Raw genomic sequence first — 144179 nt, 5'->3', positions numbered from 1 at the left:
CCATTTCCAGTCCAATTACATAGTATCTACCCGCTTGGGGGCACCATAGCAGCTATAAAAGTTTGTATCGCTCGCGTGTACCCTCTTAAATATATGGAAAGGCTAGAAGGTCGCTCAGGTACTTAAATATTAAGTTTTAATTTTTTTAAATTCACAAACATCACTGTACACTGAATGAATCCACATTCAGTTCGATAATAATTTGTTTATTTATTTATTCTTTTTCGTTTAGTGATGTAATACTTGTTTTTGACATTAAAAATATTTAGAACTCTTTACTAAACTTTTATATAAAAATGGAGATAAAAAAAATAAGTTTTAATTGTTCTTAATATTTCATAAAACGTTTTAGTCTGGCGAAATAGAAAAGCTGAAGAAATAGTGGCACAAAAATGGGAAAATGAAAGAAGTAGGAAGGTGGAACAGATCGAAGATGAAGTGAGAACAAAATTTAAAAAATCTGCAGAATCATTAATTGAACGTCAATCTTTTGATTCTGATATACGTACTATTACTTGTCCAAAACAGCTATATGATATATTAGAAAGGAGCAACGATGCAGAAAATCTTCAGGTAAAATTTAAAAATAACGTATTTTCAAATATAAAAAATGTATTAGTGCACAATGTTTTCCTTTTTAGCAAAATTTATCCGCTTCCCAGAAGGAAGCTGTTTTAACTTATCAGAGTAACTTAACCTTGAAGAAACAACAAGAAATTGCCGCAGAGGTAAGTGTGTCCGTTTCAAAAATGAAATTGGCGAAAAGGGATGTAGTTGCGGTGTTGAAGTTACTCGTAATCGACGTTATTGGAGATTCGGATAGACCTTTTAGTTTCTTCATTTGGCGTCCTACAGAGGTACATATGCAGAGCCTAAAAGAGGGAAAATCGTTCACCATACAAAACGTATTGCCAAGGTAGATAAAAATTTTTAAACGAGTAAAAAAGATGAAGGGGCGGAATGTTATGTGAAACCCCGTAGATATAATTCAAATTATTTTTTAAGCATTAAACACCCTTTGTTTGCAGGCCCAACGGAGATTTAAATTCTACTATGAAAACTACGTTTCAACACGATACTGTCAGTAACAGCAAGCATGTTAAATATAAAAGACGTTTAGTGTCTCTCGAAGAACTAGTTAGATTGAAATCAACACCATATTTCAATGAATTTGATACAGTAGGAATTGTGGTTCAAACCAAAATTGAATCTCATAGGCAGGAAGTGTGGATAACGGACAACGCAAGAAGGTAAGAAAATTTCAATGGTTTTTTGCTTTCACTTTTTGTTATTCCTCGTTATCGACATCTTCAGTGGTGGCTTTGCGTGCACCGTTAGTCCTGTGAAGTGGGGTAGAGGGTACCTCGGGTACGTCCCATAAGTTTTCTTGGTATTGGTTGCTTCAACTAAAATGGTCTTATCGAAATTTCCAAAATACACAATGTGTAAATTTAGTTCGTAATTATTCAATATGTCTGGAGTTATTATAGTTAGAAAAGTTTTTGGGGCGTCATATAATATCCATAGTGATATATGACGTTTTAAAGATAATTTTGATTCTACAGGATGTTCTATACTAAAATGCCGACACAAACAAGTATGTATATTTTTAATGGAGTATGTACATCTATTTTTACATAATTGAAATTTGTGCAAAATTTCACTTACATTATGGATTTTATGCATATTGCTTCAGTAATTTTTTGAATATTTATTAATTTATGCAAAGTTTACAGTTTTTTAAACAGTACTATAAAAAGTATTGAATGAAGCTAATTTTTTTGAACTTCAAGAGTGTGCGTCTCGATTTTTTTTAATGGAACCGTTAATGGAACTTTATAGATGCGAAGTCCATCAAAATGTCTTACGATACATCATACTGTATGCACTCCTTTAGTTTTATTAAAAAATTAAAACTACTCAGCATTGGCAGTTCGCCAGTTGGCGCAAGGGACGACTGCTTCACTTAAAATTTCCGTTTGGCTGTACACTTTAAAATTATTTTTAATTTTATATAAATTTTATAATTCAGGTATAATTCTATATTGAAAATGTATTGTGTTTGTTTTATATACAGAAATAAATAGAATAGTTGCGGGAACATCAACCTCGTACCATACAACGTATAGTATAGTATAAGCAAGTGAAGCGGATTGAAATCAGTCTGTATTCCGCTTCTCTTTGTAGCGTTGTTTACGGTGGTTGTCATGGTAACGAGGTGGCCGACACGTGATTAAACTACGGCGTGGGGGAACGAGTGACGCGGAAATTGAAGCAGCGTTGTTATCGGCTTTAATCAGTTTATACAATACGTCACCCAGTGCATGATTACAATGGTTCTTTGTTAATATTTGTTTTATATCAATAATTGTAGAAATGTTTCCTATTTTCCTATATATGATTCAGTATGTATTTTATTGGAAATGCCATTTTTCAGATGGAAAATTAAGGACAAAAAGGATTTTTTAAATTGCGAAAGACCTGTGCCTTCTCTCGATCTGGAAAAAATCCTTCTCGCGAACGTCAGTTTTTCGGTAATAAGTTTCCAGATTCATTTAAAGCCATTTGACTGAAAATTTTCGCGCATTTTTTTTTTTTATATACTTCACCTATTCCCAATGTCGCAAGCCGTCACTGCTAGTCAATTCAAGCATACATTTTGATACAAAAAAAAAATTAACAGGAAAGATTCAGGTATTCTTAGCGATGCCTATAGTAGGTAAAAAAACAGGCTCATATTCATATTTGGCTTCTTCAAAAAGCCTTTGTACCAAATTTCATTGAAATGTCTTAATAAACGTCGAGTGATCCTAAAAAACGAAACATTTTTTTTAGTGCTGATAATTGTTTACGGAAATAAGATTGTGTTTTGTTTATTTTCACCCAAAGAAGCTACTCTTGAAATACATCACATTCTTTATTGGGTACTCTGTATGGCTATTCAAAAAATTCCAAAATTAATTACCTACTTTAAATAGGACCAATTAGTTGTTTTATAAAACTTCCAACGAGAAATATGTTCATATTTTTTTAGGTTACTTCACGTTTCAGTATATGAAGGCCCGGGCACCTGTTCGTTACTGGACAATTTGAAAAGAGGCCAACCTACAACAGTTTGTAATTTGGTCTATCGAGGCATAAAAAAAGATATCGTACAAGCCGTTGCTAATCACTTCACCGTATTTTCTTCTTACTCTCAGCATAGGCATTTACAAGAAGGGCTCGATACGTTAAAAAAGGAAATGGCGAAGGTAACCGACAGCTTTTTTGTGTTTGATGGCGTTCATTTGTATATATAATTAATTATTTTTAGGATGTGCAAAGTTTACTTGATGACTGTGATAACAAAATAGAAGTGTTTAGAATTATTACCGATATAAATAGTTTTTCTGGAAATTTTAATGTTACGGACGAAGATACGTTCACTGCCGGAACATCATTGTTTACATAACTTAGGATACTGGATATGTTTACTTACGAAAATGTAATTTATTTTTGATATTCTGTATTTGCAGTCTTGTTGATTTATTATAAAATAAGGAAATGTTTCACGTTATTTTTTATTTACCAACTGAAATTTTGTTTTTCGTAAAAAGACTAGAAGGTAGTCCTTTTTTAACCACTTGAATCCATTCTCGTTACCTAGGAAATCTACCTGCACATCTATTTTTCAATAATAGTTCCCTTTCGTCAACTACGAATTGGAATAATAAATAATAAAATTATAATTGTTCAAAATGGTTTGTGGTAGGTTGTTCTTTAGTTCGATTCAAAACCTCTTCCTTAATCACCACTATCCGTGGATGTGAACTTCCTACATCTGGTTCAAAGTTGCCTTTTTCTCTTAACCGACGATGGATTGACGAAAATGTTGGTCGGCAAGGACATTGGCAATTCGGAAAGCGTTCAGCTTCTCTAGCATTGCATCTTGCTTTGCCATAAATAAGATGCATGTCTGCATACTCTTCAAACGCAAATTGGTCCATTTGAACAACTTAGAAGCAAAATTTCGTCGAAAATAAAATAAATGTGAAACACTCGGTTAGATCCGATCATTTATTACGTGGCAGCTCTGTTCATTTGTTTCACTATTCCCCACAGCGTGACACAGCTGACATTGCATGGCTAGATTAGATGTGTGGAATAGAAAATTTATCACATAGTTGCGGATAAAGTCAATAATTTTTACCAACATTATGTGTAGGACATGCAGTTGGTAAACACTTATCGGAAGAGATAAACGTGTTTATTTTGTTTCAAATCATTTTTTGCGTTATTTTGAATAAAAATTACTTAAATATTAGTCTTTTGGTGTCACCGAGATAACATTATTTTCTACAAAAATTTCTACCACAATGTCCTCTATATGCCTCTCAAGTTTGTCAACACTTTTTTGAAACACCCTGTATATAAGAACAAATTACGTGAGCAAATTCGTATTAAAAATTTCATGCCATCTATTTTAGAACATTTTTTTCTATACAATTTGAGATTAGAGAGTAATCTCCTCAATGAATGATGTGACATTTTGATTTTATGGAATAAATGGATAAACAAGTATTTCTTTCGTGATAACTGTTGTCCGACTTAATAATGTTAGATTGTTAGCGGATAGTAATAATATAAAATATTTACAACTTACCTGATGTAACGTGTCCATTTTAAAAGTTAGTTTTGATAAACTAATATAGTTGGATCAGTGTGAAGAACTGAGCTGTTTAATCAAGTTCCAAATTTAAAGCTGGAATTCCAAGTTAAACGTTGGAATTTCGAGTTGAAAGTGGGAATCTGAGTTTTTTAAAATAATTATGGGTGTTATATTTTCCCTAACAGATAAAAAGTGGTACCTACTACCCTTCAACTTTTTACGGATTGATTGAAGTTGAAAATAACATCCAGGATAAAAGGATGTAGCTATCTGACAAGAGGATGTTACCAGTTGCACTTTTCAGATGCAATAGGAAACTTTATTTCTACTTATTTGAATAGAATGCTTTGTACCAATTACAGTAATATACGATTTAAAGGGCCTGTCTCTAATACTAAGAGATATACCATGCTATGAACATAATGTGTTAGACAAAGACCTGGTCGCTGAACAACTATTATCTCTCTAGCATATCGTATTCTTTTAAATCTACTTTACTGTTAGAGATGGTCCCAGCAAACTATACAGGGAACTGAAACTCCGGGAGTTTCATAACACCCTGTATATCACCCCAATTGGAAAAAGTGCTCCCTCCAAATAAGTAAAAGTACACTATATTTTTACTTATTTGGAGAGAACACTTCATTAAATTAAATAAGGCCTCTATTTTGTCTGAAGCCCTGGCAAAGATCAAACAAATGCTTTTACCCTTGGATATCAAATTTCAATTAGAGACAGCGTATAAAAGTTACAGAGGGTACGCTATTAAAAAAAAAAAACATCCAAAATAATAATAATAACTGCATTCGAGAATAATTTTTAAACTGAACTTTTTTTCACTTGATGTTTGCAAATTTTTCTATTATTTTTCAAATAATACACAATTCTAAACTAGGAAACGATATATCATCACTGATCTATAGGGAGACGTAAGCGCCATACACTCGATTTGAATAACTTTGCAGGAAAGTAACAAAGAAAGAATTGTTTATGATGGGAATTAAATATCTTTACGCAGATAACTATTAAACCATCTGGACTTCGTACACTAAAGATTTCATATGTCTCGACAGGTAGAAATTGCACGAATAGAGTTCTGGTGCGTGAGGACACCATAAAACAGGTCCAGTGTTCCACTCATCAGGAAATGTTTCGTTTAAAAAATTGCGTATTTTGTATTGGACGTTTGGTGGAGCCCTGTCATGCAAAAACCACATGTTGAATATTAAACAGTAGATTCTCCAAAGAACAGGTAAATTATTTTGTAAAAAATATAAATAAGTGTCTATAAATAAGTTAATCTCTTAGACCAGGGTCGATAATTTTTGAAACAAAAAAAAATTATAGTAGGATAGAACCCATTGGAAAAGAAAGAGAATATAACAGAAATGAAAGTAAAAATAATTTACGGGCGATCTGAGGTCGGGAAGGGGTAGGAGGTGAGTTTTTAAGGGTAAAAAACGGTTTCCCTTGATTTCCAGAAAAACTACAAGTCTTATGGAAAAAAGTTAAATGACAAAGTTGTAGGTAATAAAAAGATCTACAACTTTTGTATTTACACTTTTTTCACATAACCTCAAAATTTATGTGAAAAATTCAAATAACCAAGTTTTTGGTTTTTTATTTTTATCTTTTACAAAAAAATTTTTTTTTCACGAAATTTGGTGAAAACTTACCTATTTATGTCCCAAACACGCTGTAATTTTTTTGATTTGAAATATTTATTTTTTCACCTTATTTTTACTTAATATCGAAAAAGCACCCTAATTTTCAATCGAAAATTCTCACGTCAAAATATCTGCTTTTTTAAAAACGTCGGTGGGCTTTTTCTTCGTTGAAATCTCTACTTTCTGATGGTGTAAAAAAATATATACATTACTATGGTAAGTTTTCTCAGGAAATGCAAAGAAACGAACTAGAATCCGAAAATTTTTTTCTAATCATTATGTACAATTTTGAGCTATTTATTAAAATTTACACTTTAATTACTCGAAAAACGTAAGATTCCATGTTACATTGATAAACAAAAAAATTACAAGTCGAAATATACTATTATAATTAACAACCAAATAAGTTAATAAAGTTAATATTTAATAAGACATCTACAATATTTTGAGAAAGTTGTAGAATCTTCTTTCGTTTCTTTGCATTTCCTGAGAAAACTTACCATAGTAATGTATATTTTTTTTTACACCATCAGAAAGTAGAGATTTCAACGAAGAAAAAGCCCACCGACGTTTTTAAAAAAGCAGATATTTTGACGTGAGAATTTTCGATTGAAAATTAGGGTGCTTTTTCGATATTAAGTAAAAATAAGGTGAAAAAATAAATATTTCAAATCAAAAAAATTACAGCGTGTTTGGGACATAAATAGGTAAGTTTTCACCAAATTTCGTGAAAAAAAAATTTGTTTGTAAAAGATAAAAATAAAAAACCAAAAACTTGGTTATTTGAATTTTTCACATAAATTTTGAGGTTATGTGAAAAAAGTGTAAATACAAAAGTTGTAGATCTTTTTATTACCTACAACTTTGCCATTTAACTTTTTTCCATAAGACTTGTAGTTTTTCCAGAAATCAAGATAAACCGTTTTTTACCCTTAAAACTCACCCCCTTCCCCTTCCCGACCTCAGATCGCCCGTAAATTATTTTTCTTTTCATTTCTGTTATATTCTCTTCCTTTTCCAATGGGTTTCATCCCACTATGATTTTTTTTTCACTTTTTACCATTTTTGAAGGCTTAAGCACTGGTCTATCTGTGGTAGAACGAGAAGTCCAATTATGATAACATTAACAATCACTGCCTATGATTTAATTGATTTAATTGAAAATCTGTGACGGAAATTCATTCATCAGACCTTATAAAATTTTCAATCGACTATATGTGGCTATCAAGAAAGTTCCATCCATCTAAATGTTGCCTTATTGGTTACCGATACATATTTAGTGAAACTTTCATTCTCATTGCTTTGTTCTAATAATCGCTCATAAAATGTGTGTACACGATGAACATGATATGGATACAATTGAGGGTTTTCTAAACTTTATTGTGGAATGAACTACCCTTACGAGAAATTAATCTGGTGCTACTTGTTGGTTGATCTTCGAGAACGTTGAGAATTTATTCTTCAGTTTTTAATTTTATTTAATATAGAATGGTTTTCTATGGGTCAATACTTTTGACACTGGTTATCGGACCAAAAATACTTGAACCCATTACGATGATCCTGGTAATCCATGGCCTGCCGAGATTTTTTAAAATAATTTTGGAAAAATTCTTTAAGTATTATCTAATTAAAAATCTACATGGAATGCAGATAGAAGTTGGTCTTAGTCTATGCCAGCGGTATTTAAACTGTGTTTCGAGGAACCCTGAGGTTCCCCATAACCTCTCTGGGGGGTTCCGCGACTGTCAAAAATTCAAAATATTGAAATTAACAATAGTGATACTACATATACAACAAATATATTATATAATCAGTAAAAAATGTGTTGGAAAATTTAAAAAAAAATCGAAAAGTTGGCAGGGTTCCGCAAGTCGTAAAAGTTTGAAGGCCGCTGCTCTATGCTATTCTGCATGGAACAATGTTGAACCTTTCCTGATGGTAATATCGTATATGACGTTTTTAAAAACCACAAATTAATCCTTATTAAAAGATATGAGGAAAAACATTACATCTACAGTTTTAACAGAAAATGTTGAAGATATTCGATAAGGAATCGTGGGAAGTCCAAAGAAACCTGTTTTGCAGTCACAGGTACCGCAATAAATGAATATAGTTTGAACTATGTAAATTTTAATATGCATTAATTCTAAAAGAATTTTGTGGAAATTTTTTTGTCGCTTACGCGGGTTTTGGAGATCAGTGACGATATATATGTAGAAGTATACATAAAATCATACATGCAAATAAAAAATATATATATTTCAAAACATAAATATAATATACAAAAAACATAATGCTTTATAACTTAAATATTTTATGAAATAAATAAAATTTATTGGTTTTGGACAATTGATAACGCGTGATAAATTTGCTGCATTAAGCTTTATTTTTTAAGTCCATTAAGTAAATTTTCAGTATCAGGATTTTGATATTTTATTTAATACATCCCAATTTACATATGTATAACATTCATTAGTTAATGTATAATTAGTTTTTGATCATAACTCCTTATAAACCTTATATCAATTGGAATCGTTGTATTGTAAATACTGCTGGAAGCAATTAAATCATTAGCCACTTTAATTATAAAGTTATAAATATTTGAAAATAGTTGGGGAAACTATAATGTAATACTATTAACAGAATTTGATTTAAACCATTCGCGTACTCGGATCTTCTAGACAGGGCAATTTGTTTATCGTACCATCACCTTTACACAGCATTTAAAGCATATTTTTTATCATGACGGAATTTCAGATATTCCCAAAATATTTATTTGAATTCAGCCATTCAGAATTTAATACAAATGTAGACTATGATGACAAATATAAAGTTATATAATAAAAAAATTTAATATAAAGATAAACTTTCGTGTATGTAATAGTCAATTATGTAAATTGAAGCTTTACTATTTATATACAGGGTGATTCATTAACAGTGGGAAAATCGAAAGCTGAAGGTATCACACGTGAAATGGTGACCATTAACGCAAACATGCTTTATCTCAAAGTTGACAGTTTCGGAAATACAGGGTGTTGAAAGCTAAAATATGTAAGTTAGAAACTTGAAAATTTGTGAAACTATATTTTTTTAAGCAACGGATAAGATGTGTGTTATAATTTCAGCGTTGATAGAGGGTACCGTTTACGACCAATTTTACCGAAAAGTTAGTTAATAACTTTTAAAAGAGCAATAATTTTTCCATTAATTATGTATTCTTGTTTCATTTGGGTATCTCGATCTGTTTTCGAGTAAAATCGATTTAACGAATACTATGTTTTGATAATACGAAAAATTAAGTGAAACAAACCAAGTGTTTCTTCATGATATTACAACAATTAACAATAAAACAAATGAAATACGTAATAATGATTTAAAGTCATTGTTCGAAGAATCCACCTTGACACTGATACACTTTACACAACGTTTTCTGAGAGATCTTTGAGTTTAAAACGACATATTGGGATTACGTCTGACTTTGTTGGCAGTGGTTTGTATTCTTTGCCACAACTCTTCAAGCGAACCAATAGATTCTTTGTAAGCTATATCTTTCATTCGAGACCAAATAGAAAAATTAAGAGGATTGAAGTCCGGACTTCTGGGTGGCCAAGCAAACATTTTTCCACGTTCAATTCAGGGATTTGGAAAAATTGCATCTAAATATGCACGCACTGGCCGAGAAAAATGCGGTAGAGCTGCGTCGTGCATGAACTACACGTCTCTTCTTAAATAAAGTGGAACTTCTTAAAGTCGTGGAAGCTTTTTGCTTGGCCACCCAGAAGTCCGGACTTCAATCCTCTTGATTTTTTTATGTGGTCTCGAATGAGACTTCAAACTCGAAGGACTCTCAGAAAAAGTTGTGTAAAGTGTGTCAGTATCAACGATGGATTCTTCGAACAATTACTTTAAATCATTATTACGTATTTCATTCGTTTTATTGTGAATTGTTGTAATAACATGAAGAAACACTTGATTTGTTTCGCTTTTAATTTTTCGTATTATCAAAATATAGTGTTCGTTAAATCGATTTTCCTCGAAAACGGATCGAGATACCGAAACGAAACAAGAATACATAATTAATGGGAAAATGATTGCTCTTTCAGGTTTTAAATCAACTTTCATGTTAGACATACAGGGTAAAAAATTATTAACTAAATTTTCGGTAAAATTGGTCGTAAGTGACGCCCTCTATGAACAACGCTGAAATTGCAACACGCACCTTATTTGTTGCGTAAAAAAATATAGTTCCACAAATTTTCAAGTTCCTAACCCACATATTTTCAGAATAATCGCACAAAAAATGATTTAAAATTTTAACTTTCAACACCCTATATTTCCGAAACTATCAACTTTCAGATAAGGCATGTTTGCGCCAGTGGTCACAATTTCACGTGTAGTATCTTCAGCTTTCGATTTCCCCACTGTTAATGAATCACCCTGTATATGATGGTTTCCACATTCAATTAAAAAATTAATAGAATAAATAACTACATAAACTAACTGATTCTGCCTGAAAAATGACAAACTTAATGAATTTCCAGGAATATCATCGGGTTCCTTAAACATCATCGTGTAAAAACTTGGTTGCACAGCCCAATATTAATACAATATAACTCAAATTTATCATCAAAAAAATGGATTAATTCTGTCTTTTTTTTTCAGTAATTACTGAAACATGTTTACATTAAAATGTAACAATTAGTTTGATATTTGTGCAATAACTTTTTTGATGTCTAACAGACTAAGAATATTTTTTTTTACATTTATAAATACAAATTAGAACGTAAAATAATAATCACTATATTACTAAATACAATATTTACTTAATATTCAGAGTATTCGGTCTTAACCGGCGATGTCGATCACAGGATTATACATCACTGAGGAATCCCCCAATCATCTCAATGTGTGTTTCACCATACTATATATACAAATACAAACACACACTTTCGCACAGGCACACATACACACACGTACTCACGCACACATACATACACACATACGTATATATATGTATGTATATATGTATATATATTGTATGTATGTATGCAGGTATATACATAATTCCGGTAACTGGCAGTGATGTGGAAGAAGAGAGGTAGGCCGCCTACGCATGTCGCTTCATATGGAGGGCTAAATGATCCGACCTACTAAAACAACGATCACAATGGCGACACTTAAAGGGTTTTGCTCCTGTGTGTTTGCGATAGTGTCGTGTTAATTCATCTGAACGGGCAAACCGCCACTGGCAACCTTCCCAAGAGCACTTATAAGGTTTTTCTCCTGAAAATGAAAAAATATATTAATGATATTTCTAAAACGTACGCAATGGAAAAAGAATGGTAGTGGACATTTATTGTTCCAAAGTTACAGGAAACTTCGTATAGTGAATAAACATATCGACGCGTTACTACGAAAACATGCTATCTAACATTGTACTTGGAAAACATGCTATCTCGGTTTGACTTGAAATTTAAGTTGGCTGCATTGGCGTTGAAATGCACATTGAATGATTAAACACGTGCACTTATAATAAACATATATTTTTCAAAAAGTAAGGAATATTTATGTTCAGGTTCACTGTTTATTTAATTTTTTTCATTCAACATTTTTCAATTAATTTTGTTAACTTACTGTTATAAACGACAAAATTGTTAGTGCAGATTCTGAAAATAATTTTATATGCCTAATACGGACCCTAAGGAGACTGCAATAAAAATGATTATATAGTGGACCAGGCTAGGCCCCAAGCTCCGGGTCCGAATCATTCTTACTGCACCTCAATAAAAACAAATGGCTTCTTAAAGGTGCGGTAGCCGCGTGCTTGCATAGACTTTGGAAATGAAATGCAGGTATGCGACACTTTTATTACTGGTACTTTGTGATCTGCTGGATATCGATGCGACGGGCGCAGAGCATATGATATGCACGTGCACGTTTCCGCGGTTCCCTGTGCACACATGTTTATCGTACATATCATTCAACTTTACACATTATATTTATATTCTGGTTATTATGTTAGCTCTATTAATGAAATTTTATGAATAAATGATGCTTTCTACAAATTGTTGCATCTTGTTCAACGCCAATGCAGCCAACTTAAATTTCTAGTCAAACTTACTTCTGTGTGAGATAGCATGTTTTTACTTAAAGATCTGGGCTAGCATGTTTTTCAAGCTAAATTTGAGATAGCATGTTTTTGTAGTAATGCATCGATATCAAAATTTATAAAAGAAGTGAAAACGTCTTATATTTCTTATGGTACGTAAAAAATTTAGTGTAGGTATAAGTTTCAAAAAGAGCAATTAGAGCTCAGCAATTAAGAGGAAACAAGTGTGGAACAAGTGTCATCATTTCATCTATCGCCATATCAGCAAAAGGTTGTAGCAAGGAGGAGTGCATTTTGAGAATATCATTAATTAAATATTTGTGAAATAAGATAAGGCCTTTATTTGGTCGAATTTAACATTAGATGTTTAAACTCTATTTCATTTAAAAAAGTACCACAATATTCGTGTAGATGTCACTACAGTAAAAATAGCACTACTATTCTTTTTATGCATAATATTCGAAAATTTTTATAATCACAAGGAAAAACTTATTTTCCTAGGTAATTGTATAGAGAACATTAAAAATGTACTAAAACGAATGTAACTTTGCAAGAGGGCAAAAACGTGAGAAAAGAATACAGTTCAAATTGTAAATTTTATATATTTCGGATGTAGAATTAGGCCTACCCAATTCTAGTATCTAGTACTTACAGAATGTGTAGAAATTATTTCTTCTGAAGCTTCGACTTTTTCTCGACTGTTTCATTGTTTGTTCATATTTAAAATGTAAATTAATGGGTTGGGCAATAAGTAATATGTTTTTTCTTAAACTTAAAAATTCACATGAAAATTAAGCACATTGTAAAAATTACTACGCAGGCGTGTAGCTATGGGGAGGGAGGCAGGGGTGGTCGTGACTTCCCCTCTCCACCCCCCCTAGAGAGCCGTATAACAACCCCAGAAAAAAAAAAACAATCCAATATCATCTCTTTAGTCGGACTAGCTGGCTGACCAGCTGGTCCCTCAAGATCTCACCTCAAGCAGAAATCCTACCTACACCCATGGACATATGTCATTCGAAAGATAACTTATTGCTCTATCAGGCTGTGTTTTTGATTGCTCCGTTAGATATTATTTCTGTGAATTTTCATTCATTTGAAATGGAATGTCAATGTTGATAAAATTGATTATTTTGCTTCTTTTTGTTTTTAATCCAAACAGGGAAACTGCTAAAGCCGCTCAAGCAGCTCGGGAAATTTGTGCGGTATATGGTGACGATGCGATGAATGAACAAACGGCCTGATGGTTTTTGCTTTTTAAAGAACAAGAACAAGGCCTACCAATGGAGGCCACATCAGACCAACCACTCCTGGATCATGAACAATATCACTATAATGTTAAAGAAGTACTTTATCCAAATGTATAAAATTAGAGAGGATGTAATTGCTGTTGTAGCTCGTCTTGAGAAAAGTATTGTAGATATTAATACTGTGCTTTCACAAGAGGTGTCCTATTTTATCAGTACATCCTTGTATATATAGAAGTTATGTTGCTGTTAGGTATTCCTCTTCTTTATTCTTAGATATCCTACAGATGACTTGTTAAAAATTTATGTTGGTATGAAAAATATATCATCAACATAATAACATATCTGTTGGAAGGCAATAAATTGGGGTTTCTTGAAACACAAAATGAATGATTTTTATTTACAGCTATTTATAAGTATTATTTCAACTAAATGAAGGAAAGTTTAAAACAACTATCTGGACTATAAACAGACAATATGGTTAATTTTCATTGCTCCTTTTAACATTTATTCCTATGTTTTCAAATAATTTGTCAGTATTAAACTGCGAACACTTCGTTAACACATTACATATTAAAATATTCTTAATTGATGTTAAAACCGTTCCATGTTTATATATTTTTTTTCTATATCATTGCACCACGATATATAAATTTTTTTTAAATTGCAGTATTTAAGTTTCTAGTAAGAGAAAAAAGTGTCGGTATCCAAGCAAGGCTCCTAATTTTGATATCCATTTATCTCAACAAACTTAATCTCAGATCAGTTGCATCTTAATTGAATTGTTTGCATTCTACAAAATTTAATCGTTATCGTTACTTGTTATAAATATGACTCTCATTCATTAGAACAAAAAAAAAAGGATTGTGAAAGATGAAAATGGTGTCTTGATATCAAGGAAAGGTTTGAAAGAACCGATTAATGATTTTGTGAGAAAGAGTTAATTTTTTTCTCATTCCTTAAAAAATGAAGCCAATGAAATGATATGAATTTAAATTCATCTTATCAGGGATATTTTAATGAAATTCTTGGAGTAGGTTACATATTAGTTGCATCAAACATACCTAGACATCTTAACTCATTCGAAAAACAAAAGCAAAATTTCGTGGATAACGTTGATAATACTATTATAGTATTTTTTTTGAGGGATGTAAAATAATCTTACGATGTTCAGTTTTTAATTTAATAGCATTCTAGATGCACACCACAAATTCCATTTTGCACTTTTTAAAAGATTATCGCCTCGAAGAAAAATCACTACTTAATAAACCTTTCTAATTTGGTACAAAACTATTTTGGGGGCCATTTTACGGTGTAATTTTTTTTTGTAAAAAAAAGTTTTTCTGAAAATTAAACAATAATAATAATAATAATAATAATAATAATAATAATAATATCTCTACTCCTCATTCTAATTACGAGAATTAGCCCAGAAGTCGGAGACTTGTGCGGGAGAGGAGGCGGCATATTATTATTACGCAGGCCGCATTTGCGCCCAGGAACGACTTATGTTGGTAGGCCCTAACCACCATTCAGTGCAGGAATGAGGGAAACCTGGAAAACCTCATTAATTAGGGAGGTGGTCAAATGCCAACTGGTGTCAATCTCTCACATTGACCCAAGCCAACATTCTTCCACCCTACCATACCTGCACAGAGGGCGCCAATCCTCCGTACAAGTATAGAACAATAGTTGACAAATAATGATCTTTAGAGCCCTACCCATCAAAAAATTGTCCCACATGATTCCGTCACTCTACTTGTCTACATTTAAGGGGGGTGTTAACACGAAAAGCCAAACACACTGTATGTGAATGTGACAAAATGAAGACATATGTAAAATGTTCTGCCAGTTCAGAATATGCTGTCAGAAAAACAAATGAATTTCAATTTAAAAAGATAAAGCCTGAAAACTGATGTTTTAAGAAAAAGAATAACATTTTTTTGCACCTAGTGATATAGGTATTCGTTAGAATCATTTCGATAGGTACCTAGTTAATAATTTTAATTACGATTCAGGGTATCTCTAAAAGATCTTTACAAAATGTTACTATATGTTATTTGGGCCGAAATAAGTCGATTTAAATAAACTTACCTTAGTTTGGGCGCTAGATGGCCCTGAAGTGTCAATTTTTAAATTTTATGTTTTTTGTTACAATTTAAAATGACATAAGATTTTACAAAAAGGTACATTGACATGATGGTACAAAAAACCCATATCAAAAACTGTGATAACGATTAATCCATATGTGTAGAATGGCGATATTTTTGTTACTGAATTTTCCAAATTTCTACACCAATGAACGAAAAGTGTTGTACGTGTAAAATTTGTATTAGGTATCTCATTTACTGTAAAAAAATTTGTTATTTGTTATTTAATAATTGTGAGTATATTTTATGATAAGATGAAGTTATGAAAACATCATATCAAAACGTTCACGTATGACACCTGGAGCCAATACTGAGTGTTTATGGATATGTTGCTTTTGAGTGTGTGATTAATTGCAACATTATGTAACACCTGCTCTCCGTACTTATATCCCATACATGGGTGCAAAGTTTGTCCATCCATGTTGTTATGAAATACTTTGCTACTGTGTTACTTACATATGTTAATTTGGATTATGCTGTTCATAGCATTAACGATAGTACGTAAACAATGTACCACTTTTTATTGTAGAGTAGCTGATTTCATCCTTACCTACCCACACAACAGCTGAGCTGGTCGAGATCTTATTTTTGTTACTTGAAACTGCTCTATATTTAATAAATTAAGAATTTTGAGATTTGTCTTATGGCATTCTTTTATTCTGAAAGAATGAAATGTAAAAGTTAAGAGCAATAGAGAAACAACAAGTTTCAAAATCCTAAAATTTTAATTTTTCCAAGAACCAGAGCACAATTAAATCTCTTTTTACTCAAGATCTAGCAATTTTAAGGTAAATTGGTAATAAACAGGCAGTTTTTATAGAGATTTGAATGGGCATTTCATAAATTAAATAAATATTCTCAAAAAAATTCACGGATATAGAGAATATTTTCAAAAAGTGGCATATGACTTATTAGAGGACGTATTTTTCTGCACTTTATACCCTCCGTACCAAATTTAATTTAATATCATTTGTGCTTCCGAAATATTACTCAAAAACTATAAGGTGAATTGATAGGATCTTTTTTTAAACCAAATTTTCTACCACCTGTGAGTTGTGGAAAATTAGAAATGGGGCACCATGTATATGTTCTAGGACTGCGAATTAATTTTGAGGGATTTACAATAGATGGCGTTTATGCTATATCACATCAGACACTTCTGCAACTATATTCATGTCAAAGCCCTGTCTGTCAAGATGTCAAATTACGGTCCAACACAGGTGTTGCTGAAAGACGTCGAATGCTGTTGGAAATTTTCGACGTTTTAGAAGTGATGATTTCAATACAGTTGACAAATAATGCCCTGATCAACGAAAAAGTTCGAAGACAAGGAATTGAAAGCATTACTCGATCAAAATTCATGTCAAACGCAAGATGAACTTATTGAATCATAATGTTGATCGCACAATAGTATCCAAATGTTTAAATGCACTTGCTATGATTTAAAACCAAAGGAATTGGGTGCCATACGAATTGAAACCGATATGTTGAATGACGATTTTTCAAGTATTCAATTGTTTTTTTTGCATTGGATCATCACTGTCGATGAAAAATGTATATGCTATGACAATCTTGTATCTCTTATGCTTTACGAGATGCCACTGGCAGAAATTAATTTTTCTAACAATTTCTCTTGATCACTTTCATTACAAAAAATTTTCTTTCTATGCTCTGAGATAAACCGTTTTCCAGATTACCGATGCACATAAACACTTTAAACCTCCAGAATAAGATCTAAAAGTTTTATGTTGCAGTGCATATGGCATTTAATCTTTAGATCTAATCTGGACACTTAGTGTCTAGGCCTGTAGCCAGCCCTCGATATGGCTTCATCCATATAAAAATTCAAAACCGCACAAAATAAAAATTAATGTTACTAACCTGTATGTGTCCTCTGATGAGCTTTTAAATGGGAACTTTTAGTGTAAACTTTTTTACATCCAAGAAATTGGCACTTATGTATTCTTCTTTTAGAATCCGGCGAATGATCTAAGCGATTATGGTGTTTCGTAGGTGTAGAATTGGTTGATGAAGATGGAACGTGAGTTGGAGGTCTAGGAACTACGGATATGTACCTAGTTACGCCGGAGGCTCGCACTCTGACTATTGTATTTCTGTGTCCCTGTGTATTACTAATGCGAAGTCCACAGACGTCCAAATCACTAGCGGTGGAACTTCCATTACTATGTCCTAATTCCGATTCAGGACTAGAAGGAGGAGTCAGTGTTTCTGTATTTCTTGAAATTAACCGTAACTGTAAAGCATCTCTTACGTCAGAATGTACCCGATTTTCATAACTCTCGTTATCTTCATCGTCATCACTATCGTCTTCGTCATCGTTCTCTTCATCGTCATCCTCATCGTCTACAGGTTCCTGTTTTACTAAAACTGCACAAGACAATGCACCATCCCATGAACATGTTGAACTGGCCGAGCTTAATGCATCAAAGTGACTATCACTAAAGTCTTCTATACAATTTACCTTATACCAAATTCTACTTATATCGGAAGGGAGCGTTTTGTAGGTTTTCATTTTTGGTTCATCTTTCAAATACCATTCCATTTCATAACATGTCTGTAACAAATTATTCTGAATTAGTTGCATGTTAGATTGATAGACTAAGTGTAATAAGAGATTGGTTTTCCAAACAATGGCGTTGAAGTTTTTTTAAATATATTGATAAAGTGATGAACTGCCAGTAACTGCATTTTATTTGTATACAATTATGAAGCGTCGTCATTAAAAACTTCAGTTTTTTTTAAATACTTATGCCTACATGTGAATCTTAAATGTTAAATAACTTTAAAATTAATTGTTTTATGATAAAAGTCAATAGAAATTCTGTAAATTATGTTATACTGGCTGTGGCCACAAATATGTACATGACACAGAGTGCCCAGACATTTATGATCATTTAAAGTTTGGAGTCAGAAATTATATACAGGGCGTGATTGAAAAGTTATAAATAAAGACGAAGAACTTAACTTTTCTGTTGCCCTCACAGTTTTCTTAATAGAAATATTAAATAATAAGTTTTCTCGAATGTCCTTGAAAATTCTTATATTTATTTTATCCATCTAAAATGCCTGGAAAGTCACTTTATTTTATTCGTACACAAAATTTATTAGATAAATTAATATTAAGTAAATAACTACAGCTAAATTGATTTTTTTTCTAAAAAAAACAGGCACAATAATTGGACAATAATGTATTGACCCATTACTACAACTAAATTTCGATTTTGTTAGTTATTATTTGAACATCCTGTACAATTTTCTGAGATTTTCTGCTACAACTTGTTTATCTCTGACAACAACCCCTAATAAATTATTTTCAATCGGGGTATTACAAAATTGTAATTAATTTTTTTAGAGCATTGTTAATTGTATATTTGTCAAAACATATTAGCAACTTTAAATACTTTTTATTACAACATTCACTTCACTTTTCATAATATGCTGCCGTTTAAAAAAATTGGAACATTGGAGTACCCTGTATACGCCGCCATATTCAATTTCCTAAATCCCGAGAAAAGAGACGGAGACACAGTTGAAAAATTTTTTGTATCTTCTGACAAACTAGGTCTCTACACTAACACCTATTTCAATGAAATTTCGCTAAATATAAACTTTTTTGTTCATTTATGATTACTCTATCTTATGCTGAAGTAATGCCAGTCAAGCTTCTTACACCCTGTATATCAACACTTTCTAAGACGAATTGTTGTACGACCTCTCTTTATATCAACTTTTTTTATTAGAATGAAGTCTTCTAGTGACTGTAAATAAAGTTTGACCACAAAAAGTTAAGTCACTGATAAAAGGACATAAAACAAATAAACAAATCGTAAAGAATCACTTGCGACAATTTTTAATCAATTATTTTCCGTTTTGAAAACATAAGACAAGCTTCTGAAACGTTAATTGAAAAAAATCTCTCTAAATACAAAGATTTACAATTTTAAAATGGGCAAAAAAACTTTGTCCCTCGTTGTTTTTTTTTTGTAATTTTGTAATCACAATTACTGATATATTTTTCCTGTTTTTTCCTTTGTAATTGAAAAGTTATTTACTGTCCGACTTGATTTTCTATTTTTTTAAGTATAACTATAATTCTTTGGTGAGTCAAGGTTCTTGAAAAATTGGTAACCCTAAATTATAGAGACGATTTAAATTATAAACTGAAAAAAATCTTACAACAAATTCATTTTAAATGAAATGTATAAAATACTGTGAATGATAAATGTACGGGCATGTTTAGTTTTATACTTTTTGTGTTTTGTAGTTCTATACATAAGCCTTAATATCTTGTTGACATTGTGTCTCGTAATGGAATGCGATTAAGTTCCCCAGTAATGCCATAAAACCTATCTAAAAGAATGTTATCTAAATATTAAAAGTAAGATAAAAAATTATAAGAATTGCTGAAGGCTCATTGATGAGGATGAGTTACGTTTTAGATTCCAATTTCCAATGCAGTGTTAAAAAATCACGCAAATATATACATGCTACATTTATGTGTACGAGGGTCATCCAGAATTTAAAATTTCATTTGCTACCAGAACGGAACAGTGAAAGTTAATTACAATATATTGAAGTAGACACTTCAAAAAAACGGTATTTACATAATACGAACAGCTCCATAAAAACCCAGTCAATTGCGAAATGTGCGGTATTTTACCTTTTTTAAGACCTACTGACACTGTTTCGTGTAACAAAGTACTACAATATTGACAAGCTTTGAAAAAACGTTAGATATCTGATAAGGGTTAATCAAATTGAAATAATAATTTTCATATATCCGTAAATAAAAGTGTTTTTGGTAATAAGGCGCTTCAAGTTTTTCCCGACTTTTCAAATTGGTGTTGATTAATGAATAAAAATATAAATAAATGTTAAGTTATGTTAAGATAGAATAGATTCATCCAGGAAGTGACGAACCGTAACGCGCTAAATTAGAACAACTCGCTTTAAATTTTCGCATTGAAAAAATCACGGAAAACATGTAAACATCAGAAAATGTTTTGTCCAGCAAATTTATGCTGTTGCTGTTTTAATAATTTCCTAAAAGCAATCTGCGGGATGTGATTATGTTTATAATACTGTACGCGATTTTCTGTTGTGTTCAACAGGCGTGCAAAATTCAGGGAACCTACGAGGTAAAAATATGCTTCTTTTTCCTTATTTTGAATGTATTGTCAGTTGCGTTGAAGAAAACTTATATAACTAGTACAGTGAAGATATTGTTTCTAACTTGCTTAGATTTTTTAAAATGCTTGACAAAAAATTGCGCATATAAATATCCCCCTTAATAAACATAAATTTTCAAAATCATATTTCAAAAAACAATATTTATATGTGACAATTTTAAATATTTCGTTCTTTTTTCACAACACTGAAAATTTACAAAAAGAAATGGAAATGATCCCTAGACAACCTTTTGTAAACAAATACTTTAAAAAAAGCTACAACGGTTGCTATAATTTTAACAACTTACATGAAGAGAAAATTATACTAATATAATCACATTTTTAGGTTTTAATTTATTTTTAATTTTCGAATAAACCAGTAAAAAACATTTTTAATTTCATAAAATACCACTAATAAAAAAAATAATATAACGATAAATAAGTATTGTTTCAAACACATTTTGATTCGCGATAATTCTCTCGGGATCAATCAAACAAATTTGAGTTCATCAGATACACTTTCTTGCCAAGAGATTTGCTGTCGTTTTGATTTTTAGCTCCCAAGCCTGACCGAACCATTAAAAGGAAACACTTTGTACAGTGTGATTCACTATATTTTGACCCCCCATTAACTTTTTGATTTTAGAGTTATAAAAAAATGTGAAATACAAAAGTTGCACAATTTTTTATGAATATTTCGAAAATTGCCACGGATGATAACTTTATTAATTTAAATGGAACACCCTGTATATTATTAAATATTTGGATAGAACGTTCTCTGTCGAGCATAGTCTATGTCTATAGGGTTTGTTCGGTCCATCTCTAACAATAAGCGAGATACCATTAAAAAATGAATAAAAGGTTTTTTATTAAGAAAATAAGATATTTTGTAATTGTAAGACTTCTTTGAAACATTTCTATCTTTTTCCAATTACGTAAAGATTTACAGATTTAGTTGTAATATATTTTGACATATCGGACATTGGTATGGTCCAAAATGCATATAGGTATTTTAACTAAATCCACTAATTAACCGTGAGAGGCCTAATTACTCATGGACAATGTTATATGGGAGGCCGTGATAGTGACAGGTAATGTCATGACAACACTGTTATTGTTTGTATTATTATTTAATTAAAATAGGTTACACAGAAGTAGAAAATTGAAATATTATAGGAATTAAAATAGCATAGTAAAAATCTTCTCCGTACTCTACTTTAATTCCTAATATTTCAATTTTCTACTTCTGTGTAACCCATATTAATTAAACATTAATACAAACTGTCAGACAAAACAATGTTGTCATGACATTACCTGTCACTGTCACGACCTACCATGTAACATTGTCCAAGTGAGATTTAGTTAAAATACCTATAGGCATTTTGGACCATATCAATGTCCGATATGTCAAAATATATTACAACTAAATCTGTAAATCCTTACGTAATTTGAAAAAGGCAGAAGTGCCTGAAAGAGATCTGACAATTACAAGATGTATTATTTTCTTAATAAAAAACCTCCTTTTCTTTTTTTAATAGCATCTCGCTTATTGTTAGAGATGGGCCCAACAAGACAGAGAACTTTCTATCCAAATATGTAAAAATATTCAGGGGGTTCCATTTAAATTAACAAAGTTAACATCCGCGGCCATTTTGTTTGGACTTCATTTGTTTTTCAAATATCATTTTCGAAAAATTCATAAAAAATCGTGCAACTTTTGTATTTTACATTTTTTTTATAAATATAGTTAAAGGCGGGGGTCAAAATATAGTGAATCACCCTGTACAATGTATGGTTATGATTAAAAATGCATTTGGGTATATCGTACAAATGTTGGGTATTCATAGTCGTACATAGTTCATGTTCATACACATCTAAAATATGGACCCGTTTTTAAAACAAAATCTGCGGGCAAGCAAGAAATTTATGAACCGATACCATACTTGCTCAGGCACATGCTTAACTACATACAGAATGTTTATAAATACTGCCCTAAATAACCAAGTCTGTAAATTCCTCACAGTGGAGGATGTGCCATAATCGGCAGAGAATGGGTTTACTGAAATTCTAGTCTTACTTACCTTTTATGTACAGGGTTATCCGCATATGTAATATTGCCCCTTATTGCTGTTTTCTCATTTACAAAATAACTGTATGGGCGAGTGTATGGACCAAAGTTGTAGAAAATTTGTAGAGTTGAAAAGAAAATAATTCGATTTCGATAAATTTGCGTGCGGTATAAATCTAGACACTCGACTGGTTTAAATATACATTTATTAACCCTGTATTTTTTTAAACATAACACATATTGTTACATATTTGGATAGAGCGCCTTATCAAGATTAGAATTATACAAAGTTTGATAGATCTATCCAATAATATAGAAGATGCCCCACAATCAGTTTCGAATTTTTTGAAAATAAAAAATTTCCGAATATTACGAAATTCGGGCGTAAAAGCAGCAACTTAATAACCTTAAATTATAGCACTTAGTTATAGGTCGATAACCTTTCTGAGAAGATCAACATCTCAAGATGATCGTTTTTGGAGGAAGCGAAATTTCCAAAATCAACGCGAATACCATTACAGGAGACTTGCGGACCCAGCCTCGAGTGTGTTCGAACGTCATCTCGAGAACACTACTTCCCCTTCGAATGTTTAAATTTACAATACATAGAGTTATCACAATTACTCTTTATTGTTAATTATCGAGAAGTTGAATAAATCACAATCTTTGATAAAATTTAAAACTGTTAAAAATTTTCACAAAAAATTCCCGGCTTTCGGCCTAAGCCTTCGCTCTAATAGCCCATATCGTCCAGGAGCCTGCAACGAAGATCTCGTATAGCGTCCAAACCAGGTACTCTAGGGAGACTTCACAATACAAACTCTTAAAAAAAATCTAATCAGGTACTGTCAGGAGACCTGACAAACATTTAATGCTTGAACAAAATTGATAAAGGCAGTGATAATAGTCACCAGAACACATACTAGCAGTGCAGAAGAAGGTTCATCAGCCTGATATTAGAGATATGGAGTTGAAAGACTACCTTAATTTGCAACATGGCGCCCAACGTGGGGCCCTAATATTCGAAATGCCCGGGGATAATAATGATAATCCACTTCACCGTATTTGCCTTTGCAACGGTCTTGTTAACGGTCAGATTATCAAAAGAAAGTTAAATTTGATTTAACTAATTCCCTTAGCAGCTAATAAAATGTCTCATATATTAGCAAGTAAACTCGATTTAATTAAATCTTAGTCCAAACTTCCCATGCCGTAAATCGCCGGGTATGTGACTTAAAAAGCCAGTTTATCAAACGTAGCTTGACTGAGATTTAATTAATTTAATCGCCAGTGTGTTAGAAGTAGGATTAATACTTAGGTTTTTAATTACGTGTCATTAAGCGTAAATGTAAGAGAGAATAGAAAACCTAAAATAAGACATATACAGGGTGTCCCACTAAGTTCTGCGAGGTACGACATTAGAGAAAGTATAGGCTCTACAGCTTTGGAAAAAAAAATTGATTAATAAATCGACCAAGAGAAATCGCTGGAAACAGTTTTCAAGTTCGTAGCTCGGCCGCCAGGGGGCGCAATGTACATACCAAGGCAGAGTTGAGTTTTTCTCAGAAATATTTCCTATTCAGGTATATCAAATAGTACAAATATAGATAGCCGGATTCTTTGCGCATAACTTTTGTTATTGACATTTTGTTCTATCTCTCGACAGAAAGAGTGGGGGAAGACCCTAATGTCTGATAAGAAAACTGCATTTTTTTAAGGATTGGCTCATCAAAAGCCCATAGTGTTTTATCTCGTTGGAAAGGTCTTTTCATGGTTTATCTCCTGGTGAATGCGTAATGTCATTTACCTCAATATGGAAACCTATAGATGGCGTTATTTCAAAAGAATGCCGTTTTATGGATTTTTCTCAAAAATTTTAAATGTTTATATAGGTAGAACTTTTAGAAGTTTCAATATTAGATTAAAAGGACATTTAAATGATCTAAAACCGACTTCAACGGGTTTCTCACAATTTGCTAATCATTTACTACAATTTAACCATAATTTTTTCCCAAATGCGGGTTTCAAAATTCTACATATCACTGATAATAAAGGAAATTTATAACTTGGAGTTGTTTGAAATTCAAAAATCTATTAAAAATAATAATATTAGAACAATAAATACTGTAGTAGGTTTGGATTACTTACCAGTTTTTTCTGCTCTTTTCACTTGATAGTTTGTAATAGTTTGTTAATTTTTAACCTAAAAAAGTACAACTAAAAAACTGTGGCACTTATAATTTGGAAATTAAAAATATTACAGTGTTCATTGATATTTTAATTTACAGTTTTCTTCTTGAGCTTCTCATTGCTAGTTGGTTAGGTATAAGATAGATGGCGCTAGTTCTAAATTAAAAAAAAAACAAGGTAAAAAAATTAATAAAATAAAAACTTCACTCATTTGTCCTGAAATAGTTAGATTTAATAATACCTGTTTGTAACGTTGTTTTGTATTTGGTCTTTAAAATTTGTTTTTTTATAAAAAAGTGAAATTTATCTTGTTGACAAAATCCTAAAATGTTTTGGATAGTAATATGGTTGAATTTTCTTGTAATTGTGATATGTAAGTAATGTATATAAAAAATGTTTTAATTTGTAACTTATATGTATTATGTTTAAATTTAATAGTTTTTTAAGAAAGGTAAAACTTAAGAAATAATTTAAAAAAATCAGTCTATATTTGTAAAAATTAATAATCATTAAATAGGTTAATAAAATAAAACATAATTTGACTTCTATAAAAATTAAAATTAAACATAATCTGACATATTTTTAGAAAAAAAAGTTTAGGTTATTTCACGTTTTCTTAAAAAAGTGAAATAGCAGGGTTCGATATCTTTTTTTGTTATCAAATTATTCGCAAATTAGTAAGCAAAAAATAAATAATGATAATGAATTGAGGAACATGACGCTAACTAAAAGACATTTTATTACCAAAACAAAATGCGTTTATAAAAGAACTTCTACTGACTTTTCGATTATTTTCTAATAAACACTGTTAAAATTTGTTTCATTTAATTCGGTTTTTCTTGAAAATCATTGATTTTTTTAAAACAAAAGTAAAAAAAATTAAATTAAATTCCGCTGTGAATTAATATTAAGTAGGTAAGTACTACTTTTCAATCAGGTCAATGAAAAAAAAGTTCGGTACAATTTTAAGGGTGAGTCATCCCCAATGAACACCTAGTAGTGCTTCAATTAATTTTAAATCATAGTCAAAGAAGACCAGTAATAAACCTAAATCATGTACTAAATTTGGTTCTTCTCTATTCGTCACTTTTTTCTTTTAAAATTAGTAGACACTTCGAAAGAAACTTTTATTTAAACACGTTTCACTTAACTCCTTCCTTTTTCTTAATAGTTATTTTGACAGCCAAGCTCGTTGTTTTTGTTTTAAAGACATCCTTAGAGACCTCTTAGTTCAAGTATTAAGGGTAAATAAATAATACGAAAACCTTTAAGAAGTTTGGATTCCAAAGCTAAGGCTATTAGAAATTAAGGAAGAACATAATTCCATTCGGTACCATCCCAGAATATTTTTTGTTAGTACTTAGTTCGTCTAAAAGAAACTGGACAATTTAAAAAAGTCGACTAAACCGATGACACGTATCCATAAAAGTTGCAATATCTCGTAAACTGAGTCCCAATTCAAAATCTTATGAGTGAAAAAAAAAATGAATAAAGGAACGCTCTATTTAAAAAAATCATTCTGAAATCATAGGCGTGCTACAAAAAAATTGAGGGGGTGCATGGATACTACAACCCCCCTTTCTACCGTTCGCCCTTTGATATTTTAGACCAAAATTACACAGAAACATTTTTAAGGCGCTGTGTAGTTTGTTATTATTCTGGTATATTCAACTTATATAAACGAAGGTAATAGTGTTTGGAGAATCTTTATCCATACAGTAGCATATCTTTTAATTTTTTTCTTTGCTTTATTTTAATCACCTACCATCTTTACAAATCGCCAATTTATACTAAAACGGTGAAAGTTATGCAAAAAATATGAGATTATTTTCATCTAAAATAAAATCTGCATTTCAAAAATTACAAAATAATTTTTTTTCCACTGGCGTGCCATAATTCTTGGGAAAACTGTAACCAGCATACCTTATAGCTGCTTAATTTTTCAAGTTTAATGTTTTATTAAAAATTTGCGAGGACAAAATTTTGTTATAATATCTTTATTTAGATATAGAGATATAACATTTTTTTCCAACACCCTCTATTTTAAAAACGAAAGTTTCAAGGGCAAATGTTTATATAAGAAAATACTCTTGAATTCGGACGAGGTAAACACTTATACTTTACACAAATGAAAGTTTATTCTACGTTAAAATTTATTCCTTTAAGAAGTGTGTCATATTTATACAAAATATTCTTGCATTAAAATTTCTTAAAATAGTATTAAAGGGAGTAACAATTAGCTTCACTTAACTTTAAAACTACACAAGCAGGTATTTAAATAATCCAGGTTTATTTTTAAATTTCTTACCAACAATTAAGAACACGTTTCATGATTACATGTGTTACTCATGCAGTCAATTCCTTTAAATTTTGTTTACGTAGTAGCTTAACAATGTTGAATGAGTCATAAGAAGTTAATTCACTAACATCTGCGTTAATATTATTCATTAATAAGTTAATTAAAACACGAGTAGTCTCTTCTTTGCTAGGTGACAATCTAGTTACAAAAACGTATAAAAACTTTTTTAAATATCGGTGGTATATTTTGATCCGTTAGGAGGGACATATTTATGGTCCAGAGTGCTGAAATGTCGAATATATTTTATAATTTCAAACTTTATTACGGTTATAAATATTAATGGACTTTAGTAGTTTTATTTACCTACAACTCAAATTAAGAATTACTGAGATAAAATCAACTGAAATTCTACAAAGGGGCCAAGAGAATAACTAACGTTGATAACACAAATGCATCATAACGTTTTATATTTTTATAATAAGGAATTTAACAAGATACACATCCAAACAAATTAGAATATTAAATCAAGAAAGACAAAACATAGATTTAAATTTATAATAATAATCATGTCATAGATAAAACAGTTACTATTAATATGTAAAATAGACAAATTTACTTAATAACATCAATAGAAAAAACTGCATAAAAATTGCCATTAAATAGTTATTCTAAACAAAACGACATACGATATAAAAATATCTTATTTAATTAATGAAGGCAATTATACAGGATGTCTCACTAAGGTCAGGTCGGCGAGGTACGATATTAGAGAAAGTATAGGCCCTAGAGCTTCGGGAATAAAATTTTGATTAATAAATCGACCAAGAGAAATCGCTGGAAGTAGTTTTCAAGTACGTAACTCGGCCGCTAGGGGATGCAATCTACATACCAAAACAGAGTTGAATTTTTCTCAGAAATGTTTCCTATTCAGGTATATTAAATAGTACAAATATAGATAGTTGGATTCATTGCGCATAGCATTTGTTATTGACATTTTGTTCTACCTCTCGACAGAAAGGGTGGGGGAAGCCCCTAATGTCTGATCAGAAAAATGCATTTTTTTAAGGATTGTCTCATCAAAAGCCCATAGTGTTATATCTCGTTGCAAAGGTCTTTTCATGCTTTATCTCGTGGTGAATGCTTAATGTTATTTACCTCAATATGGAAACCTATAGATGACGTTATTTCAAAAGAATGCCGTTTTATTAATTTTTCTCAAAAATTTTAATGTTTATATAGGTAGAACTTTTAGAAGTTTCAATATTAGATTTTGATGAATAAGTTTGAAATTTCTAAAGAAAGTGTTGTTTATTTATTGGCGCTATTTATTAAAATTTAAGTTGTTTCATGTTTTCTTAAAAAGTGAAATAGCCTCGGAAATAGCAGGATAAAACTTTTTTAGGTTAGTTTGAAGAGCAACATTTTGACGTCAAGGGTTCAATATCTTTTTTTTGTTATCAAGTTATTCGCAAATTAGTGAGCATTTAATGATAATGAACTGAGGAACATGACACTAACGAAAAGTTAATATTTATAAAAGAACCTATCTAAGCACGCAGCGAAGGTTAAATTCCTGCATTGAAAATAATGGTATGCAATTCGAGCATTCATAAACATCTTTACTTTTGATAAAACTTAATAGTTCTTTCGTTACATAATATCAATATCTGTTTGTTATTGTTTTTGAAGATTGTTATTGACTCACTCATTTGCGTGGGTTTAGGTAGGTTCTTTTATAAACGCATTTTGTTTTGGTAATTAAATGTCTTTTCGTTAGCGTCGTGTTCCTCAATTCATTATCATTATTTATTTTTTGTTTGGGACACCCTGTACAAAACTAAAACACAACCAAATCAACAGAAATTAACATTTATAGGACATTATATAAATATAAAGAGATAGTGGGCGAAAAATTAACTTACATCATAGTAAACCATTACACTTTTATGGTTTACCAAAAATGCATCCCTAAATGTGATAATCCTTTACCGACAGTTAGTTGTATTCCTTGTAATAAATTGACAAAATATTTATTTATCCAATAAATATTTTGTCAATTATCAAGTCTATATTTGGTATAACACATTAATATTAAATCTTTAAATTAAGACAGATGTTTCATTAAGTCATTTGGCCACCATTAGATGCAATATTTAATAAAACATTTATGTTATCGAAATCAGAAAAATCTGTAGATGTCGAAAGGCCAATAATATATGTATGTATACCTAGTCCATTTTAAAAAATGCAACTTTGTTCTGCCTCACTATTTCTTACCACACTGTACTACAAATATTCGTACTAATTTAAACATTTTTTATAGCACCTTGTACAATTTTTGTGTAGTAGACATTTATTTGTGTTTAAATGTAATAAGATGTTAGCCAGTAATGACTCCTATCTAATGTATTAGAAGTAGTGATTGATTTAGAAAATGACTTATTTAAAAAATATATTACTTTAAAACTGTAATTTTAGGGATTTTGGGTTGGCAGTACCCAAAAGTGCAATGTTGGTTGCCTAAGCTTAAGCTCGACAGCCACCTGGCTTGTAAACATTCATGAATGTATTTTGTCCGTTACTACCATACCTAAAAATGTGTATTATATACGTTTTAGTAATTTTAGATATTCTTTAAGTTCAATAAGTTAAGTAAATTCATTGGATAAATAACAAACCATTTTCAAACATCTACCTACCTAATTTAAATTGATATATTTTAATAATGTACACGGTATCAATGAAAAGGTGCAATTGAAAAAGTTAATTATTTCGAATATTAGGGAAAGCTATTATCCGCTTGATTCCAATATTCGATTACAAGTCACGTAAGGGAACGAATGATTAAGTTTCGATAATTAGGGACTTCTAGAAAAGTGTATAGAGAAGCTATTAATAACTAATTAACGAATGTAGACGGAATAAATTTAAAATATTCACAGGAACTGAAAATAAATCTGTTTAAAACTATTCCAATTCTAGATCTAGATAGAGGAGAATTACTGATATTGAAGGAAGTTGTAAAGGTAAAATGGTTATATAATGTCCTGAACTGCAATTAGATATTGTACATAAAACTTACATTAACTAAGACGCCAGAAGAATGTATACAGTGTGAAAATCCTCATACATTAGATCTATCTCAGCCAACTTCAACCTGTCGAAGTCCTCAGTTCACAGAACTCCGAAGTCTCAAAAGTGTCATCCTTACACAGTTAACGTCTTACAAGAACTATGGTCAGATGACACAGACCGAAGATTACAATTGCGAGGAAATTAGAAATTAATTTGAAATACAACCCAACTTAAAAAATTACATAATTTTCACTAACGAATCAACTTTTTGCTTAAACGGAACCGTAAACAAGCAAAATACTAGGTTTTGGAGTCTAAAAAATCCGCATTGGATGCAAGAAAAACATACACGACGGACGAAAAAGGCGTTTGGGTTGGTATAGTAAGAAATCCCATACTGGGACCTTATTTTTTTGAGGGCAATTTGACAAGCCATATTTATTTGGATTTTTGCTTCTTGAGCTGATTCCAGCCCTGGAATTAATTATTCCTTACCCTAACGAGCACGATATGCCTGCTGGTGATGTCTGGTTCCAACAAGATGGAGCCCCTCCACCACATTTTCGCCTCGATGTAAGAAATTACCTTGATGAAATGTTTTCCCAAAACGATGGATAGGCAGAAGAGGGCCGCTTGAATGGCCACCACGCTCCCCTGACTTAACCCCACTAGATTTTTTTTGTGGGGTTATCTAAAAGCAAAGTGTATGTGAACAGACCAGACACTATGGAAGGATTAGAAACAACACCAAATGTTATTCAAAATGTAATTGATAACTTTGAACACCGAATTGTGCATAGTGTAATCTTTAATGGGGGCCACTTTGAACATTTACTGTAATAAAATAAATGTAGTACTAAATTATTGTTTTCATTTAATCCCTCTATGACAGACAAAAAAAGTAGGTATAACTTTATATCGCTGAAGTCTTTTGAATTAAAAAAAAAATATCGGTAATGTTATAGGTCTGTCAAACATGGCTCAAAAAATAGAAAATACTGCAGAAAAGTGACAATTTCTATTTGCTAATTGACCTGCTTCAGCGATTTTTAAAAATCTGAACTGGAAAAAAGATATGAATTTTGTTCCATAATTTTGGGATACATTGTATTTACAGTTTCATGCATAATTTGTATGTCGCTTAAGTACGGGATAATGTTTTCACTTTCAACTAAAATTACCTGCATTCTTACTAGGAATACCTATGTTGTATTATTCAATAATGGCTATAATAATAATATATAATAATGGTATTTTGATAATAATTACCAAAATACCTAGGATTTTCCTAAAATGACGCTAAACTAAAATAGGAGGCAGGAAATGTCTGTTTAAGCAAAGTGAATATGAAAAAATACAATAATAATAATACATCTAAATTTCAATTTTTCTCCAAGCATACTACTTTATTTTGCTATCCAAATACAATTCTCTTAAAATACTAATAATTTTTTAATACCTCATCAAAAAAGCAAAAAACATAATGGGGGTACGAGAGCTATTTGGTCCACTTATAAACCCGGTGTTGTCAATATTTCTATTCTATCATTTTGTTCCTGTGAGTAAAGTAAGGAGTATGCAAATAAGCACAGAAATTTATAAATATATTAAATTATGTCAAAGCTTTTCTATATAATTTTTTTTTCAAACTAGAATGGCACCATTTTTAAGTCACAAAACACCCATCATTTGCGTTTATAAACATGCAAGTATTTATGATTGTGCTGATTTATAAACTACCTATTTAAAATAATCATATTTACACAAATCCTATATTAGTTTTACCGGGTTCTAAAAACTACCAAAACAAACATCGCGGTATAAAAATATCACGTTCACATGCTTCTAATTTAAGAAAAAAATTACAATATTTTTTTTGTACTTTTATTGTTTATTTATGAAATTATATTTTACCAAAAAAGTGTATATATTTTTTTAATTTCTTCGTTTGTAATTAAGAATGGAATGGTATTTATGTTATAAAAAAGTAGTAGATTTCAGTGTTTATATGGATTCTAATGATTTCATTATACTAAAATTATAAATACGTAAATAAGTTGGGGCAGGTTAGGTTAGGATATATGTGCTATTTATAGAACGTGAGTAAATAAACAAAATAATTTGTCAACATTATGTAATTAATAGATATTCAAATATTTAAAGATAATTAATTACTTACAGATTGATAATAATCCCAGCTGTCGTCATAAGTACGGTTTTTATATGAACGGAATTAAAATATACAGTGTCCAGGTACTTGATACAAAAAAGTCGAGCACAAATAGATGAGGTCAAAATAATATCAGTACTTCATATAATTTTTTTTATACGGGCCTTCGTTAACAACTTACGGGCCCTCAAATGTGAAAATTAGAAAGTAATTTTTATTTACAGTCTCTAAACTGTTAACTTCAGCATGATGCAAAGGACCCCGCAATAATCTTATGGAAATTGGGTTTCTGTCAAATTGTCTGAATTTTTGATATGTTGTAGATTTTGTCATCCTGAACAAAAGTCTCCATGGGCACAAAGTGCCAAAATGAACAGAAAAGTAAATATTCTCTTTTCACATTGAGAGTTTGGGCTTTTGAGGGAGCTGAATTCAATTCTCATGCCAGATTGGCAAAATTGACAGCTGTCAACTGTTGTAAGATCTAATAAAAATTTGTAAGCTCTATAAAAATTACAAAGGTGTTTAATAATAATCATGATTAATATATGTTTCGTAAATATAACAGTTTCTTCATTTAATTCAGGACAGGATTATATCGGTATCGTCAGCTATATTAATAATAAACTTCTCTGTAGTGTTCGCAATACAAAAGTGAGTGTTATATTTCTAAATTGGTTCTCAGAAATAAATTATCTCAAGTACGGTCTCTACCTGAGCCGTAAACTCATTTGTGTAACCCCTTGACAATTGAATTTTATGGTATGAGCAGTAACTGAACTCAGGTCGATCATTCTCTTAAATATATGAATGTACTGACAATGCAGAGAACCCAGAGAATACCCGTAAAATACTGATAATTAATAGAGATTGAAAATATTTTTCAAATAAGACGATCAAAATAAAATTTGATGTATTTCACCGGTATTCTTTTGTTTCACAATTTATTGCAGTATAAAATAAATATCAAATTTAATTATACCGAGAACTACCTTGGATAATATTCTCAGCATATTCCCCAAAATTATTTCTTTTTTCATATAAATTTATAGCACAATTTATTCCTAGAAATATTTATTTTCGATTCAGTTGCAGTGAGTTGTCAAGTTAATAAACAAATATTATTTTGGAATCTCAACAAAACTAGTAAGCGACATTTTGGTAAACTGGAATATAATTCAAAATTAGTATTTTGTATATAAATATCGAAATACATAATTCAATAAAATTTTCTCTCTTAGGCCTGCTACTGATATGCGGTGCCGACACAACGACGGAATTGCGGTCTGTCAAGTGATTCTTACATCCGTTTGTTAAAGGCGGTTTTGCGACATCATTAATAAATATAATGTATATCTAACCTAATGTGAACCGATGGAAGAGAATATCAAATCTAATTTTTCATATAAATCACCTCAAAATAGTAAGTATAACATAAAATATGGAAAAACTCTGATGAACTAAGTTTTTTAGATACACTTATGGTTGCTGAAAGTATTGATGATTACACAGACCAACAAAATTTAATTTTTTTTTGGAAGCGAAACATATATTTCCGAAGAATTTCGGTGCGCTGAATCCGAATCTATCCTAACCTAAAAGTGCAAAAAACACTGTTTTTTGTCATATTTGAGGTTATGTAGTAATGCCATCTATTCTTTTTCAAAAAACTAATACATTGAATCTAAAAGTATAAGGCTCCCTCCCTCGAATGCCGTTGAGTTTGCTCAAATATCTTTTTTTTTTTCGTTGAGATATCACATGTTGAAATTTCTAAGTTTATCAGTTTCTTAATATGCGAAAATCTACTAAGGATCCCTTAATAGAGACATCAAGCAGTCGATTGCAATTCAGAAACTTCATACCCATACGGTTTGTGGGTTTGGAGTTGGTGGTCTTAGGGTTTGTAAGCTTGGAGTTTGTAGGATCGGGTTTTGTGGGACTGGGGTTTGTGAGTTTAGGGATTGTGGGTTTGAGGTTTGTGAGTTTGTGGGTTTGTGGACATAGATTTTCTAAAGAATCACTAATATAAATCATTAAAATTTTACTTATAAAAACTGACGCAGAAAGTCTTTTGTATGAATTGCCAAGGTATGTTATCGCATCCAATTTGAAATACCCTGTACAGTTCACTAAAAATAACCCTTCCGAAAAAAGAAAGCATAGTTATACCCAATTTTTATTACGTTCTTGTAACAACAAACAATGAAATGATGTTAAATTCCTACATCAAATTACATTTACTTCGTTTCGCTATTCATACTAACATAAATTCTATCCATTTTTTTAAAGGGATCAAGTCTGCTGACGTAGTTGAAAATGAAATTGTATTATCAAGAAGGCTGCATTCACATCGATTTTGTCAAGTAGTTCGTTAATGTTTTACTAGGAATATCTAAAAGTATTTTTTATCAAAATGAAGTTTACTGAAACAGAAATAATTGAAATTGTAATAATCATTGGTTGTGGAGACAAAACCAGGATTCAAAGAGGAGTTTGTTTGGAGGTAAGAAAACTACTTGGACAACGTTTCTACGTGAATAGGGTAAAGGGGATTTAATAAAAAATCCACTGTCAAATTTATTTTTTAAATTTGGCTTTTAAATGTAAACATTTATTAAATCTGATGGTAATCTAATTTGGATGAAATTTTAAAATTTATAAAATAGTTAATACTTTAAGTATGTACTTCGTTTATCTTTATTTTGGTTAATTTTTTATACGTTTTTTAAATCTAGATATCCAATAAGCCTAGGAATCTAATACTAATTTTATTAACAAGCAGTACCTTAGCGTTGGTAACTTGATTTGATACCCTACAAAATAATCTTCTGAGTATACCATATAAACCAAGTAACGTATTCAGAATTTTATGTTAAGGACAAACATACCATCGCTAATTACTGAATGCGACTAAAAATTAACAGTATCCAGCATTTAATCATCGCAGCATTGTTTGAAATGATATTAGCAATGCCTGTATAACTGTAATACGTTTAGAAAAGTGCATTTCTTCAGGAATAAATAAATGCTTAGAGAACTACTTCTATTCTAATTGTATTTCCTAATTCTAATAGAATAGTAGTTAGTACCAAAATTTTAAAAATAGATTTAACAATTTGGAAAAACCGAAAAATGTTCGTTTTTTCCAGAAGCACAAAATTGAAAAAAAAATAGAAAATATTAAGAAATTCTAAGAGAAAACACTTGAATTTTAAATCCATTTTTCTCTGTGATGCATTTTTCAGAGACAAGCAACAAGTACAACATTTTAAAAGAAAATAAAGTAGTGTAAAAATTTATCTGCGTTTTCCCGAAATTTCTACTAGCAAGAAAAATATGACAAAAAAACTGGTTCGGCTGTTCTTAGCGGCTTCTATGTTTTAGGTAAAAAATAAGTTCAAATATGAATATGTAGCCTAAATTTGATACAGGGAGATTTTCAGTAGCTAAATTCAGCCAACAAAAAAACCTCCCTATACAGCGTGGAACAGCCAAATAGAATAAATTGAGCATCTCAATTATTGTGCACATTTCATTGACTAGTTTTTGAACTATTTAAAAAAATTAAAACATTTTTTGATGTTTAACACCCGGTATCTTTTTAACGAAGCGTCCTAGATAAAAACTTTATAGGAAAGACTCCCCTTAAAACCCACCAAAGAATACAAGGTTTCATTTTTGGTCACCATTTGTGAATCACCCTGTATACACTATTTTATGCACACCCAACTTTTGAAATCAATTATTAGCAGATTAGTGACATAAACCATTAAACGCTTTCTATACAGTATATTATCTATTTGTAAGGGTTGTAATTTACACTTTATCAGCAGATAAGAATGTGCTTATTAAAAGTCTACAAGCATATCACTAAACGCATAGATGTATGATGGGTGAAACGTTATTTCAATTTTTAAAAATCTTTACTACTTCACAGATGAACAATTTTCTCTACAAATAAACAGAGAAACAAAAATTGATTAGGTATAATAATATAAGGAATAAATAGAATTTTATAGCACCTATTTTATATCAGCAAATTCAACTGATTTTGCCGCTATTGTTATTATTAATTAATAAAATTAATTTGTGGTTTGAAATAATAAAATAATTTAACATATCTGATGTTACAACTGTTCAAAATTTTGTCCACCGGCGTGTAAACACATTTGGGTCTCGGTTTCTACGAACTAGCACAAATGCTTCATTATAATACAAATGTTTTCTTGCTTCACCATAAATTAAAGCGATATCCATCAATTCCGAGTTGCTATATACGCAAGTCATTTTTGACACTAACTACTAAAAAACTATTGTAAACACTATGGCAAGACGACTGTAAAATCGGATTTCAGTATTCGGAGTCACTGAGGCCACGCGTATTACGAATGACGCTAGAGACTACAGTTGTCCAGCTATGTAATGGTTGAAAGTACTAAAATCTCAATAATTTTTTTCTCGGAAACTATAAGGATTTTACAAAAATTTTTTTACGAAATTGACTCCATTTCTCATGCCGCATCTATTCCCAAATTTTTTTGGATAAGTTGTGAATCAACCTGTATAACAGTTTAACATTTTATATATACTTAATTTAAAATACCTATTTGTTATAAACTGAATACGTTTGTAATAGTAACCACAGCTGAGGTTGAATTTAACATTTTGAAAATAGCATATTCTATGTCGGAAGGCAGAAAACCATTAAGATAAAATAAGTTCCTTACAGTTTAAAACTTTTAGTCCACGTAATAGTTATAATTGTGGAACAATTTATAAAATCAGCTACAGATGTTTTTAATTTACCTTTATTTCATTTGATAGTTCTATATACAATTGCCAAGATGCTTGTGTAAAAACTAAAACTGGTTAGGGTTTTTTTCTTAACTACAGCCCACTAATTAATAATGATTTCAATAATAATTAATCACATTTCACTGGACTATAACGGCTACTACTAAATACCTCAAACATATGTTAACTACATACTAATTTGATTTACATCCTAGACATCTGTATTTATATTCGTGACAGGAATTTTAAGTAACACTAGAACAAACAAATCCGTGAATTTCTGGATTATTACAAAAATTACGAAATTAATAGAACTCCTAAAGCTCAATACACATTGTTATGTACTCAACACGTCTCGAGCACGTAGAGTATCGCTTCCGGTAAGTTCATCAATTTATATTATATCAGGCACTGAATAGGTGCCCACAGGTGGAGCGGCCTTTTGTGCTATGTGGTATGCCACCGACTGCGTGTCATTTTGGCACGCGTATTAGTGGCGAACTACAGATAACGGTAGAGATAGTTGCTTAATTTTAATAGATTATAGCCGAGTATTCGATACCCTAGAGCTATGTCCTGTACAGATTTAGTTTCGAGCAACTCACTCGGTTTCGAAAATACAATACCTATGTACGTTTTCAGCCACGAAATTTGGATAATTCTAAATATTTCGAATTTTCACCCCCAAGAACGGCGGTGACAATATTTTTAAAATTATGGCGATGTTTCGCATGGTACTAGCTATGTCCTGTACAGATTTAGTTTCGCGCAACTCACTCGGTTTCAAAAATACAATACCTATGTACGTTTTCAGCCACGAAATTTGAATAATTCTAAATATTTCGAATTTTCACCCCCAAGAACAGCGGTGACAACATTTTTAAAATTATGGCGATGTTTCGCATGGTACTAGCTCAGGGGTCGGCAAACCGGGGCTAGCGAGGCGCATGCGGCTTTTTCAAGAGACAATTGCGGCTCTTCAAGTTCCTCTAAAAATTAAAAGTTAAAGCGGACAGACAAGCAGCACACGAGTACACATAAAGACGCGTATAAACTTCCGTACCCGATTTAAATTTGAAATAAAATGTAAAAGCAGAAATAAAATTCGTGGCTCTTTGAAATTCGTGAAATTGATATTTCTATTGCAGATGGCTCTTCCGGCTTAAAAGTTTGCCGACCCCTGCCCTAGACCATGCTACTCTTAGTACTAAACTTTAAAAAATTACTTTTGTGTTCGTAATTTGTCTTTAAAATTTTTCAAAAATTATTTAAGTAATAGACACCAAAGAGATCTTTTAAATAACACATTCTCAGAATACATTTGCTTAAGTAAAGGTGTACAAGGTAGTAATTTAGGTCCCTTGCTTTTTTCTATATATACTTCAGATTTGTCTAGTCACTTGGAATTTTGTCGATCACACCGGTAGGCTGATGACACTCAAATCTATTATTCTTTTGATTATCGTGACCTGGACAAGGCTGCTAAATATTAATTCAGGTCTTGCTGCTATCAGTAGATATTCTAAAGCTCATGGATTAATTATTAATGAAAGTAAGGCAAAAATATTAGTGTTTGGTAGTCACCGTAACCTTATTCTTTACAAGTCAATCTTTTAATGTTGTATTAAATAATAAAAATGTGTTTAATTTGGTAAAAAAGTCTTTTGGTAAATTAAAAGTTTTTTATATGTATAAGGATATTTTATCTACTGATGATAAGTTAAGTCAATAATTCTTTCTCGAGTAACATATTACGATATTGTGTACTGGCCTGCATTGTTAGAAAGAGATAAATATTCTTTACAAAATATCCAAAATGCTTGCCTTAGGTTTTGTTATAACATTAGAAAATATGAACATATATCTGCAGTTTCGTATGACTCTAAATGAATTCATCTAGCGTGTCACTGAATTTTAGCAAGTTATTTTAATTGTTTTGGAGTGTTTCTGGTCAAGGCCAATTTGACAACAGGTCTGATACGAGAAAATGTGTCAAAAAAATAGAAAATTGTAAATATCTGTAAAAGTAGTAACGGCAACCCTAACAATGGTAACGAAAAACTTTACTGTTTTCTCGTGGAAATGAACGGAAAAAAGTTATAAGCGAAAAACGTGAATTTACATAAAAATTATACAATTAACCACCCTGTAAACAATTTCTCCCCATTTTTATGACTGTGGCAACTAATATGTTATTGTATATAATTATATTTAGCATCTATAGTGATAACAACGCATTTATACCATTCATTGTGAAGGCAATATAAAACCAACCTCATCCCCTATTTTCGAGGAGGATGAATGCGGTTTGAGGTTGAATTTTAATCCTGGGCATTCCCCGCAATTGGCCAAAAACCACTCCATTTTATTATTTCGAGCCCCAGCGATGAATCTTGATCCCTTTCCCCTTTTTCGAGTGTGGTGATCGCGAATATGATGATCACGACTCTTCCCAACCCCCACAACCCCTTCGGAAGGCCCAAAACTACCTTTAACATACATTCTCGCCCAAAAACAACCTCTATGCTCCAATTTCAAGGATGCTGATCACGAATATGGTGCTTACGACCCTCTTCGACCTTCGGAACCCCTTCGAACGGGCCGAAACGCCGATCTGATTTTATGGAGGATTGGGGGTGTAGGCAATTTAATTTTCATAACTTTCTCCGTATTTTAACGAAAATAAAAGCTACATTTTTCTCGCCTCGTTTCTTATTGCGGAAAAAGGATCCACCTTAATTTTCAACAAGGAATCACCTTTTGTCACATTACTTTATTTACATCCTGTATATTAATAATTAGTAGACTAATAACAATATTATAATATTAAAAGTATTATAATGCTATTAGAATAAAAGATTATAGCATGCTGTTGATTAGATATACTTTATCTACGAGCGACTTAATAAAGAATCGTATAATTTTGGAAGGGGAAACCGCAAGAATAATTCTTTCAGTAATATTTCACTTAATTTATGTCATATGAACGATGCAAAACGCTGTTATTTTGAATGCCTACATTATTATACACAGTGATGATATTATTTTTTTGGTAAAGTTAAGGTAGAAGATATAATTTATTTCTTGGGTAGATATACCAGCTGCAAACTAAATTTCTTGCATTGCTTTCTACACAAACCGGATATGCGGATAACTGGTAAATAAACATTCCGCAAATGTATAAAATACATTGAAATTAGCAATTATTCATTCTCTTTGTAATAAGTAATAATAACGATAAGGATACAATGATATTAATAAAATACCCACATATTGTGTTGCCTTTATAGGGCCTACAAGTGCCATGACTATAGTTATTTCTACTTGGAGGTTATCGACCTCATAACTTAAGGTCCCACAGTTTAATTGATGGCGCCCAATGTAATGATATAAGAAATACAATACATCTAATCAAGTTGGTAAGATTTGCAGGTATAACTTTTTGTAATTGTATAAATAAAGAGTAAATATAAAACTGGCTACTTATACTTGAATTATATTGACATCTTTGAAATTAAATTACCGCTTAAACCAAGCCTCGACAATATATACATTCTTAACAACTCCAAACTTTCTTCTGCTCACGAATTACACAATGATTCATGGTAGTAATGTTAATATCGTTAATTATTCACGACATGGGTGTGAGCCATATGAAGCGAAATACTACTAATAGCTTGCTACCTTCTAGAAGAGTTTAATTCATAAATACATACATAATTTTTAGAAAATCCATTAATCCTGAGATGTGGCGAAAAATGATAAATTTTACAAAAGATAAACTATACTGAGAAAAACCCTCGATTTAACAAGTTGTTAAAAAAAAATGAATTACCGGAAATATTTCTTAAACTGTAGTAGGCTCGGTAGTAGGTCTCTTGAAAATTATAAATAAGTAAAATAAGATTTTGGATTACATCACTTGTGATTGGTAAAGGGGTCATTCCAAGTTAACTGTCACAACGCTCCCAGTCGCCCATCTCCAATCTTCATGAAATTTTGCACAGAAATAGCCCTTAGTCCTAAACTAAACTGGGTAAAATATTAGACTCTAATATGCTTTTCTTCACAAATTATAGGCTTTGGTCTAGAAGGACATCTTGCAATTATCACGCGCGTCTTCCAAAATCCCTCAATTTTGATTGCTTGTTTTTCCAGTTTGGATCAACGAAGAAGGATGAAATTTAGCTGACTTTTTGAGGCAAAACCAGTTGTGCAAATAAAAAAGCAATTGTAGTCAAACCTAAATTGCAAATTGGCGAGCAAAAAAAATCAGTTTCTGAAATAATGACCATACTTAGCAGAAATAACTTAAGATGCTGCAATTTAAATTAAAGTAAAATATTCATCTCGATTATTTGACACAAGTTAGGTAGGTATCACACTGATGCAGCAAACTTGCTTGTTCTCTGTTAATAAAATGAGCTTTTTATTTAGGTTATTGCTTGTGGACAATTCTAATTGGCAGTCAAGTTTCCGCCACGCGCCATAAGGTTCCTTCCAACCCCCCTCTTCATTGTTTTGAGGTGTAGGACGAAAGCGAGGGTGTGGGCATACAAGCATTACACACACACACACACACATACAGATGAGTGAGACACCTTATGAGAAATTATTATGTCATTAAATACCTAAGTGAAAAATCAATCAGTGCCCCGTAATCATCCTGTCTGCCAGGGCAGGCAAAAAGAGATAACATCAGAAGGTGCTTCGTGCACAATCAAGCAAACATCAAGTAGGAAAGGCATTAGTGACAAAAATGAGCATGTAGAAGAAGTAGGTAGCATAATGAGCGATTTTTGCCAGATTGGGCACTCAGGGAAGGCAGCGTCAAACTTCATCATCCCATTACAGACGAAAATATTCTCAAGCTAGTCACTGATTTAGCCTCAGATCAGCAGGCACTGTTAAGCAGGCGCACTGAGCTTTTATTTCATGAAAAGTCAGTGATCTGCTCTTACCATGAAGCTCTATTTCTAACGAAGTATATGAACTTCTTCAGAAGCAGTGTGCCAACCAAAAATAACAAAGACTCGAAACAATGTAGTATAAGTCTTTCCGATATCGATTGAAGAACCAAGAGGTTAACAAGTATGTACTAGGTTCGGTCGCTGACGCAGCAACTCGGCATTGAAATATTTAAAAAACTTGTTCCCATATTTATTTAGCCATACCCATACTTTTTATGCGAAATATATTTTTCGTATTGATTTGGCCTCCTGAACGCGAATCTGGGGTCAGAATTGGCCCATCACGGCACAATTTTTTCCTAACCTCAAAAAACTTGTGAAAAATAGTGAAAATTGATGAAAATTTACTATGAAAATTTGGAAAAAAATTTACTTCCACATCAAATAGTACATTTTTATGTAAAAGACTATGCTGAATTCAAATCCACTGTCAGCATTGAGCTAGAACGTGTGTTTTTTTTTAACCTCAAAAAACCGAGCAGGAATCGCTATTTTCAAATTCTGAGCGGATTTTGACCTGATTTTTTATAAAGGGGTTTTTTGGGTCGCTGATTACGAATATGAATTCACATTGTAAAAATTCAAGATGGCTGATCCAATATGGCGGGTGTACTTTTTTGAAATCCACCGATTTTAGTAAAATTTGGCATCACAAGGAATGCTGGTTGATCTCACCTTCATTAATCACACATCTGGAGCCAGATTTTCATAAATCAAGGTAAAAGATTCCATTCCGTCTAAAAATGTGCCTTCGCTTAAAAAAATGACTTAAGGACTTACACATGTAATGATGTGTAGTGTGATGTGCTTGTTTCCATGGGACAAGACAAAAAAGTTTCTACTTTATTCTTTCATTCATTTAGTCATGCATGGGCTTATGATTTTCCACTCAGATTTTTTTAACTACTATGCAGTTTTCCTATGGCATTTAGATGCTTTTATTTCTTAATAATTTTAAAGTTCAAGGAAAAGGACACATTACTGCCACACAGCACATCAGTGCATCTGCTTATGCCTTCAATCTAAAAATGTGACTTTGCCGAAAAAATGCCGCCTACTCGGCCTAAAATTATGACTCTGCCTACAAATTTTACCTTGATTTATGAAAATCTGGCTCCAGATGTGTGATTAATGAAGGTGAGATCAACCAGCAATCCTTATGATGCCAAATTTTACTGAAATCGGTGGATTTCAAAAAAGTACACCCGCCATATTGGATCAGCCATCTTGAATTTTTACAATGTGAATTCATATTCGTAATCAGCGACCCAAAAAACCCCTTTATAAAAAATCTGGTCAAAATCCGCTCAGAATTTGAAAATAGCGATTCCTGCTCGTTTTTTTTGAGGTTAGAAAAAAAACCACACGTTCTAGCTCAATGCTGACAGTGGATTTGAATTCAGCAGAGTCTTTTACATAAAAATGTACTATTTGATGTGGAAATAAATTTTTTTCCAAATTTTCCCAGTAAATTTTCATCAATTTTCACTATCTTTCACAAGTTTTTTGAGGTTAGGAAAAAATTGTGACGTGATGGGCCAATTCTGACCCCAGATCGTGTTCAGGAGGCCAAATTACTACGAAAAATATATGTCGCATAAAAAGTATACCCAACTCTTTTATTTGTGTGGCTGTGAATTAAAATATATTGTTGGTCAAATGAACATATAATAGAAATTTTCTATACATTATATACAAATTATTACAGTTTTTTACCTTTAGCAGAAAAAATTTTTAGGTACGCCTATGAAAGTCATTCAATTTTATTCTCGCAAAGAATTTCCATGTGCCTCTCTATTGTATACAACTTTTTGGTACAAGTGAATTTTCACCTAGCACTAGTGAATTTTTTTCACAGTGTAATGATTCAATAATGTAACGAAATCATGCAAATTAATATTAACCAGAAATCTAATGTAATTAATAAAGCAGGTAATGTTTAGTTACGTTTCATATTACTCATTATTTAATTGTTATCTGTATGGTATTGTTTGGGTCGACTGTGTCACAATTTTATTTCGATGTCAGCACAACATAATATTGTCATTAGTAAACTCTATTAAGCATATGAAGTCATAAAAATATTTATGTAAATCATTTGGACGTGAAACGTTCGAAATGTGCATTGTGTTAAACCAGGTAGGCGTGCGTAGATAATTTATAAAAAACTTTAGAGATGATCTTTCTTCAAATGCGAATCGATCGATTGGGGAATTCCGAGATATCATCGTATTTGTAGATTAATAATCATTGCATACGTTAAATAACGCTTGGGATCTCACAATAATAACAATTAATGCACAATAAACAACATTTAAATTTACGTGCTTTAGAAAAGGTAATATGACGACTAATTCGTAATAAGCTTATGAAGAAACAGTATGAATCATTTGCTTCACATTTTATGTTACTGGCACTAGTATTACCTGCTACCACCTAACTCGCACATTTAAGAAAATAGAAATAGGACACTCAAACTGTTTATACTTGGGTTTACACTTGTATGAAAATTTATAAATTTTTGAGTAATAATACTGACGCACCTGCCTAAGCTAAAACATAATCCTTGTATTTAAGTTTGTTTAGCATGATGTCATAAATTTCACTAAAGCAATATACCTACCTACTTATTATCAGTTTCAGATAAAAGGAAAAAACGATGAAAAAAAATGAAGATAGAGAGCAAGATAAGATAACCATTCCCAGTATTAAGGGAATTAATAATATTACTCCATTATATAGAACTTATGTTTCAAATATTAACAGGTTGTAGCGTCATCGGTTATTTATATAGATTAAATAAAACGAAAATAAACAAACATTGGTAACGTTAAATCCTCAGACAATCTTCTACTATTTACGTTTAATACTTTTTTATAAAATACATGCAGATTTGGAATAAGGTATCATCCGGTACCATCAGTTGGGGGGATGACAATATCGTTTTTGGTTTTTGTGGAAAAAGGCATCGATTATGATCGGCTGCGCCAGAGACTGCCAACTTCAATTCTTTAATATACAGGGTGTCCGGAAACAAACGAGCCATGCGTCAAGGGTCAAGGGACGGATGAAAATAAACATCAAGTTACATATTTTATTACAGTTTTGGTTATTTAAAAAGTTATTAGTTTTAAAAGTCATTAGTCTTAGTTATACGTGTATTTCATTTTTTTAACTGTCACATTTTTAATTGTTTCAATGAAATTTTGTATAGACAGTTTTTTTGGTGTATCACGATATTTATTTATTGATATATATCATGATATTTATAAAAATTTGATTAAGGTTTTCTACTGGTTTAAAGTTGCTAAAACTGTTAACAGATGGCAACAAAACCGTATGCTAATCGTTGATGAACGTGTTTATTTATGTGATTCACCGAATTTTTTAACAAAGTAAAATTGAATGAATATTTTTATTTCATTATTTCTCCAGGTGTTAGTCAATTCGAGCAGGTACTGTGTGTTTGTATTTGTTTTAATATTTATGAAATTTATTTTGACTTGTGTAAATTGGTTAGTTTTCGCAGTACTGAATATTCACGCAAATATTTTTTTTTAGTTTAAGAATTTATATTTATTTTTTCGTTCTTGTTTTTCACATTTGGCATAAAAATATTTACCTAAATAGTTTCTTAATTTTATTTCGCTACTATAATATTATACATAAATTAATTAAAAAAAATAAATATCAAAACTTGATATATATCCGATATTTGATATTTATATAAATATCATGATATTTGCTAACCATGCAGTGTTAAGTAAGATGTTCACCTTGAACTTCAATGCATTTTCTGAAATTGCTCAAACACCTCTGCTGTACTCGAAATAACATGTGGTGATCATCATTTCTAATGATGTCGGCGTATGTAATTATGCGATTTAATAATTCTTCCCTACTATTTACAGGAGTTCCATAAGATGACTCCAAAAAAAAAATCGAGAAGGTTAAGATCGAGAGACCGAAGCGACCACGGAAAAGGATTACCTCGACCGATCCATCGCTCGGGAAATATGGTATTTAAGTAAGCCCTTACTGCCCTGCTAAGATGTGGGTGGTGCACCATCGGGCATAAACCACATGTTATTCTTCCAACAACGGGTTTAAGGTGTTCTTGCAGTAAATGTAGGTATTTATCCCCATATAAAGTGCCATCAATGATATGTGGTCCCACTAAGTAGTTTCCAATTATTCCCATCCATACATTAATGATAAATTTTTGTTGATGATTTGTCTGAATAATATCATGGGGGTTTTCGTCACTCCAAATATGCAAATTCTATTTGGAAAGCGGTTTTCGTAAATCCGAACAAATTCAGAAGCATTACATTCTACAAATTCATACATTAGATGAATATCTGCAAATTATTCATAGCTAAAATCCTCCATGATATTGAATCAACAAATGGTGTCAAAATGATTTATGACAAATATCTAACTGCTAATTATACATATTTGTTGACAGTTATCTCAATTTCCATACAAACCAAGATTTTTTACAAAAATGTTAATATCGAATTTTTGATGTAAAATGCAACAACATTCATGCAACTTCTTTCTTTGAAGCCTGATAGGAAAACACTTTTTATGAAGTACCTACTACAATTACTTTGACCTTTTCAGTATATCCTTGCATTTTTGACATGACCTTTCCGGACACCCTGTATAAGTGTCTCCATCCTATTTTCTTATAAATAAAAATAGGTTTTTCATCATATAAAACAATAAAAGCAGTAACACTTGATCTAGCACTGTACAAAAGGGACAAAAAATGCAAAAGTTTATTTTTTTAATCATCTTAATTAATTATAAAATAGTTTTCTCCATTGGTTTACTATAAATTTTGTAATAATCAAAATCCCAGATCATTTTTTCCCAGGGATATAACCTGCTTCTTTCTAAATTTTGACTAGTTTTATAAATAATTCCCGTACTGAGTCGTACCGACTTATTTATTAGTAGGTACACTAACTAGCACGTGATTGATCCTTGGTATTTAGATAATAAATAAGATCTGACAAAACGTTACATCATTAATGAACGTGTATATTTGTGTAGCGTTACGAACTTCCACACGTAAATTAACATAATCTAGAACATTTTTAATATCATTCATAAATTAGTACCTAATTGTAGATAGAGATTTACGCCTGATCTAGGTCTATGTAACAGTGCTGCTTTGCGTAATATTTTAAACTTTGGCGGAAATACTAAATAGGAACAGCTCAGCAGCATGTATGTATTTTGAATTTTTTGTTGTATTGTATTTGTTTGAAGTTATTTCCGTTTCCAAATATTAATATCGTTTTCACGACGGGGTGGCTTCATTTTTAACATTATAGAAACAATTTTTCGGTAAAAATGCAAAATTTAATGCACATGCAATGTACTTTATGATATAAAATAGTGCTGGAACAAAAATATTTACCTAATTAAAATAATTTCTTTCGATTTAATGAAAACAATTTTCATTGACTTTAAATTTAATCTAAAGATGTATTATTTTTATATATTTTTTTAATAAAACTACATCTGAAAACGAACAAAATGAAAAAAAAGTTTATACCTATCTTTCGCAGTTACAGGTATTTGAAAATTTTTTACCCAAAATGTTTAAATGCTAATAACTTGTTGAGGGGTTGAAATAAAAATTTGAAAAAAATTTATGAAAGCTACTCTACATAGGTCCCTACTAAATAATACCAAAAAAAAATCAGGAAAATTAAAAATTGTCGGGTCACAACAGTGATTTGGCATCGAATGCCCCGCCCCGTATTTACTTTTGAGATTTCAAATTTTAGAAACTATCAAAGTGAAAACAGGCTTGGTATCAAAATAAAAAGAAACGAAGGCTCTATTATTACAAATTATAGAATATACAGGGTGTCAAAATAATATCAGTTCTTCATATACATTTTTTTCAGACGGACCATCGTTAACATGTTACGGGCCCACAAAGGTGAAAATTAATAAGTTATTTGTATTTAGTCTCTAAACTAATAACTTCAGTATGATGCAAATTTGGTGATCCATAACGCATGCGTACAGTTTGTTTTTGATGTTGTAAGTGAAACTTCATTATATATACCCAAAACGCCAGGGACGGACTGTGCCCAATGGTTAACAACCCAGAATTTTTGCATAGATGACGATCGCAATCTGCCTGTGTCAAAAATATGCCCTGAAGAATTTGCCAACGATGGTACCCTCTTGGTTCAACTCGGTAAAATTAACAGTTTAGGCAATATTCATGATTTTGTCACAATGCACATCGAGCGGCGCCTCCACAATTTTTTTTTTTTTATTTTTAATTGAACATAATTACTATGTTAGAACCGTACATATTTTGAAAATATATGCCTAGAAAATCTTATTGTCTGCTAATGTAATTTTCACTAACAAAATTTGACAAACACATTCTACACATAACACAAAATTGAAAAACAAAACGAGAATAATTTAAAGTTAAAAAAATAATTTAAAAGAAAGAAAACTATCAAATTACATTTTCAATGTGGCCACTTTCCACCTCCACACACTGGCCCACATGTGCATATTATGCAAATTCACTTCATCACGGGTAAATGTCGCCTCATCTGTTACACGAACATAAGCAGGAAAGTCTACTTGATTGGCACATTGCCGTAAAAACCATCTGCAAAAACGCATTCGTTGATCACAATCCGGGGGTAAAAATCTGTTGAACTGGTTGCAGATGATAGGGGGTGGAACAGCTGGGGTCTTAAGATGCGATGTACGGTACGAGATGAGGTTCCTACTTGCTGTGCGAGTCGTCGAGTACTAATTGTGGGGTCTTCGTCAAGATTTTCCAACACTGCATCTTTGACATTAAGGTTCACTTGCTGACCACGTCCTTCTAGGAATAACACTTTCCGTATCTTGCAGCCGCTGAACGCACGTTGTGGCCATCGTTCCCGGACAACCTAGTTGCCGCGAGCGCATTTTCTCCGGCATACACTAATACTAAAGTTTACAGAATATTTATTCTGTAAACTTTGCTAAACTAGTTTGTGCACAATCTAAAAAATTAAGCAAAGTAAGAAATAAGAATCTCGTTTTTAATGTAATCGGCACGCTATTCTTATTTTTTACTTCTTTATAAAAATTACACTGTCGTTATCGTTGAATTACAAAATAAAAACTTTTTCTGGAATCTTTTACTTTTTAACACTGATGGGGTCGATGGACGATGCTTTATTTAATAATTAAGTGAATAATGAATTCAATACAAATACAAAATCAGTTGACTGCACAAATTTTTTTACAATGTAAATTATAAGGTTGCATCTCGGGTCGCATAAAAACATTTCCAAAGATTTTAATAAATAAGACAGGGTCGGCCTTCATTTTCGTTGAATAAATGAACTTTAATTTACAAAAAAAACGCGAAGATAGAACTTTTTCGTATAAGAGTTTTCTATTACAAATATCACCAGCAAGCTGTAATTTAATTTTAATAGATTATACACGCCACACCCTGTATATTATTCTATGCCCAGCTTCTATTTAAACGAAAATAACTTTATATCGTAATAATATCTAACATTCAAATTACATCAAAGCATTAACATACCAAAATAAGTAGGTATTTAATTTAGTTAGAAATCTTCACCGAGAGGGTCATTACCGTTATGTTATGGTAAGTAGGTATTACGAAACCCCTCTCTTGTAAAGTCAGACATTTTACGAGTGCTAACATCATTAAACCATTTTGAATATTAAATGTTTTTAAACTTCCTTCACTCCCACGTATTATGTTCTTGGGAGGTTAAGTACGAGTATGTGGAAATTAGATATCCAGATATACTATACATATCCATTGTATAATTTTTAAGAAGACTATTGTATTTTTATAATAGTGTTTGTTAGAATAATATTTTAATGAATTAATAGGTGTAGGTATGTCGTAATAATGCATTCTAACAGTAACCTAACGTAAGACTAAGCGCAAGGTTTAGCGTTTTTAAATACCGTTTTATTTAGTACTGCTTCTGAATGCTAAAGTTGTATTCATAGCACGGAAAGGTGTATGTTTTAATCATATTCCGGATAATGGCCAATATCGTTTACGGTCTTTATAATACATACGGGGTGTTAGAAGTTTGAATGCCTTAATTTTAACAGACGATAGAATACATTAAAATAAACAAAAAACCTTATATGACATTGGGTCCTAGATTGCCGAGAAAAAATATCAAAATCTCCAACTTGATGTACAAAAGTTCGATTAATTAAGGAATATCGTAATATCAACATAACTGCGTGCATAGAATACCATAAATACAATGTTTTTGAATTTTTTATGCTTAATTCTAAAAAATAATTAGCATTGTAATAAATTTAAAATTCGATAAAATTCATATCGAGCAATGTGACAACGGCGCGGCGGATAACGCGAGGTACTAAGCTTTCCAGCAATACGCAATTCAGTTGGTATCTGAAATTGGACCGTGTCCGAGTGTTTTTTGCGTGCCACTATTTCCTTTTCTTGAGGTGTTTTCCAACGAGAGCGTGAAAATTGGATTCGAAAGTGTCGCGCGTGCATCGAAAATGGTGGTGGACATTTTGAGCATATGCTGTAGTTTGTTTTGTACTTGTGCATTTAAAAATTACTGAATTTTGCTTTTTGGTAAGTAACTAAATTATTTTCAATACGTATGATTATTTGGACGATGTGAATCTTTGGGTACTTTAATTACATAATTTTCAAATTCATAATTTGATTAAAAGTGTTTTAAGAGATTCATAATTACTAAAATTCGAGCTAAAATTTAAGCACAAAACTATCTCCGTACTACAAAATCGATACATTTTATTTTATTTATTTAAAAATTGGAAAACAATTGTCTTGAAATTTACTAAATGTTTCTCAATAATAGTTGTTTACATTTTTGTTATTCCGTAGGACATGTCTGCCGCGTGCACACGTGGTGTGCATCAGCTGTGTAACGTTAGGTTAAGCGCTGTGTCACGTTGTGATGAAACTCCCCAATATTAATACTCGCTGTAATGCGACAATTTTTGTCGACTCGTCAATTGTACGTTGTAAGCATGAAGATGCAAATCTTTTGTGAGAATACGCTGTCGACAGCTTCTGGAAATGTCCAATTCTTGACCACGGTGTCGAACTGATGTTCCTGGACTCTCAGCAACACTCTCACGAACTGCTTAGATGTTTTGTGTTGAACGACTTGTTGAATGACGGCCAGAATGTTTGAGACCACTAATTGATAAGATCAGTTGCTGAAGTTAAATCACTATTCCGACCATATTTTGTACGAAAATGGCTAACTGTAGCCACTGTATTTTTTGTCACACGCATGCGTTATTTCCTCCCCCAACTCCGGTCTCTCCATATTATTTTGTAATTAGTATTATTTGTAATTAGTAATTTAGTAATTAATTATGAATCTGAATATTTTAGTGACGTATTTTTCATCGGGAAAAAAATACTAAAACGAGTTTATTCATCTGGCATATAGCACAACACATGTGCGTAACAGTTTTTTAGTAGCGATATGCTATAGAGTGTCCAAAAGCAAATAAGTCATACGTCTTATGTATTGTATTCTTTTAATGAAGTTTATCTTCATTTCTTCAAGACTTTGTAGGTTTTTAAAGCATGTTAATGAAATTTGATATAGGGAGATTAGCTTAAGATGAACATACGTTTGTTTTTTACCTTAAATATAGAGAGCACTAAGAATATCTGAAATAGTCTTTTGTTCTTTTTTTGCGATATTTTTTCGTATATTTAAAAAAAATGCAGATATGTATAAAATGTAATTTTATTAACTGCATAAATGGTAAGGTGTTGAATGCAACGTTTCGAAGTTAAAATTAGGGATTAAAAATTCATGTACATAATAAGTATAAGAATTTAATAGAAAACTTGTTGAGAACTGCTGACTTCACTGCTGCATGTACGTGTGGTGAAGATCAAGATCAACTATGCTGTGTTTCCGGCGCCACACAGAACTCTTAAAATCTAACTATTTTACATAATAAGGAAAAAGTTAAATAAAGAAGCATTTTTTTAGATGTCAAAGAAGTTTTGAAATATCATGAAAGAAATGTTTAATTCTTTCATCAGTCTCTTGTCATTCCTATCCTCATTAATAAACTATTACAAAATACTGACCTTTTACTGAAGCATCCTACAAGAAGTGCAACCAAAACCAAATATGTACGAAGATGCATTATATTTTTAATATTATTTACGTTTATATGTTCAATTAACCACATTTCCTTAATATTTGTAACAAATGTACACTAACGAACTTACGTTTATTTGAAATTTTCTTTCACAGAAAATAAGTTTTTGCATTTACTGAATGAATTTATCTTTCAAACTTGTCAGTTAGTACCTAATAAAATTATTTTATTTCAACAATGTCAAAAAAATACTCATTTATTTTTTCTTTCGTAATATTATCGATTTATTTAATGTAAGTAGCAAAATTATCAACTGAAGGCAAAAGAGGTTTAGCTACTGAAATAACTGTTTTTATTTCCTCAAGACACAGGAAAGGGAAATTAAGTCATGGGTAAATTCCGATACTAAAAGCGTGTTTGAGGAAAACATTGTCTCGCTCCAACAAAACCAAGTCAATAGAATGGTTACCTACTTCAAATTTAGGTATTTATATATTTGCTCCTCGATTTGCTCTAACCATCTTTTTTATTATAAACGGGGAGCAATGAGCAAGAGAGACGATAAAGGCGAATATTCGGACGAATATATACACAAGTATGTATTCCGTCTTATAGTATAGTGTAGAATTAAACTAAGAATTAATATATTTAAATACCCATATTTCAACCTATATTTAAGACATTGCATTTCATAAAAAATAATTAATAAATTTAATTTAACAATGACTCAACCGCATCAGTAATTATATAAGCCTCAGTAATATTTACTATTTGAGTATACAAGTTGATCCATCTGTACCAAATGATCAAAGTTTTAGGCATGATGACCGTAACTAAGAATCACTAAAATTATGTATTTATGTAATGAAATATGATTCATGAATAATAAAAAACGTATTTATTTTTATAGTACGAGCGAGATAAATAATATTTTCGATAAAATAAAACTACAAAATACAGCAAACCGCCATGATAGGTTGCACCGAGGGTTGAACACCAATCAGAGCGAATTACGTCACATCTATGCAAAATGTCATTTTGTGTCATATGTACTTCGACAATATCCGCAGTATTTATCTTCGTTTTAAATATTTTGTGTTTCCCAACTATCAGTTGCTTGGTTTTGTGTACAAAACCACAATCAGGAAACGTTTCTAAAAGAACGAAAGAAAATAAAGACAATGTTTGTGATCAAAAGTTTATCCATGCATAAATTGGTGCTGAAATGCAAAGAACAGTCCTGCGACACATTTTTGAAAAAACTCGTACTGACTGATGATGACATGAAAGTTGAAGAAGAGACGAGACCAACATCAAAGCTGTTTTTGGCACGAGTTAAGATATGGCAAAGTGACGACCTCACGAGCGTTTGAATTTAGTTGGTGTAAAACCAATGAGGAAAACTCTTAAGTACCAGTTTGGGAAAAAAATTAAAAATGTGGTATAATGCTTTGCAAAAACTATCCCACGATAGCAGGATCGTCTGATGGAATCTGTGAAGACAGTATTATTGAAATTAAATGTACCATGAATATGAAGACTTAAAAATTATGTGAAAAAAGGAAAACCGACCCATTATAGAACAGTTTTTCAAAATCTGTCATCATGCTTATTAAGTAAAGGAACACTTTTATTGTTCCTAAGCATTATGTAACCGTTATCAAAATGAAAAAGAATTTTTCTCGACTTTTCCCACAAAACGTTTGTAAAATTGTGAGAAAAGTCCAGACAAATTCTTCTTTTTCATTTTGACTTGTTCTTTTCTTTCCAAAATTTTGATCATTTGGAACAGAAAAACGATTCCATGTATCAGATTTATTGCAAGTACATTGGGGTGTAAAAACTTCTTTGTTCCCTTAATCTTTCCAGCAGTGTATAATAAAAGAAGAACGAGCAAGCACCATGTCTTTTTACTCCAAGGTAATGCATTGTAAGTGATGTATGTATTTGAAGTCTCTAGAGTTTTTAGTTGGGAAAACATTTTAATTTCAATGGCTTCAGCGCATTTAAAAGAATAAAGATTTTACAGAAAAACCAATATTATGTACGGGCACTCTTTTTGGTACTGAAACTAGGTATTGCACCACCTGCTTTCAATAAACAATATTAAATAAACGCCTGCTATCCAAGAATCACAACTCCCACCGCAACCTCCTTTAAGCGATTTTGATTCAATTTGGATATGGTACGTACAGGGTAGTAAATATGATCAGAAATTTAAATTGTATTTAAAAATGAAACAATACCTAATACAAAAAAAAACTGTGACGTCAGTTACCTTCCACTAGTTATCAGCACCAATATTTATAGGTAGGTACATATTTTATCAAAATGATCACATTCTCATAACTTGTACTTATAAATTCTTAGAAATACGTTGGCTGTATTCCTGAAGTTTATTGCTTTACTGATAAAACTGGTCAAGGATTTTCCAATTGCAAAATATCTCGTCTATCCTTATCTTTTCTCTGCAAACCTGAAGTTTGTCATAAATCATTTTCATTTTCTTTTCATTTCCATATTTTTTTCACTCATGTAAGCACCTAGAATGGTCGTCCTGTCTAAACGGATCTAAGTATTTCATTACATACCTATATTAATAAAATTAAAAAAAAATCTTGAATAGCTAAAATAGAAATTGGGAAATATTTAGAGGGGCGTAGCTCCTTTAGGAAGCATTTCTCGACCAATGTTTAAAATATTCTTATTTTTGTCAATAAAATCAAGTGGTAAATTATTGGACACTAATTATGAAACACCCTGTATACCTACATCGACAAAAAAGTACCGTCAAGCTTTTTATATTTTTAATATTAATTTAATATAATTTATTTTTCTTATCGTCGTTAAATCCCTCAATAAACAAATTTGGTATACCTAAATAAGTAATTAAATAATAGTATTGAAACACCTAAAATACATAATACCTACCTACTGGTCATGTAATATTAAGTATTACAAAACACATAAAACGAAGTTTTCATAAAAGTTTAAATTTAATTGCAGTTGAAGCGGAACTCATAATACAACAACGCTACACAAGTTTAGGTATTTTAAATTTGGATATACTATTACTATTATAAGAGAAGAAGAGAATTGTGTACAGAAAGTGGGCGTAACTTCTATCGGCGCAAGCACAGCACATTAGGTAAATGCCTTGGTAATGCCGGTAAAACTTCAGTAATTCTTTTTTTCTGTTGGTAATGGGTAATGCCTAATAATATGCACTAATTTCGAGACTAATGCCCATCTAACATCCTGTAATACCCAGTACTATTTACTTATTAACTAAAAAATCAGAGAAAAACCGCTGACAAAATGTGTATACTAAAATACTCACTTTAATGATTAATTACTCAAATAATAAAAAGAGACAAAAGAGAAAGATGATAACACATGCGCGTTAATACCCAAATATTATTCTATTACTCAGATATTACCGAGGATACTACTCAAAATATTACTCAAGTTAAAATACTACCGCGGTTTCCCCCTTGAAAAATCTGGATAAGGCTTGCAAAAATCCAAAAAAGCTCCATAATTAGTTTACTTATTGAACGATGCAATCCCGGATTTTTCTATAACAAATTTTTTAATCTCAGTGCTTTTAACAAACATTTACCAGTGAAATTCAAATGATTGCCTGACAACTATTTGAAAATATTATGGCATACTAATATAATAACAATACCGACAACAATATTTAATCAATATTTTCATTTAACTGTATATATTTTCAGTAATAGTGCCACTTTTCATCCCTCTAGAAAAAACAAACGGATATCTTGAGAAATGTGGCAGCTATTAGAGAGTAGTACACATAATCTAGTCATTTGAAGGTTCTGACATAATGTCAATACCTATACCTGGGAATACTCCCCTATCTACATAATATTACAAAGTAAGTAACATAATGATTTTATTCATAAACTAAATTACCTAATAATAGTATTATGGTACACCTGATCTTTAACTGAAATTGTTTTGTTGACTCACTTCTCAATAATATAAATTCTACCCTTGGTAATACCTACCCTCGTACGTACCTATATACACTTTTAGGGCTTATAAGAGAAATTTTAATTTCTGCACAGTAGAGGGTAGTAAGTATACAGGTTTTTCATTCATACATATCTTTAACAGGTTGGTGTATTAAATCAAAGGCACGAATTTAGTAGTGTTTACACAACAAATAAGTCATGTAAATAAGTACCTACTCCAAATTACTGCCCTTGCCTAATGCAATCATATACCTACACCTAATTTATTATAAAAATCATTTTATTTCGTTGTCCATTGGATACGATCGTGTTGGAAGGGTCTTATTAAAAATATTATGAAAGAATATACACGACATGAAATATGACTCATGTGACTGCTGACTGACTGATAAATTTATTTATATTATTAAGGTTCACCATCTTCATATTGTGATTGTTATTATTCGTTTCTTTATCGAATAATACAAGAATTGTAGCAGATAAATAATTATGACTAATATGATGCAGATAAATGTAATACCTAGATATTATAGGCATTAGGTTTCGTTACATAGATACCTACAAATAGGAGATTTGACGTTGTAAAGGCCGTATTAATAATGTAAATTCTTACTACAGAATAGTAAACTGAACAATGAAAATGTCAAGATGTATGAATTAGAAAGATAGGTACATATGTGCATACCTATTAGAACAAGTTAATACCCATATAATCATCATTAATTTACCTGTTGCCAATGATCATCCAGTGACAGTTGAGCTGAAAAATATCCAGTATCATGGATATCTTGTAATTCCCTGAAGATACTAACGCTAGGAAGTATATCCATGTTTATATTCACTGGTCACAAATAAACACAAAAACACACAGCACATACATTAAGAAGACAGTACTCAGATCAATATAGACATGATCACGTTGCCGGCATGTCTATGTATATAACCTAACACTACATGAACTATAAACGTGCAGAAAAATACAGTAACGTGCTTTAACTTCAAGCACAATAACATCTATTCAACTATAAATATTTAAAATATTTACAGATACACTTAACGAAATACATCATAAACGCAGAACGTTTTGAAACGAAAGTGTCAACAATTCCATGTTAACGCAAAACAAACTGCCGTCATATGTCCAAGTCTGAACTAACAAAAATGGAAATACAAAGTTTTGGTTGCTCAGGTGTTTTAAATTGCAGAATTTCAGAATATAGGACACTAAAATACAGCAAAAATTATACGCTCTTTGACGGAGCCTCACGGCACGACTGATCCGTCAACACTCGTTTGTTTTCGTTGTAGTCCCCGAACAGTGCGATCCCATCCTCCACTCCGGCTCTCGTACTGATTGATAACTTCGATCGTATGCGCACTAATGTTGCGTTATATCATACATTACAGTCAACCAAATAAATTTCACTTGTATTTTTGCATTATCCCTTTTAGTCATGCGGATGCCTCTTCCTCTTATCAAACACGAATTGAATACCTACCTACAAAGCTAGCTAATTGTGAAAGAAAAGCATTTTTTTTAATTACACAGTGTACTTTTTACAATTTTTTTTTTCAGGACTTACCTATACCTACGTTTACTGAAGTTAATTCATGGAAATGTATGTTTTACGTAGATCACAAATATAATACCTGCCGAGATATTTTAAAGTCAATCATTAATACAGAAAAAGTAATAACATGGTTTTTTTGTTTATTACTCCAATGCCTACTAGAAAAATTATAGTACCTACTTAGAGATTTACTTATTAGATGCTCTTTAGTGCTTACTTTTGTAGATAAGCCGTTTCTCAGAAATGAAAAAAAAATGTTTTATAGAGTTTATGGATATATATCCACTGTAATATTTATTTTAATATTATAAAAAGTATACAGGGTGTTCAGATATTCCCGTGTAGCAATAAAATTAAAACTTTAAGGCTGGTTTGAAAAAGATGATATAAATTCAGGAAAACGTAAAATATCACTAAATGAAACGATTTTTTGCTTCGGATGCTACGATCTTTTCAAATGACATTTCATATTTTTTTTGTTAGGTAATCCTACATTGTAACATATTGTAGTGTATGTGAAGTTAGCCCCTCCCACTTTTTGAGAAAGTTAAAAAAATTATTATATTAGACTGTGCTCCATACAAAAAATTGTAGTTTCCGAGAAAATGCAAAAATCTACAAGCTGCAAGCAAAACTAAATTTATAAAATCAACCCTTTCCCGCTAAGGATGTTTTTTTATTTTCATTTTAGTCACTATGGTAGAAATGCCCAATATAATGAAATAAATTTTTGATTGTTAATTCAATCTTTTTAATAACTTTACTAATACTACAAAAAATCAAAAATATTTTTTTGATTTTAATGCTCTATACAACGAAAAAGAGCAATATTCATAGTTTGACGCCAGCAATCATTTCTTAATCTTGGGGGGCTTGGGGGCTAAAGTGGGGTCCTAAAAGTTTAGGTTTTTCGCATTTTTCAGGGAAACATGACATGGAATTTTTGCAAATGGTAGATGACGTTAGCAAAATCCAAAAAGTGGAGGCTATAACTTCTCATTCAGTTCTCCCAATTCTCCGGGACCCCGAATGTCGTCAAGTTTTTCTTAGCGGCACAGTGTTCAAAACAACTTCCTATGTCGAGTAAAATTAGTTTTTTCCAAACTCCATGAAAAACCAGAAAATTTCGAATGTTTCGCAATCTTTGGAAAACCGCAACAAATATGAAGTTTTCCTTCACGAGCAACATCAACAGCAACAGGATTATCAACAACAATAACAACAACAACAACAACATCAACAGCAACATCAACAGTAACACCAGCAACAGTACCACCATCAGCAGCACCAGCAACAGCAGCACAATAACAATATCAGCAGCAACAGCAGCAGCACCAGCAGTAGCGACACCAGTAGCTGTACTATAACACCATCAGAAGCAACATCAACAGCAGCACCAGCAACAGCACCAATACTAGAACCAACACTAGCAGCAACAAAAAAAATAGCAGTAGCAACACGTCCTCAATGACAATATTCTTTGGAAAATGATAAAAATATGTCGTTTTTTTAATAATTCGCAATTAGTTTACGTCGTCGCAGTTTTCAGTAGATATTTAAAAAATTGGACTTTAAAATTAAAAATTTAATTTAAAATTTCAAAAAACAACTATTAAAAAAACGCATATGTTCCGTTGGAACTATATCTCACTGGAAAATACTCTCGCCGTAGGTCTTAACACAGTTGTTAAAATACAGGGTGTAACAAAAATAAGGTTACAAGCATTATCGAGAATAATGAGAATTATGTCGAAGACCAGTTCCAACAGGATGAAGCTCCCCCACACTACGCCTTGCCTATTCGACAGTATCTTGATCGTAGGTTCGCGCATCAGTGAATTGGGAGAAGACCTGCACGATCGCCGAATTAGTCTCCACTGAACTTTTTCTTATGGGGTCACTTAAAATCCTAACTAATAATCGGTCAAATGCAAGAAATAAAACACGGTTATGTAGAGAATTAGAATACCTTTCAAACGATGTGTCACTTAATCCTCCAGGGGCCCAGCCAGGACAAAAGGAGGTCCCACAAAGCGCCTACACCGGCCGCATTTGCGGTCGGGGTAGACGACGTATGGGGCCCACCTACGAAGGCTGTCCAGGCCTACACGAGATGAGGCAGGATAAAGAGGGATAATCCCCCTCCATCCCAAATCATTGAGGCCAATTTCTAGCCATGGAATAATGGCGATCGCGCGCGGCGCACTTAATCCTCCAACAAGAAATTTATGTCAAAAATCGACATGTCCGGCGTTTTTCGGAAAAATAATTTTCCTGAGGGTTACTCGCTCTGTTTCGTTTTCGCTGGGACGTCCTGTATATATTTTCAGCATTAAATGTGTAAGATCTCTGAAACAAAGCTGCATGAAATCTTGGTAATTGACGAAAATGGACATGTCTTAGATTAAGATTATGTCGATCAGCACGATAAGAAAGTTTATTCCGCAAAAATGGCGGCAAATTGTTTTTGAGTAATTTTTCACAAAAATAGCCATTTAATATTTATACAATTTCTAATCTTGAGCCAACCAAGTTTATTACATCTTTGAAATCTGCAGCAGGCATTCAAAACTTTTTGTAATAAATTTTGGGTAAATTTATCTAAATAGGCAAAATAATAAGTAATAAAACAATAATTAATGATAGGAATTACTAGACATTCACACAGTTTTTTACGTAATGTATAATTAAGTAGTAAATATCTATTCATATACAACAATTTTGATGTTCCATTTATATATCAATAAAGAGAAGTGTTTTTCAAACTCAGATCTGTGTCAAACAGGTCCCAAGTATTTGAAATGGAACAGCATATCTAACGACCTACCCTTAATAAGCTTTAACCTATACATAATTTCCTGCCGCTTGGTTTTAGAACAGAATAACATAATATGTAGTACCTATTATTTGGATTAAATTTCAGATTGTTGGAATTAGCATAATTAGCTATGAATTCTAAATCTTTGTTTATTTCCATAGAAGAAGTTGGAATTTGTATTATCAGCGTAAGACAATATATTACACGCCTTTGTATATAAGTAAATCACAAGTATAAATCAAGAAAATAGCAGCTAAAATCGACCCTTGAGGCACCCCGGAACTTATAAAAGTTAACGCGGAAGTTTCATTACCAATGACTGTCATCTGTTGACGATTTCTTCGATATATATTTTAATTTAGAGATCAGAAAGCATACTAGTGAAATAAATGCTGTAGCATTTCCAGAATCAAGTGAGCTAAATAAGTTATCTGTAGTTTCCAATAAAACGGTTGTTATACTGAAGCCTTTTCTGACGCTAGACTTAAACTAACAGAGTTTAAAATGTTATTTGAACAACAATAGATAGTTATACATTTGATTATAAATTGCTTTTTCAAGAATGCACACAATTTTAACATTTTAGCAGAGGGAGGTGGCAAAATTTCGCAGGTGTTTTGTAATAACAGCGCAAGATTTGATTTTGTTTTGCGACCGATTTTAAAATTTTGTGGGCACTTTTTGTAATATTAATTAATAATACAAAATATGCAGGATGCTTATACTGCTGTATAATGCAAAAGAAATTTGAAACGAGTGTCACAAGATAAGGGAAAGCAAAAGTTTAAGTCGAGTATACACTCTGGCCAGGTCACCGTCTCTGGTTATATAACTGCAAAAAAACACAGTTGATGTTCGGACGCTCGTAAACCGCCGGGTAGGCTGTTGCATGGTCCGGGTTTAGGTACAGAAGAAACCCGGAGCTCGTAAAAACGGCAGTCCGGTGGTGGTCGTCCCTGAAGGGTTGAAGGGCTGAAAATTAGTTTAGATGCTCTCTCTCTCTCTAATCATTGAGCATATACTACAGTAGAGAGAGTTACTTTAGTCACTCACGTGCTTGCGCGAGAGAGAACGATAATACCCAATATATCTCTTTCTTTGTCTGTCTCGTCTAAACTATCGGCGTAAGCTTGTTTCCTCCGTGTAGTATATGCTCTAAGGATTGATCACACGAGTCAGTTATATGAGTGAACTTCACAAAAACCAGTTATAGAGATTATGACTATGTTCAACATCACATGCAAAATTTGTCGCGCCGTTATTTTTGGCGTTAAACGTGGCCTCGATAATTTGATACCGAGGGGAACTATCCCTCTTTGTCCTGCCTTATCTCTATAGGCCTGGGCAGCCTCGTGAAGGTGGGCCCCGTCCATCGTCTACCCCGATCACAAGCGTGATCACTGACCGGTGTAGGCGCTTTGCGGGATCTCCTCTTGCCCTGGCTGGCCCCCGCCGGCAGTAAAAAATTTGTCAGCCTAGTTAACACTAGTTAGTTCTACTTAGCGTTAACCAAAAGCGCAATATACCGACAAGTAACGCTAAGTTAGCCGTGTTCGTTCGTGGTTCAATGACACGTTAGCACAAAAGCGTCTGTAAGTGCTAGTAAAACTTTGCGACGTTGAACGCAGCCTGTGGTCTTTTCTTGTGTGGTTCCGTTCCATTATTCCATTCCATAGAACAAAACAAATTTTAGTTTTGTAGTAGTTCAGTAATCTGTGGTTTTGTATTTGACTTTTGACATGCTTTTGACTATTTGTATTGTATCACAGAGTACCAACCAGAGATCCGAGTTGATAGGGAAAAGTTGTCTCTGTTTTTTATCTTTCTCTGAACCTTATTAAACCCAATACTTCTCTCTTTGTCGCTTTAAACGTAAAACAGAGCTAGGAAGAAATTTGAAATGGGTTTGGGAAATAATAATGTTTCTGATACAATTTAGTAGGTGGCGCTGGGTGGAAAATATTGATGAGATCTATTTTTTGAATTTTATAAAATTCGACAGATGGCCAGATAAGAAAACGAGAAGTTGATAAATTCAAGATACGTTCAGTAAAACTTATATGGTTTACAGAAATTAGTTAAATAGCAATGAAAATAATATTATTAACATTATGACGATCGCATTTTATATAACCTACGTATAGGTTGCAGGTAAGTACGTAAGTAAGTAGTTTATATATAGTGTTGATATTTGTGTTGTACAGTATTTTTTCAGTGCCCATTATTGTATCGACTGTTAATTTAATGTTTAAGTGTGAGAAACTTTTGGTTTCCATTTTTTTGACACTTGTGACAATGACATTATATTGTATTATTTGTGGATATTCCGAAGAGGACGTGAAAAAAATATTCTGTTTTCCACGAAACTCAGAGAAGTGAAAATTATGCATAATTTTTATTTTGACAAATATACATATATGTATATTTTTCCTTGATGATATAAGTAAACTTGTTAGTATAAAATGCGAAAAAAAAATCTCATCAGTAATCGAAAAATATTTGATAATTTTACTACTGAAAAAAAAATATCTATCTGTTATAAATTATAAAATATGATAATTATTTATTATAACGTAAAACTCTCAAATCATAATAAAAATATATTCCACTAATATATAAAAGAGCAGTTAGTACTTATTATATTTATATCTTATTTAGGTATGTCTAATATGTCAGTATATACAATTTATTGTATTATATTTTAGATCCAAAATCTGGCAAAAATCCCTTGGTATGATATATCAGGAAAAATTATCTGCACATTTACGACTTTGTGATAAGCATTTTGAAAAAAAAAATCTTTTAGCTACATATAAAAGTTAAATATATTGATAATAATATAACTCAGTGTATTATTTTTACCATGTCTAAATAAAAAATTAAAAAAGAGAAAAACATGCTTACATGTTACTGCACAAGATTTTATGCAAATTTTTGTATAAAGTGTAGGTTGAGATATTTCCAACCTGATATATTATATAAAATTTTACAGAAAATCTTGTATACTGGTAATAGGATTTAAAGAATATTTCAAAATTTCCGCTATGTGGCATACCGCGCCATCTACGTAGGTTTTACATTAAGAGCGAGAGAGTAAAATGATATAGCTCTGTCTCTTGAACTACAATTACAGTAATTACACGTTCACTTGGTCATCTGTTGGTAATCTGTGTATTGTATGTATTGTATTCCACTTTTGATTTATTTCATTTCTAATTTTCATTCTTTTACTGGCTGTTTTTGTACGAGATTACAATAAAATGGTTTATATACACTTTCCGGCAAATTTCACAGAAGAAGAATTGATGTTGCAAGCTAAATACCAGAAATTAAAGAAAAAGGTAAAAAATATAGGTTAATTAATTTTTTATTATTAAAATAACAAAATGCGGGGACTTATTGTTGAAATTTTTGTAATTTTTTTTGTGACGGTAGAAATCGGTAGAGGTAGATGATGTTTTTATAGCTTTGTTATTGAATTATAATCCAATAATTTTCTTCAAAAGGTTTCCAGAAGCGAATGTGCATATTTCAATGATAGCTTCTTAGGGTGATAATAAACAGAGTTAAATAAAATTTTAGAATAATTTTGCTTCCATGAGAAGTTTTCGAAGAATTTTTATTTCGTTCCTAGATAATTCCCTCACTTTAAAAAATATTAATAAAATTCAATATGGGGGAATTTGATCATCATTTATGTCGCTTTTAATATTGATCTATTTGTCTGCTTTCAACTATGACTAGGCTTACAGAATTGTTGCAGTCATATCATTTTGAGTTACGACTTTAGTAGATTGTCTATTTTTGTGACACGTATGACACATTTTTGGGCCTCTTTTCTATCACAGTCTGTTTCTTGTCCACAACATTTTTTTTGCAGATCTGGCGGCTTTTAATTGCCCATTTTGGAGGTACATTATATCTGATTTAATAAATCAATTTGTTTATTTAATCCCTATATTCTTTCATTGAATTCTTGAATGACGGCATCTTTTTGTCTAATAATATATTTAAATATTTCAATATCTATCTTTTTCCGTTCCCTCTGGTTTCGATAACAGCATCAATGTATCATCATTTTCTATTAACAATATTTGACAGCACAGTACTATCTCTTCTTCGATAAATTTTACATTTAACAATTTGGTACAACTAAAATGGTAGTTTACATCATTTAGGTACTATAAAGCTCACAGAAACACATGTTGAACTATTCATATTATAAGCGAGACCATATGAGAGTTATTTTACGGATCTGTTAATAAGTGGAATTTCCAGACACTATGTAATAAGATTTAAGATTATACTGTTGTGTGGCCCTTTCTTTAAGGGTTATTATAGCCTTATTCTTTGTCACAGAAAAAATCTTGTTCTGGGAACATTAGTGAGTTTGAAATAGACAGATTTTAAATTAGTGATGTATACAAAGAGTGTATAAAAAAAGTGTGGCAGATAAGGATTCATTTTAAATTAAACACCATGTATTTTTCTTGTTCCATTTGATACCTTCATTCCTTTCTACCAACCACCAAAGAAATGGTAAATTTCTTAATATCAAAATTCAAGTGTTATTACTGTATGTTATAAAATATAGGTTGTTCAATTTAAGAAAATTGAAAAAAAGTATTTTCACAGTATTAATAGATACTAATTTGAACACTCTTTATAAAACATTTTTTTTCGAACACCATTTTCATATGAAGTAGATCTAGCTATGCAAGAATAGTTGTCAATGATCAGTCTTTTTCAACCTCATTGACGTCTTCAGTAGATTTTTTTTTCTGGACACTATGATAGAAGAAGAGGCTACCAAATGAGTATCCCACATATTTTTAGAAAAAAGCCTTACAAGCTTTAAAAGCTCCAAAACCAGAGCCAGAGAAACCTATAATTCTTAAGAGACCTGCTGAAGCTAGAGATGCCAGAGAGGTCGCAAAAAAATTAATAAAATCGGGGGTAATACCTGCAATATCTAAACAACAGAAACAGCCAGAACAAGGATTTAAACGTCCAAGGGGTTTAGAAAGAAAATTAATATCAGATAAAGTTGTTAGTGGATACCAACCCTTTTCGGCAATTCAAATGGATGATGGTCCAGACAATCCTGAAAACAAACCACCTAGAATAAAGAATCTGTATGATACATTCGCAAATGCCAGAGATAGAGAAGAACGGGGCCTTTCTGAGAAACAACAACAGAAATCGGAAAAACCAAGGCAGGGCAATACAATTTACGTATCGGGTTATAAAATTACTGAAGAATTTTTGAAGAAGCATTTTTCAACCATTGGAAACATAATAAATATATCAATGGAAATTGAAAAAAAGTAAGTTATATCATTCACAGCTACAATATATATGAGTTCGTTTATATTTTTGTCTATTTTCTAACGCGAACAAATTGTAGTTTCAAAATTTTTGATGTTGCGGTAAAATTGATGTTGACCCAAACATTTTTTACTCCTTATTATTCTAATTATTTATTATTCTTCTATGTCGATAAGGCTTTGACCGCAATATTACTTTTATTGCAAAGTTGCAGTCTTAGTGGTCTCACGGCAAGTTTTTATATCATGAAGAGATCAATTTATTTTTAATTATTTCTGTACACTCCTTTTTATGGAGAATGATTTTTAAATTAAATCACCTTTTATAAAAAAATTCTGTATGGTAGAAATTTTTTCTTTTTGAGCTAAATACAAAAACAACCCAGATAAAGTATGCTTTTTATATCTATTTTATAGCTTTTCTTCAATTTTATTCATTTATCATTTGTTGATATTACTAAACTTAATGTTATATTCACATATAAGTAATAATGAATATTTCTTGTTACAGTCGAGGATTTATAACTTTTGATAAAGTTGAGGCTGCTGAAAGAGCTATTTCAGAGGTATGTATTGATCATTATGTTTTAAGGATCTTTTTCCCTACTGCGAAAATATTAACTTGACAGGAATTATACACATAATTTGTTGATTTGAATAATTTTCCGACTTTCAATGGAACCGTATTTCAGCGATAAAAGTTTTATTTGTGTTATTTAAGTAGGAATTTGAAACTGACTATTCCATGAGTGTAGATAGGTACTTTATACACAATTTGCATACAAAATTATAAACAATGTGACGTACTTTCTTTGCGCGGACTCAGGTGCCGTCTAGTACAGTCTCTTGGGAATTGTCCAGGTATACACTGTGGGGAAAGGTAGTCCAGAGTTCAAGAATAAGTATTGTAACGGAAGTCGCTCTGCTGTGCTTTGTTTACTTAATTGTTTCATATGTTCTATTTCGGTTTTTTATGTTCTTAGAAGCTAGATATTCTATACTGTTAGAAACCTATGGAAATTTCGAGAAACATTGAAAAATAAATTTTTCATTATTGTGAAACGCTGTTACCAAAATTTGTAAACTGTTGTGTTAAATAAAGGAAATTTGTTACAAATTAGTGTCAGAACATAGAAATAGTAATCGAAGAAGAAATTACAACTGTAAGAAAAGAAGTAGAAGATATGAAGAAAGAATATTAAAATAGGCAAAATGATAGATCATATATATTGGAATGTCTGTAAAAAAGATATTTTGTGAAGAGCGAATGAGCAGAAATAGACTAAAGTGGCTAAAATGTTTCCAAATTGCAAAACTATAGTGTTTGAAACGGGAAACAATGAGCGATATTAAAGTTAAATTGGAAACATCAGATGGTGATAGTACTCAACTCAAAATCAGAACTCGGAACTTAAAATAAATTGGTAGAAAATTATTCCGAAATATCATTCCCGAAAGTATTTCCGACTAATTCACAGATTAGACTCGTCACAAAATGTCATTCCAAAAAGATCGGAGAACATTTACGTACCCATTATTTTGTTGTAATATAATTTTAATCATAAAACATTCATTAAAATAGTCTACATGTAAAAAATTGTGTACTAGTTTAATGAATGTTTTAATGACTATAATACAGTTTGGTTTGGAATATTTACCTAGAAATTTCTAAATTGGCAACTTTAAGTATGACCTCACTTATTGTAAGTGAAATTTATTACATTTTCCCTCCTTTTTTTATTATTGAATTTGTTCTATGATCAAAATTTCGTAGTGTTCCTGAGGCAGAAATAATACAGGGTGTGCCATTTAACTCTCCCGCTGCAAATATCTTCGAAATAAAAAAAATTATTTTAGTTCCGGAAATTGGGGTTGTTAAGTCCCTCTATAGCTTCAAATTGTAGTTAGAATTGTTAGTTCAAAACTTTCTGTATAGATGGCGTGGCGATACTAAAAAATTTTTTGTTCCCTGGAACGTGAAAATACAGTCCATCGTTAAATTTTGAGTAATTTTTGTAATATAAAATTTTTCCCTATATTTACTTGTTTTCAAGATATGTCGACTTCAATCTGCAATATTATGCAATAACGGGAAAATATATTATTTTATTTAAACGACACTGAGACAATATTGTTATAATAGCTTTATTCACATCACATACTAACTAACAAACAATAAATTATTAAAAAAATGATTGATCAACTAATTAAAAAATTGTACCTACAATGGTAAGTCTTATAAGGGGCAGAGACAAACTGTATTTTATCAAATGTTATTAAAAAATGCAGTCATAGGTGGCTCATGTCAATTGTTTAAAATAAAACAATGACAGATGACATTAGTTTTCCAATAGTTACAGTTTTATCAGTTTGCGACTCTCAATTTAACTATACATACTAGTTATAAAATTTAGCATTGTACAATTTTTTTTCTGTAGTTGATCATTTGTTTTTTTTATAATTTATTGTTTGTAGTTAGTATGTGGTGTGAATAAAGTAATTTTAACAATATTTTAAAAGATTACTTTGTCTCGGTGTGATTTCGATAAAATAATAGATTTTCCTGCATTTCCACATTCCAGCAACCCCAATTACCAGAACTAAAATAAATTTCTTAATTTCGGAGATATTGGCAGCAGGAGTGTTAAATGGCACACCCTGTATAGTTTCGAAAGCTTGAACAGAAAAATGAGTATTTTTTTTTTATAAGACTGATAATCCGATTATGTACTGTATATATAAGATTTCAAATTTAACAATCAGCATCTTGCAAACAACTGTTGTGACAACATGGAAAATAGAGGAGTTTTGCTCGTGGAGGTTATAGAGGCAGATTCTGCCACATACCCATTTCACTCCCCGGCTAGACAATGGTCCTCGTCACGGAGTGATAATACGGTGACAATATACGAGTATGACGAGGAATTGAAAGATGGTAACGATCAACAACCAGATTCCACGTCTCCGGGAAGGTCTGGAGCCACAACGCGAGATGATCTGAGTGGCGACGATGGTAAGAAAATAATGTGATAGTTTACAAAATTATTTTTTTTTGTGCAAAATTACAGATCGTTTAATTCTCTGGATATTGTGCATTCAACAGTGTCCGATGACTTGATGTTGGATGTCATGGATGGTATGAAAATGAAACGAATGAATAAAAAAATGTAACAATAATAATTTCTTTGTGTTTAATTGTAGGTTGCTTAGATGCCTGGTCGAATATGGTTGGCTAGAAGAATTAGATATTTAAATTAATAGTTGTATTTTATATTTATAATATTATTACAAGCGGTGAAATAAAACTTAAACTAATTAAATATGTTGTATAGTTAATCTGTCAGTACATGTTAAAAAAATTTCCTTCATCCCATAAATAAATAAAAAAAAATGAGGACTTAAAAGATTCTAAGTAGAATAATAAATAAAACAAACATATATATCGCATAATATGCAAAAAATGTGCATGTAGTAATAACTCATTTTTTATAATTTTATATCATTTTTTATATAATTGAAGATGTATAAAAAAGAAGAGAAAAAAATTAAAAATTATATATATGATAATGCCACATATAATATAATAACGCCTTAAAAAAATATTTGATTTACCTTTGTTTCTTTCGTAACAAAAAACACAAACAAAATTAATTAACATACTTTTATTCCAAATTTCATCCACGAGTAGAAGTTTTCTAATACAAATATGAGTACCACTTGTTTATTTTTAAAGTTTTGTAATAACAGGAATCAATATATATTTTATTTTGTAATGGAAACTATTGTGGTTGCTTTAAATCAAACCTCAGCTGGTCACACGGAATGCGCCAGTCAAGTGTTTATTTGCTCCTGAGATAATGTAATTTATGAGTACCAAAATGTAGCCGAAACTGAAAGAGGGTGTTCTTTTTGACAGTGGTGCCTAACCAGCACCTGAATAAGGTTGATTATTTTAATATGTGTGTGCTAGCTTGAATACATTTGTTTAATGAATTGTGAATTTGTGAGTAATATGCCATACTCGTTTTTGTTTATGAAAACCCCTGGGTGCGCCATCTGTTCCCGGTCTTAATGGCTGTGGTTCCTTTGAAGTGTGCCTTGTAAGTTCTACGGGGTCTTACATGTGCTTCAATTAACATACTGGGTGGTGTTGAGGTAGGTGACATAATAATATGACTCATACACCCGCTAGTTGGCATCCGAGGGAGCCTTGACTTATTTCAGGGGATACTAGCTAGTTGAAGAAAGAATGATACATGTTTGCTAATTAATATAATGGAAACGTATGGAAGGATGTACCTTGACTCCTACAGTTAGGGCTGTTTTTATTGACAGAACAGTAACTTTGATATTTGTTTCATATACCCTCTTAATTTCTGGCGAATGTCCCGGCGGTTGTCGAGATAAACTGCTTTGCGATGACCCATGTATAAAGTACAATAACATTTACTTTACATATGCCTATCTATTGTATTTCATATTATTTTGTGATTGCAAATTAAAACAAAAAATTAGTAAGGAATATGAGTTTTTTTTCTGGACCTCGTTAAAAATTTTCAAAAGTATCCGGATACCACCTAAAATTACTTGCCTACCCATGGTCTGTAGCATAGCGTACTGACTAGGCCTGGGATTTGATCTGTAGTAAATGTAACTTTTTTTTCAATTAATCCAAAATTTCTTGCAAGTGTGGAAGTTTAGAAATATATAGGAGGGAACCAGATTGACGTAATGGGCACTAGCACTAGAGAATATGTAATCTGTTTTTTGGAAAAAAAATCGCTAATACCAATTAGCTGTATTGACGTCAAAAAACGCATCCTAGTTGGCCGTGTATTGCATTAATAAAAACAGCAGTATCACAGATTTTACCCTATATTTCAAAGAAAAAAATATTTGAAATCGGCTTACAGGCTTGTATCACATTTAAGCGCGAACACCCCGTATATCAGTTTTTTAAGTTGTAGTCCTGCACTATCAGTGTTGCCAGTTGTTTTTAAATCAACATAAATCTACATTGTGCGGACGGAGTTATAATACAAGTTTATTTTAATACCCTGTATATTTAAAACAAAAGTTTGTTTATTAATGTTGTTAGAAGCAGATCTGAGCAGTAAACGCATCTTTATCAGAACAGATGATCTGATTTTATTAAACTTGTATCTCGCAGTAGTTCATAGGAAAAAAATCTCATTTTGATATTCTATTATGGTAGATTTTACCGAGACACCCTACATTTTTTTATACCCGGAATTGTTGTAGATGGATGGCAGTATGGTGTCAGGGATTCAACTTAAAGTTTCATTAGCGAGAAGGCAACCTCAAATTGAACCTATTAATGATGCAACGTCTTCTGCGGCGTGGGCTACCTTAGGTATGAATTTTTTTCTTTATTATTAAAAGAAAAATTGACTTTGTAAACAGTCCCATTACACAGTGTACACAAAGATAGATATCGAATCAAGATGTGATTTTAAATAAGTATATCAGTAGTAATGTGTTTTAAAAAAATGGGGCGAATATAATACAAATTCTAATTAATTGATACAATTATTTTTTAATGTTTCAGCTTCAAGTCATTCTCAAAAAGGAAATCACAGAGACAAAAGGGACCTTGTATTTTACGATGACATATTTGAGTAAACGAAATGTTTCTAGAATAAATAAATATGAACCTATTCAGTTACGTTTGTCCATTTTTTATTACATTTCATTCCAAAATAAATTTAAAATTTCAAGATATTTAGAACATAAACACGGCTTGTACAACCCAGCTACATCAGTTAAAATAAAATCTAAAGTTGTGCATCATAGGTCGTGCATCGTTTTCAGCTGACGAAGGGCTTGTGTTGTTTTGGACGAGTACAAGGGAGTATTTCAAAAATTATGTACACATGTTCCGAACCATGAGGTGTTTTTAAACACGATATTAGTAATCAGTGCTCAAATATCTGTATATACAGTTATAGTTTATTATTACAAAGTACATTGTAGCTACATTTAGCCGTAGCTAGGAATCTTTTATCTGCCCTTGTTCTCGGGCTCTGTGAGGATGGATCAGTTATTAGAACTCCTAGGTTCGTTCTGATATTAATTTCGGTTCTTATTACTGGTCTTAAGTCCGCTATGGACAGAACAGCTTTTCAGATAATGGTAGTCCTCTGAGACGTTCCATAGTGGCCTCTGTAAATAGTCGTATCTAATGCTTCCAAATATTAGCCATTCTTCACTGTCAGCATTTTTAGTGGTAACTTTGTTGTAAAGGTCTATTATATGTTTTGTGTGTAAAGGCTTCACGGAATTGTGAATTAATACTTTGTCACCAACATAGGTATTGGTGCACGCGCATCTGGACCTGCGCAGTACAATGGTGGGAGGTCTCTTGTGTTTCCGATGACATGAATACAGCTGCGTGCGTTTCTAGTCCTGTGGAGTGGGGTATAGGGCGTGGCCTGCGCAGTAGGATTGTGCGCGTGGTTTCACGTTTGTCTCCGGTATCACTGCTGTCGTTGCCTATGCTTTCAGGCTCAGTGGTGTCACACATTTCCAAGACTGTAAAACCACGTCATTTTCACAAGTATCTCGGTGTCTTTGAAATTTATTGTATATGCAGAATAAATAAGGATTCAAATTTTTCTGTTTAAAAAGGTTTTTTTTTTGTTAAGAAACTACTGTACAAACGCTCCCCTAAAGTCTATCTCTGGAGCCTCCCCTGAGTTAGGCCGTCAGCGGCCAAGGGGTAGCGCGGTCGACGCTGTTAGATCTAAAAAAGGCTGTTTCAAAAATTAGTCAATTTGTTATAATAACGTAGTAAAAGTTGTAAATGTAATAAATAGTAATGATAAATTGATAATCATTATAATTATAATCAGATTTGAGGGCATCATCGATCGAAATGCCTTCTGGATCTGAACGGTCTACGTACGACAAAATTTGTGGGCAACGATCAGCCCCGGAGCCGGGGCCGCAGGCCGCGAAACAACTCCGCGCCACTCTATCGTACTCTTCCCCGCACCAGTTCACCAAGTCATTTGGCCCGTTGGCCGCGTGCATCCTTAGCTAAAATGGTAGCATTTTCGTGAGTAGTCACGGAAACCTATGTACCCCCAGGGCGGGAGTAGCCACCGCCACACGCGCCCGCGACAAGAAGATCGCCGTCAGAAGAGGCCTCCTCAACAGAAGGTTCCACAAAGCGCCTACATCTGCTACGCTTGTGGTTGGGTTCGACGACGGATGGGGCCCACCTTCAAAAGGCTGTCCAGGTCTATATATACTACTGGAGGCAGCGTCGCAGTGGCCGAGAGTGTCGCGGAGGTTTTAGAGAGGAAGAGGTATAGGATAGTATATGCTATCTCTCTCTAGCAGCATGCGATTGGCTGCCGTCCTCTCCACCTATCAACCACAGAACCAATCGCATGCTGCTAGAGAGAGACATAGCATTACCGTCCTATACCTTTCTCTCTCTCTCTACAACCTCCGCTACACTCTCGGCCACTGAGACGCTGCCTCCAGTAGTATATGCACTAAGGCCCAGGCCTACAGCGAAGAGCAGGACGAAGAGGGATATTCCCCTTTGGTTCCAAGTCATTTAGGTCACCAACATCGCCAAAAATAACGGCGCGGATCCCCACGGTCTATAAACGTCAAAATTTATGATCAAGGGGTGGCCCGTACTTTACTTTGGGCCCTTTGGGGGCTTTCGTTTTGGCAAAAATAGTACCTATTAGCAACTAATATCAGTTCAGAGTAACTTTTTTTAGTATTTAGAATCTAAAGTTGCTATTAGCTACTAATAGCTACTATTTTTGCTAAATCGAAAGGCCCTCTTATCTGACTGCCAGCGTAGTTTATAATTTCCATGATACTGCGGCGGTACACTTTTTTTTAACTTGTGGATCTGTGGTGCCTGTATTATAAAACAGTGATGCCAAATTTAGAGATTTTTTCATAATTCATTTTCATATTTCAAATATTTCATATTCCAAATTTGCAAAATTAGGGAAATAGGGTGTTATATGTAGGGATTTTATGCTTTCCTTTTAATTTCACACTATAATAACATTTTCTTAGATGCAAATACCCAAGGATTTTAAATCCTTGGCAAATACCTATGATAATGTATCAACGCATTATATTATTTTTTTCCATAAAATTCAGTAGCATTTTTTTTTATTTGGAAGACATTCAGTCAATGCTGAATTTCGAAATTTCCTATTAGATAATTTTAAGGAATTTCTGGTAAATATCCTAAGGAATAAGCGAACGCTTATCAAGGTGGTACTTCAACCGCAGCTAACCTACGCCTCCACGGCGTGGGGTCACGCGGCAAAAAGCCACTTAAAGTCATTACAGGCTGTGGAAAACATAGCCCTCCGCACGGCCACCGACGCGCCCTGGTACGTAAGAAACACTGACATATTACGAGACTTACAATACACAAACGCTACACAGACAATAAGACAAAACGCGGAGAAACGATTTGACGTAGCCGCTAGACATGACAATCCCCTCCTCAGGCAAGCCGTTGACTACGTACCCGACGTGACCGACAAACACAAAAGACCTAGACACCAACTTTTTGACCCTGGGTGACCACCCCAATGACCCCCCCCTGCCCGCTAACCTTTTCTGTTTCAGAGACAGCCAGGATCAAGAAACGAAGACAACGACACACACACACACACATACACACCCCCCATACCCTCCTTACCCCTCCCCTCCCGCGCTAGCCTAAGGGCCACCTTAGCAAAGCGCATCCCAGGCTGCATAGCCGCACTACCCTACCCAACCATACCACACATAAACATGACACTACCCCCGGGGTTTACACAGACGAGCCGGCGAAGCAAGAAGAGCGCCAGAAGAAAGGGCCCTAGCCGGCGGGGCCCAGCCAGGACAAAAGGAGGTCCCACAAAGCGCCTACACCGGCCGCATTTGCGGTCGGGGTAGACGACGGATGGGGCCCACCTACGAAGGCTGTCCAGGCCTACACGAGATGAGGCAGGATAAAGAGGGATAATCCCCCTCGATCCCAAATCATTGAGGCCAATTTCTAGCCATAGAATAATGGCGCGCGGTAAATATCCAGGTGCTTCAAATATGCCCATCTGGCATCACCGCTTTAAAACCATAACCTCAAAGCAAACAACGAAAAACGCATATAACCTAATTTTAATGTTGGTGTCATGTCCGTTTTATGTTTTGTTGTGTGAGTTGCTGTCTTCATATAACGAAAATTAAAATGTTTCTGTAAATAAAAGCTGATAAATACGTAGCCAATTCTTTTTTAATGTGACAATAATAGTGGTTGAAAAAATGCAAAGAATGCCGTATATGTCGGATCCTACCATTATTCCACGAGTACAAAAGGTAAACAAACAAAATATAAAAGATAACATAGCAACATACAGTGTGTTCTAATACCGATTGAAATAGGCAGTAGAAAATTTAAACAAAAAAGATCTTATAATATTGGTCCAAAAACTTTTAAGAAGTACAGGGTGCGTAAATTAACTTGTTAAAAAACGGTTTTTTGTGCAATGGCGGAAACGACAAATTCAAATTCAGTGCATACTATAAATTTGAAAAAAATTATAGATTTACATCTATATATAAATAGTTTTCCAAAAATTGATAATAAGGGAGATACTCCACTTCAAAAGGGATAATAGAATTTTTTTTTGAGATATCTTAAAAGTTCTTTGTGATATATTCATATTTTAAACTTAGACTTAGAACACCTGGATACTAATTTATGCAGTATTATTCAGTCCCACATCTTTGATTAGGATTATTTTAAGGAATGTCTCACTGTTTCATCCCCAATTTTTTTTTACAAAAAAGGTCTTGTTTAACAAATGTAAACAGGTTAATAGAACATTTTCATCAATGAGAAAAATTGCTGACGAAGTGAATATGACAAAATCTACAATTGGAGATATAATTAAAGCATACTGAGCTCTGGTCGACCACCAAAGTTGATAAAAACCCCTTGATAACATTTGCAAAAGCCGAAGAAGGGCTGTTGTAGGAAAAATTACCGTGGTGTAGAACCAAGAAACAAATATTAACATATCGAATGTTGCCAGTGGATATGCAATTCAAGTTACTGTTTTCACAAGGTAAAGTACCCTTAATGGCAATAATTATTAACGACGATAGCTAAATAATGATTTTTTTGATCAATGTAAAAGAAAAACTATATTTGATGGAACTCAAGACGAAAAAGCATTTAGCTGGTTTAAATCAAAAGTGAAGTAATTTTCAGTGATGATTCCAAGTTTGACGGTATTGAGGATTTGTATAAATGCATGATATCGGCATAGGGGGTAGGAAGACTAGACTTCAGTAACAGCATTGTTAATGCAGATAAATATGGAGAGATGTTTTGAAGACTAATTTACTGCACCGGAACAATTTGACAGTAATTTTATTTTCCAACAAGTTGGTTTATATGGCCAAACTTACAGAAAATGGTTTTGAGACGATGATGTTAAAAGCGTAAGCTTCCGCAGCCCAGACCTAAATTCACTGAAACATTATGATACAACAATAGATCATTGCTACACAGGACAATTCCTGATCTTAAAAGAAAAATCCAGGAAACTTTTCAGTCTGGAGTTTTGTAGATCCTTACTGGACATTATGCCAAAGAGAATTGGCACTGTTACGAATTACTAAATCATAGCAAACTCTTTCGTTTGAACATTTATTTGTCACCACATTTTCATTGTAGTTCCACCTTTTTTTTAAATAAATACAAGTTATTAGCTTTCTTGACTACCGAACTTGTGACAATCCTTATTCGTTATTTGTGTAGTTAAGTGAATTTGGAAAACTTTATGTAAAAATTGCATCAAATTTATAGTAAATATTTAGTTGTTAGTTTAGTTGCCATAAAATATAGGGGTGGTGTTGTCCAAAGTGAAACACACTGTATATATTTTTTTAGTATTTAGAATCTAACGTGGATAAAACTTACGTGGATATAAATGTAATGGCCGATGATTTACAACAGAAATATAAAGAATATGCTAAAAGGAAAAGAAGTGCTTTTCGTGCCTCAGTGAGTAAAGCATACTCCATAGTTTTAAGAAATTATGGTATAGAGGACCCAGGAAGTTCAGAAGAAGAAACTGACTTTATAAATGAAAATCACACCACATCAAAAACTTCATTTGTTAATAAGGTAAACACTGCCAAAAGAGCTTAAATAACACCAAACTGCTTAATTTTAATTTTTTTTAGGCAAATATTTATGTTTTGGTTTCAAATTGAAAGAGAAAATCATTTCAGTGCAAAATTTTAGGTTTAACATAGATAATTACGTAAAAGTAATCATCAAGGCCTTTATTTGATCCATTATTAATTTTTTTCTCTGAAGGTAAACTAAAAAAATTCAAATAGATATGCCTCAAGGATATAATTTCCAATAATAATGTACCTAGTACTTTCTATATTAAATATTTTTTATATCACTTAAGAATTTTTAAACACTTTATATTTAGATTGGCATTTTTTAATAGAAATGAATTTAAGGTCACGTTAAATTCAACTTTTATAATTTTTTGTAGTAATGACTGTTTCTATGGTTTTTAAATACGTACCATAAATTCATGCATTTGTTCTTTGGATCATGTAATCCAAAAGAGTTCAGTAAACCAAGAGTACTGTCATTGATTTTCTAGATACAGTTTGAATTTTAGAAATGTACCACGAAACATTTCTAAAAAGTTTTAACCGAAGTTACTGAAACTTGGGTTTAAAATTTATCTAATTAAATGTAAAAGTTTACTCAAATGGTATCGAATCTGTTAATATTTTGGTGGAGGTAAGACAGGTACTGATTACTAAGGACTACAATTTTAAATCGAAACAACTTTTTATGTCAAATACAATTTCAAATACACCGCAACTATTTTAAGTCGAAAAATATTAAATTTTTTATAGCGCTGTGCCTCCTCACTGTTCCGTAGATAATCATTAAAAATTTATGTAGTGTTTTTCTCTTTCGATAGTTCAAATTTTTTTTTTTAATTAATAGTTTTATATTAGTTATTTTAGATTTTAATTTAAAAAAATGGAAATAACAATATTATAACTAAACAAAGTAAACAGTAGTTTTCACGAATACAATTACTCTATAAATAATTTTCTAATTACCAGATTTTTTTCAATGGGGATGGAATATTCACTCAATGGTATCAAAATTCTGGGTTCTTAGTGACGGTGCTTCTAAGTTTGTGATTCTTCGAACGCAAATATGCTGTATACATACAATACATATATTTTTTTTACTTCAGCTCAATAACTCTATGAATAACCAACTTGTGGATATGTACAGAACGCCTCCAACAAAAGCTATAGAAGAAAATGAATTTATAGATATTAGCAGTGAAGATTCAGATAAGAGTTCCAATTTTAGTAATAATAAAGTAAATAACAGTTCACAAAAAATAAATTACTCTGAAAAAGATATAAACAGAAAAAGGGTTGTCTCACAAGATGTCGAAGCGAATGAACAAAAAGAAGAAATTAAAAAGAGGAAAATGGAGCATATTAGTGTTCCTGCAAGTAGAGAAAATAAGAAAAAAAGATCTGTAGGGATTTTTAAAAAAGCCACTTATACATTTAAAGATATTGCTGGTATGGACAAAACGTTAGAAGATGTTTGTAAGTTAATAATACATGTTAAACATCCTGAAGTATATAAAGACATTGGAATATCTCCACCTAGAGGATTTTTATTGCATGGGCCTCCAGGTTGTGGGAAAACTTTATTGGCGAATGCTATAGCTGGGGTAAGTATTTAAAATGTAGGAGACATTGTCATTTTCGTCTTAATTTTTTTCTTAAATTTTTGTTCACACTGGGTGGCATACACCAGGCCACTCTATTAGTATAGTAAGTTGTATCACCACTTGTCCGCACTACCGATTGTTACCTTTTTAAATCAAATATAAAAGTATTTTTTAGCAGCAAATAATGAAAAATTTAATAAATATGTAATTAACACTTTAATATTAAATATGGTGTAAAATCCAGTAATTTAATTCCAATTGAAAATCACTCTAACACTGTTCCATTCACAAAAACAATCTGTGGGATTTTTTTTTTGTTAAATACAATGTAATTATTAAATCAAACAGTTATTGGTGTAGAAATTTTTATTTTGTAAGTTACGCTACAAATAAAATCATGTTCCTTACAAAAAATTTGCATATACTTAATTGTATAATGAACACTTTAAGGTTATTTTTGATTTATTCAGCTGTTTGGTGAGTTTGTAAAATAAAAAAATTGTAACTACATTGAAAATCGGTTATAACGACCTTCAGCGGACCGTTTGTTTATGGTTGTTATAACTCATATACATAATAAGCAATTACATATATTATATTTAAAATTTTTATAGAAAAAATGATAAATTTACAATACAAGTCTTTAAGTATTTAGTATTCGAAATTTTGAGTTTCTGGTAGTAAACTATTTGTTTCGTCACCTGGTGAAGTTTTCCGATTGAAATCTGGACCATTCTAATTAATTTTAAATTAAAAAAATTATGCATGCAAAAATTACGTTAGCAAACAGCATTATAGAGAATTACAAAAATAAATTTTGAGTTATCTTTTTCTTACAGGAACTGAACATACCTTTACTAAAATTAGCCGCACCAGAATTGATAGCGGGAATATCTGGTGAAAGTGAAGAGAGAATACGAGATTTATTTGACCAAGCGAAAACGACATCTTGTGTTTTATTTATCGACGAAATTGATGCTATTACTCCGAACAGGCAGAATGCACAGAAAGAAATGGAAAGGAGAATAGTAGCTCAGCTATTGAGCTGTTTAGACGGTAATTTATTTTTTTATTTAAAGAATATAAATAATAATTTTTTTTAGTCCACGGACTTGGAAAAATTATTTTCAGCTGTCATTGCATGGACCAGATAGCTTGTTTATTCAGCTTCAGTTTCCTTTTTTTTTTAAATTTCGATACGACCATTTTTCATCGAAATATCGGATTTTTAATGGAAAAGGATTCTTTTGTCTTCAATCATCGATATCTCGGTGACAATTGGTCCTACAGAGAATTGAAGGGCAGTTTCGAAAACTGGAATAAATTTCCTATAAGATGCTGCCACAACTTTGCGTAAAATTTTTTTTTTTTTCATCTTTTACTCGAATTTTAAAAAACGGAAAAAAGGGTAATTTATGGTTTTTTAGAAAATTGACGACTAAATTAGAACTATTCACGAAATGACTAATGTTAAGCATGACTTTTACAGTTCGATATACCCAGAAGAACCCTGTGAAGTTTCATCTCGATCTAGCAAACCGTTTCTTTGTTTCAAACAGTCAAACATTTGAAAAAAATTAAAGGGTCACGTCTTTTGAGCTTAAACACTTCATAATCATGAATTTTTTTTTTAGGTTTTCACATTTTTACCACAAGTAACGTTTAAATTGATGAAAAAAAAAATATTTTTTTTTTTTGGAAAAGCTCCGGATATTGAAGAAAACAAAATCCAATTGTTTCCAACACGATTCGACTTTTCCGTCCTACCAATTTTTAATTAAATTAAAATTAAAGTTGACCCAAAATAGATTTCGATCCCGATTCATACCGTTTTTTGAGATAAATTTTTATTTAATTTTTGTGCAGTCTGTAATCACTTAAAAAACAGTTTTTTTCAAAGCTACCCTTTTTCTTCTCTGAGAAATAATTTCAATTTTTTTCCACGGAAAAATTTCGGAAATTCTTTTGACCCTTTAATTGTTTGCATTAGTGTATATAAAAACTTGCACCATTATTTTTTTTGAGCCCTAAATTTTTTATTCTGTTTCCGGAGATCCCATATTTATGAAAAGCACCTTCTGTTGTGTGTTAATTATTCAAGAGATTAAATTTTTTGTTTTGTTGTTGATACTTGAGGTAAAAAATATCACAGAAACTATATGTATATTGTGAAATTTTTAAATATGAAAACGAGTTGAATTTGTTTTACATTAAAAAGCAGTGAAATTTAATATTCCATTTTTAGTAGCTGTTTTTTTTTATTGCAGAATTAAATGACGGTGAAAATACTGTTTTAATCATTGGGGCCACAAATCGACCGGATTCTATAGATCCCGCATTAAGAAGGGCTGGTAGATTTGATAGAGAGATATCCGTTGGTATTCCTGATACTCAAAGCCGAGCTCAAATTTTAAAACTTCTTACGTCCAAGCTGAAGTTATCTGAAAACTTTGACTTTGAACTTCTTGCGAATTACACTCCAGGTTATGTGGGAGCTGATTTGATATCATTAACAAGAGAAGCTGCAATGCTGGCCGTAAATAGGTAATAGATAAAAGTAAAATGTTTATATTATTAAAAATCGTACTCGTATTATCTTACAGGCTACTTGAAGATATAAAGCAGCTTCGTAAGGCGAAACAGGAATTAGCCAATGTAACAGAAGGTTGTATTCCCGAAAACGTGGAAAACGTGGAAAATATTAAATCTCAAGAAATAATTGTGGACAACATAACTAATGACCTAACATCCTCCGAAAAACAGATAGAAAATCCAGTCGTCATTATCGATGATGACATCACAATTAAACCATCCGATCAGAACTTACCTGTAGATAAGAGTGAAACTGTTACAGATGAACACGAAAAATTATCAAGCAACCCAACTCAACCATTCTCACCGTTACAGGATCTGTTAACTTGGTTGCACGATGAGTCTCCTTTTTCTGAACATCAGTTGAAAGATCTGTGCATAAGTATGAACGATTTTGAAAGAGCTTTGAAGTTAGTCCAACCTTCAGCAAAAAGAGAGGGTTTTGCCACAGTTCCGGACGTTACATGGAATGACATTGGCTCTTTAAGGGATATAAGGGAGGAACTACAGATGTCTATAGTAGTGAGTAGAGATAATTTTTACATTAGCGGGAATATCTTTCTAATTACAAAATAAAGTGTACCCAATCTAGGAATCTCTGATCTGCTCTTCTTGCTCTCAGGATAGGCTCTGTGGGGGCGGATTTGCTATCAGAATCGCCCCCAGGCCCACCGTAATGTTCGTTTTTGTTCTTGTTGTTTGCAATTACTAAAATAGTCATGTGGTTATATAAAAATCTGATATTTTCGTCACACTCTCTTCGTTAACATTCCCTTTCTTCTCCGCGTACAATGTACCTCCTTCTCGTAAGGATATGACCGCATAATGGCTGGATCGTTCGTCAGTTGTCTCACCTATGACACACTGATGAGGACTAATAAGTCTGAAACCAGTCTGTGCCTGGTGGGTTAAACTGACTAACGATCGTAGCCGTTGCACTAGGTGTTGCGGGTATAATTCAATACCGGGCGGGGCATATAACTCACGGAGTAGTTGTTTCTCGCAACACTGATAATTAAAACATTGCGTTTCGCGCTCTGTGGGTGGCAGTCGTGCAACAAAGTACCTGGCAATATAGCAGGCCGCTTCCTACTGTAGCCATTTGAATGGTACAGTTGGGAGTTAGCGCGACAGATGGAGCCATCTGCGCTTCGCGTACAATTCCCCTTCTTTTGTTCTGTATCGCTCTCCATAGTGTTTTCAGGGTTTCATAGTACCTCGTAGCATTAATTGTTTTCCACTGAGGCAAAAAGTCAATGAGGAGAATCCGTTTATGGTCCCAAACAACGAGCCGAAACAACGGTTTTCAATTTTTTCCTGATGGTGAAGATGGATGTCGCCACTGCATTCATTGTCTTTTCGTCTGAAGGGTGTAATGGGCCGCATGTTTCGTTGCCAGTCACAATACAGTCGAGAATGGTTCACTTTCCAGTTCGAAGCGCTCGAGAAATTCCTGTGAAGTTGCGATTCTGTTGGCTTTGTGTTTATCCGTGAGCTGTTTTTGTATGCACCTCTCACACAATTTTTGATAACCAAGTGATTCAGTACTGCATTTATCTCGTCTAAAGTCAATCGATGGTCATTATGAATATTCGTTCTGCCAGCTTTATACTCAGGACACCACTGTACGATTCATCACGCCACCCCCATAAATAGTTTTGATTTCGTTAAAAATCTGTAACGGCGCCTTTTCCTTTGCAATAAGAAACCGGATTATGCTCTTCACCTCGCAGTTGGCGAGATTCGGAATAGCAGCACTATTTTTTCAACACGCCATTACAACAACAGTTCTCAACTAATTGAGACAAATGAACGCGCGTTCTGCTCCCAACACTTTTCCTTGAATGCAGTGTTACCAACTTTGTCGAAAACAAAAACCATAGAGCACCGAAGTCTCAGTACTCTTACTTTACAGATATGCGGCATTTGAAAATGACAGATGTCAAAAGCCAAAGAGGACTGTAATATTCATTAATGTACCCAACTTTATCCTACGATACAGTATAGTGTCTTTAGATCAGGTGTTTCTTTCTTTATTTTTTTAAACACTATTCCAAAACATGTTAAAAATACAAAATTTCATTGTTGTGAAACTTGGTAACATAACAATCGACAGTGAGGTTAGGTGAACATGTTAGGTGGGAGGAGTAAAGTTGGCAATATGGGCGAGAACTTTTCGGTGCCTTAACTTCATTGGTTGTTGCAGTCAAGGCAAGTGACTATAGGCCTGGATATTGTATTTTTTTAAAATACTTTACGAGCACCTACAAATTCGGATAAAGAACTGGCGTAGTTTTTCCAGTACTACAAGTATCAAACAAACAAATAACTACATACATTTTTATTAAACTTAAAAGTTGTGAAATTTTTAGGCACCTGTAAGATATTCCAAGCAGTTTGATTCGCTGGGCATTAAATCCCCCACTGGGGTTCTTCTATGTGGGCCACCAGGTTGTGGAAAAACCCTTCTGGCTAAAGCCATTGCTAATGAAGCGGGGATTAATTTTATATCTGTTAAAGGACCTGAACTTCTCAATATGGTAAGCAAACTATCTGAATAAAACTACTTTTTTTTTTATAAAGCGGGGATATTGTAAATACTAACGTTCTTTTCTAATTTCAGTATTTTGGCGAAAGTGAAAGGGCAATTCGAGTTTGTTTCGAAAGAGCAAGGAATTCAGCGCCTTGCGTGATATTCTTTGACGAACTAGATGCGCTATGCCCTAAGAGGTCTAATTCGAGAGAGGTAATTGTTAGAAAAGAGCTATTTATAATTACTACTCATATTTTTCATTAGGGTGGTGCTAGCACACGCGTGGTCAATCAAATGTTAACTGAAATGGACGGAATAGAAAGTAGGAGAGGAGTGTTTCTTTTAGCGGCGAGTAATAGGCCGGACATAATCGATTCAGCTGTTTTGAGACCAGGCAGACTGGATAAAATATTATATGTGGGATTACCCACGCCCGGTGATCGTGTCGACATATTACGAGCAATAACAAAAGTAAGTAGAGTGAATGGTTTAGATTCTAAGTAATATTCCATAAAATAAAAAAATACATTTAAAGGTATATTTTCTGCATGGCCATCTTATAATTCTCTGAACTTTTGGAAAATTTTTATGTTTTAATTAAAGATTAAAGGAAATTTTAGAGAAGTTTAGTTTAGGTTTGCCTTGCCCATTTTTTTACAAGGGGTATTACAAAATACTATTAAGTGTTCAGAAAAACAACAAAAAGTGCGAAATTTCAGTGTCCCACTCCTACTTTTATTTTTGATGTGAATAACATCATTTATGGCAACGAGTGTCATCAGAGAAATTGAGATATTACGAAAATGTGCATCGATATTTCTGCAGATAACCTTCCGATCGAACTGAACCAGGTACTGACTGAAAATCAAAAAACGGCTCTTCAAAAATAGGCATGGGCATAACTAGGATATTGTTTGGGGTGGGCACATGGCTGCAAGCTCTATGGAAGCCCCTAAAAAAAAATATAAAATAAAAGCTCACGCAATCAGCGATTTACTCATATTTACCGATATAAAATTTCATAACCTAAACACTTTCGTTTGTTTCTAAAAAAAAGGTCTCGCAATCAGCGACTTACCGATATAAAATTTCAAAACCTAAACACTCTTCCGTTTGATTAAAAAAAAAATGTCACGCAGTTAACGACTTATCGATATGAGAAAGATGATATTACTGGATCTTTTTTTCTGGGGTAGGCAGCGGGCTTTCTGGGGTGGGCCCTGCACACCCCTTGCCCCCCCCCCCCCCCCATTGGCTACGCCCATGAAAATAGGTATTTCAAGTGAGGCCATCTATTGGCAGTTACATGGGCCGGATAGGTAGATCCTTAACAGATGTATTTTCAAAATTTCGTGACATTTGGACGAATAAAAATGAAGTTATTGTGTTTGAAGTGACATTATGTTTGCGTCATTGGTACAAAAATTAGCATCGAACAAAGAGCATTGTTTTAAACTTGGTAAAACTTTTACCGAAACATTTCAATTTTCACATCAGACAAAATATTCATTGAAATTCATGGAATTGGAATTGAGCATCTCAAAAACATCAATTCATTCCATTTTAGCTGAACTTTTGGGTATCGAAAAGTGTGTGCTATTTACTGATGACCAAAAATTGCTCAGAATTCAACATTCCAAAGACATCATCAAGGAGTCCAAAAAGGACAAAAACTTCCTTTACAACATTGTGACTGGTGATGAAACGTGGTGTTTTCAGTATGATTCAGAAACCAAGCGCCAAAGTGCCGAGTGGCAGGCGCCAGATGAATCAACCCAAAAAATTTGTCAATAAATAGAAATAAAGTGCGGTAAAGTGTCAAACTCAATATTTGATTTATTTTGTGCACTTATTTGCTTCAAAAAATTCTAACTTTAAGTTACTTAACCCTTTCAATGCTCCAGACATATATATTCGCTAAAAATTTATAGGGCTCAAACTGCTCCAGACGAATTAATTCGCTTGAATAGTTAAATTGGATCAGGCTGCTCAAATCGTATATATTCGCAACCATGCGCATTAGTGACTCGGTTGTTGCAACTGGTATAAGGAATTTTTGCGGGCGGAGCTTATAGCGATTGTGGCAATTATTTTTATGGAAGGAGGTACTAGTAATAATGCCAAGATTGTTCATCTCTTTTTCAGTTTCTGCTTTATAATAAAATATTAATAATTAAACTATTACAATTATTTTGAAACGTTTAAACATTTTAATTTAATTTAACACAACATAATGTAAAAAAATAAGTAGTCTAACTGTTCCAGACGAATATATTCGCACACGGTAAACTTTCGCGCACGGCGCGGTAGCTAAGTTCAGATATATTGCACAGCGAAAGGGTTAAAAAAAATGGCGTCACAGACAATTTTTTTATTATATACAAAAGAATTCTCAGTTATCTCTTAATTCTCTGTCTTTGCACATGAGAAAAACTATTTCTTCGAGATTATTCCGATTGATAAATCTAGAAATCTGTACTGAGTTTAATTGAATCTAATGTACTTGTATTTTGGCAGTGCACTCTTATCGCAATGTAATTTTCTTACTAAGCTTTTTCAGACATATTGATATGAATATTTTTACTTAAAATAACATTTATTACCTCCTCTTTCAGTTTAATAACATTTTTTAGACGATCTTTATACAGGGTCCTGTACGTGCATGTATAATGGAAAACCACATATTGGATTCAAAAAGAGCTGACACGTTAATCCATTTTAATTATTTTTGGGGTGTGGGCTGTTGCTTTGACACATTTCGTGGCATACAGAGTGGTTTTTAAAAATGATAACTAGATAATCGATGTACAGTGTAAATATCCATCCGTAACTGTGTAACGAATGAAGAAAAAAATTTTAATTTTCCATACATTTTCATTTTGAATATTTTTGTTTAATATATTTGTATTTTTAATAATGTTTGAGTATGTTTCATTTAATTACAGAATGGCACAACTCCTATCATGGCACCGGATGTCAATCTTGAAGAAATTGCCAAATTCGAACAATGTCAAGGTTATACTGGTGCAGATTTGGCCGCTTTAGTTCGTGAAGCAAGTATTACTGCATTAAAGGACTTTATGATACATAATATAATAAATACGGATGTCCCAGTTGTAGTTACAATGGAACATTTTAAGGAGGCTATCAAAAAAATAAGACCCTCTGTGTCAGAAAAGGTAAACATTTGGTAATTATTTACTATAGTGTAACCCACCCAAATTGTCAAAACATTTTTCATATCCCCAATATTTTCGATGGTGCTGAACACAAATCTGTAGTTATTTGTACGGTCAAACTTAGTTTTATTATGTTTAATGCCAGTCAGAATCGACAAAAATTTCATAAAAGTCGAATACTTTATTCATCATCACCCCCAGGGCCTTATGTATACATTTCTGCAGCTTTTTCTTATGGTCTCAAAGAAATAAGGTTTTCGTGATTAGTATTATTTGATGTAACTACCCTTATGTGTCATTCCTTTTGAGGATACTCCGGTTTTTAAAGGTAAAATCCAAGGTAATGTGTTCAAAAAATCATTGCGTAAAACTTTTAATAAATTTTTTAAATAAAAAATTTCTGTACCAATGATTTTTTGAACTTTTGACATATTCCATATTTAAAACTATATATTCCTAACAAAAAATTGCTTAGTTATTTTCGATTTATTATCTGTTTATAAGCTCAGTTTAAAATATTTAAAAAAATCGAACAGAATATAAGGTCTTTCTTAGAAATTTCATTGGTAATAAAAAGTACTAATCAAATTTGTAGAATATTGAAGTTGAAATTCTGAGGTTCCATTCTACAAGCAAAATTTAAACATACTAAGATAGTTAAAATATTTATAATAATGAGAATGAATTCATAATGCAAATTTTGAACTTATGAGCCACAAACGAAAGTAAATAAACCTATATGTGTTTGTTGAAATTTTTAACTTAAATATCCATAATTTATAATAATTTATACAACTGGCAACCTTTGTTCATGTCAAGTTCTAATATGTCGAGGAAGGAACTTTAAAATGATTTTGCAGTATTGTCACTTTACAAATTAAACAACCATTAAATTCTACCTGTTCTAAATTAAAAATAGACAACAAAATTGGAAATATATCTGATCATGTCATCACCTATAATGTTTTAAAAATGTTGATATTGTGGATGACTTTGTAGTGGCTATTTTTTATAAATATTAACATTTTAATAATGTGTAAATTTTCTGCTAAACATAAAAAAAATTATAATAATTTGTATATAATGTATAGAAAATTTCTATTATATGCTCATTTGGCCAACAACATATTTTAATTATTTTTGTCCTCAAACAATTTTATTATATTGGTGGTAAAATGTCTTGTGATATTAGTAAACAAAATATCTCTCTTATTTCTCCCTTTCACAATTATTGTAACATGAATGATTGATAGGAGGTGCCTATAATAAATTAAAATTACCTGAATCACACCAAATTCCGCATTGCTGCACTGCACTGCTGGGCAGTTTATCAACCACTTGTCATCTGCTGTGATTTATTGCCCAGTAGCCCAATGCAACTTTGATCGTTTTCCTTTGCCCGCGCTCGCATTCTTAAACTGAGCGTTTACATTTCTATCGCCTCCACGTTTAGTTCGACCAGACCTGTATATGGGTATGGCTAAATAAATATGGGAACAAGTTTTTCAAATATTTCAATGCCGAGTTGCTGCGTCAGCAACTGAACCTGGTACTTACTATCAATCTGTTGGTTCTTCAATTGATATCGGAAACACTATAACTTGTATTTTGGCCATTTTGAGATATTAACAGTTTTTAATTTTCAATTATTACTAGAAATTATATTCAGTCAAATAATTTTCAAATTTGATTTGAATCAGGAAGATAAAAGGTTTTTTTTTTAATTATAATGTTATAAAAATATTAATTATTAGATAATTAAATAGTAAAATAGAAATTTTTTAGTTGCTACTTAAAAATTATTTGTCAATAAAATAAACTAATTTTTTATTTCACTGGGAAAAAAACATAGTAAATATAATATTGCAATAAATATACTTAGGAATACATTTAAAATATCTAAGTATCATAAAATTATTAATTTAAGGTAAATTAACTTATATGTTTGTAATATTTGAATTAACTGAAAAATTTAACATTTGAAAAAAAAATAGTTTCTCTGTTTGAAATATCAATATCAGTATCTGTTTCATAAATTGTTAAATCTTGCCAAAATTTAAGTCTATAATTTAGAATACCATTGCTACTCGATATTTAATTTTAATTAACCCTTTCACTGCTCCAGACGTATATATTCGCTAAAAATTTATAGGGCTCAAACTGCTCCAGACGGATTAATTCGCATGAATAGTTATTGGATCAGGCTGCTCAAACCGTATATATTCGCAACCATGCGCATCAGTGACTCGGTCATTGCAATTGGTAAGGCGAATTTTTGCGGGCGAGCTTATACCGATTGTGACAAATATTTTTATGGAAAGAGGTACTGGTAATCGGTTTCTATTTAGCACATATACTGTATTTTATTCAAAATAAAATCGTAAAATTTATCGTAAATCGTAATTTAACACAACATAATGTAAAACTATAAGTGGTCTAACTGCTCCAGACGTATATATTCGCACGCGATAAACAATCGCGCACGGCGCGGTAGCTACGTTCAGACGTATTGCGCAGCGAAAGGGTTAATGTGTACCAAAATTCAAATTTCTAAGTTTAACCGTTTTCGTGAAAAATAAAAGCTAATTTTTTCGGGCATTTTGAGATTTGAATATTTTCTCAGGGAGGGCTCAATTNTTTTTAATTTTCAATTATTACTAGAAATTATATTCAGTCAAATAATTTTCAAATTTGATTTGAATCAGGAAGATAAAAGGTTTTTTTTTTAATTATAATGTTATAAAAATATTAATTATTAGATAATTAAATAGTAAAATAGAAATTTTTTAGTTGCTACTTAAAAATTATTTGTCAATAAAATAAACTAATTTTTTATTTCACTGGGAAAAAAACATAGTAAATATAATATTGCAATAAATATACTTAGGAATACATTTAAAATATCTAAGTATCATAAAATTATTAATTTAAGGTAAATTAACTTATATGTTTGTAATATTTGAATTAACTGAAAAATTTAACATTTGAAAAAAAAATAGTTTCTCTGTTTGAAATATCAATATCAGTATCTGTTTCATAAATTGTTAAATCTTGCCAAAATTTAAGTCTATAATTTAGAATACCATTGCTACTCGATATTTAATTTTAATTAACCCTTTCACTGCTCCAGACGTATATATTCGCTAAAAATTTATAGGGCTCAAACTGCTCCAGACGGATTAATTCGCATGAATAGTTAAATTGGATCAGGCTGCTCAAACCGTATATATTCGCAACCATGCGCATCAGTGACTCGGTCATTGCAATTGGTAAGGCGAATTTTTGCGGGCGAGCTTATACCGATTGTGACAAATATTTTTATGGAAAGAGGTACTGGTAATAATATCAAGATTGTTCATGTTTCTTTCAGTTTCTATTTAGCACATATACTGTATTTTATTCAAAATAAAATCGTAAAATTTATTGTAAATCGTAATTTAACACAACATAATGTAAAACTATAAGTGGTCTAACTGCTCCAGACGTATATATTCGCACGCGATAAACTTTCGCGCATGGCGCGGTAGCTACGTTCAGACATATTGCGCAGCGAAAGGGTTAAAGCCTGTTTTTTTCGTCTGGAATACCATTCGGTTTTTTTTCACTTTTGGTTCCGGTATCTTTTGTTTAGTGATTTTTTTACTTCACCATCAGTATCTAAATAACAATTTCTGTTGGTTAAAACTGGACCCGTCAGTTCCGTTTGTACTATAGATTCATTATCAATAGAATCCAGCTGCCTATGTGTTGAACCATTCGGATCTGTCAGAGTATGTGCATTACTAATTGAATTATTTACATTTTGGTTCACATCAAGCACATTGTCTTCGTGTTCTAAACTTTTTTGTGTTTCATCTACATCCATTATCACGCCAGGAACATTATATACATTTTGGTTTACATCGAGCACATTATCTTCATGTTTTAAACTTTTTTGTGTTTCATCTACATCCATTATGCCAGAAACAGTTTCACGATCATTGCGTACTGTAGAATTTTCTTCAACCTCCATTTCTTGTATTGCATTTTCTGGTGGAAAACTATCCATCATCACCTGGAATAAAAAAAAAACACTATTCATGCAATGCGAAATTAATACAATTAAAAGTTTTTATTATTTGAACTATTATTTTTAACCCAAAAATCACGACCGCCATAATAAAATTAAAAAAATTAAGAAAAATATTAATTATTAATTAACAAATAATATGTCATTTTACGTACCTCGATTTTTTTTCTTTATAAAAGTATTTATTATAAAAATATTTATCATAAGATTTAAAAAGAATTAAGTACGCCACTGGATTATACAAAAAAAATGAAATGTTACATTTCAGAAAAAAGTCTAATCATGGCAATTATAGGGGTCACTTAAAATATCAAAATTTTGATTTTTATAATAATTAATTAATATTAATAAATTGATCTCTAAAACTAAAAAAATATTGGAAATCTGCTTTGATATGATTTTTTTGCGGCTTCGCAAAAACCAGCCGAGATACCCTAGCAAGGCAATTACACGCACTCTACAATATAATCATAATCATTAATTTTATTGCAGGACCAGAGACACTACAAGAAATTGAGAAAAATTTATGCTTCTGTTCCCGATAATACTGAAGTAGAAGAAATGGAATATTAGTATTATTCAGTATATGAATAAATATTTTAGTACTACCCTTGAACATATACAAACTAAAAAAAGTCAAGTTATTATGATTCAAAAATGTTTTATTACTTTATTTTCTTCAATTTTAGTGAAATTTTAAATTAAATTGATAGGTATTGAGGTAAGAAATGATTTTAAATAATATAGATTATGCAAGATTTTTGAATTTTGAAGTTTTATTTATCGCTCCCATTAAATATATATATATATATATACAGGGTGTTTGTAAATAAGTGCGAAATATTTTAGAGGGTCGTTGCCAGTTATTTTATGAAACACGAGAATGCCACAGCCTTTTTATTAAAAAAAATGGTATGCCACTGACTTTTCCCATTTTGATATTTTTTTAGAAATCCGCCATCAATTCTGAAAGAAATTGGTTTCTTCAATTTTTTTCGTATTCTGCGCCTTATTTGAGGAAAAAATAAAACGTATTTTATTGTAGGTTTTGTTAATCTTTTATTAAAGGTCTCTTTTAATAAAGCGTTATTCTGGTCAAACAAAAAATTCAACATTGAAAATAAAAAGTTCATATGAATGTGGGTAAAAAATTCTTCAATTTCGAGATACGGGTGTCCACTCTTTGAATTAAAAAAAAATTAAACAATCTTTAAATAAAGCATATTTCGATCTACATTTATATGAATTTTTTTCACAAAATAAGTTCGGCAACCACCCCTAAAATATTTCGCTAGCATTTATTTACAAACACCCTGTATATAACCAGCGTTTGTTCCTATAAAAATATAAAGCAAAACAATATTCTGATATGTGCTAAATCAATTTTTCTCTAGCTTTAAAAAAAAAAAAACAGTTGTACCAACTCAACTTGACAAAAACGGCTTGGCAGCCTTATTGTCAAGTGAAAGTGACGGAGAGTTTAAATTCTAATTTAGGTTTGTATAACCAATTTTTAAAGTGAAAATTTATGTATAGCGTGGGAACCCCACCGTTTATATTTCTGTTCACGCAGACATGAAAAGTAAATACAATAGAAAATAGATTTTTATTTTTCGAGGAGAAAGCGTACGAATTTTATTATGCACAGCAAACCGACAAGATCACTTAATTTCATTCAAAATTTTTATAACAAGTCGGCACTACTAGGGATATGTGATAGGTCTAGAAATATAAAATAAAAGAAATAAAATATAAAAGTTATTGTCAATAATGAAAGTTATTTCACAAGGTACTTTTTTATTATTGTGATGTTGTCTATATTTAAAAAAAAGCTAGATCTACTTATCACAGAAAAAAGATTTTTAATAATAAATGTTTTATTGACATTAAATATCTTGTCATATGACACATATATACAAAATATTTACATATTTTAAATATGTGAGTATTTATCATTTTGTAAGTTATGAATCTTGTTTAATAAATATCTGTCTCCCCATAAAATGTGATCCATAATTGTCACAACTCACATTAACAGGTTTTCTTGAAGCCGTGCTGCTTTGTTTAGAATTGTTTTTAATATATCTGAAGATTCCTTCTCCGGGTAGTTTGGGTAATAGTTTCGGATGTGAATACCACAAGCGATAAGTGACGAACCAAGTAAGTATGGCAGAAACTCCTCCTAAGAACTTTTCAATCATTACATGGTAATATAGCATTGTACATATTAACATAATATCCCATATAATTTGGAATATGCATATCACAATAACTAAACCTCTGATGTACGGTGTGTATTTTTTATAATAAAACTTTATTTTCTTTAGTTCATTATCGGTAAGAAACCGGAGCGGATTGGAATTAAATTCAGTTTCTTTTGACATCCTGTAGTGTTCTTCTAAACGTAGGAATTCTCGAATTCCATCCCAATTTTGAATACTTCTCGTTTCTTCTATGATAAGCAAGCTGCCATAAATTAATATAAAAGAATGACCAGACAGATCAAAACCGTTCCATAAATGTCCTGCTTGTAAACATTTACCTTTTGTAAAATAGTTTAAGTTTCCACATTTTCCATAGGATGCTTCAACGTAATTAAAAAGTGTTGTCCAAAACCACCAAAAAAAAGTTGCTATTCCGATTCTTAGTAAATGGTGTTTTACGATCATTTGGACTTGTCCACAGCAATAAATTAAAGATGTAAAAAACACAAATGGTATCAACAATATTAGATTCCATCCCCAAGCAAATTTTACAAGGTACTTATTGAAAATATTATCAGATCTTGATAGATACATTTTAGGTATTGGTATCACATCAGCTATTAAGGATACTAGAAAAAGGCTTCCTAAATAAATTGCAATTTTTATATTTGTGTTAAAAAACAGAGACTTTTTGCAGACATATAAAACCATTAAGGTAAATATTTCTCCAATAGATGTGGGTTCACTGGTAGGTTTCGTGCCCTTTTGATCTATATTTATGTCATTGTTAGTAGGGCGAAAATTCAAATTTGCTGTGTGACTAGTTCGTCGTTTATTATGCATTTTCAACACAAACAAACACACAATTAAGAAATTAACCAACTCTTTAAAATTTCATAAAACCTTACAATCATGTTCAAGGTTACTACTGTAGTATACGAATTAGGTTATTGCATAGGCATAGACACAGAACATCTAGGAAAGCACAGACACAAAACATAGAGGCTGCGTTCAGCTAATGGTCGGAACTTAGAGCATATACTACTGGAGGCAGCGTCCCAGTGGCCAAGAGATAGCATATATTTGTAATTACACTAATGAACGAAGAAGAAATTGTCACATATTTCATTTTCTATTAAATGTTTTGTCTCTATTACTATAAATAGTTAAGTAATTTGTGGTCTCTATCATAGATAGGATATACATATGCAGGGTGTCCCAGAATAACGTGTACAACGGAAGAAATTATTACATTACATAAACAAATTATGCCTCCTGTTGCTTCATTTTTTCGATATGGATATATACACATATGACGATTTAGAGTTATTTACAACGTGCTTAATTTTATTGAAATAATCAATTTTTTATTCACTGTAATTGCTACATATTAGATCTTTAGATCTGTACAGTTTGAGGAAAAGAAACAAGGAAAATAATTTTATAACAAACTTTTTTACAGTTTATCATAATAAAGAAAATGGTATTGTATTTATATGTTTTGTTACTTTTTTGTTGCATTTGTGATAAAAGTAGGTTTAAATATCGATGGATAAAACTAATACCGATACTAATAAAAATTCGTTTTAAAAAGTAGGTACCTAAGTACTAGATACTGATCGCGCGCGCGATCTGCAATTTCATAGCTGTGCAAGAAGAATTAAGAAATAATGCGGAAATCGTAGTTCACAGTAGATAGAAATAGAGAAACTAAATCTTGGCAAGAATTTCAGGTGCATAATATGCAAGTTTAATTCCAGATCAATTAACAGATAGCAATAAAACGAAACAGACAAAATCTAAATTATGATGTTTGACATCTAAAGACACTGTTTCTCAAAAATAATACCTACATGGAATACATGCTTCTTCCTATTGTTAGGCATTTGAAAAAAATATTGAAAAAGTCAAATAACAAATTCAAAATGTATAACTTTGTAAGTTTCTAATTTTTCCCTTCTTATATCACAGACCTACGATGCCATCATCAACAAATTGAAGTTTTTAAAACTAATATTTTACCAGTACGCAAAAATTTGATCTATTTGCAACGTAAACAGTAGACACTAACTGATTTCAATATGTTATTTTCATTTACGGCTAATTTAAAAGCAATTTTTTTCAGTACTTTTGAAACTCTGTCAAATTTTAAAAAAAATTTAACTCTTGCAATGCCTGTAGCAGGTGTAAGAGAATAGCATAACGTGGAACACATAAAACATGAAATACGAATTTTTGGCATTCTTAAATAGAGAATTTTTAGATTCAAAGTGTAAAGAAACCTATCATCTAAACCACTTTAGCTATAGCTAAATTTAAGTGCCACCGCCAATATAAAAAATATGCCGTAAATTGAACAAAAAAGATAGCCAATTTGGCGCCAAAATGGGCAACCGTGGTTGGAAGTGTGAAATGGCCAGCTCTCCCCACTCCTAATGACCTCAACCAAGCAGCATACTAGACAAAAAGCGCGGGCCTAGTCCCATCAACCCTGGATGCTAGGAATATAAATTCCGTTTATATTTGATTTAGCCTCGTATTACATTTTTTTACCTATATCTGCAGAAATCTCATTTTTCAAAGTTATACACTTATATCCTGAACTTATATACTTTTTATTTCTAAACATTGGTTTCATATTTTTCTCTCATTCGACTCCCTTCTATCTTATATTGTTTGCGTCCGTGTTTATTTTTAATTTAGGTGAGACATGTCTTGTTAGTTTTATTACTATACTGTTTCCATTTAATAATACGTACGTATTGATGTTGATTTTCGTCTTTATTTATTGAGGATTTATTACTTCTTGTGTTTGTTCCGAGTATTTGTGCTTTATTGGAATTTAGTGATTATTATATTTGAGATGTATTAGAAATAAAAAAAAAACAATATATATATGCTTATGTATACAAATTTCAGTAGTTGTGATTCGCCAACAACGTCAGTATCAGAAATAGAACATCCAAGAATAAATCACTTTTTTCAGTTACCAGCCAACCCAACACTGACTAAGATTTCAGAACCGTTTCAGAAGTGCGTATTCTGTGTGCAAAATTAAAAAAAATGTGTAATATTTGATATCAGTTGATTAATAGCTATGGAATGTTTAATACCAACTTGTATTACATTTTGTGATTCTAACAATGGATCAACAAAGGAGAACTAAGAAAGGTAAGATACTTGTGAGGCTACTGTTTTTCTAAATTTAGCATAGGTAAGTAAACACCTGCCAATGATATCATTTTCGTGCAAAATTAAGTTTTTTTTAAAATATTTCTTGACTTTTGCATTAAATGTATGTACAATTTATTTGTATGTGTTTATACTATGATGCAAAAGATAAAGGAAACATTTTTCTTACGAAAAGTAAAATTCGTACCTATAAAAATCTAGTGTTGGTTTAGAACTACTACTACTGCTACTTAATTAATTAGTAAATTTCTTTTAGTCATTAGAGTTTGTGCCAATATTAAGAGCAGCAAAATCTAAACAATACATCAATATTAATTAAAGCTATTATAATCAATCCAACTGTGACAGCTTCCATAAATATTTTTCATTGACTTTACATAATAGCAGGTAACCGAATATTCTTGTGATTTTATATAACATATATTCATACTTCCTCTTAATCATCTTAAAAAATATATTTCTGATTTTTATTTGTGTTAGATCGGAAAGGAAGTATTTTGGATATTTTTTTGGAAGATTTATTTCGGTGGTTATAATTCAATATTTTTGAGTTCTGTATTTTTATTGTTACCTACATTAAAATTGAATTTTATTCATTTTGAAAACATACGCTCTGTACCTATCGATGAAAATATTCTCCTAACTTACTAAAAAAACAGCAATTTCTACAAGTAAAGTATTTAAACCTGCGTACATACTGTGTTAGTAAATATTTCTGACTTTTATATAACTATAGAGCATTAAAAAATCAGATGCTAAATTCAAACTAAAAACTTCTTTTTTTAATATACCTACGTTTCTATACTTTCTCTACTCTCTCTCTCAGATTATTAGGTGTTGTTTATATTTTCATTTTAATTAATTTCTTATTGTAATAATGGCTGTTTTAGATAATAACGTGCATAAATAACAAAATGAAGCTTATTATTAGCTAAAAAAAAATACTATGCTATATCACTGTTTAGCTGACATACTAACTGGGGTGTATCTATGATTTTTTTCCATATAAACAGTCTATACTAATCACCCCATTTATTGATAGTTTGGTACTTTAAATTTTTTATTATGTTGCTCCAGGGACATGCAATAATGTGATTTTTATTTTTTTTTCTCCAAAAAGGAAGCAAGTTACGAAAAAAAATCAAGAGACAAAGAAGTTGTATTTTTAGTTGCTTAATGCGGAAATAGTTAAAGTGACCCCCCCCCCCCCGGGACGCCATTGGAATATTTTAATCTAGTTAGGTCTAAATTAGCCCCTTTCCGCCATAAATAACCCTGCCATTTTTCAACAAAATCGGCTAAAGGATTATTATGACTTTACGAAAAAACGATTTTTTAAAATAGTTTGACACTCTGTATCTTGAAAACAAAGCGGACCACATAAACTTTTCGTCTTAGAAATTCTCAAAGAATCACTCCTTGAAGTTCGACCAGGTACTTACTTAAATAACGCCCTGTATATCATATATTTATTTTGACAGTTCGCACAATATTTTGGTTTATTTATATCCCTGCACAAGGAACACAGGACCTAGACCAGGAAATCGAGCCCGAAAATGACCATTTCATGCATAATTCTTCGGTCAGACTGATTTTTTGTGAGCAGATAGTATAAATAGTGTAGAATAATATGACCGTATCCGCACGCTGAAAAAGGCGGGCGACATTGTTTAAAAGTTGACCAAACATTAGAAATTCGCGTTTTTCGACTATAACTTTTTTTCTGACGGTTCTACAGAGAAACGGTAAAATACTTTTTTGTCCGTATATTTCATTTTGTAACTAAGGTTAAAAAATAAAAAAAATTCCGTTGCAAATTTGAAATAAAAAAAAATTATAGATTTCAATGTATTATTATGAAATCTACTATGAAAGAAATCAGTGCAATTATGGAAGATGCTCGGGATCGTCCAGACTAATAATAATTAGTTAATTTGTTTATAAGGCCATAACTTGTAAACTATTCAACTTACCTATTCCAGATTTCGTGTGAGTTATTAGACAGTGATAAGGAATGAGAGGATGCGATGCCAAAACGTTCTGGTACCTAATAATAACACGGTTTATAAATGTTTAATTCAAAAGTCATAAATAAACTTCTGTTTATAATTTTTGATCTAATCAATATTTTTTATGCTCGAGGGCTAGGTCTTTTGAAGACGAAAAAAAAAAATAGTGTTTTCTCGTGGAAACAAAGTGAATTTACGTAAAAATTATACAATTAACCACCCTGCAAACAATCTTCCCCCCATTCTTATGACTGTGGAAACTAATATGTTATTGTACATAATATTTAGCATCTATAGTGATAAATTCAGCTTGTCGAAAAAAAAAGTCGCGAAATGGTCATTTTCCAGCTCTTTTTCCTGGCCTAATAAATCATGTGCCGCATTTACCTGAAGATGGATTTTATATTTTCAGTTTTCTTACAGATAGGAAATATCCACGGGTGCCAATTAAAACATATAAGTGGGAGGACATTAGAAGATCGCGAAGGAGGGGTGGTTACCCTTGGACTCATTTGTATAAAAAGCCTTTTGATGAACAGCTAGATCCTGAACCATTCACGATGAGTGGTTTACGAAAAAGTAAAAGCAGCTCGACAGTAGAAAAAGCGGATGGTGTACAAATTTCTGATGTCACAGAAAATGGAGGTGGAGAAGGAAAAATGGACTCGTTACAAATCGTTACAGAACCAGATGACATTTCTGCAAGAAATAGTATAGGATCTATTGTTATAGAAGAGTGTGATATGAGCGTGGCGGAAAATCAAAAACCCGAAAATATTGCCTTAGAATCAGCCGACAGTTCTGATAACATAAGTCAGTATTTGGATAAAGATGAGAGGGGTCCAGAAAAGGAAGCAGGGTTAAAAAATCTTAGTGAACCTGATAAAAATACTGAAAATGAAACGGAGAAAGAAGAGAATCAGAATCTTACGACTGAAGAACAATCAAAAAGGAAACGAAAAATGTCTGCTGAAAGTAGCTACAGTAAAATGAGTTTAACAAAACAGGCAGTGCTGGATAAAATAAAAGCTGCAAAAAATAAGATAAAAGTGCCAAAATTGAGCTTTCCAGTTAATAAACGTAAAAAACCTACTCCTAAAGTCACTAAAACTGTGTCATCCGAACCAAAAAAAGACACAAAGAAACAAACTGTAAAGCCTAAAGATATAAAACCAGTTTACATCCATATTCCTTTAAAACCCCCTCCAGGACAAACAGATGAATTTTCGTATTTAGAATTTGAAGATAAACCACATACTGCTTCGCCGCAAATAAAAGGAGTAGGTAGTTTTAAATTTTTAGCAAAGAACATCAAACGTCTACAAGAAACTCTTCCTACTAACGATGAAGAACCTTCCGCTAAAACTATTAAAACAGAGACAGAAAATATTGAGGTATCAACAAACCAAGACGCAGCAGACGAAAAAGAAAATAAATTAGAGAATAATAATAAAAGTACAGATAATAATGAAGAGGACAAGCTGCAAGAAGATAAAGATGTTTGTACCAAAATAGAAGATAAATTAACAATATCAGTTACAGACTCAGAAGTTCTGGATAATGACCCAAAGATCAGTTTAAGCACTGAGGAAACTTTAAATAAAAAAGGTATACTTAAAACGTCAACTGAGATAATAGAAGGTTCAAGTGTACAACCGCCACAACCACAAAAAGGTATATTAAAAGAGAAACAAAAACGTGCAAAGTCGGAAGAACCTGAGAGAAAAAGAAAACTGTCTCTAGAAAGTAGTTATAGCAGAAAAAGTTTATCGAAGCTGGAAATTATGAAAAAACTAAGAGAAACATCTGAAAAAATTAAGAAAACGTTCTCAATAAACAGAAAGAAAAAACATTCTGATTTGGACACGGTTACACCAGAGAAAGAAAACCGATCAGAAAAATTACCAAAACAAAACAAAAAGAAAGAAAAAAGTGAGCAACCAGGCAAACCGGTATACATTCATATACCTTTAAAACCAGCAGAAGAAGAAAAGGAAGAAGAAGAGAATATAACGCAAGATGAAAATAATCCATCTTCAAACTCTATAGAGACTCCTGTTAGGAATGATGTCCAATTTATAATGTTAACAGCTCCTTCTGATGATGAGGTTTTAGATAGTTCTGACACGCCAGAGACGCCATCTTCTGACAACAAAGTATTTTTTGAAAATAAAATTGAAGAACTTAAAAAATTAGCGAAAGACGTTGTTGATGATGTAACTGACTCCAAAATATCACATAAGTTAGACCCAGTTGCAGAAGAAACTCTGAATGGAAATAACAACGCGGATGAAATAACGTCTTTACCAATAGAACAAAAACCTGACCTGGTAATTGAGCAAACATCGATTGATAACAAAACAATTGAAGACATACAAATTGAAAGTCAGGTGGACGAAATTGCCCCCAAAAAATGTAACCAAACCAGTGAGAGACCGAGCATTATGATCGATGTTGAGGATGGTTTAAGTGAATCCTATATAAAAGAAGATAAACAAGAACTCCCAGTACAACAGTCAACAAGTCCGAAAGGAGATAAACCTAAAGACTCCACTTTAAATCTAGAAAACACACCTGTCATAAAAAAGAAAGTTTCGTTCAAAAGGCGATCTAAAACACCTAAAGATGGTAGTTATGAAGACATAGGACCACAGAATCTTTCTAAGGTTTCTGATGAATTGGAAAAACAGCAAGAAGCCGAAGATGTTTCTGCTACTGATATCACTCAATCTGTCAGTGAAGAAAAACAACTAATTTTGGATAAAAGCATAACGGCTTCATCTAAGGAGGACGAAGACAAATGGTCAAAAATAAGGTACGTATTTTACTTTCGTTAATAACAACAAACTACTTCTTCGTATTTTGGAAAGCCTTATTATGAATCAATTCTAAACTGATTTTTTACTTTAACGAGAAGTTGAACTAAGTTTACCTTTTCGGCATCTATTATTGTCTGCCTCTTCAATATTTTTTTGTCGTTATTCATTCAAATATCAAAATTATTTGCCACACCCTGCAATAAAGTACAAAACACAAACGAATACTCCTACATTTTAGAGAACAGTGTTTGGCTCTATTGTAAAGTAGAGGATTTTGGACTTTTATCTAACTTAACAGGACTAGTTTTCGATTACTTCTGCGCATGGGCATACTAACTATTCTAACATTTAAGGAACATTTCCCTTAAAGTTGCTGACTTCTTTCCTCAGACTTACATACATACAACCTTTTGATATTGATGTAGGCAACATATCTTCTAATGTGTCAGTGAATCTAATAATGATGTTAAATGTTTATAGCATTGATGAGACTGAAGTCCTTAACCCCTTGAAACAATTGAAACCTAAACTGTCTTTAGTTTATCTTGTTTATGATAATATCCATGCTTCGCGATTTGCATGTTCTTGCGCGCCCCTTATCTTTAAATCTTCTACACAAGTGTTTGCATCCATCATGCCTCAGATATGGAAATTGTCTAAAGTTCAATTTATAAAAATGGCGATAAATGAAATGTTTCTAGACCCATTCCGATTATCTCCAATTTTTGCAGTGTTTTATAAAGCCTCATGTAAAATCGACTTTATCACGTCAACAAAACAATAACCATTTGTTGGGTAGAAAGCAATACGATCCGTTCAATGGATTAATGATTATGATGTCTGCTTTGGGGTGCCACAGAGAAGCAGCTTAGGACGCCTACTGTTTAATATATTAACATATGATGTACTGGACGTTACTGATGTTGAATGTTTACTTCACGCAGATCTAAAAATATATAGTGAAACATGATCTGTGAATTACTGCATTTACCTGTTTAATAACCAATTGAAGAATGGTTTTCTGGAAATCGTTTCAATTTAAATCTGTCTAAGTGTAATGTCTTACTATCGAAAGAAACAGGCGGTAATATAATTACGTGGTAAATGATTTTATTCTTCAAACACCGGAGACTACTGATTTGGGATCGAAAAGAAAGGGGAAAAATAATGTGGATCGTATGATGTGGTAGTGAGGTGATTATCATTCATCAGTCATCAGCACAAACGTAAATAAACACTGATCGGAATAAGTACAGAAACAGAATGTATTTCTTGAATTTGGCAAAGCATCAACACGCGTCTTAGTGTAGCTCAAAAGCAAAACACATGAAAAATTCAGACTGCCAAAAATAAAAATAGTTCTCTTCAGTCGGAAAAATGTCGGTAAGTGTCGGTTTCAGTGGAGTAACATTAGGTTGGAGCGTCCTAATGCAGCTTAGTGACTTACAGCTGTTCGGGTACGTCGCTCGGGCGTGGAAACTTACAAAATGTAATAAAAAGTGTTAAAAATAGTTACATCGTTAGGATCCTTACTAATGGAGTCTCAAAAAATAGGGAAGGGGTTATCCAATAAAAAGAGACGAAAGTATTCGACAGGTTCCGTAACAGATGCAAAAAGGTCACTGTCGGAAGGGTCAAAAATAAAATCTAAAAAACGAGACGTTTCCAGGGAACCGTCTGCTGGATCTTCTGTTACGTCATTGGATGTTCGGTGTGCTTGCCAATATTACCAGTGTAATTCTCCATTGCCAGTCAAGACCAATCTAGTGGGAACACAACCGTCAATTCGTTTAAATGCTATAAATATAGTACGGTATGTTATTCCCGTAAAAGAATGTACATTAGAGCTAGGTATAAAATTAACTTGAGCCGTTTATCGCTGACATTATTAGATTCGGATTGTTTGCACATAGAAGAAAATTAATCGTCAATCCAGTACTAATTCAGTTAAAGTGTTTAATGTTACTATAGCTCTGTAAAATGCAGGTGTTTTTATAATTATTAGATTCAGAACATTATTCTTCTAAAATACATATATTGAATGGAATTGAATGAAATTTACTATAGCGTATTCACTTAATTAGGGCTTTTGTTGAATGCAATATTAACCACCTGGCTTTAACCAGTGGCGTACAACTGAAGGTACTGCCTTATTTTCCCAAGAAAAAAATACGCCATTGGCGGTTTTTTAGAGAAATAATATTATATTCAGGTTAGCGTTTTTTAATAGTAAAAGCCGTTCAGGAGATATTTGGGCTTGTTTTTACGTTTGTTATCATGACATGATTTTCCCTGAGAAGTTTACAATTTTCCTCTATTCTTTGCCACAATTTGTTTCGTCTTCATAAGGCTACGAAGGGCTGCAGCTTCAGGAATGAATAAACAAAGCTAGTTATAATACTAAAACGAGATCATCGTAAAGCTTACTAACTGATGATGCAGACATAAATCAATTTTTGCACATGGATTTTAAACAAATATGAGTATGTGGACCAAATTTACGCATTATGTTCGGCAAATAAGTAAATTATCTCCTAAACGGCCTGAATTTAATACTGTTTCTACAAAAAATCACCAGCGGCGTATTTTTTCTTAGGAAAATGTGGCGGCACCTCCAGTAGCACGCCACTGGTTAAAGCCGCGAGGTTAATATTACATTCAGTAAAAGGAATAATCAAGTGAATACGCTGTAGTAAATTTCATTCAATACCGTTAGCGCATTATGAAGATATGGCAGAAAAAAAATATTTTTTTAAACTTTAACACCCTGTATCTCGAGTACCGAGTCCCGCAGGAAAAAAAGTTTATAGAGCAAACTCTACTTATTTTTTTGTAATGAATATAATCCTGCATTTTCTGTATTTAAAGTGATATCACCCTGTATATTAAATAAAACAATAAAAGTTGGAGATGAATTTATTATTAATAGAATGTCTTGATGCATTTCATGCCAACATAAAAACGCAACATCTGAATTCAAGAAACAAAAGTTCTACCAAACGTTTTCGTTGGTTTTCTTTTCGCTAAAGTTGATAATTATTTTTATTTTGCTAGGTAGAATAGTTTCTATCAACACCATTGACGGAAAAAGAGATATTGTTATATTTTCTCTAGAAATATTTGTTATCAAGGAGAAAAGTGGTTTATTGCTCAAGTTAGTTCCCTTTGACTTTTTGGTTGACGTTAAAAGCTTTCCATCTGGGTGGAAAACTAACGTTTATAAATTTTAAATTTTGCAACTTTAAAAAAATCTCGTCAGAAATCATGTTATCAAATCAAAATTTTTAAACAATATTGGCATTGTACATTTGAAACAACTTTTTTTCAGATATAAAATTACAAATAGTTTGATATTCGTTCTTATTTAATTACTTTTAAATTCAAAATATATTAATCATAGTTTATGATTGAGTTTTACATGTTAAATCAACATCAGTTTACAACGATCTAATATTTACAACGAAATTTAAGTAAATTTCAGAATATTTTGAAAAAGGTACCTATACTTTTGATAATTGTAATAAATTCTTCTCTAGTTTAAATATACTAATTATGATTTATTAAATTTATGTAAGTACATATTTTTTTATTTCCATAAATTCGAAAAAATATTAAAGCATTTTTAAACATCCCAAAATATTTCTACCTAAAGCCGATTAATTCTCGCCACATTTCATTATTTTCACACACAGATATACAGGGTGTTCCAAAATGGAAGGTCAATCCGTTAACCGCAGCCTACTGAGATTTTGGCGTTTTGGCCTGTGACATTATGGTAGAAATGTGCGTCAGTACTTGATAATAATTAATTATTCCTGTCAGCTGGATTGGATGACGTCAAAATGTTCCTGTTAGATTTATAGATTTCTTTTTCTGGTGTAGTATGAAGGATATTGTTTATGATGAAGAAATTAATAATATTGGATGTCCTTCAATAGGGACGACGACTAAAAATATGTTTCTCAAACGATTTGATAACGAAAATGTGCGTACTCTTGTGCGAATTCGATCAAATGCATGATTTGGAAGAATTTTGATATTTTATAATTTTGTAAGGATTCTCATTATTATTAGTTTACCAGGAAACCTTTCCAAAGCTTTCCTAAAGAATTACCAGAAGCTCGTCTAAATATTTTGTATGTCCACTATAAAAATATAATACGTAATTGCAAAGATTTAGAAGTTCACTTGGTATTTACAGTAAAATGACTTACATGACATCTTCCTATTTCGTAAAGTGAATTTTGCGAATTTGACAAGGGACTGAAGCGAGAAAGTAAATTCAATCTGGGAGAGAAAGGTTCTCTCAGAAACAAAATTCGATTAGTTTTGAAATTTTATAAAAAAATGTAAATTATTTCCTAAACCTACAAAAAGTTAGAGACTTAGGTCATTCAGATAATATTCTTGCCCTTCATATTTTTTCGCTTTTATATCTGACAATGAATAGCAGAGACCAATTTCAGTAAATTTCTTTGCGATATCAAAGAAGATGTATGTAAAAAACAATTGAATGTTAGGATTTAGGATTTTATTTTTAAACAGAACACCCTGTATATTTGTTGTTTTTCGGGATGCCGCATACATATTCCTTTGAGATCTCGAGAAAATTTATTAAGTCATCTTTACCATTTATTGCTAGATAAAATGGTAAAAAAGACAAAGGAATAGCATGTTATGTGAATAATGACCCTGTACAATAATATAATTGAATATGTTTTATTTTATCGGGTAATACTGACTTTAAATAGCATTAAATACAATTTTGATTCGTAGGCATGTGTATATCTTTACCCTGTATTGTTATCTTGACTAATAAAGGATGGATATCCTCAGAGTTTGCGGAAAACAAAAAATCACCTGCATCAGTTAATTATCAAAATATAAATATATTTTACAAATACAGGGTGTAAGAAGTTTGACTGCCATTACTTCAGCATGAGATAGAGTAATTATAAATGAGCAAAAAAGTTGTATATTACAAGGGCGTAAGATTAACAGTTTTCAAAATACAGCGAGTATTAATATTGGAGAATTTCATCACAACGTGACAACAGCGCTTAACCTAATGTTACACAGCTGATGCACACCACATGTGCACGCGGCAGACTTGTCCTACGGAATAATAAAAATGTAAACAACTATTATTGTGAAACATTCAGTAAATTTCAAGACAATTGTTTTCCAGTTTTTAAATAAATAAAATAAAATGTATCAATTTTGTAGTACGAAGATAGTGTTGTGCTTAAATTTTAGCTCGAATTTTAGTAATTATGAATCTCTTAAAACAGGAACTTGACTTTTGACAAATAATCATACGTATTAAAAATAATTTAGATAGATGGTATTCTTCGTCTGCTGAAATTAAGGCAGTCAAACTTGTAACACCCTGTATAGGTGCACTCCTTTTAGACTAATTTATTATTTTTTTAGCGATCACGAATATGAACCGGTTAACCCACCACCTGGAGTCCAAACAATCTTTTCTTCCACACCAACCTTGAATGTTCAAGAGATGGATAATCTGCATTCTGATAACAGGTATCCAGAAATTCCAACTATAAGAAGTGATTTACCCATGGATGAAGAAAGAAGACAAACAATCGATCCTGTTGACGAAAAAGAAGCAGGTACGGATATATCAATACATATACAGCAAGTAGATGACAAGCAAAATCAAGACACTCATACGGCTGACAAGAAAGATCCCAATAAATTTCAGTTAGCATGGAAACAAACAACAGACCAGTTCAAAAACAAATTACGTAACATGAAAAAACCCCATTTACCTGATGAAAGCAAACCGAAACCTCGCAAATTTAAATTTGAGAAACCTAAATTTAACTTACCGAAAATTCCCGACAAGTCTAAAATAAATTTGCCATCACTACCTTCTTTTAATTTACCACGCAGAAGCAGCACGAAACGGTCTCAGAAGGAACGACAACAATCGACGGAATCAAATGCAGGCGATTCCAAGAAAATATCTTTCGACTTTAGTACATATCCTAGGATGTTTAAGAAAGGCAAGAAGTCCAAAGCAAAAAACGAACAAAAGCAAGAAGAATTTTTAGACTTAGCTTCCGTTCCCCAACAACCAAGGCAGGAAACTAAGACTAAGAGTTTAAGCGGAAGTGACATTACAAGGATACCACTTAATTTTGAGGAGTCTGCCAGTGATGAAGATATGGAAAAACTAAACGAACCGGAAACACAAAGTCAGGAAAAGAGTGATGATAAAATCGAATATTTAGACGATGATCGCGAGGCATCTCATATCAGATACAGAGATGATATCGATATTGATGATGAATTCGAAAGTCAGGTAATTAATAACGATGAGTATCTTGACAGATGGAACCGCGGCAATTTTAATCCTGACCTCGATGCAGACTATTCAAAACAATTTGAAAATTCACGTTATGAGGTTACAGATCTTGATTTTCCAGAAGAATCGGATCTTCAATCGTTTGATTATAACTCGAATCATCACAAGGAAAGGTATTCTTCTGGAAGTTCGTTTGGAGGGCAAAGAGTTGGCGGTGTTTTGGAAGAAATAAATCCCGATGAATTTTTCCTGAGGCAGAAAGGGATATCTCAAGACAATATCGAGGTGGGAATGTATCTTAGTTCAGAAATTAAAGAGGCCTTTCGGACACCAGAAAATGCTCTAACTAAAATGGAAGATCGAGATTTTAATATTTCCAATCAGTCATTACCAGACACGCAGAATGCACGTAAACCCATTAGAAAACCAAAAAGGAAGAAAACTCCCCACGTTTCACAAGAAAGAATTTCATTCGGAGAATCGGATGACGAAGATGTAGATGTTGCTCCACCATCAAGACCTAAACGACGAAGTAAGCGAATTCAAAAGCCCAAACACTTTGACGACGTTATTCCATATCAAGAAACAATTCCTGTAGAAATAAACGTTCCCGAAGAAGAAAATTCGAACCGATTTTTAAATAATTATGTAAGAACTGAGGAGCCTGTTGTTATTATTGATGAAAATGATAGACTAGACCATCAGGAATTTAATATGGCCAACGCTGATGATTTAAGTTTTGAATACATAGATGAGAATCAAACGGAAAAACCAGCTGCACCACCAAGAAAACAAAAAAGTTTAAAAAGTCTGACATCGGAAAGTGAATCCATTTTGGATGAAATCAGTTCACAAATAATACACACTCCTGAAATTGATGTAAGTATTCTACACTTTTTCTTAACTACTTTTATTAGAGAATATGAATACAAATCTTTTAAATTGTGACGTTAAGGACCGGTACTTTGAGTTTCTATTAAGACTTGATTAACTATTCAGGCGATTAGACTGTTAATACACTATTATAAAATAAATCAGTATATGTACAGTCTATTCATCTGATTACTTAATCAAGGCTTAACCGAGACTCAAAGTACCGGCCCAAAAAATGTAGTGTAAAAATTGTTGGAATGATAATTCAAATCATCTCATTCAATTGATCATATCAGTAAAATACAAAAACCGTCGATATTATGTTCACTAGATACGGCAAGACAAGTTTGTTTTGTAAAAACTAGTATAGTCCGCGCGAATTAGTTTTTTTTTTTTTCAAAAATCGGGCCTGCGTCGAATTTTATGGGTTTAAAATTAAGTAAAAAATACATAACTTGTGTATTTGTAGAGGTCGAGCGTCATATTGTTAATAACAAAAGAAAAAAAAAAAAAAACAATTGCTCTTTTTTCGGCTTTATATCTCCGAAAATAAGCCTCTAATCGATATGAGGTATTCTTATCGATTTTGTCCCTGAGAAAATTTTCTACAAGGATAGGCTTTTGCGAAAGCTCGAAATTTTTTTTTACATTGCAAAATTAGCGGTGAAAAAAAAATGTGCAAAATTTTCAGCATTAAATAAACATAATGAATTTGGATGAAATTGGATGAAACTACAGGAAAAGATAACTGTTGGGATACTCAACATATACCCGCAATCCGGACCCCCAATTTCAAAATGGCGGCCTATTGCAAAATTATAGGTAAAGTCGAAAATGCGAGCCAAGGTAATTTTTCAAGTTAATTGTTTACGTTGTATAGCACGTGATTTGAATGTGGAAGTCAAAAACATAGATATTATACATTAAATATTTATTTTTTATTTTAATATTATTATAAAAATTAATAAAAAGCTTTATAATACAATGAATTAAATAAAATATGGTAGAATTGAATGTAACAGTTTTTTTTAAATACTATAAAATGCAGTACTTAAATATAATGTTGATATTGTAACATTCAATAATATTCTAGGCACAATTTACGCAATAACAGTTAATTTTAAAACAATACTTTATACGTCGACATTTTCTGGGCATGCAAATAGAGTACTGATCACTTTTTTCAAAGAAATAATTGACTTTTGGTTTTAAATACGTAAAAAGACCTTCCTGTGAAAATATTGAAAGCATAATTAAAAAAGAAAACGTGAAAGTGCCACAATCCATTTGTTAAGTAAGAATTTTGTGAAGCCGAGCGCAGCAAGGGCACTATGACGTCACAGCGCTCCCCTCTCCTGGCTATCGCTCAGCCGCGCGGATCTCGCTGCCTTTAACTAATGTTTACTTGGTCATTTCTTGATCGAATCGTCTCAGAAAGAATTCAGCGTATAAAGGAAGTCTTCTACTTTACAACGAGCCCAAACTTATTACAAAATTAAATTAAAACAGGCAGAATACCGTTTTTAAGAAAAAAAAATATATCGCGGCCCCTATTGGTCGGATCGAGCCGGTTTTTTTTTTAAATTCATGTTTTTTAAAGCACTATTTGATGCAATTGGTTTGAAATCTGTACATTAAAAATCGCCGAGAAAAAGACCTTAGTTACGTTTTTTTTTTGGTTTTTTGTTAATAACTTTTTTATTTTGCATCTTAAAAATCTGAAATTTACACAGAATGTATACCTCATGTCGTTTAGAGGCTTATTTTCGGAGATACAAGCGAAAAACTGAAAATAGAGCAATTGTTTTTTTTTTGTTTTGTTATAAACAATATCACGCTCAACCTCTACAAATACACAAATTTAGGCTTTCAATCTGTGTATTTTTTACTTAATTTTAAGCCCATAAAATTCGACGTAGGCCTGATTTTTGAAAGAGGCATATGTGTTTGGTCCGATTCGCCCGGATTAGTAGAGCTGCGTGTAGAGGGAGGCTACGGCAAAAATCCGTTATTATTTTTGTAATGCTCACGGGTGTATAGTAAAAGTCTATCAAATCAATAGAGTAAATGTCTATCAAATCAATAAACAATCAAACATAACAAACCATAGCAATCTATCTAGTTAATATAAGATCGTCGAGTAAATAAGAAAAAATATTAATTTAGCTCCTTTGTTCCTTGTAGACTAAAACAAACCGAACAGACCCTGATTTCGTTACATCTGCAACATATCCACTCAAAAGACCATCTCGAAAGAAATCTCGAAGTAGTTTACAATCGGAGACTAGTTTACAATCCAAAGAATTTGTTCAAAAAGAAGATAACAATCAGCTCTTTTCGTCGGAAAATCAAATTCCTTGTGTCGAAGAACCATGTGTTCAAGATATACGAGACTATATGGGTTACGCTGTAATAGACAAACAAAAAATAAGATATCCGCCTTTACCCCCTCCCAGATCTTCAAGTAGGAAAAAGAGATCCACAAAACCCACAGAAACTAATTTCTTTACAGTTCCCAGGCAAACGCGCTATGACGATACACCTGTACGTCCCTTAAGAAATTACAGTACTTTGGGTCAAACAAAGAAGATCAGCGAGCCAGTGATATACGAAAACAAAGAAAATATCGACATAATTCAATACGTTGAAATTGAAGATGAACATAACCGTGATTTACAATCAGGGGATGTAATAAAAAAAATGAAAGATCGTCCATTACCTGCTCCTCCACGCCCTCCTCGAAAATCAAGAGTTCTACAAAATATAACTTCTAAAGAAAATATCATGTCTTCTGAAACGTCTATACCTGACGAAGCGGATGAAGAAGACAACGAGAAGTTTTCAGACAGTGTAAACGATATTGAACAGGAAAAACATGCCCAAAATAACGTACCGTGTACAACAGAGAAACGTTTGATTACCCCTGATTACTTCACTCACCAAGAAACTATAACTCACGGGTCTTTGCTCGTTCAGTCATTAGACGGAGGCAAGATTTTGCGAGATTCCGAATTGACATCCCGCTCAGAGGAAAGGATAATACCAGTATCAACTGAATCCGACGACGAAACTTCGTCCGTGCCGGAAGATTTTAAGAAGCTGAGAGATCCACCACAAGAAATAAATACACAAGTACCTTCTAATGCAAATAACGAAATAGAAGTATTAAAAGCACATAAGCTACAGGTTATAGATTTGGACGTGGACACTTTAACAGTCAATAAACTGTTAGCTGGAAAAATAATCGTCTCAGAAATTGACAGTCACAGTATACAAACGGATGAAATACATTCAAAATTGGATGGAATAAAGTCAAGTGAAATAAGAGTTGACATTCCCGAAACGCTTCAGGAAAGTGAATTAAATAAAACTGAATTGTTTCAAGGAGAAACAGAACATCAAAATAAAGAGAGAATTGAGGACCAGTCGACTGACGCTTTTGACGGAGAAAAAAAAACTTCGACAGAACTAACTGAAGCTCAGATGTTATATGAACAGAAATACATACAACCAGAGGATGTAAGTTGTTCAGAAAAAACAGATGAGACGTTATCTGTTCCCGTTACAACAAACGAAGATCAAACAGTTTTATTTAACCAGGAGAACAATGAATGTCTACAAAATGACCCTCCCGAACCGCCACCTCGATCCTTAGTTAACATAGAAAGTAATTTGGAAAGTAGTAGTGACTACACCCATCGACCTCCACCACAATTTGAACAAATTGAATACGGAGTTTCAAGTAATGTGATACAAGAGCCGGATGTTGATGATGAACCCCCACCAAGACCACCTCAGCCACATATAGACTACATACCGTCTCAGCCCCCAGCCAGTTTTTACGCGCTTAGAGCTCAAAAGTACGTAGATAGTGCTGAAAGTAACATTCCTAAGGTGCCTCGGCGAAAACGTCCACCAAGGTCAATATCCAGATCTAGTTCTGAGGATTCACTGGTAACGCCAATTTCCAGACGATTGTACAATAGGTCTCCCGAACCATCGATAAGTCAGCTGTCAGGGCAATTAATTAGAACTTGTAGCTCAACCGCCCATAGCGCTTTAAAAAGACTGATAACGGATATAACAAATAATTTAAAGAAAAATGCCGATGGTAAATTAGATTTGCATGTGATGACAATAATACTGTTAATATTGATAGCTGGACTTATCTTGTTGGGGTATGGGGAAGAAAAGACTGTTGTTCATTTACATCACTGGGAATATTTTAACCCTCCAACGGACTTATAAAACCTATATTTTCTGTTGTTAAGTAAATCTGTCCTACATTAAAGTTTTGATAAAATACGTAATGTAAGTGTACTTGAAGAACAATGTTAAAATTAAACAGTAAGAGTTCAGGTTTAGAATTTTCGTATAATAAAAATACTTTCCATTGTTAACATCACGATAAATTATAATTATACTAATTATATTGTGAACATTTTGAAGTAAAACTGTTTAAAAGTTATCTATTTTATTAGTTTTCTTTTTAAGAACGATAATTGTATGTCTAAAATTTGACAAAAATGTATTGCTACCTAAGTCAAGAATCGTAACCTGAGTAGATAAAGAGTCAGAATCTAATTTCGAATTCGGATTACTGACAAACGATTTTTCAGTCACATTTTGAAAGTAGAACTAGAATACTACAAAACGTATATTCTAATTTTCCAATAAAATGACGCAAAATAGGTGAAAAATTCCTCCAAACATGCTCAAAAACGATCTAGCGCGCGGATGCGGTTCAGTAGTGTAGTTTTCCGATTGTTTTGTAGAAATAATGTATGATATACGTGTTAAAAGTGATTTTATTTTGTTCGTGATGTTAAAAAACTCGCTACGCTCGTTTTTTAATCATCTTCACTCACAAAATAAAATGCCACTTTTAACACTTGTATCATAAATAACTATTTCATGTTAGAAATTTTAATTTTTACCGCCGATTTGTCGCCCCGGGCCCTTAAGCCGCCCCTGGCCTGTTACAGTGTACAATCGACTCCTTTTACCTCTCTCGCTTATCCGTCGTAACTTCTCGTATTATATTCGTTTTGCCTTAATTATTATTATTAAAAAATAAAGTATTTTTTTCTGTACAGAATAAAAAAAAGAAAATACTTATAAGTATGTATGTTTCGACAACAAAAATATATTTACAATAAATTATTATTTCCTTAAAGCAGAAAATTTTGAAACATGATTGCACAAATAAGCCATAGTCTCATATACAGGGTGTTTCATTAATAATGGTACCTACTCACCTTACGGATAGATTGTTGTCGTCAAATTGAACTGAATATATTTTATTCGAATAGTACTGAACTCAACGTAAGTCTAAAAAATAGACTTGGTCAATAATTTTATATGGAAAAAAATGTTGATGTCATTTTGTTTATTTTTGCACAAAAAAAATTCGATAAAAAACGAAACGGACAAATATCTCCAATACCATTAGAGATAGGGTATAGGGAACCTATAACAGTTTGCAAGAGTTTTAAATTTCCTAACGTCCAAAGTAAAAATATACTAGGTGTCCCATTTAAAATAATCAAGTTATTGCTGTTTAAAGTTGAGAGAAGTATTCAGCAGTTTTTTTGAACACCCTGTACAATACTAAGGACGACAAATATAATTTATAACTTCAACAATCTACAATACACTCTCCAAAGCTGCTTCCTTAAAATTATTTTTTTATTGCTAATATTAATATTAAATTTCTACGCCAAGCCTGCATTTTCACTAAAACTGAAATATCTCACAAACAATAAGTCCTAGGCTAGGTATGCAGAACCTTTAATAAAGTTCAGCTATTTATTTATGATGCTTTAAAAAATGCAATAAAATACAGGGTGTTCCATTTAAAAATACATAACTTTGATATGGTACGCTTTTCCTGGACACCCTGTATATTTCAAAATATTTTTTAAATGTAGCCATAATCAACCTACACATACCCACCTAAACAGTTTTGTGTTTTTTAGTCTTAGAATTAAGAGTGCTTTAGGGTACAAAAATTTGATCATAACGATACAAACACTGTATATTTTATTGCAATAAGTGTGAATTATCTTATAAAGAAGAAAGACATCTTTAAGAAGATTTATGTCAGTCGTTAGACACTAATTTAGAGATGTTTTAAAATCTTATGAGCTTTGACCTTCATATGCGCAGAAACATAATTCCGACCGTCGCCGTCGCCTAAATTATTCTACGTCCTAAAAACATTACACCTATTATTCACAGTCTCTCTCGAGCTCTAGCGTAAACAAGCCTTTGATCCGATTACAAATATCATAATAAAATGCCCTATTCTTTATTATTTTAATTAAAACAATAAAATTATATATAACGAACGTTCGCCAGTTGACTTTATTGATGCCCGAGCGCCTTAGTTCATTTCTAGTTGTAATGAGGCACGTGTTCTAATTCTGAGTCAATGTTTTCACAACGTGCTTATTAGAAGAATTATGGGGATACGCCACGCCTTTCGCGCATTTCGCGGCTCATGAGATATTAAAAGATCTCTACCTGCTAAGCTATTATTGTTGAGGTATTAAATGTTTGAAAGTTTTCTTTCTCTGTAGGTGCTTCTTCTGAAATATAGTAATTGGGTATACATTGGAAATAAAACACTATATATATTTTTTGTATTTCTATTTGACTAATACAGGTATCCAACAGCTAATCCAGTGGTCAGACAACAAAAAATTATATTCTTATATGAAAAAATTAAGCAGTAGCTAGTCACCTTCTTTGTAAGCACATAATAGAAATAGTGCACTATTATTGATGTACGGGGTGTTATAATAAATTACAATAGATTCTAACGGCAAAATCAAAATTTAAGTGTCTAGTATTATGCAGAAATTGATCGTTTTGTGAGACATGAGCAAGGGAATATTGGAAATTTTTCATTTAGTATCATGAAGAAACAAAACTGCGAAACTTTAGGAAGTTCAGGAAATGTGATGATAAACTTAAGTAAAAATAACTGTTTTTTTGTCCTTATTCTGAATGTAAGCTATCTTACACCCTGGGGAACACTTGTATGGTACAGTGAATATGCCGGGTGATTCAGTTTGATATTCGCGACCTCGTATCTCTTTTATTTTAACAAATAGCTATAACAAACCCTATATATTTTTAAATCGCCGCAAAAACTATATCAAATGACATTATTAGATCGTCTCCATGGTAACATGTCAAAATTACTATAGTCAATTGTTTTTGTTCAAATGGTACACTATATATTTTTTTATCAATTCTGGAAGATATTTTTTTTCTGCGTTCAGCTATGTAAGGAAGTCTACAGTTTCATTAGAAATATTGCTAGAAAAACAGATGAACCCTACTTTCAGTAGCTTTATTCTGAAAAATTATATAGCCAGCTGCGGAAACAACTGAATTTTGACGTTTCTAAATAACGGTTTGTCAAAATAATCTACCTATTCTATCTATAACTAATTATCACATGAATACTTATAGTAACCAAGAAAAACTATGTAGAGGGCCGAAGGAACGCTAAAGCTGCCAGGTATTTATATCGTTTTCCACAGACAACTTCCAGCAGATAAAATTTTCGGAAAGTTAGCCAGGAATTTGGCGGCAGATGGAAGTTTTCAAAAGAAGAGTTTTTAAACCCAGGAGGTCAAGAGATAAAGAACATTCGATAAAGGTGTTAAATGGCCTGCTAGATCTCTGGATCTCACTCCTATAAATTTCTTTCTTTGCCTTTACCTAAATGATATTGACGACCTTAAGAACAGAATAAGAGTAGAATGTCGGAAATTAAATGAAGAAACACTAGAATGTGTTTGTAGAGAGGGAGTGTTAGAGCTATTCTGTGTTTGGAAGCAAATGGAGGACATTTGGAACATTTGAAATAAGTATTGTTTTAAATTGTTATATTATTACCGTATTAAAAATAAAATATGTGACTTTAAAAAACATAGTAACTTGTTTCCGCAGCTGGCTATCATCCTTCAGAATAAAGCTACGAAAAGTAGGGTTCATCTTTTTTGCTGCTTTTCTAGTAATATTTCTAATGAAACTGTAGACTTCCATACATAGCTGAACACAGAAAAAAATATCTTCTAGAATTAAAATATATAGTGTGCCATTTGAACAAAAACAGTTGACTATAGTAATTTTGACATATGTTGCCATGGAGACGTTCTAATAATGTCATTTGATAGAGTTTGAGCGGCAATTTAATAATATATAGGGTTTGTATAGCTATTGGTTAAAATAAGAGATACAGGGCTGCGAATACCAAACTGAATCACACTGTATATTGTTTCTAACTTGCTTAAATTTTCTAAAACCCTCTTAAATATTTTTAATTATCCACCATCCCTGACTTTACCACTGAATATCAAATTTCATATAAATCAGGTAATACATGCAGAGGTATGTCATTTAAATAATACCCTGTAGAAGGTACAAAGACCATCATAATTAGAAAGTAACAAATAGAGTTAAATATTACTTTGTTGCCCAGGATCCAGAGGAATAAGAGAAACAGACACTACTCTTAGCACTTCAGTGGTGAAACTACTATTTTTATTTCTTCATCCTAACACCCATAAAAATAGTCCTGTTTTTGTTTTATGCACTATTCTCAGCATTGTAATTCAGAAATTGTCAAACTGTAAGGTATATCAATAATAGCACACATTCTATTACATAACTATGACGATACATAACATTTTATCAAGTTATAAGTAGGTACTGCTTAGCCCTGCCACATAAAGAGCTATGCCAAACATTAACAAAAAAATTCAGTTTGGACTTTGACATAAAGCTTTAATTAATACTGTTATTCAACGTAAGCGAATTAGAGTTAGGTACTGTTACATCTAGCAGACAAAGCACAATGTTATTCTACTCTTATTTTAAACAGAAGTAATGTTAACGAATTATTGGATGCATCCAGCCAGTCAGCTGCCAAATAAAAGTTCTTAGATTGCTCAGGGGCTGTTAATCAGCTGCATAAATTTGTAGCGAATAGCAGACTTAAGACCAACATAATTTATTATAAGAGCGTATACGAGTAGATTGCAAGACATCAATTGTTTGTGGATTTAAGCAGTTTACATTTCTTACTTAGTGGCTGGGTTAGGCTGAACATATCCACTGAAGTGTTTCGAATTCAATTTCAGAAATTTGTAAATTACATAAATGTGATTAAATTACATTGATGTAATTTTATGATGGGATTGGAGACCCTGGTGCAAGAAGGGGATAAACAGCGTCAACTTTTGGAAAAAAGGTAATAAACTAATTCAAATAAATTTAAAAAATTGTTTTCTATTCCAGGAAAATTTATTTCAATTAGCTTATCACGTTTTTATTAAGTAAAAAAAAAGTATATTTAAAATTTTCTCCAGTTATTTAGTATTTTTTGTGGTCAAAACATTTTTTTCATATCCAAAATTTTTACATAAAAAAAACTTATCCCCTTTTCTTACGATTTTGGTTTGAGCTACTATATCAACAATCATACAAATTTTAAAAAATTGTAATCTTATTTTTCCGTGTAAATTCAGATTTTGAAAGTATATAGAAATAATAGCGGCAAAGTGTGCAAGAATTATCCCCAAATTACTATTAAGAAGAATTTTTGAATTTACGTTTTTTATTGCACATTTATGGTTTAATTTGAGACTGTACAAAGTTAAACCAACCTTAATTATCTTATGTTTATGATTCTCTCTCTAAGAGAACTGTTCCTGAATGATGAATAAAAAAATATAAATTTTACCATCCTGCACTGAAATATAAATTTGTTTCACAGATTTTTGCGAAAAAATTATTTGGAAATATTCATTTAAAAATGTGTACTTAAGCTGCACAAACATCACAAATATATCACAGAAATGGGAAGGGAAGGTGGAAATAATTTTAATTTCAAGTAATTTTAAACTTAAAACTAGTTTACATTACTAATACGTTATTTCTGTTATAAATATTTAAAATGTATGTAGTGCTAGTTCCCTGATTCTGTACATAATTTGTATTGGTACCAACAATATTTATTTAGAAATAAGTTTACGGACAACTTTCGACCAATTACTTGTAATAAAATAGGGCCACTATTAAAATCAAAGCACGAGGCATGTCCACAAAGTAAAGTACTGAACTCTGATGCTGTGGTTTTTGTTTTGCAGAACGCGCGCTATTGTCCCAGTCAGTTGAGAACTGTTGTTGTAGTGGCGTGTTGAAATTAGAGCCGCTATTCCGAATCTTGTCAGATACGAGGCGAGGATCGTAATCCGGTTTCTTCTTGCATAGGGAAAGGCAAATTACAGATTTTTAACAAAATCAAAATTGTTGAAGATGGTGTAATGACTTGTACTAAAGTGTACAAGTGGCGTCATCAGTATAGAGCTGGCAGAAGGAATGTTCATGAAAAACAAAGGAGAGAGATCAATGAAATGTTCGTGCTGTGAAACAAAGGGCCCGGGAGGCGGCGGGATACTTTTTTGATGAAGACATCAAAAAGCTCATACTTCAGCTAACAGTGTATTAAGGTTGAAGGTGATTACGTCAAAAAATAGTGTATGATGTATCTTTGTGAATACGTAAATTGTTCATAAATATACTGCCATTTTGATTTTTAAAAAATTGGGTACTCTTACTTTGTGGATATGCCTCTTATGTAGACATTCCGAGTGGCACCACTTAGTAATAGATTTTTTTTGTGTTATTTCGTTTTGCATTACAAAATGATACCCAACTTTGAGGCTATATTTAATTTGAAAATGTTCACCAGATAATTACTTCTTATTGAATTGTACATATTATTTGGCACTAAAAACTTTTTGTTCCTCAGTAATACAGTTCACCAAATTTTAGATCACTTAATAATTGAAAAGTAATATACTAATACTGACCTTGTCAGTTTCTTAAATAATTACAGTACAAAAATTTTTGTTTCTGGAAATACTAATGTTCACCAAATTTTAGAAGATATCTAGTTTTAAATCAATAACCAGATGTTGAATCAATATCTGGTTATTGACTTAAATGTGGAAATTGTCAGAAATTGGCAAACATTTAGTATTTTTGGAAGACAAAAATATTTTTTGTCTATCAAATAATTCAAGAAACGGACGAGAAGATAACGTCTGGTTGTCACTTTAGGATTATTATGTGATCAACGTTAAACACAAATCATACAAACCTATTATTTTCCCATATCTATCTACAGAATGGTAAAAGTGGATCAAAGTAGTTGTACATAATGTGAATAATGTAATATTTTTTTATTTCAAAGGCTTAAGCTGTGTATATTAAAATTTTTCTTGTGTTTTTCTCTATACATACATATAAAGCTTTCATGGAATTATACATTTTCTTAGTTAAATATATTTTAATAAATAGTATAAATAATTGAGAATGTAAATTACCCTTAATAATAAGGAAGAATGTAAGATTCATACATTGTAAAAGGGATGTGGTATGTAAGTATACAACCAAGCCACTTATTAAATTTCATAAAATCAACACCACATATTTTATATAATGGTTTATTAGCGGGACAAATTACATATATGAAATAAATAAGAATTTTTATAAATTAAATTTAAATAAGCATCTCAGTGATACAAATTTTACCATAATTTGTTATGATAAAATTTTATATCAAAGTAGCCTTGATTGGTTAAGTGACTTGGAGTTTTTGTACTTGCTGCATTATCTGCTTCCGATGAAGGCAAATTTTCAGCTATTGCATCCTCATTAATTTTAACCGCTTTTAAATTATTTTGAATATCAGTTAATTCTACGTTATCTTCTAAATTTTTACAATCCTTATCGTTCAAAGCAATGTCCCCTATTTCTTCTTCACTTTTTTGAATTGATAGGGATTGTGGTCGTTCCAATTTTGAAGAAACATGGGGTTTTTCAACGTCATCTTGCACATCACTAGAATATTGGAATATTTCTAAAAATCTATGTGTTTACTGAGAAACAATTTGCGCCCTAAGAAAGAAAAATAAGCAAAAAATAATAAAAAATAAAATAAATCAAAATAAGTAAATCTAATAATGATAATAACTAAATGCAAACATTTTTTACTCAATGTGTTACTCTAATTCTAATTAAGATGTAGAATTATATATTTTTTTACAATACAACTATTCACAGATATATTATTTAATTTTTGAAGGTCAGGTTTCACTAGAGACTGAAAGGAGAATTGAAAGATATTAAATTATTTTTATGTTAAGCCAAGAATTATAGCCCTGTTTTGTTTTTGTTGGCTTTGGATCACAAGAAACTTTATAACAGCTTGGTATTTGATAAAAAGTTATATGCATATCTTTTTACATATATCAAGGATTTTTGTTGCTACCTTTAATACTTATTCCTTATTGCTGCAAAAGGGATTAGAGATGAGATCAAACTCATTGTTTGACTGTTAAATATTTTAGTAAAAATCACTATAGTCGATAATCTAGGTCTAATTTTCAGATTGCTATCACATACACAGTGTAGGCCTCACAAAACTATAAAATATATATTTTAATTTTCCTCATAATATGGAATTCATTAGGTTTTGTATATGAGCAAGAGTTGATTTATTTTTGCAAAACAAATAGTTAAGTTATCAAATATTTAAAATTTATCTTTGTAGAAAACAATATTTGCTGAGAATGGCACGCATAAGTGGGACATTTCAATTATCTAAAGTTATTATAATAATTTCTCCCAAATCTTCTCTTGTTAATAATTTCTCTAGATAAAACGTGACCTTCTTTAATTCAAGTGTTATTTATAAAAAGCGTGCGTCATTCAATTGTCACAAATGAAGAAACAAAAAATAAATACAAATTTTACACATTAATTTAAACTAAATTACCATATTGCAAAAAATATTACTTGTCCCAAATTATTAGAAAATTTTATTTCCCTCAACTCATCATACTGATATAATAAAATTACCATGTTTATAATATACAATAAATAATTAAATTTTAAATAAGTACTGACAAAATATTAGAAAATGTTTAAATCTTCTTTTTGTTTTAGAATTTTCAAGCATAAATTGGTTAAACAAATATTGAGATGGCCTGTTTCTTTTTCTTAGTATATGGTTCCCAGAAAGATTGGAACACTGCTGTACCACATACCAGGGATGGGCAAAAATAACCGGTTAAATGAATAACCGATTATTGTGTCGGTTAACCGGTCAAAAACCGGTTATTTCCCGACTTCGGTTTAACCTGATAACTGATTATTTATGTAAAAACCGCGTGCCGGTTATTTTACCGAGACCGAGTGAAAATTTTAGCTCTAGCTCACTGTACGATTAAAGTATATTGTGCTCTATCCCTAAACTTGATAGTAGCTCAGACCACAGCATAGATAAAATAAATAAATATTTATTTTGCTGTGATCAGAGTTAAGCCATCGTCGGCCGGACATTCTATTTAGTGGTGTGTGGGTCGGACTACGCTAATTAGGCTTCCTTGACGGGACAAAACATATTGGTCATTATGAGGTGTCAAAATAACAATAAATTTCAGCTGTCAAATCAATGTTTTATTTCTCCTCGACATGAAAACCTAACCATTTGATAAAGTTTTAAAAAATAAATATAAGCACTGCTTGGTGTTTGAATAAAAGTAAAAAAATATAAATTTTTAAATCAGATACATGACTACACAATTTTTTAATACAGAGATAAATTAGAGCAATCACTAAAATTTAAAAGGGCCGGTTATCTCAATAACCGGTTTTTAGGTAGAAATTAACCGATTCAGGTTTAACCGACTAAGAAAAATAACCGGTTATTTTTCAATAACCGCTCATCCCTACCACATACCTGAAACACCTGGTATCAATATAAAGCAATTTATACCAACTTATCTAGCAACAAAAGTCAACTTCTACTGAGTGTGAAATATAGACTGCTGATTGTGGTCCCACGAAACAAATTGAACATTTTTAATATTTTGAAAGGTCTTACTGGTATAATAACTTTTGGTTACTTATCGGTCATTTTCAAATTTTCAAAATTATATTTCTTTGAATTAGTATTTTATGCTTCCCGCATATTTTTAAACAGTTTTTGTATTTTATGATATAATAACTGTCTTTTTGCATGAACGTTATCTTTGATCATATTTAAGAAAGGAAAATAATAATTGAAAAATATAAATAATTATTTTAATGGCCCAGTATAGTTTTTTTTTAAATAGAAGAAAAAACTCACACCACAAAAATAATCAAATTTATTATTTAAAAATTTCAAATAATTTTCGGGAGCTCTTTGAGGACGAGCGATTTCGGATATAAAAATATTGCATTATAAAAATTGTACTTACTAAAGCAAATGCCCTATATGACATGATCTATCGAAATTAAATTTTAGTATTAACAAAGAGAGATAAGTACAATTCAATCATGTTTTTTTTTTCTTAAAAAAAATGTTTTTCCAATTTTTAGCAAAGCTTTTTAAATATATCACATTCGGCGAGGAATTATAATGTGTTCCAAAATATGAGTGGTGCTGCTAAAATTGGAACACCCTACAGCTAAGCTGATCTAAATTATCTTACTTTCATTCCAGGAGTCTGTGTCCCAAACTTTTTAGGACAACTGGTACAAAAGTCTAATTCAGATTGTTCATCATATTTCCTTAATTTCAGTTTTTCAGACAAGTTTTCAATAAATTTTCTAATAATTTAAAACAACTAACTTACCTGGATAATTAATTGTAGAAAAAAATGCAAATATATTGGATAAACATATGGACAGGACTGTTAGGGTTGACGAATACTGACTGCATTATTTGGTCCTGTTAAAACTTGTGACCTATAAAAGGGGTAAGACACGTAGAACGTAAATATTTAATTTAGGTTGCCTTACTTTGTAAATTGCGGTGGATAACCATATGTCAGGCATCCTTCTTCATATACAGGCTGCATATCTCCTTGGCTATAATCATTGTCGACTAAGTTTACGATGGTATCAAATTATATAATACCAGTCAAAATCAATTATAACGATTTTCACGGGACATACAAATATGGTTCTTATAACTGATACGTTGATCTAAATCCAAAATTATTTAGAGGAATACTGCACCACTCTGTTGGCAGACTTTAAGTTTTAAGTTTAAGTAACAAGTTTTCCACAAATCCCGCTAAAAGCGATATCAAGATATGTAAAATATCAATGGCAAAGCCAATATCTGTGTGTTTAACATTCCATTAACTAATTTATTTATTTGATATTTAAATAAATTGGACAGTCATCATATTCTAAATAAATCGGGAAACTGTAGGGTTTAAGTTATGACAAGTAAGTATCACATACAGGTGGTTGATCTTTATGTGCACTATAATTTCATAATGTCAATCTATGTGATGTATTCACATATGACTGTTTCGTTTCCCGGATATTTATAGTTATAAGAACCACTGGTCTCATAAGCTAAGCTACCAGATAAGTAAAAGTACCAATTTTTTATCCAACAGACATTGATGAAGAAATTGTTAATTTTATATTTATATAATTCGCATTTTTGTAAATTTCCTAGCTTTAATAGATTCAGAAAATGAAGACGATATTTTATATTTATTAGCCAATTTTGGGGATTTTGAATGACTTGAATTAATTTTTTAAATAATTATCTTTTTATTTTAATAATCAACCTTTACTACAAATGAAATGTATTAATATGGTTTGTTAAGAATTACTATACAGGGTGATTCAGAACTTATCCGAAAATCAATTTTTGATTGTATAGAGCTCTTACAAATAAAATTTTGTAAAAAAAAATATCAAAAAGGGCAGTTCGAAAAGGATTTAAAAATACACTTCTGCACGACACTGGAAACTGGTCTGCTGAATCAACAAAATGCTAGAGTGGAATGTACACGAGAGACCAGGGAGAAGTCGGGCAGTCGTCGAAAGTGAAGGAGTACCGGAAAGAGTACGCGAGAACACGATATGTTAGTCATTACATACTTCCAAATCCATAAAAACAAAAGCAATGTGGTGTCAATGAATTAAAGTAAATTAGTATTTAATTAGTTTTTAGTTCGAATTGATAAAAGTAATAGTCTAGAGAGTTCCGGAGAAGGGTAAGTAAGTCTTTAAATACTCTAGGGCGCCAGAGGTTGCAACTGCTTCCGCGGACCGACAGGAGCTGTAATAATTCTAACATTTAGGATATTTTTAGTTTTTTTTTTGTTGTTTTTTGATGAAATTACTCACTTTATGTCTTAAATTTTCATCTTGATTAGGCAGTGTTTTTATTAGAGCTCGATCCCAAACCTTTTTAGGACTACGATAAGTAGTAAGAGGATTTGATTGTATCACCGCTCAACGAAATATTCCAAAAAGTAGGGTAATCGTTACAACTGCCTGCTTTTGCCGCTATTTTTATTATTAATTAATAAAATTAATTTGTGGTTTGAATTAATAAAATAATTAGAATACCTCATGTCACAACTGTTTAAAATTTTGTCCACCGACGTGTAAACACATTTGGGTCCATCGTAACCAGTTTCTACAAACTAACAATGTTGTTTTGCTTCGTCATAAAGGCCTGCACATACATAAGCGGTAGCGATGACTGTGGCGTTATTCGAATTTAAATATACAGCTCGTACCACGACATGTATGTTTTGACCCATTTGTTTCTATGTGGTACATTCAAACGATACCGCTTATCTTACTGCGTATGTATACACAGGCCTTAACACAAATACTTCACTATAACACAAATGTCGTATTGCTTCACCATAAATTAAAACGATACCCATCAACTCCGAGTTACTATACACGTAAGCAATTTTTGACACTTGAAAAGCTAAGGTAAACACTATCGCAAAAAGTTAATACTAAAATCGGATTTCAGTATTCAGGATCGCCATGTGGAGAGAGAGCGAACTGTGTACAGTGGATAATGCGAATGACGCTATGTAACAGTTTTAAATACTACAACTTCAATAATTTTTTTCTCGGAAACTAAAGGATTTTACAAAAATATTTTTTACGATAGTGACTCCATTTTTCATGACGCATCTATTCTCAAATTTTTCCGATAAGTTGTGAATCACCCTGTATATTATTTTAATTCATTTTTATTTTAAAAATATCAGCGAATGGTCATAAAATTTATTACATCAGTGACCAGTGAAGTAAAATAACAGCAATTTTTTTTAACTATTATTTAGACTTTTTGCAGCACAAAAACTGTTTTATCATTTTGTTTAAGTCAAAAATCATACCATATTGTAGGACTTTTGCATAAAGAATTACCTTGAATTCTGGTTCGCTTCAGGACCTTGAGGATTACCTGCTGTGGCGGCAGCAGATCTATTTTCCACTTGAGTGTTGTCTCCAAAAGCGTTTAGTACAAACTCGCCACTCCTCTGAGTGATACTGTTCGGCATGTTTGGAGCAGAGCTAGATTCATTAACTAAATTATGCCTGGACATTTGTGCGTTCGATACATTCCTGTCACTGTAAACGGGTCTCGCCATTTGTACCAAGGATGGATCTTGAGGCTGTACCTTGTCAAAATTCTGATTAAATTGTTCCTTAGTTCCGGCTAAATTCAGATTCTGATTACCGTACGCTTGGTTGTATGCGACTTGCCCACTTGCACCGTAAGGTTGTTGTAACGGAACGTTTTGTTGTCCCACAGCTTGCTGATTAAATTGACCACTTGCGACTGGCTGCGGAGGCATGCGGTTTGGCATATTACCCGTGTGTGGAGCACTGGAACTTCCGTATGGGTGCGGCGATAAAATTTGCGACTGTGAAATGTTGTGGTGCGGATAAGAGTGTAGCTGACTCAAATTGTTATCGACTTGGGGAATCTGTGGCAACTGATTAACAGTAAAGTTATTTGACTGCACGTTTTGGTTAGATTGTAAGTGTGGTTCGATTGTATTCTGATGAGGTGGTGAAACTTCCTGTGTCCTCGTCACATTTTGCGCTACTTGTTGGGGTGCTTGTAAATTGTTATTGGTGGAATATTGCGGCATCAGATCAGACGTATTGTTAATATTTCTGACATTTTGCATGTAATTTTCCCTCACGGTATTGTTGTAAGTATTATTTGGAATGTTAGATTCCACCGTTTGATTTTCATAGGCTTGTGGTGGCATTTTTGCATTTACGTATTGAGTATTTGGAGACGGTACATTATTATTTGCTGCGGTGTTCGTCGAAGACACGTGATTATTCAAATTTAAATTCTGAAACTGTTGATTTACATTTGCGTATTGTAGAGGTGGAGAAATAATCCCCTGTTGATGTTGTGGATTGTTCAAATAAAGTTGTGAACTGACGGGGTTGGAGTGGGCGTTGAAATTTTGTGGAACTTGTGCATTTTCCAAATTATGGTATGGCTGTTGCACGTAACTTTGATTTCCTGCTTGGGGCGCTGTAACGAGACTTTCCCGATTCCCCTGAGTAATATTTTGATAATGAGCCTCATTGTAGTTATTAGCATATAATGTTTTTTGCAGGTCATTATTCAACGCATGTTGATTATAAATATGTTGCGCGCTATTATATTGTGGTTGCGAGATGTTCTGATTCTGAAGTGCGACATCCGCGGAAGGCAGTTGGTTAGTGTTATATTGGTAACTCTGCACCGTTCCCGTTGGAATTTGATTGGACGTTACCACGTTGTGCATATTTTGTGGATTTAAAACGCTTTGAGAATTGTCGTTTTGAGTTTGGTTAATATTTTGCAAATTTGAGTTTTCATAGTTTTGACTGCATGCGTTGTTCAGTATTCGTTGCCCCACGCTCACGTTGGGAGTGCTTTGGGAAACGGGATAGGATCTAGAAGGAAATATTACCTATTGCAAGGGACATTGTGAAACAAAAAACTTACCCTCCAAGATGAACTCCTTGATAATTAGTAGCCGGTAGCGACTTAACCCTTATAAGCAATAGTAGAAGTTAGGTTAAAGAACTTTTATCTTTTATCATTATTATTTTCAGTTCCTTTCCTCCGTCGTTAAGCAATAATCAAAATTATTTATAACTTATAAGTTTTGTAATAGAATTATACAGGGTGGTTCACAAACGGTGATCAAAAATGAAACCTCGTATTCTTTGGTGGATTTTAAGGGGTCCTTTGTATAAATTTTTCTCGGGCGTTTCGTTAAAAAGATACAGGGCGTTAAACTTAAAAAAATATTTTTAATTTTGTTTAGTGTAAGTTTAACATTCTGTATCTTTTTAACGAAGCATCTTAGATAAAAACTTTATACGAAAGAGTCTCCTTAAAATTCACCAAAGAATGAGAGGTTTCATTTTTGGTCACCGTTTCTGAAAAACACTGTATTATACGAAGGAAAGGAAAGAATTATTAAAATTAAGTTATGTGTTACTGTGTGTTAAATTTACTCACCCTGTAGGTTCCTGGTTTTTATTATTAGTTGTTTGATTATGTATAATCTGCAAAGTTAGTAATGTTATTATCTATTAATGCTACAATTTTACTAAAATGTACGTACTTGACCCATGCTACATGGGGGTCTTGGGGCACCGTATCGCCCTTGAGGAGAAGTAAACTTCTGTAGACCATTAGCCGATTCTTTTCTTCCCAAATTACCACTAGAACGATACATAAAAGTATCAGATGAGGGATTTTATAAAATATTTAATTTTATTTTGGCGCATATAAATAAATAATGAGACAGGGATTCTATTACAGGATGTAATAATGTTTAAATTGTAAAATAATTATTAAGAGCAATTGCATATATCCGGCATCCCAGAATTCTACAGATGTAGTACAAAAAAAATTATATGGATTAAAAAGTGATAAAATATCAGCAAGAACAAATATTTTGTTTTATCATTTTATTGGCTCGATGGCATTAGTTTTAATTTGCTTATCATTTAAATATCTAATAAGTATAAAGTACTTCTTAAACTCTCAAAATAACTTGTTTTGAACGTTATAAAATTTGAAAAAACTGTCCACCAAAAAGTTCAGGTAATTTATAATTTTTACCCCGATCTGTTCTGATATATTTCCAAATTAAATTTTAGAATGATTGTCTACTCATCTTGTTGGGCAAGGCAGTTAATATACAGGGTGTTTTGAAAGTCCGTCAGTAAACTCTGGGAGGTGATTTTACAGATTAAAATAACAGCAGTATGTAATGAAAATTTTTTTGAATTGTCAATTGTTTGCAAGTTACAGCTTGTCAAAGTTCAATTTTTATTTTTTTTTATTCACCTTTGATTAGTCCCACATTTGGAATATCCATTGAGTAGATCAAGCTCTATTGGAGCAGTCAGAAAAAAGTTTCACTTCACGCGACTAGAAGACACTATCTAGAACCCAAAATTTTTGTTGATAACTTTTTTCTTGCTAGACATCACAAAAATTTAAATATCATCGAAAAGAGAAAGAATATCAGAAAAACTTATGTACTCTTTATTCAAGCCAATAAATGTAACCGTTTAGCTGGAAATTGCTATTAAAGTTTTATTAAACATCAAATTTTTCATACTTCATTCTGTAATTAATCAAGTTGCCATGCTTTAAATAAATGTCATTAGTAATTCTGGTGTTACGAATTGTATCGAAAAGCAGGTATAAGTTTGATTTTTCTCCATAATTTATCATTAAAGATCTGTAATAGCATTGTGGAAAAATAATATGAGGATAATGAATTTACTAATATTTTATTTACTAACGAAGCTGGCATTATAAGAGATGGTATTCCAGCATGGCTACTTGATTAATTGTAGAAATAATTATCAAAATTTGATGTTTAATAACACTTTAACATCGATTTCCTAAACGGTTATATTTATCGGCTTGAACAAAGAATACATAATTTCTTCTGATATGTTTCTCTTTTTAATAATGTTTAAATTTCTATGATGTCTAGTAAGAGAAAAAAGTTATGAACAAAACAAATGTTCTAGGTAAAGTGCCCTCTAGTGAAGTATAACGACACTTATCTCTGATTGATCCAATAGGGCTTGATCTATTCAACGGATCTTCCAAATGAGAGAGACTAATCGAACATATTTATTGAAGTTATTGAAAAAAAAAGAACTTTGACAAGCTGTAACTTGCAAACAATTGACAATTAGAAAAAAATGCATTACATATTGCTATTATTTTAATCTCTAGAATCACCTCTCGGATATTTCTGACAGACTTTCGGACCACCCTGTATTTCTAAAATCTTATTTATTTCTTCATACAAATTTCATAGATATTGAATAAAAACTCATTTGTAGGCCTATGTTTCCTATTTTTGAACATAAAATATAGATATAACATATGGCAGGTTAATTGTGGGATATCCTGTATAGTTGGTAGAGGCGAGAAATTTACGGTTGCAAGTTCCTTTTTTTAATAAAATATCTCGATTTTTTTTATTCTATGCTCTGTTTGTGAGAAAAATGATTTTTGTCAGTTTTCCATAATACAACTTTTTATAATTTAAATAAAAAAATGATAATGACATGGGACTTATAATGAAATTATATACAGGGTGATTCTAAATTCAGTAATAATTTTCTAAAAAACCCCCGTACCCCAAGTTATACGCCAACATTCAAATTTGTTTGGAAATTATTCCCAAAAAATAAAAAAAAAATTTACATCTTGTATATCGAAAACTAAGCATTTGTGGACCCACATTTATAGGACAAAAAGTATTATATTGACCTCAAAAATATGCCCCTGAATTCTTTGCACTGAATTTTTAATCACCCTGTATAATATATGGACTAGTAGACTTGGTTAAATATTATGTTTTCTTTTTCAAAGCTTTGGCGTCCTCTAGTTATTTAACGAAGTATTTTATAGGGAATAGGACATTCCTATTCTATGTATTCTGTTCTTGAAGTTTGTTAGTTAATTTTTGTAACACCCTGTATTTCTAATCACTAAATCACATGACGGTTAAAACTAATTTCAATCACCGTAACCCTGGTTAGAATCAGAAATTAATGACCTTCTCTTTTAGAGTACAGTTTTCCCAAAAATATAATGATACACGAAAAGTGCAAATGACACAAATGTATATTCTAAGGAGTTCTAAAAATAAGAAACAAAAATTTATTTTAAATTTCCAATAATTCGTAACAGTTATGCCTATGGCATACTTTTTTAGCCACTGTCAGTTTATTAGGATGCATTTACTGTCTGCTTTGATTCCGGCCTTCGGAAAAATTCATTTTATATTCAAAATTATTTCCTATTTTCAAAATTAACAGCTGTAGGGAGGGTGTAAAATTGTATGTGTATTACTTACCTTGGCTTAGATTCCGTAACGTGACTCGGTTCCGCAGATTTTGGAAAGAAACCATCAAACACAACATAATTATTCATTTGCTTCACAGGTGAATTTAGTAAGTAATGTTTATTAAGAAATCCCAACAACTTATCACTTGGTCTGTCTATAGCCATTTTTACGGGTTCTATTTCTTCTTTCTGGAATATGGAACATTTACATTTTTTTAAAATCTTATTTGACAAAATTTTAAGGGGATTATAAAAAACAAAACCGTCACAACAAAAGAAAAATAATAAAAATTGATTAAATTAATAAATACACCGTTTCATTTTTTAAATGTGTGCACAGCAGCACACTGAGTGACACAAGAATAAAACCTATTACACCCACCAAAAGAACAATTTTTTTGATTTGAATGATTATAATAAATTTTAATTTGTCTAAGTACAAAACGATTATTTTACCTGTAGCATATGTTCAAATAAATGCTTTCCTAACCCAGTCCTTTGGCGAGATTCATGAATATAAAAATCTAAAATACAGGGTGGAGTAACCTGGTAGTGCTGCCCATCTCTGTCAAAAACATACAGTCCTTTATTTCCTGTCTTTAACATACCAGTTACAGCTCCTTTTCCACTAAAATAATTTATTTATAAAACAGGGACAATTTTTTAGTTTAGTATCAATCAATCAAAAACTTTAAAGAGAAATAGTACAACAAAACCAAATTATAAATAAAAAAATGACAAATTAATTAAAACCTCTAAATATTAAGAATTATGAGTATTGTTTAATGAATAAGCTTCTACATTTTGGTTACCGTAGATTATAATTTTAAAATCATGGTGTCTCATAAAGGCATTTGATTACTTTTTTTTATATTAATAATATGAGAGAACACTTACTTATTTGCAGCTTGATCAATTAAAAAGTACAATTTATGTTCTGAATTTCTAAGCCTTTCCGCAGTTGTAATCGGTTTTGAAAGTCCTTGAGCAACCGCAGAAGCCTCTCCCATTGTATTAACAACTTCCGATACCTTTCCTAGGGTGTCCCTAAAATATATTATGAATATCTAATAAATTCTTAAACCTAAACAACTTGGCGCGTTTGCTGTTAAAGGATATTTTACAGAAGGAATTCGAATGTTATTACATTGTCTAATATGTATTTATTCCATGTATATATTTATTTAGAATTAAACACTACTTGTTTTTGAATATGTATAGAGGCATTTCAAAAATAAATAAAGATATTAAAGTAAGGTAAGGACATTAATTTCTTGAATATATCTCTACCCCGATCTCTACATGTACGATAACTAGGTATACCGGCAATCACTCTTTTTTGTTATACAAAAACCGAAGAAGAAAAATTAGAGTTGCCCCATAAACTTATTCCATAATGCAATCTAGACTCAACATATGCATAATTTTTTTCATACAGTTGATGAAGTAACAAGATGCACATAGAAACAAGATTATTGCAATATTCTTCCAGTTTAATGTGTCATCAAGAGCAATTCCCAAGAATTTGACACAGTCTGTTTCACCACTGATTATAGTGCACTTATTTATATTTGCTGAGACAGAATCACATTTATTTTGTCTACTATGAGACCTAATTAGTTTGATTTTATCTGTATTAAAATATAGTTATTGTAACTAAACCGCTTAGATAATGTGTAAAGCATATTTTCTAAATTAATTGATTGTCAATGTTTCTGTCCATCTATGTGAAATAATTAACGACAAATCGTCAGTATACATATAATATTTGGTAAAATCCTTAGATATTGATAAAGTTCCTCAATCAACTGCCATTTTGATGTAAAATTCCAATTATCCTAAATATTAGAAGTTGAATACTTGGAAAATATAAATCAATACATATAGAACAGAAACTTGTGAAAAGTATTAGCCAGACATGCTACTGAAAAATAATATTATTACAACAGGTATTTAAATTCAACATAAACGAACTTTTTTCGATTTACTTATATAAAGATGTTTGGCTGTATATGGAAACTTATTTTTAAATGTAAAAAAGTGATCCTTCCTTTAAAGGAAACTGTCAAGGTTTGTCTGGTTCTGGCAAGACTTTATCAACAGCTGATAGATTTTTAAATAGAGACGAAATATTTTCGTATAATTTTTTGGTCTGATTACATTTTGGTTGCATGTGGCTTTAGTGACAAACATGTCAATATGAAAACTTTGTATATGAAAGTTATGTAGGTAAGAATAAAGTTAAAAACTTAATTTATGAATTATAATATAAAATTAAAAAGTAATAGTCCATTATTATTAAGATTTCTAATTACTAATCATTTAATCCGGCAAATCAAGAGTAGGATCATTTGAAATATATTGACTATTGACTGACTACTCTACATATAGGTATAGCCGCAAAAAATATTATTACTCATGAATGAGTAATGAATTTTTTGTCAACATTTATTATGTAGATATGTACTTCTTTATTACAGTCCATGGATTTATTATCCACGATGTAATTTTAGCCACAAGTGAAGAAAATAGTGTATTACAATTTTTATTTTACAACTTACCATAACGCCCTTCTATCACCACTAAATCCTGGAGGAATCAAATTGTTATTAATTTCTACGATAGGCTGCTTGAATATATCATTGACATTAAATTTAAATTCCATTTTTTAGAAATTCACTTTAAATACGAATAGATTCACACTGTATACTAGGTGATAAACGCTATCAAATTATTTAATCGATTAATTTCAATTTTGAACTACCACCCAGAAATATCTCACTTTTCTCTATCTGACAATTGCAAAATAAACTTGTTTTTTTCTTTACACCGTCACGGAACATCAACGCCTTCCTTGACAATAGAACATGGAACAGAGATATCCTATGACGTCATACATAAAAGAAGACAAGATCAACACTTTTATTTTAAACTTTTAAACAAGTTCATACTAATTTCGGTCTAGATTTGCGTATAACCTCGTCTGCTTGTAATAAGTGTGATTACATGCATTGAGCAATTTCAGGAATCGGCGTGTATAATTTGAGCTTATCTGTGGTTGTAACCACAACCATTAATGAATAGAGTCTATCTAGAGACAGCCAATCTACTTTGTTTTGAGGTTCCCGTATGCACCCATTTTTTCATTCTTCATTCATAATGAAAAAAATAAACTGATATGCTAGTTTTTTTTTTAGTTTCTTTTTTAAACGTACGAAAAAGATCTAGATGTAAAAATGGATAATATTCAAGTTATCTCTGGCCTCTGGCCTACTTCGCATAAGAGAGGCGCATGCGGAGAGCTTTAAACCAAAGTGGATTGAGTGTTTCTAGACTAGTCCGATAATTAGATTATTCTGTGCGTGGACGCGTGTATGTAGTCTATGTACCTATACTCCGCGGTCGAAATTATAAAGAGTGACTAAGACATAATATAAAAATACTATTACCATAATGCGTATAAAATATAAAATGATTTTTATACGGTTCAATATTATTTATCTTTGTGCCGTTCGCTACGCACATCGATAGAATCTATAATCGTCTAGAGACCGAGTTACACTGAACGTCGATCTATATTCTATCTCTGTCTTTTGCACTTGGTAGGGAATAGGGAAATGCTTTTTTAGTGGGTGTAAACGGACTTGATTTAACCCGTCCTGGGAAATGTCATAGCATAGGCGTAGACGAGGGGTCTAATTCCATGACTATAATAAATTTATAAATTAAAAAAACACAATTGGGACGTTTTAATATGCTGTAATAATTAAAATGGATCAAAGTGCCTGTTATAGCAAACCCTAAAAAATATTAGATGTTATGATTTATTATCTTTTTTCATTATTTTCTATATCTTGTTGCCTTTTACGCAGACACGCCAATGGATTTTCGTTCCCGGCACGCTTCATCCCCCTTACTAGTCCAAAAGCTAGCGATGAATCACTCTCTATAATTTCGATCGTGGAGTATAGTTGTAGTTTATAAACATACAGTCATAGAGTAGGCGATCAAAGCATAGTATTTACCATGCGAGTATGGAAGGATAGAATATCTTTCCCTAATTTTTATAACCAGGATAGGAAAAAAATCTAGTTGTATTTTTCGACAATAAAATTAATTTTTGTGAGAGGTTTTACGTATCGGTAAAAATTTATACCGGTCTAGTCTGTTAGTAAAAAACTCTGTTTATGTTAACATTGTATGGTATATTAATTAACCTGTAATTTATATTTAAACATTAAAAAAAATGATGAAACACTGAAACATTTTGTATTTTATTAACATTATTTTCATTATCTCTGAATGAAAGTGGATTACAAAAGAGCCTATATTTTTAAAAGGCCAACCTTTTTCAGTCAAAAAAATACTTTTTCAATATCGAATGACATAAAAACTCAAAATATCTTAGTGGATTAATGATTATTTTGTAAGTAAAAATGTAAAAAATGATTTTCTTCTATTGAAAATGGAACATATTTTGCAGATTAAAGTTCAATGTTCAAAGAAATGTAATATATGTACTCCACTGGACTATCATTTGTCTAGGGAATTTTATGTTAATTATTGACTCCATCTCCATTGTAAGTTTGGCTGCCTAACAGTTGCGGTGACGTGGAACTCGAACAATTATGAAGGCACTGTAGATGACAAGAATTCAATAAAAACTTTTGAATTTGAAAGCAATTTGATAGGTTGCCAACATAATTTTGAGTTGTCAATATGATAAACAGAATTATCACTTAAAAGTGACCAATCATTGAACATAATTACCAATTTTATCTGACAATTATGACACCGTTTTATAGAGTTTGCATTTCAAACTTTCCGTAGCTTACACTCAAAGCTATTTGAAAATAAGAAGTTTAATTTAACCCACATATCAGTTAATTTTGCTCGGTATTATTCATAGTGTGCATTAATAATAATGATTAAAGGTAGAGACGCCACGTAGAATGGTTAGGGGAAATGAGCAATAACGGGAGCTTTTGGGAGTACGCTGTCCGATAGTGGTCGCACAAATCATGCAGGCACGACCATCTGTACACATCTTATGCGAGCTGCTGACCATACATCTGCATTTCAAATCACCCTATTAGACACCTCCACTTGTACCGCGCTCTCCAGATGAAATAGCCAATAATTTTTACCTTTTTAAATATGCATGCAGATATAGCGCAATTTGTTTCTATAAATTTGAACATTTTTACAGAGGGTGAGAGACTTGTGCAATTTTCTTATGTCTACTCTATCATTGCTGTTAAAAATATAATTTCGACAAAGGAATTTAGGATTTAAGGAAACAGCGAAACAAAAATGGGTATGGTAATATTCTAAAGAAATAGTAATAACAAGTGGTAGTCGAACTAGTTACAGCTATAGGTACAGTTAAATCACTTCAACTGTCGCATATTGTAACACGGATTTGATAATCTCGCTATAGATCCTAGTGCGTATGCAACCGCACAATCGGGAGGGCAAGTAACCAGGACTATACTAAGAAGTTTTTATTTATTAAAAATACCTATTAAAATTAAAAGGAATTTTAGTCAATTTTAATGTGTGGGTACAGGTATAGCTAACTGCGTTTTAGAGAATATCATCAGAGAGCTTTTCTAAATTTTTGAGCCTGGAAATGTTTTATGGACAACTTAACCCAAAATACATAAATACAGTTGTATGTATTCTTCCTCATTTGAGGAAGAAAACTGTAAATATTTATGATGTGTGCTTATTTTAGTCGTAAAAAAATGTCCACACGGCATAAATACAATGATCTCTTAGTCAAGGAAATCGTTGCAAGAATATACAGGGTGTGGCGTGTATAATCTATAAAAATTAAACTATACTCGTAGCTTCCTGATGATATTTGTAATAGATAAGTCCTATACGAAAAAGTTCTATCTTCGCGTTTTTTTTGTGAATTAAAGTTCATTTATTCAACAAAAATGAAGGGCAACCCTGTTTTATTTATTAAAAACTTTGGAAATGTTTTTATGCGATCCGAGATGCAACCTTATAATTTAAGTCGGTATAATCTAATACTAGTAATATTAAAACAAGCTTAGGTAACATTTTTAAAAACTTTGTGCAGTCAACTGATTTTGTATTTATATTGAATTTATTATTCACTTAATTATTAAATATTAAGCATTGTCCATCGACCCATCAGCGTTAAAAAGTGAAATATTCCAGACAAATTTTTTATTTTGTAATTCCACGATAGTGACAGTGTAATTTTTATAAAGAGGTAAAAAATGAGAATAGAGTGCCGATTACGTTAAAAACGTGATTCTTATTTCTTACTTTGCTTAATTTTTTATTTTGTGCACAAACTGGTTTTACAATGAACCGAGAAACCAATGTATTTACTATTTCCGAACGTGTCGGTATGATGCAGCCAGAGAAAATGCGCTCGCGGCGACTAGGTTGTACCGGCCTGCGGGCTGCGAGATACGGGAAGTGTTATTCCTCGAGGAGAAGCACGTGATCAGCCAGTGAACCTTAATGTTGAAGATTCAGTGTTGGAAAATCTAGACGAAGACCCCACAATTAGTACTCGACGACTTGCACAGCAAGTAGGAACCTCATCGCATCTTAAGGTGCCAGTTGTTGCACCCCTATCATCTGTAACCAGTTCAACAGATTTTACCCTCAGATTGTGATCAACGAATGCGTTTTTGCAGATGGTTTTTACGGCAATGAGCCAATCAAGTAGACTTTCCTGCTTATGTTTGTGTAACAGATGAGGCGACATTTACCCGTGATGAAGTGAACGCGATTAGGGAAACTCATTTCCAACATCGGTTCTCGGTAAATATTGGGGCTGGCATAATAGGCGATGTACTTGTGGGGTCCCTATATCTTTGAAGGACGACTAAATGGACCAACATATGCTGACTTTTTGGAGAACCGCACAGTACTCGAGATGTAACGACACTTTTGAATGAAATGTTTCCTCAGCGATGGATTGGAAGCTTTGGTCCTGTGCCGTGGCCACCTCGGGCACCCGATCTAACTTCAATGTATTTTTATCTTTGGTGTCACTTGAAGTCATTGGTTTACAATACTCCAATTGCTACGGTGGAAGAATTGCGAAACCGTATACTTAAAGTTGCTGACACAATTAGGGGAATACCAGAATTTGGGAAAATATTCGCCAAAATTTGGTGCCATGCCTGTGTCTGCGCTAATGGAGATCAACATTTTTTCTAGAAATGGTAAGTTTTATTTCATATTTTTAATGGAGTTTGTTTAGTGCACGCAGTTGGCAACTACAGATACTTATGGATGTGGTTTTGTTTGCGAACTCTTACAGTAACAACAATGCATTTAAGATAGTAATTACCATTAATTATTATAATAAGAAAATAGCAGTTATTTTTAAATATCTATTTTTCTTAGTTTGTACTTTTGCATTGAAAAATTCCCCAAAAATTGAGAAGTATCTTTCTATCTTTCAACGACGATTTGTTTACGCAGCTGGTCTACAACAAGGAACTCATCGTACAGCACACGGACAGGACAGTTCCAGAGAAAATAATTTGATCCATAATTGAACTTTAATTTACGAAAAAAAAACCGCAAAAATAGAACTATTTCGTATAAGACTTTTCTATTACAAATATTGTTAGGAAGCTGTAGTTTAATTTTTATAGATTATACACACCACGCCCTGTATAAAATAGTAATCAAAGTTATCAAGTGTCTTCCGTGTACAATTTTTCTAATTTTCTATAAATATATGTACTTAGTTTTCACCTAGTTGTCGTTGCTTCTTGTTGTATTTTTGTTCAGATAGTTCTTTTATATAAAAAAGATGTTGCAGCAGAAATGATTTCATAATTCAATATCATCTCAAAAAAAGACTTCTAGTGGATAGCTGCAGTATTTGTATTCGTATTTGGCATTTTCATGCGTCATAGTTTCAATGACGTCTAATTTAAAGTGATATAGAGCTTTCATAAATCTTTACAAGTCACCTGACCGCCGAGATTAGGCAACCAACATTGTACGAATGGTACTGGTAATGAAAAATTCTTAAATCTTGTATCATCAATATTAGTTATTCTACCCTTGATAATTTTCAATATTAATTTAATTTGCCAACATGAAGGAAAAAAAAACTACTCTTCGAAACAAAATTTCTGGTCACAAGGCTCTTTACTTCTTACAGTTTCCTCCTCTCCAACGAATGTGGTGTGCTTATGCTCATAGTATGATTGTAATAAAATTGGTAATCAGCTAAATATGAGATTATATTATATTACATGAGATCGACAAAGTAAAGTAAAGAAATCCGTGCGATATACAAGGATGGCTATAGTGAAGACGTTTCATAATCTGAATAATCACCGCCCGTTTCGGGTTAGAAGTGGGAGTGACTATTCAGATTATGAAACGTCTTCAATGTATCCATCCTTGTCTATCGCACGGATTTCTATCACTTACTTTATCGCTCTCACGTAACGGCCGATGTACCATGGGGACTTTCCGAACCTGTATATACCTTATATAAGATTTGCAAATAATAATTTATAAGCATGAATAAAAATTTTGAATTTGTAAGACGCTTTTACAATGAATCTATCTTAAACAAAAAAATTTATTGGTAAATTTACAGGTGATAGGAGGTGGACGATGTAGCAGTGTAGTAACATTAATATTCAAGGGGATGACTGGTACAAGGCATCAAATTTATGTGGCCATGTTTATAGACTCGGGGGACAAGTGCGGCCATTCCTTTCTTTAATTCCGGGACGGCTTTATGACTCTCTAGAACGTGCCGAAGATAAACAACAAAATGCGCGCCGGAAGCTTCATAGCACCGACTTTCTTACTACTTTTCCGCACTATTTATCTTGTATTATAAATATACACATGCACCTTTTGAAAAATGTGTATATTCTTTGTAAATGCGTATTCAACAACATCGCGAACAGTAACATTACTCTACAACAGAGTGACCCGATATTATTGTCGTATAATTTTAACGTAGATAGTATGAAAAAGTAATAAGGATACCTAAGGGTAAAGAATATATCATATTTTTGTGGGGGCTTAAAAGTTTTTAGAATAAAAAAGAAACATTTTTAAAGAAGGTTCAAAAGACTTTTTAATATTATTTAAACATATTTTCAACTCATCTTTTTAAATATCTATGTAATAAATATTATTAACTATATGTCAACAAGACAATTTGTTTATTATAGACGAAATTTTACCAAAACACATATTCTTACTTTTTAATACAATTTATGGGGACAAATGTCACTTGAAGAATGTCAATTGAGAAGACTACCTGGAATTTGGAAAAAATTCATCTGCAAAAATCATGGAATAGAACAACATCGGTCGATGACTACAAACCATGCACTAGACCGTTATAGACCAGTGAACAAGTACATACATATAAATATCAGTCGGGGGCTTAATCTTCAGTTTCAGAGTTTCTTCTGAAGAAGAGGGCGGTAGGTCTCTTGAAAGAAGAAGAGTAATTGAAAATTGCCATGAAAGCCTACAAATCAAATTCTACGAGGAAGAAATCTACTTCGCCTCGAGGAAATTGGAAAAATGCAGGACGAAAAAAGTCGATGAGATTGTTGACGAAGAGGAGATGATGATATTACAATTGTGCTTGCCCAAATTTCGTCATAGTATCCAGGATAATTCCAAAAGAGGAATCAATGCCTCTGAAACCAGGTACCAACGTCTTCCCCAAGAAGTCGCACAAGAATTAGAATCTGAGGTAGCACACATATTTCGAACTGCCAAATTTCCTAAACCGAATCTGTCTAGAAAAGAAATCATTAAAGAACTTAAAGAAAATAAAGAAATTGTCATACTTGCGGTCGTCGAAGGAAATACAACTGTTGGATACAGGATCCAATGTATAAGAAGATTAAGAACAACCTAGTCAAGGAGGTTGTGAAACAGATGGTGCCTGCGATTCGATCTTATTTCGAGATAATCACGAACACTCCAACATTACTGCTCTCCAAAGGTCCACAAGGCGAATATACCACTCCTACCAATGGATAGAACAGCTGAATCAGCCACTCACAAAGGGTACCATGTCAAAAACCTGGAGATTTTATTAACAAGATCAAGAGAATACAACTAGAAGTGACAATTAATGAAACTTTGAAAGAACTTAATTGAAGGTACATCGCAGAGAACACGAATGAGAATTTAATGGTATGATGAACTTTCTTTTCCTTTAGGGACCAGTTTTATGAACAAACCCTTTTCCTAATTTTGGCAAATATTTACATGGAAGTCTTCGAGATGAAAGCATTGAGTCATCAATTCTAAACCAAAGGTGTTGGGTCAGATATGTTGATGATATATTTATTATCTGGCCCATAGATATAACTGCAGAAGGATTTCTGAATCACATCAATGAGTTACATCTAAATATCATCTTAGACTGTTTAAGGAAATAACATCTAAGGAACTCAGGACAAGAATAACAGGAATATCTGGGAATAATATATCTGCCCGAAGATAAGATAGGCAGCATCTAAAGAAACATAATACTACAGAACTCATCAAAGAAGATAGCGACAGTCAGAACAATCAGCAGTTGCGGAGTACAGGGCAGATAGAAGAGAAATAGAAGATTTTGGTCAAGACCTTTCAGAGAGTCAACAGGAAACAAGAAGAAAAGAAATAATTTCTATCGAGACCAGGAGTTACAACTATCTGGAATTTGTAAAGACTGGGATTATAAACAGAAATATTTCAAATAAATGTAGTCTCAAATGGGTATAACCGATTTTCCCACAATGTTTTTTTGGCTCAATGTAATCTGATAGCATGCAAGTTGTCACGTTCTTATGTTGTTTCTTGTTTTGTCAACAAGATAAAAAGCTTTATGGTTCTCTAGGTTTTCCTGCATATCCTCCGCGATATATTCGCAAATCATTGATGTCTATGCTCTTTTAAACTACCCGAAAAAATGATTATTGTGAAAGCTGAACCCATAAGGGACTATAGAAAGTCCGCACTTATAGCTGGGTTGCAACATGTCAACTAACGATTTATTACATAATCGTGGTCCATTATAATCGAAATTACGACCAAAATATGACCAGAAATCATGGTCAGAATCTACGATAGAACGACACGAACATATAAAACAAGGTTCCAGAAAAAGTCTTACAATTAAATGTTCAACAAACTTGGGCAACAACCTTTGGTTGAAAACTGAAAAAACAAAAAATCGTCAGAGCGCTATCTAGCGGCGTAAATATGTAGCTAAGAATATTCTATCTCATATTTGCGTGAAGGAAGTAGCTGAAGGAGTGGTAGGAAAATTAAAAAACAAAAAAATTTAACAAATAATGTAAAAAAATTCAGATTTATTCCAGAAAATATGTCATCTAGTTTGAATGTTAACGAATGATTTTCTGTCTACCTTTTTAAAACTAGATTTTAACTTTATTTGTGGTGAAGTAAATTATATAAATTATTATTTAAAAGAATAGTTAATACAATAAAATATTTATTTTAGAAATGTTAAATCTTCATCGGTGTAGGAACAATAATGACGCTTAGTAGTACATATCTAATTGAATACTCTAGGAAAAACTCATTTAAACAGAATGTTACGAAGTCGTCAATAAACCCGAAATTGACGGAACATATCGTTCCACCAAACTGCAAATAGTTCTGTGGAGAAGACAGCAACTAGAAGTAGTTGTGTAGGTATTGTGGCTAGAACTCTTGGGAAATCAACAGCTCCGTCTTTCTTGGATTTTATCGAGATTCTAAAGCTTTCCTCAGTGCGCTGTATATGAGTGTACACTTGCATATGTACAGGATGTTTTTTAAAATGACATACTCTTATAAATTTTATACGGATTACCTCAATGGTGTGAAATTTGACAACAAGGTCGCTAAAAGGAGTAAGTTGCATACAAATTTTGACCTTGAGTTGTCCAATGGCATGCAGTATTTCTGAGGCAGGAATATGTCATCAGTGTTACAATTTGATTTTCATCATTTAACTCAATATCTGAATTATTAATCATTTTAATCATTTCTAAAGTAGATACTTCTAAACATTAGCCCCATGTGCAAATACAATCCTACAGTGCGTTCAGCGACTACGAGATACGGGTAGTGTTATTCCTCGAGGAGAAGGACGTTCTGTCTTTAAATTTTAATTTTTTATTTATTTTTATCAATTTTATTTCAGAGTTTTAAAGATATTGACTCGAAATTTGAAAAACGCTTTGGAGGGATAAATGTGCATTTTTTGGGGTGATTCGAATATTTTTATTTGCACCAGTGGCGTTAATTTTTAGCACACTGTATATGGAAAACGAAACATATCAGAATTCCGCATATTTGATGAAGGAACCTTTTTGTAGGTTTGTCAAATAGAATCCTCCATTAAATTTAACTAAGCCTTTTAGGTACGCCCTATATGTACGTACCTAGTAATTTATTAAAGTTTCATCTTTGTATAAATGCGATATTTTTTTAAAGGAAGGTTACGACGTGGTCTCAAGAAGCATCCTGTATACTTAAACACAAACTGTAATTAGATTAAGTTATCCTACTTAAAACCATTTATGGAGACCTTTACTAGATAAAAGCTACTGATATTATTTGTCGGTAATGGAACGTATATGATGATGCCCATAACGTAGGGTGGGTATTGTATCGGCATTACAAAGCAAAGCTCAGCACACCGAGTACATTATCCGGCTTACGGATCATTGTGAACATATTAAACACTGCACTAAAACAGAATATCGAATTTCTCTTAATACGCATCGAAGTTTTTAATATCTGAATCAGACTAAAGAATATGCTTGACAACATATTATTTTGAAATAAGA

The 144179-nt window shown here is 32.0% G+C and overlaps 7 protein-coding genes and 1 long non-coding RNA gene across 15 annotated transcripts in view; 5 read left to right on the top strand and 3 right to left on the bottom strand.

Annotated features, from left to right (window-relative positions):
- LOC108911160 (breast cancer type 2 susceptibility protein-like) overlaps nucleotides 1-3534 on the top strand; it is an 8246-nt gene extending 4712 nt beyond the window's left edge. The window contains exons 6-11 of one of the 2 annotated variants that reach the window (XM_018716016.1): nucleotides 1-118; nucleotides 353-573; nucleotides 642-916; nucleotides 1029-1250; nucleotides 3035-3251; nucleotides 3314-3534. The exon at nucleotides 1-118 is cut by the window's left edge and continues 90 nt beyond it. In XM_018716016.1, the coding sequence (XP_018571532.1) occupies nucleotides 1-118; nucleotides 353-573; nucleotides 642-916; nucleotides 1029-1250; nucleotides 3035-3251; nucleotides 3314-3451 (1191 nt within the window). In that variant the 3' untranslated portion in view covers nucleotides 3452-3534. Of the gene's footprint in view, nucleotides 119-352; nucleotides 574-641; nucleotides 917-1028; nucleotides 1251-3034; nucleotides 3252-3313 lie in introns of those variants that run through there. The other variant, XM_018716017.1, reaches the window with a different exon arrangement.
- A 7488-nt stretch (nucleotides 3535-11022) lies between these two features.
- On the bottom strand, nucleotides 11023-58057 carry LOC108911147 (Krueppel-like factor luna). The gene is made up of 3 exons (XM_018715993.1): nucleotides 57488-58057; nucleotides 17703-18396; nucleotides 11023-11598 (listed from the first exon to the last, which is right to left on the bottom strand). Exons 1-3 carry the CDS (start codon nucleotides 57587-57589, stop codon nucleotides 11423-11425), a joined length of 972 nt encoding a protein of 323 aa, XP_018571509.1. The 5' UTR covers nucleotides 57590-58057; the 3' UTR covers nucleotides 11023-11422.
- A 5333-nt stretch (nucleotides 58058-63390) lies between these two features.
- On the top strand, nucleotides 63391-63892 carry LOC108911144. Its single transcript, XR_001964495.1, has 2 exons — nucleotides 63391-63523; nucleotides 63854-63892. It is a non-coding gene; the product is annotated as an uncharacterized LOC108911144 (long non-coding RNA).
- Nucleotides 63893-64291: 399 nt separating this feature from the next.
- Nucleotides 64292-72161, top strand: LOC108911143 (negative elongation factor E). 2 transcript variants are annotated; one of them, XM_018715987.1, is made up of 6 exons: nucleotides 64292-64489; nucleotides 65985-66475; nucleotides 66987-67041; nucleotides 69239-69488; nucleotides 69544-69611; nucleotides 69677-69779. In XM_018715987.1, the coding sequence occupies exons 1-5, from the start codon at nucleotides 64409-64411 to the stop codon at nucleotides 69591-69593; spliced, it is 927 nt and encodes a 308-aa protein (XP_018571503.1). In that variant the 5' UTR covers nucleotides 64292-64408; the 3' UTR covers nucleotides 69594-69611; nucleotides 69677-69779. The 2 variants fall into 2 exon arrangements, with proteins under 2 accessions (XP_018571503.1, XP_018571504.1); XM_018715988.1 differs by lacking the exons at nucleotides 69239-69488; nucleotides 69544-69611; nucleotides 69677-69779 and adding exons at nucleotides 71738-71849; nucleotides 72045-72161.
- Nucleotides 72162-75622: 3461 nt separating this feature from the next.
- LOC108911155 (nuclear valosin-containing protein-like) lies at nucleotides 75623-92306 on the top strand. Of its 2 annotated transcripts, XM_018716003.1 has the most exons (11): nucleotides 75623-75844; nucleotides 77427-77663; nucleotides 78778-79275; nucleotides 80115-80331; nucleotides 81543-81819; nucleotides 81879-82389; nucleotides 84240-84407; nucleotides 84491-84613; nucleotides 84665-84871; nucleotides 87346-87579; nucleotides 92141-92306. In XM_018716003.1, the coding sequence occupies exons 1-11, from the start codon at nucleotides 75791-75793 to the stop codon at nucleotides 92219-92221; spliced, it is 2607 nt and encodes an 868-aa protein (XP_018571519.1). In that variant the 5' UTR covers nucleotides 75623-75790; the 3' UTR covers nucleotides 92222-92306. The 2 variants fall into 2 exon arrangements, with proteins under 2 accessions (XP_018571519.1, XP_018571520.1); XM_018716004.1 differs by lacking the exon at nucleotides 77427-77663.
- On the bottom strand, nucleotides 91081-94799 carry LOC108911156 (FIT family protein CG10671). Its single transcript, XM_018716005.1, has 2 exons — nucleotides 93730-94799; nucleotides 91081-91597 (listed from the first exon to the last, which is right to left on the bottom strand). The coding sequence occupies exons 1-2, from the start codon at nucleotides 94693-94695 to the stop codon at nucleotides 91181-91183; spliced, it is 1383 nt and encodes a 460-aa protein (XP_018571521.1). The 5' UTR covers nucleotides 94696-94799; the 3' UTR covers nucleotides 91081-91180.
- Nucleotides 94800-96802: 2003 nt separating this feature from the next.
- Nucleotides 96803-113532, top strand: LOC108911154 (titin). The gene is made up of 4 exons (XM_018716002.1): nucleotides 96803-97023; nucleotides 99477-101868; nucleotides 107306-109079; nucleotides 111258-113532. The coding sequence occupies exons 1-4, from the start codon at nucleotides 96996-96998 to the stop codon at nucleotides 113319-113321; spliced, it is 6258 nt and encodes a 2085-aa protein (XP_018571518.1). The 5' UTR covers nucleotides 96803-96995; the 3' UTR covers nucleotides 113322-113532.
- Nucleotides 113533-118459: 4927 nt separating this feature from the next.
- Nucleotides 118460-134154, bottom strand: LOC108911158 (alpha-tubulin N-acetyltransferase). 5 transcript variants are annotated; one of them, XM_018716008.1, is made up of 8 exons: nucleotides 133893-134154; nucleotides 132229-132378; nucleotides 131788-131959; nucleotides 131342-131520; nucleotides 128570-128669; nucleotides 128464-128510; nucleotides 127942-127989; nucleotides 118460-120998 (listed from the first exon to the last, which is right to left on the bottom strand). In XM_018716008.1, exons 1-8 carry the CDS (start codon nucleotides 133994-133996, stop codon nucleotides 120686-120688), a joined length of 1113 nt encoding a protein of 370 aa, XP_018571524.1. In that variant the 5' UTR covers nucleotides 133997-134154; the 3' UTR covers nucleotides 118460-120685. The 5 variants fall into 5 exon arrangements, with proteins under 5 accessions (XP_018571524.1, XP_018571525.1, XP_018571526.1 ...); XM_018716010.1 differs by having other exon boundaries at nucleotides 120911-121055; XM_018716009.1 differs by lacking the exon at nucleotides 127942-127989.
- Nucleotides 134155-144179: the final 10025 nt, after the last annotated feature.

This window comes from Anoplophora glabripennis, unplaced genomic scaffold, assembly GCF_000390285.2.
Source record: "Anoplophora glabripennis isolate ALB-LARVAE unplaced genomic scaffold, Agla_2.0 scaffold239, whole genome shotgun sequence".
NCBI classification, from domain to species: domain Eukaryota; kingdom Metazoa; phylum Arthropoda; class Insecta; order Coleoptera; family Cerambycidae; genus Anoplophora; species Anoplophora glabripennis.
This window is presented reverse-complemented; position numbering and strand designations above follow the sequence as displayed.

What these genes read in the sequence shown, in the direction of transcription:
- LOC108911147 (XM_018715993.1), bottom strand. Translation starts at nt 57,589, where the DNA reads ATGGATATACTTCCTAGCGTTAGTATCTTCAGGGAATTACAAGATATC. An exon ending in TGGATGATCATTGGCAACAG is followed by an intron (nt 18,397 to 57,487) that starts GTAAATTAATGA and finishes AATTTGTTACAG; the next exon opens with ACATGTTATGAAATGGAATG. An exon ending in TCATCAGAGGACACATACAG is followed by an intron (nt 11,599 to 17,702) that starts GTTAGTAACATT and finishes TTTCATTTTCAG; the next exon opens with GAGAAAAACCTTATAAGTGC.
- LOC108911143 (XM_018715987.1), top strand. Translation starts at nt 64,409, where the DNA reads ATGGTTTATATACACTTTCCGGCAAATTTCACAGAAGAAGAATTGATG. An exon ending in ACCAGAAATTAAAGAAAAAG is followed by an intron (nt 64,490 to 65,984) that starts GTAAAAAATATA and finishes ACATATTTTTAG; the next exon opens with AAAAAAGCCTTACAAGCTTT. An exon ending in CTGAAAGAGCTATTTCAGAG is followed by an intron (nt 67,042 to 69,238) that starts GTATGTATTGAT and finishes TTTAACAATCAG; the next exon opens with CATCTTGCAAACAACTGTTG.
- LOC108911155 (XM_018716003.1), top strand. Translation starts at nt 75,791, where the DNA reads ATGCAAAGAATGCCGTATATGTCGGATCCTACCATTATTCCACGAGTA. An exon ending in AACTACAGATGTCTATAGTA is followed by an intron (nt 82,390 to 84,239) that starts GTGAGTAGAGAT and finishes TGAAATTTTTAG; the next exon opens with GCACCTGTAAGATATTCCAA. An exon ending in GACCTGAACTTCTCAATATG is followed by an intron (nt 84,408 to 84,490) that starts GTAAGCAAACTA and finishes TTCTAATTTCAG; the next exon opens with TATTTTGGCGAAAGTGAAAG.
- LOC108911156 (XM_018716005.1), bottom strand. Translation starts at nt 94,695, where the DNA reads ATGCATAATAAACGACGAACTAGTCACACAGCAAATTTGAATTTTCGC. An exon ending in GAGAAGGAATCTTCAGATAT is followed by an intron (nt 91,598 to 93,729) that starts ATTAAAAACAAT and finishes GAAAATGCAATA; the next exon opens with CAAGAAATGGAGGTTGAAGA.
- LOC108911154 (XM_018716002.1), top strand. Translation starts at nt 96,996, where the DNA reads ATGGATCAACAAAGGAGAACTAAGAAAG. An exon ending in ACAAAGGAGAACTAAGAAAG is followed by an intron (nt 97,024 to 99,476) that starts GTAAGATACTTG and finishes GTTTTCTTACAG; the next exon opens with ATAGGAAATATCCACGGGTG. An exon ending in GACAAATGGTCAAAAATAAG is followed by an intron (nt 101,869 to 107,305) that starts GTACGTATTTTA and finishes TTATTTTTTTAG; the next exon opens with CGATCACGAATATGAACCGG.
- LOC108911158 (XM_018716008.1), bottom strand. Translation starts at nt 133,996, where the DNA reads ATGGAATTTAAATTTAATGTCAATGATATATTCAAGCAGCCTATCGTA. An exon ending in TATTTGAACATATGCTACAG is followed by an intron (nt 131,521 to 131,787) that starts GTAAAATAATCG and finishes TCCATATTCCAG; the next exon opens with AAAGAAGAAATAGAACCCGT. An exon ending in CCCCATGTAGCATGGGTCAA is followed by an intron (nt 128,511 to 128,569) that starts GTACGTACATTT and finishes CTAACTTTGCAG; the next exon opens with ATTATACATAATCAAACAAC.